This window comes from Gossypium hirsutum, chromosome A07 (assembly GCF_007990345.1).
Source record: "Gossypium hirsutum isolate 1008001.06 chromosome A07, Gossypium_hirsutum_v2.1, whole genome shotgun sequence".
NCBI lineage: Eukaryota > Viridiplantae > Streptophyta > Magnoliopsida > Malvales > Malvaceae > Gossypium > Gossypium hirsutum.
The window spans coordinates 3,485,218-3,613,586 of record NC_053430.1 but is presented as its reverse complement, the minus strand read 5'-3'; the positions used below and the strand labels follow the sequence as shown (position 1 = coordinate 3,613,586).

At 34.1% G+C, this 128,369-nt stretch overlaps 12 protein-coding genes across 18 annotated transcripts; 5 read left to right on the top strand and 7 right to left on the bottom strand.

The window, feature by feature from the left end:
- Positions 1 to 23,243: 23,243 nt before the first annotated feature.
- On the bottom strand, positions 23,244 to 24,355 carry LOC107953773 (ATP synthase subunit b', chloroplastic). The gene has a single exon (XM_016889177.2). The coding sequence runs from the start codon at positions 24,054 to 24,056 to the stop codon at positions 23,388 to 23,390; it is 669 nt and encodes a 222-aa protein (XP_016744666.2). The 5' UTR covers positions 24,057 to 24,355; the 3' UTR covers positions 23,244 to 23,387.
- Positions 23,244 to 26,658, bottom strand: LOC121231976 (uncharacterized). The gene is made up of 5 exons (XM_041117222.1): positions 25,625 to 26,658; positions 25,433 to 25,532; positions 25,069 to 25,168; positions 24,900 to 24,973; positions 23,244 to 24,807 (listed from the first exon to the last, which is right to left on the bottom strand). The coding sequence occupies exons 1-5, from the start codon at positions 25,809 to 25,811 to the stop codon at positions 24,633 to 24,635; spliced, it is 636 nt and encodes a 211-aa protein (XP_040973156.1). The 5' UTR covers positions 25,812 to 26,658; the 3' UTR covers positions 23,244 to 24,632.
- A 153-nt stretch (positions 26,659 to 26,811) lies between these two features.
- Positions 26,812 to 30,486, bottom strand: LOC121231975 (UDP-N-acetylglucosamine transporter UGNT1). Its single transcript, XM_041117221.1, has 10 exons — positions 30,110 to 30,486; positions 29,936 to 30,012; positions 29,683 to 29,844; positions 29,446 to 29,579; positions 28,692 to 28,822; positions 28,541 to 28,585; positions 28,336 to 28,433; positions 27,889 to 27,996; positions 27,417 to 27,473; positions 26,812 to 27,306 (listed from the first exon to the last, which is right to left on the bottom strand). The coding sequence occupies exons 1-10, from the start codon at positions 30,285 to 30,287 to the stop codon at positions 27,232 to 27,234; spliced, it is 1,065 nt and encodes a 354-aa protein (XP_040973155.1). The 5' UTR covers positions 30,288 to 30,486; the 3' UTR covers positions 26,812 to 27,231.
- Positions 30,487 to 40,177: 9,691 nt separating this feature from the next.
- Positions 40,178 to 44,563, top strand: LOC107953775 (probable LRR receptor-like serine/threonine-protein kinase At1g56130). The gene is made up of 19 exons (XM_016889179.2): positions 40,178 to 40,602; positions 40,750 to 40,906; positions 40,994 to 41,065; positions 41,155 to 41,226; positions 41,353 to 41,424; positions 41,540 to 41,611; positions 41,798 to 41,869; positions 41,978 to 42,049; positions 42,140 to 42,211; positions 42,322 to 42,393; positions 42,468 to 42,539; positions 42,636 to 42,707; positions 42,851 to 42,919; positions 43,017 to 43,079; positions 43,168 to 43,212; positions 43,313 to 43,377; positions 43,461 to 43,837; positions 43,933 to 44,128; positions 44,197 to 44,563. Exons 1-19 carry the CDS (start codon positions 40,521 to 40,523, stop codon positions 44,373 to 44,375), a joined length of 1,953 nt encoding a protein of 650 aa, XP_016744668.2. The 5' UTR covers positions 40,178 to 40,520; the 3' UTR covers positions 44,376 to 44,563.
- Positions 44,564 to 50,636: 6,073 nt separating this feature from the next.
- LOC107953777 (putative clathrin assembly protein At2g25430) lies at positions 50,637 to 53,418 on the top strand. 3 transcript variants are annotated; one of them, XM_041117220.1, is made up of 2 exons: positions 50,637 to 50,993; positions 51,216 to 53,418. In XM_041117220.1, the coding sequence occupies exon 2, from the start codon at positions 51,225 to 51,227 to the stop codon at positions 53,181 to 53,183; it is 1,959 nt and encodes a 652-aa protein (XP_040973154.1). In that variant the 5' UTR covers positions 50,637 to 50,993; positions 51,216 to 51,224; the 3' UTR covers positions 53,184 to 53,418. The 3 variants fall into 3 exon arrangements, with proteins under 3 accessions (XP_040973154.1, XP_040973153.1, XP_040973152.1); XM_041117219.1 differs by having other exon boundaries at positions 51,192 to 53,418; XM_041117218.1 differs by having other exon boundaries at positions 51,116 to 53,418.
- Positions 53,419 to 71,941: 18,523 nt separating this feature from the next.
- LOC107953779 (uncharacterized) lies at positions 71,942 to 74,034 on the top strand. Its single transcript, XM_016889186.2, has 4 exons — positions 71,942 to 72,388; positions 72,469 to 72,583; positions 72,735 to 72,849; positions 72,993 to 74,034. Exons 1-4 carry the CDS (start codon positions 72,288 to 72,290, stop codon positions 73,697 to 73,699), a joined length of 1,038 nt encoding a protein of 345 aa, XP_016744675.2. The 5' UTR covers positions 71,942 to 72,287; the 3' UTR covers positions 73,700 to 74,034.
- Positions 74,035 to 75,575: 1,541 nt separating this feature from the next.
- LOC121231974 (uncharacterized) lies at positions 75,576 to 78,150 on the bottom strand. The gene is made up of 4 exons (XM_041117217.1): positions 77,725 to 78,150; positions 77,494 to 77,649; positions 76,908 to 77,330; positions 75,576 to 76,593 (listed from the first exon to the last, which is right to left on the bottom strand). The coding sequence occupies exons 1-4, from the start codon at positions 78,049 to 78,051 to the stop codon at positions 75,769 to 75,771; spliced, it is 1,731 nt and encodes a 576-aa protein (XP_040973151.1). The 5' UTR covers positions 78,052 to 78,150; the 3' UTR covers positions 75,576 to 75,768.
- A 9,275-nt stretch (positions 78,151 to 87,425) lies between these two features.
- On the top strand, positions 87,426 to 91,842 carry LOC107920228 (protein WVD2-like 5). Of its 3 annotated transcripts, none has more exons than XM_041117216.1 (9): positions 87,426 to 87,686; positions 88,240 to 88,490; positions 88,581 to 88,829; positions 88,921 to 88,961; positions 89,152 to 89,220; positions 89,356 to 89,452; positions 89,545 to 89,616; positions 89,696 to 89,806; positions 90,986 to 91,842. In XM_041117216.1, the coding sequence occupies exons 2-9, from the start codon at positions 88,254 to 88,256 to the stop codon at positions 91,427 to 91,429; spliced, it is 1,320 nt and encodes a 439-aa protein (XP_040973150.1). In that variant the 5' UTR covers positions 87,426 to 87,686; positions 88,240 to 88,253; the 3' UTR covers positions 91,430 to 91,842. The 3 variants fall into 3 exon arrangements, with proteins under 3 accessions (XP_040973150.1, XP_040973149.1, XP_016705310.1); XM_041117215.1 differs by having other exon boundaries at positions 89,353 to 89,452; XM_016849821.2 differs by having other exon boundaries at positions 89,152 to 89,232.
- A 2,616-nt stretch (positions 91,843 to 94,458) lies between these two features.
- Positions 94,459 to 95,718, bottom strand: LOC107919659 (uncharacterized). 2 transcript variants are annotated; one of them, XM_016849072.2, is made up of 3 exons: positions 95,088 to 95,713; positions 94,798 to 94,970; positions 94,459 to 94,701 (listed from the first exon to the last, which is right to left on the bottom strand). In XM_016849072.2, the coding sequence occupies exons 1-3, from the start codon at positions 95,511 to 95,513 to the stop codon at positions 94,644 to 94,646; spliced, it is 657 nt and encodes a 218-aa protein (XP_016704561.1). In that variant the 5' UTR covers positions 95,514 to 95,713; the 3' UTR covers positions 94,459 to 94,643. The 2 variants fall into 2 exon arrangements, with proteins under 2 accessions (XP_016704561.1, XP_040973148.1); XM_041117214.1 differs by having other exon boundaries at positions 94,459 to 94,970; positions 95,088 to 95,718.
- Positions 95,719 to 97,275: 1,557 nt separating this feature from the next.
- LOC107918564 (EIN3-binding F-box protein 1) lies at positions 97,276 to 99,947 on the bottom strand. Of its 2 annotated transcripts, none has more exons than XM_016848149.2 (2): positions 99,738 to 99,947; positions 97,276 to 99,518 (listed from the first exon to the last, which is right to left on the bottom strand). In XM_016848149.2, exon 2 carries the CDS (start codon positions 99,476 to 99,478, stop codon positions 97,634 to 97,636), a length of 1,845 nt encoding a protein of 614 aa, XP_016703638.1. In that variant the 5' UTR covers positions 99,479 to 99,518; positions 99,738 to 99,947; the 3' UTR covers positions 97,276 to 97,633. The 2 variants fall into 2 exon arrangements, with proteins under 2 accessions (XP_016703638.1, XP_016703639.1); XM_016848150.2 differs by having other exon boundaries at positions 97,322 to 99,518; positions 99,741 to 99,937.
- A 1,570-nt stretch (positions 99,948 to 101,517) lies between these two features.
- Positions 101,518 to 105,415, bottom strand: LOC107918952 (phospholipase D alpha 1). Its single transcript, XM_041117213.1, has 4 exons — positions 105,273 to 105,415; positions 104,319 to 104,387; positions 102,360 to 104,220; positions 101,518 to 102,268 (listed from the first exon to the last, which is right to left on the bottom strand). The coding sequence occupies exons 1-4, from the start codon at positions 105,357 to 105,359 to the stop codon at positions 101,802 to 101,804; spliced, it is 2,484 nt and encodes an 827-aa protein (XP_040973147.1). The 5' UTR covers positions 105,360 to 105,415; the 3' UTR covers positions 101,518 to 101,801.
- Positions 105,416 to 112,921: 7,506 nt separating this feature from the next.
- On the top strand, positions 112,922 to 114,097 carry LOC107919005 (ethylene-responsive transcription factor SHINE 2). Its single transcript, XM_016848549.2, has 2 exons — positions 112,922 to 113,250; positions 113,328 to 114,097. Exons 1-2 carry the CDS (start codon positions 113,171 to 113,173, stop codon positions 113,818 to 113,820), a joined length of 573 nt encoding a protein of 190 aa, XP_016704038.1. The 5' UTR covers positions 112,922 to 113,170; the 3' UTR covers positions 113,821 to 114,097.
- The last annotated feature ends 14,272 nt before the right edge of the window (positions 114,098 to 128,369 follow it).

The window sequence follows — 128,369 nt, the reverse complement described above, 5'->3', positions numbered from 1 at the left end:
TAAACTTACTAGTTCTGAATCAAAAGGAAATTTGACCATGCAGTCTTTTATTTTTGGGTTTATGGTATGTGTATAAACACAGATTAAATGTGTCATAATTTTATTAATGAATATAATATGTTTATTACACTTGTGCCGTGAATTTTATTTCATTGTTTTGTGTTTTAAATATATTGTGGAAGTTTGGGACTATGGGCAAATTGGGAAGTCGATGTTATTTTAATCAAGTTGGTGGTCATGATAGAAAGTATAAGATATCCATAATAAGATTTATATAAATCTAGGCTTTGTTTTGTGTTACTTGTGTGGAGGTTGGTTCTGGAGTTGTTTTTCTATTCTTGGAACGAGGTATTTTCGAGTGGCTTTTGTGAAGCTTTGAAAATGAGGGTATAGGAAAGAAGTGAAACACTGATACAACAAATGAGTTTTGTTTAACAACTATGAGCGCTGATGTTGTGAAAGAGCCTTTGTGCAGGAAAAAGGAAGTTTTAGGGAATAGGGACGGTGTTGTGGTGGCTTTGGAAGACAGGACAGATTGTCTGTGGGAATGAGTAGCGTCGATTTAACGTGCTCCATTGATATCAGTGTGTAATTCTTCTCTAGTTTCTACCACTGTTAGTGATTAACAAACTCCTTTTATCCACTAAAAGATATGGAGTTTGAAAACAACTGCCAGCTTTTGGCATTTGGCTTGGGCATTATACGAGCATCCGAGCCAAACATAGCGACATTAGTTTTGTGTGGTTTAGTTGAGAACTGGGAACTAAATGTACTAGATGCTCAAACATGATCAAATGTTTTCAAATATATTCAAATAAAGTCGTCACTCAAGTCTATATAATACTTGTATTTAAAAGGGTGAAACAAAATGATACGAATGTTGATATGTTTAAAATAAAACACATGATTACATTAAAAAAAATGACGGCATTTGGGAGAAAAAAGGATTGAAAAGCAAAAAAGAAAATTCTCAAATGTCATCCATAAACTTGAGCAACTGGATTGACTTCTTTTTTCCTCAGTCAAAAGAAAAATTATTAAAACCCAAAACGATAGAACTAACCAAAGGTGAGAAAAAACACAGAAATAAGCACTATTAATCCACATCTTAATGACACAAATGAAACTAAAAGAACACCACAATACAATAGACACCAAATTACAAATAACCAAAAATCTCCAAAACACAGTAGCAAACATATATCACAAAAAGCACCCACAATTCTTTGTACAAAACATGAAGCTTCTATCGTCGCAAATCCACTTCAATTCTATAAACCTCTCCTTCTTAGTTTAATGTTTGTCAATTCACAAGAACATTTTCTTCCCTTCCAATTACATTGAGACTTCTTTTTCCCCGAGAGCTCATGTTTCTTCTTCATCCTTGATGACATCTCCTTCCAAAACGCAATGGTGACATCTCCTTCCAATTACATAAGCCCTTTGTATTTGCCTTGCCTTTCTGTTCAATTTTTCTCAATTTCCTAGTTCTCTTTCCTTTTTTTTTTCTAGCAAAATCTTTAAGTAATGTGGACCAATCTTCATGACTACTATAAAACCTTTTTCCTTTGATCTCACCAACCTCCCTAAACTTCCTTTTACCCAATGACTTTCCTGCGTATCACGGCTTCAGTTTGGCTAACCATATTATCAATTAGGGGTCCCATCTCAACCTGTAGCAATAACGTTTTTCGCTTTAGACTCCAAAACTGTATCCATTAAAAAACCTGAGCTATTTCCACCCTCAATACACTTCATCAGCTCTGAGCTATTTCGTACATGTAACGTCGTCCATATCATCAATCGCCATTATGTGGGTATTATCAAAACTCAGTTTCTTCAACATGATCCATAGGAGCCACCAAAATATCCTTTTCCATATCATTAGCTAAAATATGATAGCCTATACCACTACCCCTTACGTGATCATAATCACAGAGCAAGGATTGAGCAAACGTTGATCAAACTCCTCCTTCTCCACCCGAATTGAATAATCCTCCCTAGCGCATGAAACTAAAATAAACTTTTCTTCATATGTTTAGTTTCAGTAAACAAGAACCCTTTACTAAGGTTTGACAACCTCATTGTTGTATTATTATAAACTTGAATAAAAGATTCCCAAATACTTGCAATATTATGAAAAGTGTTCATATTCCAAAGCTTGAAGGGAAATATCATAGCAACAAATCTACACAAGTCTCGTAGCTGGATTGGAACCTCTTAACCAAACCTCTATATCGGATAACCATTCATTGAGCCAACCACAATATCATTCTAAAGGATGCCAATGTGTTAAGGCTTTCAAATTCGATTAAGAAGTAGCAACCATCCAACTTCATAACATTGACATAAACATAATCCAATTGAAAAAAGGTTCTCAATAGCCAATCACTACCATAAACACCTTCTTGCTTTCACTATAATACTCGAAAGCTTATTTAGCATTTCATTGTTGACAGTTGCATTATTGGATCTAAATGTTACCTTAGACTGGATTTTATGAAGGTATTGAACACTAAGAAGGAGTGATTGGTGTAAAAAAAAAATGAAAATGAAAGCTTAACAATGACGAATTTATAGTGATTTAATTCAATTACCTACTTTCATTATTTTCGCTTTCCTCAACTAAGGATTTCTCACCTCATTATCTTAAAATTGCACTTGAGGTGGATGCAACCTGTTTCATATACTTCACGTCTATCATTGCCTCTACTAAATTTAGTTTCGTCTCATTTAATTGATGAATACTATGACTTCTAGGACTATCAAACATAGCTTGAGAAACGGAAGCATGTGTACTGACACGCTTGGGAGGGATTTTCAACTTGTGCCTCCCTCGAATGTTTTTTTTATGCATTTGCAACTCTCCTACTTTAATCCCGTTGTTCTTAATTGATGACAATGGGGTTGGTTTGTATCGAACTATTAACTAGTTTTTATTAATGTATTGATATTCCCTTTTCAACTAAAAAAAAGTTGAGGGTTGTTGAAGATTTAATATTGTTTTCGAATAAGTTGTGTCGAAACCATTCTTTTGAAAACGGGGATCGACTTTGTTTGAAAGTGAAAATTAAAATGGGAGTCGCCACCAATCTTTTATCAGGTGTGATCGGATCACCTTTATTTTAATAAATCAATTTTAGTTTACTAAAACAGGGCCTTTGGTCTACGAAACTTGAGAGAATGAGTTCGGGAGTCGGTTACGTGCGAGGAAGGATTAGCACCCTCGACACGCCCCAAAAATTGGTACTGAATTGATTAGTTAGTGTATTAATGTCGAAAATTAAAAATCGGGAAGGGACTTGAAATACGATCTTTTCTATTAATACTGATTTTAAAATTCTTGAATTAGCTTAAATCGATTGGTTTAAAGATTTCCTTATCTCGAGATATCGGAGGATCACATCCCGTAAGTTAGGACACAATACCATGAATTCCCGAGCACAAGGTCGTCTTTTAATTTAAATTGGAAATCCGTACATTTCAAAACTCAAAAGGATATTTAGCTATTTAGAACCAACAAGAAAACCGAAACCCCGTAAGTTAGGGCACAATTCTTCGATGTTCCAAAATGCGAAACATTGCCTTATTTATTGAAATTAGTAAAAACATGAATAAAAATCTTTAAAGTAATGAACAACAGAATGATATAAAATAGGCGGGAGACAAAAATAAACGAGTTGGAAATACATTGAAACAAATAATAAATATGACAACAATATTAAAACAATAACAATGCATGCGATATATTAAACGTAATAATAGTATCCAATGTGAAATAAAAACAACGAATATATACATAATAAAGATATTAAAAGTATGTACGTAAAATATATATATATTTATAAATAGTAATAGTGTTAGAAATATACTATATATAGTGTTTGAAGTATATACATAAAATAGTGAAAATATAACTAGTAATGTTAAGATATATATGATATATACATATGTATAAAATAGATATAAAAAAAAAAATGTACATAATATAGTGTAAAAAAATACATACATAATATAATTAAAATATATACATAAGATAACATGTAGAAAAAAAAATATAAATAATATAGTATTAAAGATATGTACATAAAATAGTATAATATATATACGTAATATAGAATTTAGAATATACCTAATATATTAAAAGAATATATACATAATATAATATTAAGAAATATAATAATAACAAAAAAAAGAGAAGGAGAGAGTGGGTGATTTCCGGCCACAAGGCCGGCCACCGTCCGGTCACCGGACCGCTGCCGGCCACCGTCGGTGCCACTGTACATGGCAGCCAGACCTCAAAAAAAACTTTTTCGGTAAAAATAGGAAAGCTTCCTCCTTTTATTTTTATTTTCGTATAAAAGAAACAAAATAAAACTGAAAGGAAAACAATAACCAAACAAAGAACTTGAAACGAGAATAGACCAAGAAACCTCTTTTGCTTTGATATTTGATTAATCTCCAAAAAAAAACTAGCCACTCCAAAAACTAGCCTTTACAATAACTCTTCTCCTTGATTACTCTCAAAAAACCTCTCAAAAATCCTTTACAATAACTTTCTCCCCCCAAAACTTCTTCCTCTTCCTTTAAATACAAAATATGAGAAGGCTTATATAGCCATTTACAAAATATTTTTTATTATTTATGTCTTCATTTGTAGGTACAAGTGGTGGTGGAGCAAGTATGGCTAATGGAGTAGGTGGTGGAGCAAGTGGTGGTGGAGCAAGTGTGGCTAGTGGAGTTGGTGGTGGCAAAGGCTAAGATTTAGTTGAGAAAAGTTTAGGTTGTGGGCTAGGGTTTTTTTATTTTGATTTGGGCTTAGGGTTTGGGCCATTGGGGTTTTGATGTAAATTGAGCTTTGGGTAGTTAAGATTTTGGGTTTTGGGTTTAATTTTGGTGGGTTAGGTAAGGTTAAATTGGGTTTTGATGTAAATGGGTTAAAATTGGCCTACAACAGCTGCCCCTCTTTGCTTATTATCGTGGAACGGGAATAAAGCAAAGACACAAAAAAAGACCAATTTTGCCCGGTCTTACTAAGTATGGAATTCTTTGGTGCTCTTCTCATCCAGGTAGTCTCTTTCCAAACCACTGTATCTTGTTGTCTTGATCAAATCCACTGTATTTTCTGATATATGCCTTGTAGCTTCGATTTACTCCAAGGTGACTTCAAAAAGATAAGATCTACAGCTTCAATCTGCTCTTCCATCCTTTAGTTAGATAAAATTTGTGGTCTTCTCTTCTGCAACTTTTAGAAAGGTAAGATCTGATATCATCGATCAGCTCCACTGCAACTTCAATTAGGTTCACTGTAACTTCAGGGATATAAAATCTGTCTTCGATTAATTCCAGTCTTTATTCTTTACTCGGCATGTGATCCTGAGCTTAACTCATTTCTCGCAATATGAATTGACTCTTTAAAACTAGACATTAAAAACAGAAATTGAAAATAGCTCAGCACGTGAGCCAAGGCTCAACTCACTTCTCGCAATATGAGTTGATTTTTAAAACAAAATTTGTAAAATAGATTTTGAAAATACCTCGGTATGTGACCCGAGGCTCAACTCACCTCTCGTAATATGAGTTGATTTTTGCAAAGCATAAATTAAAAAAAATCAATTGAAAATACATCGGCATGTGACCTGAGGCTCAACTCACCTCTCGCAATATGAGTTGATTTTTTTGACAAACATAAATTGAAAAAAAAGAAATTGAAAATATCTCAGCGTGTCCTGAGGCTGAACTCACATCTCGGAATATGAGTTGATTTTTTAGAAAAACAAAATTTGAAAAACAAAATTTGAAAATACCTCAGCGTGTGAGTCAAGGCTCAACTCACCACTCGCAATATGAGCTGATTTTTTTGAAACACAAAAATTGAAGAACAGAAATGGAAAACACCTCAGCGTCTTGAGGTTCAACTCACCTCTCGCAATATGAGCTGATTTTTTTGAAAGATAGAAATTGAAAATACATCAACGTGTCTTGAGGCTCAACTCATCTCTCGCAATATGAGTTGATTTTTGACAAACAAAAATTGAAATTACCTCAGCGTCTTGAGGTTCAACTCACCTATCGCAATATGAGTTCATTTTTTTTGAAAAACAGAAATTGAAAATACCTCAACGTGTCTTGAGGTTCAACTCACCTCTCGCAATATGAGCTAATTTTTTTAAAGACAGAAATTGAAAATACCTCAACGTGTCTTGAGGCTCAACTCACCTCTCGCAATATGAGTTGATTTTTGACAAACAAAAATTGAAATTACCTCAGCGTGTCTTGAGGCTCAACTCACCTATCGCAATATGAGTTGATTTTTTTTGAAAAACAGAAATTGAAAATACCTTGAGGCTCAACTCACCTCTTGCAATTGAGTTGAGTTTTGACAAACAAAAATTGAAATTACCTCAGCGTGTCCTGAGGCTCAACTCATTTCTCGCAATATGAGTTGATTTTTTTAGAAACATAAATTAAAAAAACGAAAATTGAAAATACCTCAGCGTGTCCTGAGGCTCAACTCACCTCTCACAATATGAGTTGATTTGAAAAGCAGAATTTGTAAGGCAAAAATTGAAAAACAGAAATTGAAAATACCTCAGCGTGCCCTGAGGCTCAACTCACCTCTCGCAATATGAGTTGATTTTTGAAAAACAGAAATTAAAAGCAGAAATTGAAAAACAGAAATTAAAAGAAGAAATTGAAAAACAGAAATTAAAAATACCTCAGCGTGCCCCGAGGCTCAGCTCACCTCTCGCAATATGAGTTGATTTTTGAAAAGCATAAATTGAAAAAACAGAAATTGAAAATACCTCAGCGTGTGACCTGAGGCCCAACTCACCTCTCGCAATATGAGTTGATTTTTTTGAAAGATAGAAATAAAAACATCAAAATACCAAAAGATGTCATCTGGTGGAACTCAGGTGTCCTTTCCTTTGATTCAGTACAGCTATCATCGAAATCTCTTGTTCTGCTGAAATATATGTATATGTCATGCATGATGTTATCATGAAATGCACATGTTTACCTTAAATGCCTTTATGCCTGCATGATCATGCTATGTGCCTTGGGCTTGCTTGTCATATGTCCCTTTCTGTCATGATTTTTGATGATCTGCGTTCATTGCTTTGACTCTTGACTTTCTATTCAGGCCCTGTACCCATCCTCTAGCTTCACGACTAATCTGCGTTTCTCAGATATCGCTCTTTTGCCCCTGGTTGAACTTTGTCCTTGCTTTGAGGCTCTTGTACTTATCAAATTCTTATCCAGGTAATGCTTAGCACTTCTTTTGTTTAGAGTATGTCATTTCACTATTTATCATGTAAATGAACCACATAATGAGATGCATGAAAATGGTCAGGTAGGGACAAAAGGATACCTCACACTTATTCATTTCAAATGTAGCAAACAAAGAAAGTTAATCAATGATAGTAAAAAAAAAATGTTATAAAGAGAAAGGGGATCGCATTTCAACAAATACAAATGCTCTAGATATTCAACACATGAACTCTTCCACGTTCTTCAATCAAGAATCTTTTCGAGCATGGCTTTCTTGCGTAAGAGATTTCGAGTTTTCAAAAATGCTTCAAATACTGTAGTCTCTCTGTTTGACCCACCGTTCAAAACGCCTTGCTTTTTAAGCCAGTGCTTGCTTCATTAGAACGCCCTTTAGGGTTTTCATCCTAATCTTTTGTGTTAATCAAGATGCCCTTTTCGGGTTTTCACCTTGATCCCTCTCTCTTTTTCTTTTTTCTTTTCTCTTGTTTTTTAAGATGCCCTTTTTCGGGTTTTCATCTTGATTTTCCTTTTTTTAAGCATAATATTTCTTCATAGCATCTGAATTCACTGGATTCGGTAACTCCTTCCCATCCATCTCAGTGAGAATCAAAGCTCCGCCCGAGAATGCCTTCTTTACGACATATGGTCCTTCCCAATTTGGTGCCCATTTTCCTCGTAAGTCCTTCTGTATTGGAAGAATCTTTCTCAGCACGAGTTCTCCTTAGTGGAATTCTCTTGGCCGTATTTTCTTGTCATGGGTTGTGATCATTCTCTTCTGGTACATCTGTCCGTGACAAATTGCCTTTAAACGTTTTTCTTCGATGAGGTTGAACTGGTCATATCGAGCTCGAACCCATTCTGCCTCCTCTAGTTTCGAATCCATTAAGACTCGTAAAGAGGGAATCTCAACTTCGATAGGTAGCACAGTTTCTATTCCATAGACCAGAGAGAAAGGAGTTGCCTCCGTAGATGTCCGTACAGATGTGTGATATGCATACAAAGCAAATGGTAGCTTCTCGTGCCAATCTTTATATATCTCAGTCATTTTCCCAATAATCTTCTTAATATTCTTATTGACTGCTTCAACAGCTCCGTTCATTTTCGGACGATAGGGTGACGAGTTATGATGCTTTATTTGAAACTGCTCACACACTTCCTTCATCATTTTGTTGTTCAGATTCAAGGCGTTATCTGAAATGATTCTCTCAGGCAAACCATATCGACAAATGATTTCCTTTTTCAAAAATCTGCAAACTGCAGTCTTTGTCACATTGGCAAACGAAATAGCTTCTATCCATTTTGTGAAGTAATCAATAACCACAAAAATAAACCGATGTCCATTAGAAGCTTTTGGGGAAATTGGTCCTATAACATCCATGCCCCATATAGAAAAGGGTCACGGAGAAGTCATGACATGAAGGGGCGAAGGGGCTACATGAATCTTATCGCCATAAATTTGACATTTGTGGCATTTTCTTGCAAAACTAATGCAGTCCCTTTCCATCGTTAGCTAGTAGTAATCGAGTCTCATAATCTTCCTGGCCATAGTGAAACCATTGGCATGTGTCCCACAAATTCCCTCGTGGATATCTTCAAGTATTTTTCTGGCTTCAATAGCATCTACGCATCTCAAGAGCACTTGATCTTTTCCCCTTTTGTAAAGGATGTTCCCATCAAGAACAAATACTGCTGCCATTCTTCTGATTGTTCGTTTGTCATTCTCATTTGCTTGTTCGAGATACTTTTGGTTCTTGACATATTCTAAGATATCATGGAACCATGGCCGTCCATCTGGCTCTTTTTCAATGCTGAAACAATGTGCAGGGACTTCATATATGCTCATTTGAAGAGGCATTATTTCTGTTTCTCTGTTTGCTTTGAACATTGAAGCCAAAGTGGCCAGGGCATCAGCCAATTGGTTTTCTTCTAGTGGGAGGTAATTAAAATTTATTTCTTCGAATTCTTTAATTAGCTCTGCCACTAGATCACTGTATTTGACCAGTTTCAAATCTCTCACTTCCCAATCTCCACGGATTTGGTATATCACCAAGGCTGAGTCTCCGTATACCTCTAAAGTTTTGATGTTTCGTCCAATTGTTGCACGAAGTCCCATGATACAAGCCTCATATTCTGCTATGTTATTGGTACAGAAAAAGTTCAGCCTGGCAGTGAGTGGGTAATGGTTTCCTTCTGGTGATACTAAGACTACTCCAATCCCATGCCCCAATGTATTCGATGCACCATCAAAGTTCATCTTCCATGACTTTTCTTTTGATGACTCACATTCTTTTTCTGTAATGCACATCAAGTATTCATCTGGGAAATCAAATCTCAATGGCTCGTATTCCTCCGTTGTTCGAGTTGCTAAGAAGTCAGCTATTGCGCTCCCTTTTATCGACTTTTGGCTCACATAGACGATATCATATTCTGATAGTAAGATCTGCCATCGTGCCATTCTTCCTGAGAGTGCAGGTGATTCCATCATGTACTTTATTGAGTCTAACTTTGAAATTAGCCATGTCGTATGATACAACATATATTGCTTGAGTCTCCGAGCTACCCAAACTAGAGCGCAACAGTATTTTTCTATGGACGAATACTTTGCTTCATATTCAGTGAATTTTTTGATAAGGTAGTAGATCGCATTTTCTTTCTTTTCGGATTCGTCATGTTGCCCCAACACGCAACCCATTGAATTCTCGAACACAGTCAAATACAATATCAATGGTCTTCCCGGCATTGGTGGTACTAGCACTGGAGGACTAGACAAATACTGTTTTATCTTGTTAAAAGCCACTTGGCACTCCTCATTCCATTCTCCAAGATTATGTTTTCGAATGAGTCGAAAGATTGGGTCGCATTGGTTGGTAAGTTGAGCGATAAATCGGGCGATGTAGTTTAATCTCTCTAAAAATCCTCTGACTTCTTTTTGCGTGCGTGGAGGTGGTAACTCTTGAATGACTTTTATTTTATCTGGATCAACTTCAATGCCTCTCTCGCTGATAATGAAGCCAAGCAATTTTCCTGAGGTAGCCCCAAACGTACATTTGACCGGATTGAGCTTTAGTTGGAACTTTCTCAGTCTGTCGAACAACTTCTTCAGGTTCACTACATGCTCTTCTTCCCCTCGGGATTTAGCAATCATATCGTTGACATAGACCTCTATTTCTTTATACATCATGTCATGGAATAACGTTACCATAGCCTTCTAATATGTTGCCCCAGCATTCTTTAACCCAAATGGCATCACCTTGTAGCAGAATGTTCCCCACATTGTTACGAAGGTAGTTTTCTCCATATCCTCAGGGGCCATCTTAATCTGATTATACCCCGAGAATCCATCCATGAAAGAAAACAATGAATGTTTTGTTGTGTTATCCACCAACGTATCAATGTGTGGTAAGGGAAAATTATCTTTAGGACTTGCTCGATTCAGGTCACGATAATCCATGCATATTCATACTTTGCCGTCTTTCTTTGGTACCGGAACTATGTTGGCCACCCACTCTAGATATTTGGAGGTTTGTAGGAAGCCAGCATCAAATTGCTTCTTGACTTCCTCTTTTATTTTCAATAACATCTCAGGTCTCACCCGTCTTAGCTTTTGTTGAATGGGTTTGCATTCTGGCTTCAATGGGAGCTTATGGACCACTACATCTTCATCCAATCCTAGCATATCCTGATATGACCATGCGAATACATCTTTGTACTCACGGAGCAAAGCAATCAAATTATGCCTGGTGCCCCCTGAAATAGAGGTCCCAATCTTCACTTCTTGCTTCCTTTCTTCAGCTCCCAAGTTTATTACTTCAACAAATTCTTGATAAGGCAAAATCTGTTTATCCTCTTGTTCCACTATTCTTAGCAAGTCAGGAGACGAGACATAGTCTTCAGCATTTTCTTCGGCTTCGAATTCTCCTAAACAAACAGCCTTCTCAAAATCGATTTCAGGACTCGTAACGGGTTTGTTCATGCAATTGATATCTGAGCACCTGAAAGTTGAATGAAAAAAGAAACTATAGAGGGGCATCCAAGTATTGAAACCAACAAACTGAATGTTATGGTATGGCATGAGACAAATGTAAAGATAGGCTATGAAATGATTATGGAATTAGTGATAATGCGAAAAATCGTGACAAAATGCATCTTCATTAATATTCATTTAAATGATAAAGAGCGAATGCAAGCTCTTACAAAAGAATTTTATTATATCTAGGGACATAACAGAATGTTAACGTTTGAGCATTACTCTAAAGACTTATAAACTATAAGAAGATCCTCGGCAGTCCAATTGTTCAACATGAAACCCGGGAGACAAGAGCGTATCTTTGAGACGTCTTTACTCGCGTCAGCTCCTTTGTCAATGACATTTATACTGATATTCTGAAAACCCTCTTCGATCATTAACATTGTGCTTTGTGCACTATACTGCCCTGGGTGTATCATTCCTGCAGACGTAAATGTTCTTGACAAATAAGGGAATTCCATGGGCTCCCATTCTGGTTCTCGGCTTAATGTTCTCGCGATCCTTCTTTCCTGATTTTTCTTCCACTGCTTTCTTCTTTGACGCATGTCTGGCTGGAACCCTAAACCGTATCGAGCCTTATGGTGTACTGGCTTTAGAGCCCTAACTATTCCTTGCAGATATCTCCCTAAACCTCTTCTCACTCGAGCTCCCCTTTCTACAGTCAACTTGACACCCATTCTGGTGTTTCTCGACAGTTTTGGCACCGAAATTCTATTTCCCTCAGCGACAAAAGTGGCATTGACAAATTCAAGGGATCGGAAGGAACATTCCACTGCGTTTTTGCTTACTTCAAGATATGGCGCATCAGCAGAGATAGATGCGATAATGTCTTCTTCTCCCTCGACAGTGACCAAACAACCATCCATGATGAACTTTACTTTTTGATGGAGAGAGGATGGAACTGCTCCAGCAAAATGAATCCAGGGCCTTCCCAAAAGGCAGTTATACGAGGGTGTGATGTCCATGACTTAGAACTCGACATTGTAAATGTCAGGGCCCACTTCTAAAGGGATATCAATCTTTCCCATAACTTCACGCCTTGTCCCATCGAATGCCCTTACCGTGGAATGACAGAGCCTTAAATAGGACAGATCTATCGAAATTCTGGAAACGTGGCCAAAGGCATGACATTGAGTGCCGAGCCATTATCGATAAGCACATTCGGTATTATGTAGCCCTTGCAACGAGTCGTAACATGTAGTGCTTTCACGGAGCCTCTACCATTAGGTGGTATTTCGTCATCACTAAAAGAAATGAAATTATCCGCATTCAAGTTGTTCACCCATCTGTCCAGCTTCTCCACAGATATATTGTTTGCCACGTAAGCTTGATTCAACACCTTCAGCAAAGCGTTCCGGTGTGGCTCCGAATTTAGCAGCAGAGATAAAACTGAGATTCGTGCTGGTTGCTTATTCAATTGTTCCACCACATTGTATTCACTGTGTTTGATAAATTTCAAGAACTCCTGTGCTTCATCCTCATCTACAGGCTTTTTTGTTTCTTGCACGGGTGGAATTTCTTGCTCGACTTCGGCTTCAAGCATCACTGCTTTCCCTTTTTGCTTCCAGTCACTGTTCTTCTTCACTGGTTCAACCTCTTTCGAATAACATTTTCCACTTCGGGTAAAATGACCTACCTCTCCAACATCTCCATTATGGCTTTGAGCTTTTCATCTTCCGATGTGACGATATTGATGTCATATTTCCATGGTACGGCTTTGTCGTCATTGACGGGAAAGGAGACGGTACTTTGATTATCTTTTTTGTTTCACCGGCTCTTTCATCGCGTCGTAATAAATTACTAACGGTCGATCCGCGCTATAAGGGAGACCTGATGACTGGTTGTCAGAGGTGCATACTTCTCTTTCGTTGGTCTCTTCCCTCTTGTTAAGACCTTAATCTCCTTATTATCCATCCGGTCTTGAAGCAACCTTTTAAATTCCTCACACGACTGAATGTCGTATCCTACAATTTCATGGAAATTGCAAAAACTTTGACCTTCTTCTCCGAGAATTCTATCGGGGTGACAAAGCAATCCTTTCTTAACCAGTACCTCCCAGATTTTCTGCAGAGGCGTCCTTACTTCTGAAACACATCTTCTGACTTTCCATTCGTCCTCTTTCCCCACTGTGCTCACATTCCCTTCAGCATAGTTAGGGAACAGGTTCTCAGTTGCGTTACTGGCACTATCAAACCGTAGGATACTCGCGTCAATGAGTCATTGAACTCTCCTCTTAACGGCTAGGCAATTCTCTGTGGAATGCCCCTGGTTCCCCGCGTGGTATGCACAACTAGCGTTTGGATCATACCACTTTGGGTATGGAGGTTTAAGGGGTGCCATGTAATGGGGAGAAATCAGTTGTTTCTCCAAAATTTTTGGGTACAATTCCTCATACGACATAGGGATAGGAGTAAATTGCGATCTCTCGGGATTAGACCTTGTTGGTCTTGGTTCGTTTCTGGGCTGGCTTTGAGCTGGTACCATGTTTTGTGGGAATGTGGTGATGGGTCTTTGGTTGTTCGTGGCGTATACGGGGTAGGAAAGAGGTGGTGCTTGGTAGTAAGGGGTTTGAGGGGGATAATAGAAATTTAGAGGTGGATAGCTTCGAGGTCGGAGTTGGTTTGGATATGGATTAGGGGCATAACGGCTTTCCATTCCCACCATGTGGGCTTCTGGTTCTTTCTTCTTTATGGGCACTGTCCTTTTTGAACCTTCTGAACTTTCCATTCTGCCGCTCTTGACGGCATTCTCTATGAGCTCACCGGATATTACAATATCCGCAAAATCCTTCGTGGCACTTCCCACTAGTTTGTCATAAAATGGCGTTTTTAAGGTGTTGATAAAAAGGACGGTTATCTCCGTTTTCGTTAGTGGGGGTTCCACTTGGGTTGAGACGTCCCTCCATCTCTGCGCGTAATGTCTAAAAGTTTCTGACGGCTTTTTCTCCATCATTTATAAAGTCATCCGATCAGGCACCATATCTGATACATGATTGTATTGCTCACAGAATGCCGACGCCAAGTCTTTCCAAGATCTGATCCTTTCCTTACTGAGTTGGTTGTACCACCGAAGAGCCGATCCTACTAGACTGTCTTGAAAACAATGTACAAGTAGCTTATCTTCGTTCATGTAACCGGTCATTTTTCTACAAAACATGACAAGATGTGCTTTTGGACATCTTGTCCCATCGTACTTTTCAAAATCAGGCACCTTGAACTTCAGAGGCAGGATTAGGTCAGGTACCAAACTGAGTTCTTTAGCACCTAGTACCGAGAAGGCTTCAGTGCCTTCTATTGCTTTGAGTCTTTCTTCCAAACTCCTATACTTCTCTTGAGCCTCGTGATCATCTATTTTCAACTTGGCTATTTCGACTGGATCATCTAAATCTGGAACTACAGGATTGGCAGGGGTTGCTCCGGGATTTGACATAAATGTTCCTTGCCCTAGATGGGCAAATGGCATAGGTCGTTGTTCCAAGCCTGTGGATTCCCCTTGAGTATACCCCCTTTGTGCTACGTGGGCATGTGGTGGAGTGAATCCTGGGGAATAGAGTGGATCCTAGTCATGATTAATTCTTGATTGAGGTTACGTACTGTCGGGGTTCTGCATGGGTCATTTTTCTTTGACCAAAACTGATATCATCTCCATCATTCTAGCCATTTGATCCTTTTGTTCAAGTGATTCCTCTCGAGATCTTGCTATCAAATCCCTCGTTTCTTACTGTGACTTAGCCAGTTGTTCTTGTAATTCCTTCTGGACTCTTTCCATCCTTTCGATTCTTTCATTAAACTCAGCCTCCATTGCTCTAGCTTGTTGACGCGTTTTATACGAATGGTGTGGTTCCAGATTTGAAGTGTTGCAACTGCGAATTATATGATTCTAACCTTAGCGAATGATTATGGGATATGTATATACAATGAATGAATACAAAAAGAGGCGTTGATTCCAATTCAATTTCATTAGAAGAACTTCACTAGAAGAAAAAATTCTTTACATAGAATGGATGATTACATATACGACTTCGCCCTAATGCTCAAAGTTTTAACTTTCCTAAGAAGCCAAGCTAAGCTTCGGCCTCGGTCTGATTCCGACTCGTACTTTAAACTCAATATATCAGCCTGAACTGCTAAGGTTTACAAGTGATCAGCTATCTCCCGAACCTGAGCTATAGCTTCGCCCATGACATAGTCTCTATCTCTAATCTGGTTTTGAGAGTGATGAAGCTGTTCTCTGTAATGGTCGTTGTTCGTCTCAAGAAGTTCCACTCGAATTTTGCTATCTCGCAGTGCGGTCTCGAGTTCTTCTATTTTCCCTTTCAACTCTTCGATCCTGCTCAGACTAGCCTTTAACTTAATTATCGAATTATGGCTACGATGTTGCTGAAGTAATCTTTCCAATTTAGCCACCCGAGCTCGTAACTTCTCCTTTTCGTTTTGGGTTTCTAACAAACTCTTCTTCAGAGTGTCCTCTCGTACTCGAGCATCTTAAAATCTTTTCTCCCAATGGTCGGTTCTAGTCTTTTCCTCTTTAATCTCTTGACGCCATTGCTCCGACGTTTTACCTAATCCGGCAATTTTTATCGTTATACGAAGCTTATTGTAATCGGTTTTTAGACTATCTAAATCTTCCTCGGCCTTGTTCTTTCCTTTCCTTAACTTCTCGGCCTCTAGCTTGTGGATATCGACGTCTAACCCCAACTTCATTTTATCTTCTTCTAGTTGCTTTATCTTCTTCCCCAACTCCGAGTTTCTTTTCTCAAAATCTTGCTTAATGATCTCTAACTCGGATGGGATGACCCGTAAATGCTCCTCTATCGGTTGTATGTTCCCTTGATTCTGCCTAGGGATGTTGTCGTTGACTCTCCTACCCCACCACCATTTATACTTGGGGGTCGTCATCGGGCCTGTAGTGAATCCTTACATTGTTCGAGTTTGGTTCCATGCATCTGATATCTCGCGAACCCTCTTTTTATAATTGTTGTCTTTATAGGGGAACTCACATTGTACCAACCCTTGTGTCACCGGTATAAACTGCCTTGATCGATACTGCCTTAACATCATCAGTGGAGCGTATCCAATGGCTCCCCATATTCCAGCCAGAGGGACCCAGTCAAAATCACCGCACCTATATAAGATCTCGTCAGGAATCAACCACGGAGCCCTCCATTCAACGTCTTCGGCCCGTAAATTTTGGAGAATAGTTATCCTCCTCTCTTCGGAGATGTCGTCCCGCCTCGATGTGGCCACTAATTCTCTTAATGGGGAATAATCCTTAGAGAATACCCGATAGGAGACCTTCTCCACCTTCCAAAAATGACAGTGGAACCAAGCCAAAAGAAGCTGTGCGCAACCAATAAATCTTTCCTCGCCTGATCTCTAGCATGTATTCAAGGATCGGAAAGTTTCTGCTAGGATTGCCGGGACGGGTGTGGTACCTTTATCAAGTCGATCGAATAAATCTGAGATGGCTTCATCTATGTGTCCAAATGCTTTAGGAAAGACGATCAAACCGTAGAGACTTAAGGCAAAAACATCAACCCTTTTCTTCGAATCCGGGTGCGCAAGAATAAAATCCCTCAAATTCCTCCAAAGAATACATTTACTATCCCATTTTTGCTTGATGCGGGCAGCAACCCATTGCTCGCTCATCCCCGTGATATTCATTAATTTCTTCAAAAAGAGAGGGACATTAACAGGTCTTGAATAGGCCCTATCGGCCTGAATCTTCAGGCAATAACGCCATGTATTCCTCCACCGTAGGTATTAAATCAACTTCTTCGAAAGTGAAGCAACTGTAAGCGGGGTTCGAAAATTGCGCGAGGGCCCGGAACAAGTACTTGTCCACCTTTACATCGAGCAAATAGGGTAGGTCGCCGTAGTTACAGTAAAAGAGTTATTTGACTTCGCCATTCCAACTATTCCATATATCCCTTAACTCTTGCAGGTCGTTCTGAGTCACACTGATGCGAGTGAAATCCCACAACTCCGATTCACATCCCTCGGTCAAACTATCTCCTTTCTCCTATTACGTTCTCTTAGACCACACTCGGACGGCCGCATTATCCTCCATTCTATCAAGAAATCCTTTTTCCATGCTAAACTCTTCTAATTAGTAACCGAACTTAAATCAAGACCCTTTTATGATGAAATGTCATGCGAAAATGATCAAAATACAACAAGTTAGTATTATATACAAAGAATAGAATTCAAAGCAAATAGTGAGTAAATAAGCACCTAATCAGGTAACCACTAGGGTTTGGTGTGGTTCTACTTAGGGTAGGCTCCTAGGGCTCATTACATGTAGTTTGGTTCTAAAGTAAAGGTACCTGAACCAGAAGATTCCTCGATCCTCACCATTATAGGTTCATATAGACCGAGTTTGATTCAGGGGAATACATTTCCCTACGGCTATACGAAGGTGAAAACCTCACGAAGACGCAAGTACGGATGTATCCCGAAAGCGATCCACTATCCTATACGGAGGTGAAGACCTCACGAAGGAGTAGTTTTTCACTTCCACTTAAGAGGGTGAAATTGACCAATAATGCGATGCGATATGCAAAGATACCTTAAAGAATTAAACCACTTAAAGCAAGCATATTATGAAGAGAGTCGCGAAAATAACAGACAACATGCAATGCAGTAAATTTAAAATCGATTTTCGATTTTTGACAAAAGACAAAAAATAATCAATTTAAGTGTAATACCCTGAAAATTTTTACAATAAGATTAATATCCTTGATATAGTAAAATAAGGAAATAAAGTGACATAAAGGGGAAATTTTGAGTTATGTCAATATTAAAAAGTATATTCTGATATATTAATTCAAAAAAGGACTAAATTGTAAAAGTGAGAAAAGTTTTGTTGCACAAGAGTAAATACTCAAAATTTAAGGGGTTAAGTGTAAATATAAAAAATTTGAAGGACCAATAGTGTAAATATTTTAAGAGTGGAATGATCTAGAAACTAAGGAAAATGGATGAATTAGGACCAAATTGAATAGGTGAAGAACTATGAGGGATTAAATTGCAATTTTACCAAAATTACATGATGACTCAAGGATGGAATTTTAAAAGATAATAAAGGGCAAAATGGTCAATTGAAAGAGAGAGAAATCTAGAAAGTAATGATGATGTTGATGATATTTTATGATTATTTAATTAGATATATATTATTTTAATGAGATATTTTATTATTATTTTATTATTAATTATTTAGTATAAAAGGAAGGAAAGCTGAAGAATTTTCATCATCTTTCCATGCATGCAGCCAACGTTAGAAGAGAAGGAAATAATGTTTTTAAGATTAGTATCAATAGAACAAGGTAAGTATATCAAGATTTCAATATGTTTTTAAGTTTGTTATTATTGATAAAACATGGAAATAATGTTATAGTAGAGTTTTCTTACATAAGGTCTTATGTTCTAGATGTGTTAGTGAAGAGAAAATAAGAGAAAATGATGAGAAATGGTGTAGAAAAAGAAAATAAGGATGTTATAACATGGTAATTAATATCTTGTACTAAAACAGTTTTGGACAGCAGCAGTAGTCTAAGTTTGAAAAATCATCAAAAATTATAGAAATCTAATTATAGGATGAATAAAATATGAAATTAAAGATTATTAAGTCTAGTTTCTTATAGAAGAAATGATGTAAGCAATGGAATTGTAAATCATGAGATATGATGAATTTTGTGAGACAAGGTCAGAATGATTTCGGGTTTCCCTATTCTGAATTTGTAAAATCATAAAAAAATGGATAAAAATAATTAGGGGCTTAAATTTATATTTTTAGAATCCTGAATGAGTATGTTTTCAATATAAACAAACATGAACATCATTCGAATTCTGTACAAGGAGATAATTAATTTTTAGTGAAGAAGGGTCAGAACTGTCAGACAGCAGAACAGGGATAACTTTAAAGAATAAACTGTACTTATTGGCTAAACTAAAAATTATGAAAATTTTATGGTAAGAATATATATGAGTCTAGTTTCAAGTAAAATTAGTGTATCCTAATTTTGAGTTCTATAGCTCCAGATATAAATAATTTAGTGACTATGACACAGATGGACAACTTGAATATTCATAAAAGTAAATAATAAAAATTATGGATAATGTTACTTACAAGTGTGTTATCTACATTAAGGATGTGGAATGGAGAGGAGGAGGAGGAAAAATATGTATGCATATTCATCTAGCATGGCTAATTTGCATATTTTAGGCTCAGGGACTAAATTGAATAAAAGTAAAACTTTATGGGCAATTTTGTAAAAATGTCAAAAATGACCAAATTGCATGAAATGAATTATTTTATTATTTAAATTACAAAATTGAATGAAATTATTAATTTAGTTCAAGATTGGGGGAAAACATGTTTTAGGGATTAAATTGAAAAGTGTTGAAATTATGGAAAATTCTGATATTTTATAGAATTCATGGACTGTTATCAATATATATGAGAATAATAGCTGGAAATAAGGATTAAATTGCAAGAATTTTATTTTCCTGACCTTAAGGATGAAATCATCATTAATTAAAAGTTTAGGGGCAAAATGGTAATTTTACCTAGAGCATTAATTAAATGCATTAGAATATGAAATGAATGAAAATGATGATCAAATTTATTTATAAAGATCCGGACGACTCAAATATGAGACTTGATCGTGGAAAAGAAAAGATATCGGATTAATGAAATTATAAACACAAACAAGCAATGAGGTAAGTTTGTGTAACTTGAATTGTATTTTAAATACTTGAAATATGTGATTATGTGATGAAAATATGATTTGAATGTTCAATTCATGATATTTGATAAAATATTGATAATACTCGATATAAATTAAAAATAAATCTCGGTTGAATGAAAGGAAAATTCGATGGATCTCTGAAAAGGAATTGACGGTAAAAAGGATCTAGCCCGGACGGGAGATCCTATCCTGATATAGCCCTCCCGAAGAATACGTGTAAATGGATTTAGCCCGGACGGGTAATCCGAATTAGGGTCTGAATTTAGCCTGGACTGGTAATTCAGATCCAAGCTCATTAGAGTAATTGTCGTTGCAGGGGATTTAGCCTGGACTGGTAATCCCGACAATACTCTATGAGTTTATATTATAGGGGATTTAGCCTGAACTGGTAATCCCACTATAAGGATGAGGTTTGCGGGAGTGTGCTCTCTGATATGAAATGCGTAAGACCATGGTTGAAAGATACCATGGCAACCTGATATGAAATGTGTAAGACCATGGTTGAAAGATACCATGGCAGCCTGATATGAAACGTGTAAGACCATGGTTGAAAGATACCATGGCAACATGACGGGAAATAAATAAGACCATGGTTGAAAGATACCATGGCAACGTGACATGAAATGAATAAGACCATGGTTGAAAGATACCATGGCAACATGACAGAAAATGAGTAAGACCATAGTTGAAAGACACTATGACATCATGTCAAAGATAAATAAGACCGTGGATGGGAGACGCTATGACATTTGTTGAACAATTGATATTCAGGTAATATGTATCAGATGACGAATGGTTATATGAAATAATTATAAAGATAGATAAACGAAATAAGTATAAGTACATGGAATATAATTTATGTTAAGTTTGATATAAACTATTACCGGAATAAATATACATAAAATATATGGAAATGATAGAGCATGAAATATTGATATAATGAAATGAATGATATATGCTTATGAAGAAACGGTAAGTATTTAAATTTTTTTTAGTGATCTGTAAATGGTAGTAATGCTCTGAAACCCTGTTCTGGCAGCGGATACGGGTTAGGGGTGTTACATTAAGGCTCGACTCTCGAGGTCCCCAGTGGAGTCGCCAAGCTGTCGAAACCATTCTTTTGAAAACGGGGATCGACTTTGTTTGAAAGTGAAAATTAAAATGGGAGTCGCCACCAATCTTTTATCAGGTGTGATCGGATCACCTTTGTTTTAATAAATCAATTTTAGTTTACTAAAATAGGGCCTTTGGTCTACGAAACTTGAGAGAATGAGTTCGGGAGTCGGTTACGTGCAAGGAAGGATTAGCACCCTTGACACGCCCAAAAAATTGGTACCGAATTGATTAGTTAGTGTCTTAATGTCGAAAATTAAAAATCGGGAAGGGACTTGAAATGCGATCTTTTCTATTAATACTGATTTTAAAATTCTTGAATTAGCTTAAATCGATTGGTTTAAAGATTTCCTTATCTCGAGATATCGGAGTATCACATCCCGTAAGTTAGGACACAATACCATGAATTCCCGAGCACAAGGTCGTCTTTTAATTTAAATTGGAAATCCGTGCATTTCAAAACTCAAAAGGATATTTAGCTATTTAGAACCAACAAGAGAACCAAAACCCCGTAAGTTAGGGCACAATTCTTCGATGTTCCAAAATGCGAAACATTGCCTTATTTATTGAAATTAGTAAAAACATGAATAAAATCTTTAAAGTAATGAACAACAGAATGATATAAAATAGGCGGGAGACAAAAATAAACGAGTTGGAAATACATTGAAACAAATAATAAATATGACAACAATATTAAAACAATAACAATGCATGCGATATATTAAACGTAATAATAGTATCCAATGTGAAATAAAAACAACTAATATATACATAATAAAGATATTAAGAGTATGTACGTAAAATATATATATTTATAAATAGTTATAGTGTTAGAAATATACTATATATAGTGTTTGAAGTATATACATAAAATAGTAAAAATATAACTAGTAATGTTAAGATATATATAATATATACATATGTATAAAATAGATATAAAAAAGATTTTTAAAAGATTATCCATATAAGAGTTAAATCTTTCAAAATGTTCATATAAGAGCCTAATTTCTATAAAAATGTTTAAACAAGAATTTTACACACACTTCAATACAATTTGAGTTAAAATTAAATGAATTCTAACATATTTAAAATAAAATACATGACAATTGAATTGATATTACTTGAAAATAAAAGAAAATAATAACATAATTTGAGACATAATTTAATTGAGCACTTTCAAAAAAGATTTACTCTTATTTAAGCACTTTGAATGTTTGACATCCATTTGAGCACTTTAATAAAAGTTAAACCCTTATATGAGCATTTTAAAAAGTTTAATTGTAATGTAAACAACCCCTAACAAGTTAAGCACCAATTTGAACATTTAATCTACGAAATATAAGAACCTAACATTGAAGAAATAAATTTCTTTTTTTGTTTTTAGTATTACATAATTTCCGAGTTGGCTTTATTATATTTTTTAAAAATAATACGTCAGCATTAAAAAAATGCCATTTTAGTTTCACAAATGCAGCTCATGTATGAACTACAAAAGTCCAGAAAAATCCTTATTTTAACACATTTAATTTTTTTTTCCTTTATTTATTAATCATTACCCTTGTGCGGGTAATCTTTGGCTCAATTTGAGCATTTAACCAACCAAATTGTGCAAACTTTTGGCCAATCATTTTCATTCGAGGCAGCAAGAACAGTATCGGTTCTGAAACTGTTCTTTTCTCCCACAGATGCATTGGGTGATATTTGCTTTGTCATTGGTTAATGTTCAGTTTTCATCTATGAAAATCACCGGTAAGTCCAAGCGGCCATTCTAAGGAACCAATTTCTCTTGCTCGAATGTGGCTGATTGTAGTATTCAAAGCATCCTAAATCCTTTGGCTTCGTTGATGAATACTTAAACTAGTAACCACCCCCCCCCCGCCCCCCCCCCAAAAAAAAAAAAAAACCAAAATTGATTATCACTTGAAGAAAAACTAGTTCATAGATGAATTTAAATCAGAACATAAAGCAACCATACGAGCATAGCCCCATCTAAGTTTCTAAAGTTGCTAACTTTCAATCATCTTACGGAAGTTAGGAACTTGAATAACTAGTGCCTTTGGCAGATAAATTAAAATCCATAAATAAAAAATAGAAGGGTTCAGATTTCATTGGAGTACAGAAAGTTGTCCCTTGTTCTACAATTCAAATTCATATTAAATACATAGATCGTCTCAAAACTATATAAACATTATTGACTCAAAATTAAACCAAATATGAAGTGGGATTTTAGAGAGGAAGCACCTTCTTGACAATATCCTGACTGAGAGCAGCAATCTGGGAATCAAGTGACTTGATAGTCTCTTCTTTTTGATTCTCCAAATTAGCCAAAGCCTCCTGCAATTCAGCCTCAACTTTCTTCCTCCCTTCAGCCAGTTTCTCCTCAACTTCCAACTGAGTCTCCTTCTTCATCTTGTTCAAAGCGGCTGCAATCTCAGCCCTTGCAGCTCTCATAATTGCCGCTGCTTGTTCTTCAAGCTGCTTCACTTCCTCAGACGTGTCCTTCACACTGGCAAGTTTCTCCTTTATGGCAGCATCTCTCTCATCCATGAATTTCCCGAGTGGGGTAAAGTAGACCTTGTCAAGAGCAAACATGAGGAACAAGAACTGGACCATCATGATGGGGAGGGTTAAGTTGAAATCGAAAAGAGCGGCCTTTTCTATTTCTGCAGCAACAGAAGGTGGGGCAAAGGATAAAGTGGTGACTGTGAAGAGGGAGATAGATTTGAGAGTGGTGGACGAGAGTGAGGGGATTTGTTGGGTTTTCAAGAACTTTGGAGTGGGGAGTTTTGGGAGGGAAAGTTGTGGGATTTGTTTGAGTTTGGGTTTGGAAAAGAAGGATGATGAAGCAGCAATGGAGATTACAGGCTTTGAGGAAGCCATTATCATGCTGGCCATGGCTTCTGGTTTGAGGAAGTAAGGGAAATGACAGACTCTTTTGAGTTTTAGATGTCGATACGATGTGAGATTGTGTTGTGCAAATTGAAAGGAAAAAAGGTTTTTTTTTTCAATTTTTTTGTGGAGACGGTGAGCATGAAGTTTTGCAGAAGGTTATCTCATTCTTTGCCACACAAATTGATGAGGTTATGGTGGACTGAATGACTGAGTCAGGTGGTGTGGGGAAAGTGGGCTTTGGATCAGATAATGGGTCAAATGGTACTTTTTCATCGACCCAATAGAAAATTTGGGGTTCTTTGTTCCATCATAGTTGGTTGGGTACACCAAAGATTTAAAGGGCTCAAAAAAATTGGAAATTTAAATGAAAATCAAAGTTACAAATCCTACCCTAAATCAAAATACTAGATGTTGATGATGCTAACTAAATTTGTATTCAATTTTTCAGTAAGATGTGACAGCATGTTGAGAACTAAAAGAGCAGGAAAAGCCTATATAAATGTTAAATCTAATCGAGTTGAACCGAACCGAATTGAATATGCTATTACCCTAAAGCTATAATGATTTTCATTGAACTTTTCACAAGAAAGCACACATACTACGGCAACCTCGGTTTTTGAAAGTTCCTGCTCTTTTAAGGGATGGAAGCTTTGAACATGTGGACCGTAAGCGTTCACACCTGCCTTTTTGTATCTCACTATCCTTGTATCCTTCTTCGTTTTTAAGTTCACCTTCCACAGAGCTTGATAATGGCCTGCATATTTCGAATACGATGACAGGATTATAGCACTATGGATGATATCCTAATAAAAATAGCAATACTTTTACTGATGTAAAGAGCCATACGTGTATGAATGCTCTTGAGGAACAGTCTGTTTAACTTTTTGAACCTTTGTCGAGATATGCCTAGTGAAATGAAGCTGAAGAGGAAAAAACGAATAGAGATTAACACATTTAATTGTGGGACAAAAATATGATATCAATGTTGTAAGAGCAGAGGAAACATGGGACAAACCTGATCATCATCCTTGATGCCATACTTTTCGATAAGATCAGCGTCTGTGATCAACTTCACATCACCATAAGACAAGCAAAAGTGTCCCCAAACACGTCCCCTCCATGATGTATTATGCAGATTCATATGAATTCATATCACAAAAAAGCAATATAATGTCAATAACACAGATCAATTGGCCCATAGGTAGAGTAGCCAAACTTGAATATTAGACATCATGTGTGGGCAGGGTAACATGCAATAACAACAAAACGAATTGGCTATGATACTACGTTAAGAATCTGGCCTAGAACCAATTTGCATCCATGAGAGGCCAAACTTGAATAGGGAAGGGATTTTCAGACAATGAAATAAGTGAAGTTACCATGAAATCTTGTCAGGACCTTCGTCTGGCATATGACAAAAGACATTCTGGACCCCCAGCTTGAGATCTGCAACGGTAGCCGACTTTAAAACTTCAATAACTGCAAGAAAAACTGATGTTAATGGAACACAAAAACAAGTGAAATGTAATTATGGCATTTGGGATGGGAAAAGAAAGGAGAGAAAAAAGTACCAAAGGAAGAGCCATCCAATTTCCGAATGGAGAGATTGAGGGTCTCTTCAGGAAGCTTAGAATAAGAGAAAGTTTCGTGAGTTGAACCATCAGCGGCAACCGCAGGGGATGATGAGGTTGACTTCCCTGGAAGCCTCTCCAAAGAAGCTGTTGAGGTAGAAATTTCCTCCACTTCGAGTCCCGACATGCTGTCAATATGTCAAGAAGAAAACAGAAGAAACAAAAAACAAAAAACAAAGCAAAACAACTATAGGAAAAGATATATAAAAGGACCAGGAGAATATATCGGGTGGGGTCCCTGAACACACCAGATGTCAAAGGCTCAACCCATTTTAGGGAGAGAAACTTTGATTCTTTGGCGACATGGGACGACCTTTGTGTGTCGTTGGAGATTCAGAGAGAGGAGGAGGGAATGGGCGTTTCTCGTTACTTCCTATGTTTGCTATATTTGGAAGGCTTTTCAGGGGCCAAATGAAACTGAGAGGAGATTGACAGTTTGAGAATCTCAAGGGTCAGGTGGTCAGGTTCTCATTTATTAGACACGCCCCCTTTTTTTTTTTCCTTTTACAATATACATATATTTGGTATAAATGCTTCTTCAGTTCACCTGTTAGGCCATTTGCATTCCGAGAAAAACCAGAGAATTACTCAGAAAGAAAATGTGTTTGTCGATGTGACTCGCTCTGCCAAGAGCCCTACAAGTTCACAGGCTGAGGGTTACATTACACATGTCCGGTATTGTCTCCTTACATTGCCGAGAGCTTTGGCAAGTTAACGGAGTGTTTGATTAGGTGAAAACACAACAATTGAAGACTACCATGGCATAAAAGTCATGACTTTAAGGGAAGATGCCACCACTTGCCATAAGCCATGAGGTCAAATCCAACCGTGCGGAAACTCTTCAATTGGCACATGGTTCCACCTATTTTAGGCACTACCAGGCACCCCACTCTATGAACCCATCATGACTTTCTACAAAGTAGAAAAACAAAACCCTGACCAAAAACAATATCAAACTAGTTGAAGGTTCGTAACCCTCGAAAGAGTTCAATATGCAATCCAAAAAATAATATTTGAATATTCCAGTTATAAAACTACATATCCATCTTTAGTTGCAGCCTTTCAGGTGTAAATAGAATCGAAAAGCTTCTGGCATATAATCAGTTCAAATATAAAACAAAATGAAATAGGGGAACTTCAACATTTTCCTTTCCATTTGAAGAAAAAACATGGAAATCCCAACTACAAGAATTTGACAAAAAGAACAAGAAAGAAAGGAAGTAAGAAAAATGATCCCAAAAAGAGATATACAGTAGGAATAGTTGTAAACTATCCTAACTCTTCACTATTACAAAGTTTCACCAAATTTAGTACTCTTGTGACCCTGAGGGAGGGAAAAAGGGACGACAAAAAATGGTGAGATGATCAGACTGCAGAGTCATCAGCTACGTTGGCTCTAACCGCAAGGAATGTCAAAACTTTGGATAAATCTCCATTCTTTTTAGAAGGCTATCTTACTTCCAATAGCTCATAAGCACTTTGATCGAACAAAGGTAAAGCAGAAATCAGCAAACTACAACTAGACATTTTTGTTAGCCTGAAGTCAGTTATTTCCCCACAAGCTTGTAGTAGGCATACAAACCAGAACCAACAAACCCCAGCAATTGCCCGATAACATTCAGCTGTAACAAAAATAAAGAGAGTTCCTTTACAAAGTGCAACTTAAAAGGAGAGAGAAATTTACATTTATGCCAAATGTTAACTAGCAGTAACAATAAGGTAGTGCACTTACAATATCAAAGGGAAGCCCACCAAAAAGCATCCAGCCAAGTCCAATGGTAAAAAGATCCTACACCCACAAATTAATTAGCAAACCAGAGAACAAATTTGGAAATATGGGCCTTTTTTTTTTTCTAACAAAGGAAAATATGTACTTCTATGTGCTGCATGACAGTAAATGAGGCCAAGCAAGATATCTAGAAAGTTCATTTATACATGGAGATGAGAAGTGCATCATTATACCCTACTGGTCAAATCAAATGCGAAGTCAGACAGCTTAAAATTTTTAATAAATAATGCATTTAAAGGAGTTCAGTGCTTGGAACTTTTTGGGGGGCCAACATTTGGTGGAACTTCATTCTGAAGATTCCTCAATTAAACGCAATTAGCAACAGTGAGAATGAAATTGCAGATCATTATATAGGACTGCTAGATTGTAGGGAGGAGAATGCATGAATCATGATTGGAGACGAGTGTAAGCATACCTTCAGATTCCCACAAATGGTTTGTGTAACTGCCGAATTGAGAGTTGTGTTCAAGAATATAGTGTAATTCAAGAAGAAAGCTAGCATACACGAAAGAATCAATACAGCCTGTCCAGAAAGAAGGGGGAAAATGTATCACCATTGTAAGAACCATATTGAGTTATTTGAAGTGAAGCTAAAAGGCACTGCAACAAGAGGTAAACTGGACAGTGTTTCAAGTTTTCTGAACTTCAAGAGACTAATACAAGGCACAAACATATCAAATGTCAATAATCCTTCGAATGATTGAAAAGAGAATGGTTATAAAGTAAATAATTGTGGAATATGCATTAATATATGCAACTGCCGTTTATAAAAGAGTTCAATTACCAACAAAGAGGGAATCCCCAAACATAAAAACAAATATTCATATTGATACAGCAGCTTGCTTGAGAGCGCAAAACATACCAAAAAACCAGGTGAAAAGAGGTGAGGGAAATTCATTGTACTCTTCAAATCACCATGAAGAAATGTCCACACTAACAAAATCGGTCCACATATTATACCTATTATAAAAAAATCAGTTAATCATAAAATAGCTCTTAACTGAGACCAAAAGTTATGTGACCATGGAATAAAAGAATATGTAATTCAAGCTGGAGTTATAAGTTACCGTTACACCATATAAGCCCAAAGCTATTAAGCCCACTAGATTTCCCTGAAAAAGAGAAAAACAGGCAAGCACACAATAATTATGCCAAAACAGAGAAGGGGAAATGTAGTTAAAAGAATAAAAGATATAAAGAAAATGGAGAGAATGCTACCGATTCGGGCTATGGTTGCAAGATATATAGCTGTAGAGATGTTGGCCAAGAAAACAACAGCGTATCCATAAAAATCGAATGAAAAGTCACGAGCTCCCGCAACAAATGCACCAATAACAATCAATCCAACACTGATAAGATCTTTAAAATTTTTCAGTTAAAGGAAGAAATCAGAAACATGGCTATTCAAGCAAAAGGTCTTTCAAAATTTGCCATTAAAAAGTAAAAATTTCATGCACCTAAGGTTTTAAAAACCACTTAGTTGAACTCTCACAATAGAAAATTTGTATAACTAGAAGTTATGTCAAGTAATAGTAGAAGGAAGAATTCCCTATGACAGCCACGATCTTACAAATGGGAGCACATTTTACTAATATCTGCAATGACCATAGAAGAAATGGAACTGAAAAGCCAAAGATTGGGCTTGAGTCCAACTCCAATGGGAGCACATAAAAACTATGATAAGCCCTGTTATTGGTTAGCTTAAAATTTTGTATTAGCACTCTCATCAATGAAAAACAACCAAACAAAACTTATGTTTCAAAATCATATTCTAGCAGCAAAAACTTATGTTTCAAAATCATACTCTAGCAGCAACTCAGTCAAACACAATGTAAGATGCTCTAAATAAATTTCAGAACAACCTGAGCTACAGACATAACTAATCATCTACCCTAGATTTTCTTACTTTCAACAAGATAACATTTCCTAGAGAAGCAACAGGGTCAACTAAAGGGATCGAAGCAGCAGTTACCTCCCAACTATAGATGATGTATACTTCTGTCCTGCGAGGAGAAACTCCACAATCATCGTAAAAACAACAGTGGTTCGCCTAAGAGTAGTGTACATGGGAACATTTACTCCACGAATAGACTCAACAGTGACTAGCTTTCAAGGAGAAAGAGAAAGAACCATAATTTTTTTATCAGCCAAATATTTAAAAAGAAAAAAAAAGCAAACAATTATCCAACGGGTCGAAACATAATAATACCATGTAAAGCAAATAAGTTCCTGCAAGAGGAAGGGTATGAATCAAAGTCTTCAAGGGAACCAAACTCGTGTTGCTATCAGAAAGGGTTAAAGATTCATTGTTTGCGAAAGATATCATCTTCCACCGTCTCAGTGCATAGAGAAAGGTACACGAACTTATCATCTACCGAAGAAAGGATACAAGATAATTCCAAAACAACTATGCAAAAAACATATACGAAAAATATAATTGAAATGAATTTTTTTATTTTTACCTGAAAGAGTGTAATTACATTGGCACAGGGGAAACCATAAGAAGATAAAGCTGCTTTATTGAACAGGATCAAAAGCACTGCAACAAAAAAACAATTTAACCATTAAAAAAGCGATCAGAGAACTGAAAATTATAAAAAAAAAATGAAACAAAGAAGAGGGAAAAGGGAACAAACCAGCGCAAGACATGTAATAGATGGCAGCGTAGGCTCCTCTTTTGGTCATAGCGGATCCTTTGAAAATCCTCTCATCTCCTCTTTTGAGAAGCCTTTCTTTTTCTTCTTCTTTGTCTATCGGCGGATCCGAAACCGGAAGAATCGGGTTCTTGAAGGAATTCGTCGCCATCATCGACATTTCTTTGCTCCTTCGTTCTCGTTTTTTTTTTTTCCTTTTTTTTTTGGGAGTTTTGGAAGACGACGACTTCAAGCGATGGTAGTTAAGAGTGAGGAGAGCCAACCTTCGTAGCACGGCAACGACAAGTACGATGGCTGAGTCACTGAATCAGGAACTCGAACAGGGACCTAGTTACCAATTAGGCCCAATTCGTTTGAATATTCCACGTCTTTCCTCTGATCTTATCAACTTTTAGAAACAATTAATTGGGCCCAAATGCAAATCCGGGGCCTTTTTTAAGTGTAGTTTATGCGTAGAGTCTAGTTCAGTAAAAATAATGCGTTATTTTTAATCCTATTACAATATCACATCTCAATATAATAATTTTACTTTTATATCTAAAAATTAGATGTTTAATTTCTAAATTATCTCTTTAAAAATTTAGACAATAAATAAAATTTATTTATTCACTCAAATGTGTTCTAACAAAAACGTTTATCAATGAGTAAATAAGTACTCTCAATATATTAGAGACCAATTACAATCTAATCCCTTATTTTAAGTAGTTAAAATTGTATAAATACAATATAATAATAAAGACCAATGTAAAATTGAATTGTTGGAGATAAGTTTACAAAGTTTATTTCGATTCAACCTTTTTTATACAAGAGATTTTATTTGTAAGATTTGATCCAATCCTCAAGATGTGTTTTTCTAACTGGATTGATCTTTATTGATGGGTTTGAATAAATCCACGAAGTTAAGATTAATTATAATCCAAGTATTTTATTTCAAAAAACAAGAATAAAAATGTGCATAAGTTATAATTAATATTTTTGTTTTATATTTTATTTAATTTGTATAATTAGATGAAAACTGAATTTTTATATATATAATTAAATTAAATTTTATGTGAATAATTGTATTAAAATAAAATTATTATTATTTTATTTGTAGGTGCAAAAGCTAGACTATTACCCCAAAAATAAAACACATAATCGCAATTTAGAGGTTTGTAATTAATCACTTTGTAAACAAGTAAGCACTCCATATAGTGGTACTTGCAAAAACCGAACTCTTAACAGTCTATCATATGCCAGTTTCGACATCATATCTACGACTTCATTACACTCACGATAGCAATGTTTAACAGTCACCTCCCACGACTTGGTTAACCATTTTCGAATTTGCCTGAGCAAACCCATACTCTTTTTGCCCAGCATATTGGCCACCCATAGATTATCACTCTCTCAAATCAGCTGTCTAATATTCAACGCCCAGGATCTTTGTGTTGGGTATGGGTCCCACTATGTGGGAAACCCATATTTTCTGCCATAATGTTTTGTCTTTCTATTATTATTGAGTGTCAAATTCTCAATTTAAAAGAGAGAAAAACAGAGAGTGAGATTGAAGCTCGTTGGAGAAAAAGAGAGAATAAAAAAAATTAGTTTTTCAAGCTTAGTGCAGCAGTGATCAACTCCTCGATCGAAGATCCATCTGTGGTTCGATTGAGCTGATTTTTGGACAGCAGCTAGGTGATAAGGTGTTCTTGACTTTGTACGGTCGGATTTTTCATCCGAGACTTATAGCGTCAGAAATACCTATTTTTCAGCAGCTACGTTTTTGGTGATGTTCTCTCATTTTTCTCTCTTTTGCTAAAGATTACATATTGTTAGCCTTGTCGGAGTTGAATGCTTGTTGTAGGCTTGATATTGTGATCTTGTAGTCGAACATTTGATGATAGTAGAGCTCTTTATCGGACTCTAAAGTCCCGTGGTTTTTTACCCTTGATTTAGAGGGGTTTTCCACGTAAAAATACCGGTGTCTCTATTTATTTTTTTTGTGGTTGCATTAGTTGATTTGTGGTTGATTAAGGTTGCTAGAGAACATATCTTGTGCTATTGTGCTTGCCATAATTTTTGACAGGAGTTATAAGGAGAGAAAGAACACCGATTGTGCTTTCGCTTTGTTTCGGTTGTTCGGTTTCTTCCCAACAAACTGGTATCACAAGAAACCGAACAACCGAAACAAAGCGAAAGTACAACCGGTGTTCTTTCTCTCCTTATAACTCCTGTCAAAAATTATGGCAAGCACAATAGCACAAGATATGTTCTCTAGCAACCTTAATCAACCACAAATCAACTAATGCAACCACAACACTTTGGATACCTTCAAAAACACCCCACAATTCCGCTTCCATCGCCGAGCATATGCCAATACGTTTGAAGAACACCTCCAGCAGCCGCCATACTGTCCGATCGCCTCAAAGCCCGTCAACTGGAGGAGGGGACCCGCAGACCCACGTTGGAATTCTGCTGTTATTTCCAACAAACTGGTACCAGAGCTTGGTTATTGTGTCAGGTAATTATGGAAATTAATACGAGCAAGATGATTATGTTGAATGGCACAAATTATCAACTTTGGCGGAATAAAATGAAGGACTTGTTGTTTGTGAAGGCTTTGCATCTTCTGGTCTTTACTACTCAAAAACCTGATTCGAAAAGTGATGAAGAATGGGAATTTGAGCATCAACAAGTGTGTGGCTTTATTCGGCAATTTGTTGAAGAAAATGTTTACAACCACATTGATCAAGAGACACATGCTCAAACATTGTGGGAGAAGCTTGAAAGCTTGTATGCTTCGAGGTCGGGCAATAACAAGTTGTTTTTGCTGAAGAAAATGATGGCGTTGAAATATAAAGAAGGAATGTCTATAGTTAACCATGTTAGTGAATTTCAAAGTGTGATGAATCAGTTGCTTGGTATGGGTGTCAAATTTGATGACGAGATTTTAGGACTTTGGTTGCTTGCTACTCTACCAGACTCTTGGGAGACCTTTCGAGTCTTACTCATTAATTCTGCCCCACAAGGTATTATTACTTTGGATTTGGCTAAGAGTGGTGTGTTGAATGAAGAGGTTAGAAGAAGATCTCAGGGTTCTACATCACAGTCCGAGGTGTTGGTTATCGAGAACAGGGGGAGAAACAGAGACAAAGATGGAAAGGGTAGAGATAAAAGCCGAAGCAAGTCAAGATCGAGATACAAGAATCTTGAGTGTCATCATTGTGGTAAGAAAGGTCATATCAAGAAATATTGCTTCAAGTGGAAGAAAGAGAACAAAGGTGGTGGTGATAAACACGATCGGAATGACGATAAAAAATCCGAGCGTGTTGCTACTGTTACTCGTGAAGATCTGTTAGTTATTTGTGATGAGAATTTGGTCAACCTAGCATGCGACGAGACTAGTTGGGTGATTGATACTGGTGCATCACTTCATGTCACGTCGAGGAAAGAATTCTTCACATCTTATACTCCTGGTGATTTTGGGGTATTGAAGATGGGTAATGATGGTTTGGTTTCGGTTATTGGTATGGGAGATGTTTGCTTGGTAAGTAACAATGGAACAAAGTTAACTCTCAAGGATGTCAGACATGCACCGGATGTCCGTTTGAATTTGATTTCTGCAGGAAAGCTTGATGATGAGGGATTCTGTAACACCTTCAGTGAAGGGCAGTGGAAGCTGACTAAAGGCTCCTTGGTTGTGGCTCGAGGAAAGAAGAGCTCAAATTTGTACTTGATGCAAGCTTTGACTTCTCGAGAGACGGTGAATGTGACACTGAATGACAACTCAACTGAGTTGTGGCATAAACGACTCAGTCACATGAGTGAGAAGGGGCTTAGCTGTTTAGCGAAGAAGAATCAACTTTCGGGTTTAAAGAATGCTACACTGAAGAATTGTGCTCATTGTCTAGCAGGAAAGCAGAAAAGAGTTTCATTTAGAAGCCATCCTCCTCATAGGAAATCAGAGTTGCTAGAGTTGGTCCATTCAGATGTTTGTGGTCCGATAAAAGTAAGATCACATGGTGGTGCACTTTACTTTGTGACTTCCATTGATGATTGTTTAAGAAAGCTATGGGTTTACACTTTGAAGTCTAAAAATCAAGTCTTTGAGGTGTTTAAACAGTTTCAAGCATCAGTTGAAAGGGAAACTGGGAAGAAGTTGAAGTGCATTCGTACTGATAATGGTGGCGAATACACAGGGTCGTTTCATGAGTATTGTCTGCGACAGGGAATCAGACATCAGAGAACACCACCAAAGACTCCACAGTTAAATGGGTTAGCTGAAAGAATGAACCGAACATTGATTGAGAAAGTCAGATGTTTGTTGTCAGATGCAAAGTTACCAAGATCGTTTTGGGCTGAAGCTTTGAATACAGTGACACATGTGATAAATCTGTCTCCTAGTGTTCCTTTGAAAGGTGATGTGCCAGATAGAGTTTGGTTTGGTAAAGACGTGTCATATGATCACCTACGTGTGTTCGGTTGTAAAGCATTTGTTCATGTTCCAAAGGATGAAAGATCCAAGTTGGATGCCAAGGCTCGACAATGCATTTTTATTGGTTATGGTCTAGATGGTGAGTTTGGTTATAGACTCTATGATCCAGTTCAGAAGAAACTCGTGAGAAGCAGAGATGTTGTCTTCATTGAGGATCAGACCATTGATGACATTGATAAGACGGAGAAAGTGGATTCACAAGGTAGTGGTGACTTGATCGATGTGAATCCAGTTCCCCTAGACTCTTCACCAGATCCTATCCAGGATGATGTGCATGGTGATGTTAGTGGTGACCATCAGACTATAGGTGACTTTGATACTCCCATGGATGATGTTGTGAATGATCAACAACAAGCACCTATAGCTCCACCAGCAGTTCCACTTCGAAGGTCTTCCAGAGATCGACGATCTTCTGTCAGGTATTCTCCTGATGAATATGTTCTTTTGACTGACGGGGGAGAACCTGAATGTTATGAAGAGGCTATGGAGAGTGAATGCAAAGATCAGTGGGTTGAAGCGATGAAAGACGAACTTCAATCCTTGCATGAGAACCATACTTTTGAATTGGTGAAACTGCCTAAGGGCAAAAGAGCTTTGAATAATCGGTGGGTTTACAGGTTGAAGCAAGAAGAGAAGTCTTCATCTCCACGATACAAAGCTAGATTGGTCGTCAAGGGTTATACTCAGAAAAAGGGGGTTGATTTTGAAGAAATATTTTCTCCGGTTGTGAAGATGTCCTCTATCAGAACTATACTGAGTTTGGTAGCTTGTTATGACCTAGAGGTTGAACAAATGGATGTGAAAACTGCTTTTCTTCATGGTGACTTGGAAGAAGAGCTTTACATGGAGCAGCCAGAGGGTTTTGTTGCACAAGGGAAAGAGGACTATGTGTGCAGATTGAAGAAGAGCTTGTATGGTTTGAAGCAAGCTCCAAGGCAATGGTACAAGAAGTTTGAGTCTGTTATGGGGGAGCAAGGCTACAAGAAGACTACTTCTGATCATTGCGTGTTTGTTAAGAGATTCTCTGGTGATGATTTTATTATTCTTTTGCTCTATGTTGATGATATGCTTATTGTTGGTCAGAATGCTTCTAGAATTGAGAAGTTGAAACAAGAGTTGAGTAAATCCTTTGCAATGAAGGATTTGGGGCCAGCAAAGCAAATTCTTGGCATAAGACTGACACGTGATAGAAAGGCCAAGAAATTATGGTTATCACAAGAGAGGTACATTGAGAAAGTACTTCAAAGGTTTAGTATGGACAAAGCTAAAGCGGTGAATACTCCCTTTGCTATGCACTTTAGATTGAGTGTTAAGCATAGTCCTTCCACAGAAAAGGAGAAGGAAGAGATGCAGAAAATTCCTTACTCTTCAGCCGTGGGTAGTTTGATGTACGCAATGGTTTGCACGAGACCAGACTTGGCTTATGCCGTTGGTACAGTTAGTCGGTTTCTTTCTAATCCAGGCAGAGAGCATTGGAATGCAGTGAAGTGGATTATGAGATATCTTCGTGGCACTTCCAACATGAAACTTTGTTTCGGCAATGAGAAACCTGTTCTTGTTGGGTATACAGATTCAGACATGGCCGAAGACATTGACTCGAGGAGATTTACTTCAGGTTACTTAATCACTTATGCAGGGGGAGCTGTGGCATGGCAATCGAGACTGCAAAAGTGTGTTGCATTGTCCACCACCGAATCAGAGTTCATTGCAGCAACCGAAGCGTGTAAGGAGATGCTTTGGATGAAGAAGTTTGTGCATGAGCTTGGTTTTACTCAGGAGAAGTATGTCCTGTACTGTGATAGCCAGAGTGCTATTCATCTTGGTAAGAACTCAACTTTTCATACTAGATCTAAGCATATTGATGTGAGGTACCATTGGATACGAGATGTTCTTGAAGCTAAGCTGTTAGAGCTTGAGAAGATACACACTAATGATAATGGTGCTGATATGTTGACGAAGGCCTTACCAAGAGGAAAGTTTGAAGCATGTTGTTTGACCTCCGGCATGGAGGCATTCCCCACATAGTTGGAGGGGGACATTTGTTGGGTATGGGTCCCACTATGTGGGAAACCCATATTTTCTGCCATAATGTTTTGTCTTTCTATTATTATTGAGTGTCAAATTCTCAATTTAAAAGAGAGAAAAACAAAGAGTGAGATTGAAGCTCGTTGGAGAAAAAGAGAGAATAAAAAAAAATCAGTTTTTCAAGCTTGGTGCAGCAGTGATCAACTCCTCGATCGAAGGTCCATCCGTGGTTTGATTGAGCTGATTTTTGGACAGCAGCTAGGTGATAAGGTGTTCTTGACTTTGTACGGTCGGATTTTTCATCCGAGACTTGTAGCGTCGGAAATACCCATTTTTCAGCAGCTACGTTTTTGGTGATGTTCTCTCATTTTTCTCTCTTTTGCTAAAGATTACATATTGTTAGCCTTGTCGGAGTTGAATGCTTGTTGTAGGCTTGATATTGTGATCTTGTAGTCGAACATTTGATGATAGTAGAGCTCTTTATCGGACTCTAAAGTCCCGTGGTTTTTTACCCTTGATTTAGAGGGGTTTTCCACGTAAAAATACCGGTGTCTCTATTTATTTTTTTTGTGGTTGCATTAGTTGATTTGTGGTTGATTAAGGTTGCTAGAGAACATATCTTGTGCTATTGTGCTTGCCATAATTTTTGACAGGAGTTATAAGGAGAGAAAGAACACCGGTTGTGCTTTCGCTTTGTTTCGGTTGTTCGGTTTCTTCCCAACAAACTGGTATCACAAGAAACCGAACAACCGAAACAAAGCGAAAGCACAACCGGTGTTCTTTCTCTCCTTATAACTCCTGTAAAAAATTATGGCAAGCACAATAGCACAAGATATGTTCTCTAGCAACCTTAATCAACCACAAATCAACTAATGCAACCACAACACTTTGGATACCTTCAAAAACACCCCACAATTCCGCTTCCATCGCCGAGCATATGCCAATACGTTTGAAGAACACCTCCAGCAGCCGCCATACTGTCCGATCGCCTCAAAGCCCGTCAACTGGAGGAGGGGACCCGCAGACCCACGTTGGAATTCTGCTGTTATTTCCAACAGCAGACACGATTCTATTCATTGCTGGAATGAGATGAGAACATTGCTGGTGGCTCAAGTTCAATATCACTTCCTTATTCGTACGACCAGGATCGAAGATACGCCTACACCGGTCCTTCCAAAGTCCCCAACATATAAACCCGAATAATAGATCCCGATCCGAAATGGTCGAAAACCGCTGTGAGCTGTCAACAATACTCAAAATCCATTCGCTAATATCAGCTTGAACTATCGACCATCATAAGCCTAAAGCAATTTAACCAAAAGAAAATAAATTGAAGTCATTGTGGTAGAGTCCATATTAGCTTAATAATTGACACTAAATTTTTTTTCATTGCATAGCATATCGTTGATAATAAATATTCTTTTTTGAATACTAAACAATTAAAAAGTGTAATTTAGAATGAACGAAAATATAATAAAAATTCAATTTTGAAAGAAATTGTAAAAAATGAAAAAAATCCTAAAACTATTCTTGTTGTAATAAAATAAGCTTTCATCAAAATCGCAACTTAATTGAAAGCTTTGAATATTAATGGAACATAAAAGCATATGATGATGTTAGTGCCGGTTACAACTACTAGATGCAACGGTAATTGTAATTTAAGGAACGACTGAAAGACTATTATAACTTATTTTATTTGGTTGGCATGTTTTAATTAAAATTATTTAAATTTTTAATTGATGATTTATGAGAAATTTAGCATCCTATTAGTGAAGACTCATCATGCTAGAATCAAATCAAGTGCGATTTAAGTTCCTATAAATAAGAGTTTTAATTTTCCAAGTATTTTATGAGGAGAATATCTTTGCTGTTATATATATATTTTTTTGAAAGTATGTCATACTCATTATTAAAGACTTATTTGGAGGTTATTTTTGAGGAACTGGAGATTTACAATGAATTTATTTTAACATTAAGTCATGGTGTACTTATTTATAGGACAACTTGTCTAGGTTTTATGTACTTAGAAGAGAGCACTTATATTTGGCCATTACTGAATTGTTTTTAGTGTATATTTGTGTAAGTAAATTAGATAATTCATCGATTTACAACTAAGTTTTTAGGGAGAAAAATTTAATGGAAGAGTGATTTAGATTAAAGTATAGGAGTGAGATTATAATTTGGTGGGTGAGTTGAACTTAAATCACAGCTTGTACTTTTTGATTTTATAGTGGATTACTCTCTAGATAAAATCTTACAAATGTAAGAAGATTTCAAATTGTCCAAACAACTTTTGGTGTCCTATTTTTTTCTTTTATCTAGTAGTAACTTCGCTCAATTGTAACCGAACCAATATATGACAAGCAAAACCAATGAACTTTTAATTGGTATGAAAGCAAGCCATTTGACACACTAAGTGGAGATCCTGTCGTTGATTTGCATTTGAGATAGAAGGTTTATGGTTTCTTACCTTTTATGTTGGATGATACAAATTATATCTACTGAAAAGTTAGGACTAATGTTTTTAAAAATCTATGAATGAAAAAGCTTCACGCTTAAATCTAACTAACTAGGAACCTCCAAGATGTGTCTAGTGTAAGCAAACTCCAAACTTACTTAGATCCGTAAGGAAAAAAAATCGATGAATGCAAATTCCAAGGATTTTAATGCAATCTTCTATTGTATTGATTCTAAAAAATTCAGGTGAATCTCTAAATGCACTACTATGGAAGAAACTTAGACGATTCTTAAAATTACAAACAACCGATTGCACTAGCTTGAAGATTATTAGATAAGCTTGTATACAATGGATAAAACATTAAATTAAATTAATGTATACAATGGTCAAACATTAAGTCCTAGGATTTAAATTTTAATTTTGTACAATTTTTAATTTAATGTGATTAATGATAATTTTATTTTTCATTAATTTATCATTATCTTTAGACTTCTTGTTATAGTTATATTTGAATTTAAACACATTTCACCATTTTTTAAAATTTCACCTTATAATACCTAATTTCACCAATACAATCTTTTTTAACTTATCATTATCTTTAGACTCATCATTATGTTTGAATCCGAACACATATTTTATCGTTAATTTTATCGTTACAATAACTAATCCCGTCACTACCATTAGTTTTAAGATTATTTAGATGTCAAAAGAGCTTTAGTGCATATGATTTAAATATATTTTTAATAATTTATTTTAAACATGTATTTTAATTTAATATCTTGAATCGTCATTATAATATTGATCTCACTACTATATTTAAATCTAAACACATATTTTAAATTAAATTTTAGTCTCATTGATTGTTGCACTAATTAATCTCATTACCTCAATCTTATTCAACCGACCCAAAGTCTAAGTCGAAAGTAATAAAGAAAAGGTTAGTTATTATGTTAACGTCAAAGAACATAAAACAAGCGGTAAAATACAAGCATTAGCTTTTTTCCATGGAAACACATCTACAAGATTTTCCGATTGATTCTGTTCTGGTCTTCGTCTTCCTATAATACAGTAATACTTTTAAATCAAGGGAGTCAAAAAAAGCCTCCTGAATTCATGGCTCTGCCTAGTCTTCTTTGTCCTTGTCTTACACAACTTTATCAATCTTAGTTATCCATCTTTTTCTCCCTTTTTGCTGATTCTTTCACTTGTAAATATTGTATGGCCGGCCTTCCCCTTCTGTATTTATTTTTAAAACCTAACCGAAAACCAAGCTGATATGAGTTAAAAGTTAAATATCAGATTATAGAAAATCCGAGGCACACAAAGAAAAGAACCCAAAGCTAGGACGTGGGACAACCCCACTTTAAAATAGTGTGTGTGTGTATATATATATATATACACCTTAGTTCTTTCATGTTTTCTATAGCTATTATGATATGGGACTCCTTAGCTTTACTTTGCTGATCCTTGGTTTGTTTCAGCTTGTTTCTGCACAACAGAACACTGATCCAAATGAAGGTCTATAAGCAAAAACCTTTACTTTTTATAGATGTTATGATTATATTTCAACCGTTACTTGCCATTCTAACTTGCATGTCAGTGTTTGGAGTTTGCCAATGTTTATGGAAAAATCTGAATCTTCTTATATGCTTTTATCTTTGTCAGTGGCTGCCCTTAGAACGCTCATAAATTACTGGAACTTGGGAAGTAAGATAAATCTAACCATTGACCCTTGCAACCAAAATGCATCATGGACCTCTGAGGATTCAAATCCTCGTGTTGCTTGTGACTGCTCCAGCAATATTTGTCACATCACTCATTTGTCAGCACCACCATGGATAATTTTTTTATTCACCATTTCACTTCTGTTTTAGTTTTATTAACCTGAACTGGTTTTAAACATTTGCAGGAAGATTTATGCTTTGGATATCAAGGGTGAGATACCCAAAGAACTATTTGAGCTTAAGGAGCTGATGGACTTGTATAAGACTAAACAATTTTGAACTTTGGTCCCCTTTTTTTTAGCCTTTGTTTGAAATTCATTAACCTGATATCTTACCTTTGATACAGGAACCTCGGTCAGAATGTGTTAAACGGTTCCATTCCGGCTGAAATCGGACAACTATCGAAGATGCAATACCTGTAACTGTCATAACTTGCTAATTTGAAGTTTACTGATGAGCTCATGGATATAATGGACTAATGCATTTTTATGTGTAAAGGAACTTGATTTATCACTAACATCCTTTTGTTTGAACAATTCAACAGAAGCTTAGGCATAAACAATCTAACAGGTGCAGTGCCCCCAGAGCTTGGCAATTTAACCCAATTGAATTCTCTGTTAAGTTCATATCTATCTGCAATTTCTTGAATATTTTTCATATTTTTGGTTTGTTTTAAAATTAACCAATTTAACCAAGTTCATTGTTACTTTTTTTTTTTTTGTGTGTTACAGGAGTTTTAGCTCAAACAACTTCTTTGGACCATTACCCAAAGAGCTTGGAAATTTGACATCGTTGCAACAGCTGTAAGTAGCCTAAAATTTGATCTGTTTGACAATATCTCTTGAATGCTTGTGCATGTTACTCGGACTCGGGTCTGAGTCTCACTTGCACATAAGTGAAAACTGAATTAACCACTGATATAACAAATTAAAATCTACCCCCAGTTTTAAGAGCTATCATTAACTTATCATGTTTCTATTTGCTTTTAGGTACATTGATAGCAGTGGAGTGAGTGGAGCAATACCTGAAGAGTTTGCAAATTTGAAATCCCTTCAGATTCTGTACTTATCTATTGATTATTGGAAGCAGTCTTTAAAATATATCTTCCTCATAGTAGAAATACAAAAGGAACTTGTTGGAAAGCTTATGTTTTTATGTTGACATGTCAGCTGGGCTTCTGACAATCGTTTAACTGGGAAACTGCCTGAATATTTTGGTACCTTCACAGAATTCAGAGACATGTAAGAATATGGCTTTCATTTTAACTATATGATTCTATCTTCAGAAACCACAGTAGACAATAGGTTTTTTATAGTTTTTTTCATTGACAGGCGACTTCAAGGAGCATCTCTTGAAGGTCCGATCCCGAGCAGCTTTTCGGCTCTAACGAAATTGGAAGATCTGTAAGGCCTATTTGATTGCCTTTCTTGCAGTGATTTCCCCTTTCTTTTTTATAGAATTCATTTTAACTATATGATTCATTGTATGTTTGATTCATGTTTTTAATTTATAGGAGAATTGGTGATCTAAGAGGGGAAGCTTCATCTCTTGATTTTTTGGATAGCCAAACAAGTTTGTCCACACTGTAAGAGTCTTTCTGTTTTTTCAGCTGTTGTAATTGCTGTCATATATTAATGTCACTTGCAATGTTAAATGCAGATCTTTGAGAAATTGTCGACTGTCGGGACAAATTCCAGAACGTATTGGCAAATTCACCAACTTGAAATACATGTAAGCCTTATTTAGTTCAGCTATGCACTGAAAGAGATTTAATTGTTCAGTCATTACATGACATTCATATTTATCTGGACAAAATCATGATCTCAGGGACCTTAGTTTCAACAAGTTGACAGGCCAAATACCTACCTCTTTCCGGGGATTCTCTTCATTACAGTTCTTGTAAGTCATCTAAAAGCTTCATGTCCTTAAATTTGAATGATCTTATGCGTAGAAACATGAATATCTCGATCCTTAAGTGACTTGAGGGAATAATGAGCAATACAGGTGCAGCATCAATTCATCTGATTATACATATATTGCAGGTATCTTGGAAACAACAACTTGAGTGGGGAGTTAACTGAAGACATGATAACTCCAGAGCTCATTGCACTGTAAGTGTGGTTTCGAGTTATGTCAACGGTTTTCAAGTTGCTTCGCATGACCTTAAGCTTAATTCTCATGACACTGAGTGATTGTTTTTCATTGCAGGGATGTTTCATTCAATCCCCTTTCCGGAAATTTACCAACACAATTCGCTAAGACGAAATCAATGTAAGTTTCATCCTTCCATTTCAACCATATGGGATACCCCTAGTGCTAGCCAAATGCTCATTGATGTTCTCCTGTTGCTCATATTCAGCAATGTTGTTGGAACTTCTATCAATGCAAATGGATTACAGGATAAGTAAGCAAATAATTCCATTCAAATTTGGAGTTGCATTTAATGATTTCTTATGGTATTTTAACTAGCTTTGGCAAATTTATGTCAATGGTGATGAATACAGTAAGGTTTCTGGGATGTTGAACTGCATCCAAGGCAAAACCAAGTGCAAAAACAAGGGCTCATCCAGTGAGTTTAGCCTTCCATGTTCTCCTTTATGTTCTTTTATCATTCTTCAGCATTGATTAATGAGAATCAACCAATACGTGCAGCTTCATTTTCTATCAAGTGTGGAGGCACTGCTCAAAAGTCTGCATCTGGAATTGAGTTTGACGACGACTCTGAAGCACTCGGAGCTGCCGCATTGTATACAAGCACGGACGAACAATGGGCAGTAAGCAATGCTGGAAATTTCATTTCGAACCCAAAGGGGAATAGATATGTAGCAATGACAGATTCTCAGATAACAGAAACTTTAGAATCAGAGCTGTATAAGACCTCAAGGATCTCACCTAGTTCCTTGAGGTACTATGGCCTTGATCTAAAGAATGGAAAATACAGTGTTGAGCTTCATTTTGCAGAGATAGAAATGGAGGACTCTTCGTCCTGGAAAGGTCTTGGGAGACGCTTATTTGATGTTTACATTCAGGTATGTTGGCAAAAATAAAAATAAAAAAGGAAGAAAGTCTATCTTTAGCATTTTCAAGTTGCAGATTATTGATTACTTGATAAATTTGTTTTAAGGGTGAGAAAGTTCTTGAAGATTTCAATATCCAAAAAGAGGCTGGTGGATCCAAAAAAGCCTTGGTAAAAACATTTGAGGCAAATGTGACCAACACAATCATGGAAATTCACTTCTTCTGGGCAGGAAAAGGCACTTGCTGTATTCCATATCAAAGCACATATGGTCCCTTAGTATCAGCAATCCATGCATCTCAAGGTTAATTTTTTTTGTTTTCCCCTTCATAATCATTCAATTTTGCTGCATACTAATAAATATTTTTGCAGTATCTGAAGCTGCGGGTGCCTCTTCGAGCCGCAAGCATGTTGGACAAATAGCAGGAATAGTAATCGGAGCTGTCGCCAGCGTTGTTATACTGTCTTCCGTATTCTACTTATGGTGGAAGAAGGATCCACAGGGTCATATGAGAATTTTCACAGACTCACCAAGGAAACCATTAAAATAGTTCCATTGTATACATAAATGGACCATGTCCGTATACATATATGGACGGTTGAAAACTATAATGTAAATGCATTTTGCTTGATGTGGGTATCTCAAGGTGGGATCATATATTAAATTATGTAATCGCTATCTTTCGCTTGCTTAGCCCCACTATTGTGTAATTTTATGAATAAAAAGTTGGGGTTTCTAGTGGCTTTCGCATTAATACTGTTTTTCATTGTTTTTGTTTCTTTCTTGGTGTCCGGATATTGGTGAATAAAAGTAGGACCATCTTTGTTTTGTCCAATAATGGACCAGCCAAAAAGTCCCTTCTGATAAAAGTGCCTATAGGGTCCGGATATTTTTTAACAACTTTATTGAAGTAGGGTTCAAATTTTGGTTTACTGTAAAATAATAAACAATCGTGGTGTAACATAGTGATAGCCGAATCACCCTTTGCTTTGCTTTGTAGATTTTTCTTATAAAACACTCCCCAGGTATAGTGTGTATAGGTTGAAATCTATTTCGGACTTTTTTATTCAAATTTGATTTAAGTTGGGTTCATATCGACCCAAAATCATGTTCCCTGAGTTGCTTATTGGTTGTATAAGGGCTTGTATTACCAAGCCTAGATTCTTTATTGTTGTTAATGAGGTTTATTTCTGGAGCAAAAGGAGTGAGACATGGGACCCTTTGTCCCCCTATGAATATTCTATCAGGACTTCTCAACAAAGCTGGAGATTGGGGAAGTTTTCATTACCATCCTAATGTAAAAGAATTGGTCTCACTCATCTCTGATTCCTTGATGGTCTTTTTGGTCTTTGGGAAAAGCTCTTTGGAGGCAAATGAAGTTGTTAAGAATGCACTGGACTTCTTCTATAAGATGTCAAGACTTCAAATGAACTCTGAAAAATGTGAAATTCGAGGATTGGTCTAGAAGAACTTTCCTGTATTATAGATAGAACTGCCATGAAGATAAGAGTGTTGCTTGTGAGGTATCTTGGAGTTCCATTAGTTACTAGGTGCTCAAGGGAAGGTGAATGTGGTCCATTGGTTGAGAAAGTCACTCAGAGGATTCGAAGTTAGACTACTAAGTTTCTTTCATTTTCAGGTAGATTACAACTCAATTGGTCATCTTTAGTCTTCAAAACTTTTGGTGCATGGTTTTTATTTTATGAGCAAAAGCTCTTCAGAAAGTCACCGAAATCTACAATGTGTTTTTATGGAAAAGAGGTGAGGGACAAGCAAAGGAAGCTGCTAGAGTTAGTTGGAATTCCTAAAGTTGAAGGTGGATTAGGAGTAAAGGACATAAAGATTTGGAATAAAGTCTGTGCTTAAAAGCCTTAAAAAGATTTTATCAAGCAGGCAGGATCAATCTAGGTGGCTTGGTTGAATAATATGATTTAAAAGGTGGAGCGTGTTGCAGTTGCAAACTAAATCAATGGATGTGAAAGAATGTTGAAATTTAGGGAGTTGTTGCATATCGTGAACCACCATATGCGTGTTGAATTATTATGTAATAGTTATAGTATTTTTCATAGTGATAATTGTTTGTGTCCTTAGACTTGAGATCATTATTGTTCCAATACCGTGAGTTGTATGTTTTCACACAATCAAACATTTTCTGTAAATGATTGTACTATAAAGACTGATGTTGAGTATGTTGCAACCAGTGTAGTGACACATGTTCAAGATAGAATTTATCTCTCCTACATAATGAGAGCAATATCTTAGTCCCCTTAATTGAATATGACTAGAAATGCATGACTATACTCAAAAGAGTTAATATGAGATATCATGCACATTTGTTTATCTTAGTCTACTCAGGAATCAAGAAACAAGAGAATGGACTATACAAGTGCAGTTGTTATGTTAAACCGCGACTTCTTGCAACTTAGGTAGCAATGATGCATTATTAAATGTCACTCTTATTTGTAAAATTAGAATTGTTTTAGTGTTACCATTAACGTTGTAGAATCCTATAGGGTCACACCCTATAGTTGAAATGTTCTGAATCTAAAGAAAGTTGTGATTATATTTAACTATTACATAAGTTAAATTATTTATAAAAATTTTCTTATGATTAATTTAATTTGACAAAATTAAATATTAGACACAATATATGTACATAATGTACATGCATAAAGAATCAAGTTAAAATAATAATATATGAATTGTGTTTCATACTTGTTTACCAAAATATTAAATAATGCAACATGAAAGGAGAAGGTCAATTGAATTCTTGAGATACAAAAGGAATAGCGCTATAATTTTGGGGTTAGTATAGAATGCTCATCCTTACTTCCTATGATGGGAAAGGAAAATTATATGGAAATTCTCTTAGATGGTATCGGACATTTTTACTTAAATTAAATTCATAATTAAAAATAGATCGTGCAATATTATTGTTAATACTTCAATAGTAGTAAGGATTTTCTTGTTTCTTTCGTGTTTAATTATTTATCCTTTTAAAAAACACTCGCGAATTAATTATATTAGCACATAAATACTTTAATTTCGAAAATAAAAATTAAGTCATTATACGAGTGTAATATCACGGCGAATGAGCTTTTCATTGCGATATAGGAATTTCACCCTCCTCGATCGTCAAGTCATTTCACTTTAAAACTAGTGTTTTCCCTTTAAATTCCTTTTACTTTTTAAAGAGCATTAACAAGAAACTTCTGTCCTCCACTACCTATATTTTTTTTTCTAATTTTTTATTCTTTAATTTTATTGGATAACATGCTTCTTGTTTTCCTCTAAGCCCTCACACAAACAAGCATTTGCTGACAATTTGAATTTATCCTCATTTGAACAAAATCTAATAAATTCTTAGTATTTATGTATTTTTATTTATTTTATTCATTTTTAATTAAAAATAATGAAATTTCAAGTATATATTGAAGTTAATATATGTAGTTAAATAAAAAAAAGTTAAATTTAAAATATTTAATATGTATTTTTATAGAAAAATTATTTGATACATCATTACTAGAGTTCTTTATACTCCACAAGTAAGTTAAAGATTTGACAAGTGTATTATAAGATGTAGTTAAAAAAATAAAAAATGATTATATAAATAAATGTGACACTTATCATAACCTCAATTCATTTGTAGAGTCTAAAAAACTATAACGATGTATCAAATAATTACTCATTTTCATAAATAATTATTAAAAAGTAAATAAAAAGTAAAACGAGAAAACATGAATAAAATATAATTGTCGTTACTAATAATTTAAAAAAAATTATTTAATATATCATTTGGTATCCGAGTTTGATAGTTTTTCTAATGTGATACATGTGTTTTTTATTATTATCTAATTTGGTACTTGTATTTGACAAAAGATATATATTTTTGGACCTAAAGGTAATGATGTTAACTTTTTTAATGTTTAATTCGGGTTTGACAATTGATTTGAAGAAAGTTAATTGCTAATATTATAAGGTTTGATTTTTTTATGATTTTGTTAATAAAATAAATTTAGTGTTAATTATGAATTTATTTAATTTCGGTTTAGAGTAAATTTTTCATAAAATCTACTCTAAAACCAAGATTAAACACTAAAATGTTAATATTGTATAACTTTGTTAAATACAAATATCATATTGGACTAAAAAATAACACAAACACTACATTTTGAAAAAAAAATGTCAAACTTAAGTATCATATTTGAGTCAAACTCAGTATAAATCATACGTGGATTTTCATTCTTTATGTACTCTCATTTATGGACCACCATGTGTAAGTTCTCTATACATTTATTTTGGTTTAGGTTTAGATATATTCTATTTATTATTTCATTCTAATCGTGTTAATCTTAGCTATGGTTATCCGATGTATTTTTATAATTACAATTATGATTATACTTGTAATTTCCAAAAAAAAAAAGCTTATGTATAATAATTAAAAAATATATTATATTTTATGTATGATTATATTAGAATATAACGTAAGTTATAATTTAATTTAATAATAATTAAATTATTTTTATAACTAATTAAATTATTACTACTTTTAATTAACATTTATTAAATATAAAAATTAAAGATAATAAATAAATAAAATTATTTATTTAAAATTTATTTAATAAATAAATCTTAAAAGGTTCATATATTTTTCATCAAATCTCACAAGAATAAATGAATATTTTGAATTATAAAGGGGGAGAATTTTTAAAACCTCATTCAGGGTTTAAATACTTTTCTCCTTGAATATATTACAAAAAAAATGAAGAAATTTTTTTTTTGATATAATGCCTAAAACTACTTACAGTCTTTTTTTAATTCTTAAATAAAAGGATAATGCGTTTCAACGCAATCAAATTCTCATCTTCCTATACTGATAATAATGTTGATATCTATCAAACTAAGGCTTAATTAACAAGTAGCCATTACATTAAGAAACCATTTTGTTGAATTGTTTAGCCATTGTGTCTCATTAAAAAGTATTTTTTAATCTGAGCACTATGTAATGGGTAAGTTAAGTATCTACTTTCTTTATTACAAAGTTTTATTCTCATGTCTATTATATAAACCTTTTTTCTTTCTTCTTCTTCTTCTTTTGATTTTTGCATAACATTGCCATCGATTTCTCTAGAATTCCCAACTGATCAATGGTTGCTTTTGACACATCCTGAAAACCGCAAATATTGAAGCGGGATTGTGGGTGTTGAGACAGAGTTTAAAACTCTCCATTGATAAATACTTCTAAGCTTGAAAATTGAAGTTGATGCAATTGCCCATGTTAGTTTTATTTTTAATCTTTTAACAACTAATTCCTTTCTTGTTACCTTGGTTAATGATTGTAGGATGCTCTTAACTACTATCTCAACTATTAAAATTAAACATATTTTTTGTGAAGGTAATCAAAATTCTGATGGTTTGATAAATTTAAAGAGTAGATTCTATTCGAATGTTCCTTCAAACATATTTTGCTTAGATGTGTTATTTTATATTTGTAATGAATTCCAGAAATAATTATTATTGTTTATTAATACGTATGAATCTTCCCTACTTTATTTTATTACTTAAGAATTTGTAGTTAATCTAGTTCATATTTTTTACCAACAAAAAAAAAATTCTCTCTAATCCAATTATTTTCTTTTTAAATTTAACACTCGAACATGACTTTGAAAAAGAAAAAATTACATGACCCCAACCCAAATTGTCCATAATTTTTTTTTTACAAAATTTCATAAATTGTTATAAAAAAACTAATTAAAAGTATATAAAAGGAATAATTAAACTTAAAATATTGTAAAGTCTGAAAATATATAAAATTAAGACGGAACCTTAAAATTTTCATTAAATTACTGGCTCCATTCAATCTTTGAAATAAGAAAATTTTGATCCTCTATATTTGAAAGAGTTTAAATCCTAGTTTTGACCAAAAAAGGAAAAAAAGTTGATTAGTTCATTATTAGTGTTTGAATATTAGGTGTAAAATTTGGTTGACCCAAAATTTGGCTAACTCGGCAATTTTGGGATTTAGATTCAACGAAAGTCGGGCAGCTAAACTGTGGAATATAATATCACTCTCTTCATTAACTAAAAATAGCCTACGCTCAAACTTTTTTCATGCAAATCTCAATTTAATAATACAACAAAATATAAGTGGAAAAAAAGTTTTATAGTAAACAACTGGTTTTCAAAATAATAATAATAATTTATTTAAGCTGGGTATGGATTTATGTTTTTGGACACTTTCTTCTTCTTCTTTTTTAAAAATTTACTGTTTTTTGAAAAAAATATTTAAATACTGTTAGTCTTACTACACATGCTCTGCACGTGGATGGCATAAATTTTGTCTGCATATATTTATATTTTAGTTTATCAAAATTATTATAAGGGTGTTGTTAGAATATAAATTTAGTACACTCGAAAAGTTAATTTTTATTATTATTATTTTTGGATGTTAATATGTTAAATTTGTCATCTAATTATCGTTATAAAATATATGAGAAGGATATTTTCAATACCATGAGAGTATATATAATTAGATAAATCTTATCATTTATTGTGACTTTAATAAAGTAAAATAGTGGAGTTAACGAAATGTTTAATAACTAATAATTTTATGATTTCAATAAAAATTAAGTCATTTATTGAGTAAATAATTATCCTAAGAGGATAAGCTTATTGCTGGTGACAGATTTACTATTCAGACATCTTCATGACTTGCCACTATCCTAACACTAATGGGTATAAAAAAAAACTATATTAAAAATTTAATAAAGAAAGTATATAAATTTCATTTTGCAACTATGTCGGTGATTGCAAAAGTTAAATAATAGTCGCAAAGCAGCTAATTGAAACCCAATCTGTATCTCTCTTTTTTTACTCCAACACACATGACAGACATTACACTGTTTTTCATTTTTTCGGACAATAATCACACGCCCCTCCGACACCTCCGCTAAAAACAGCTACTTCTCACCAGATCTCTTACATCCAACGGCCTTGATATCTCCACGTCTCCGTACCCCAATCCATTATTTGAATCTAGCTCTTTATTTCTTCTCCACATCCTCCGTCCTTTCCTCCACTCTTTTTCTTACACGAAGAGAAAGAATCAACCGGCGCCGCTGCGATTGACCGCCTCTTTCGCCGCCGCCGTACGCCGTTAATCTTGAAGGTAAGCTAAAACAACAATTCTTCCTCTCTGTTCTTTTTTGAAAGCTTTGTCCTTGTTTATAGTTGGAGTCCATTAATGGTTCAATTGATCTTAATCAGAGTTAGTTAATTAAATTTTGTTAGATTTCTACTTTGGAGTTGGAACATTTAAATTTTAAAGTGAAATTACCGTTACATAATTTCCAAACAAAAACAAAAGGAGGAGATTTTGGTTTGAAATCAGACGGTCGAGATGCCGAGCACGATTCAAAAAGCGATCGGGGCCGTTAAGGACCAAACCAGCATAGGACTAGCGAAGGTGGCTAGCAACATGGCGCCGGACCTCGAGGTGGCGATTGTGAAAGCGACCAGCCACGACGACGACCCTGCCGACGAGAAGTACATACGGGAGATCCTGAATTTGACCTCGTACTCGCGCGGGTACGCTCACGCGTGCGTGTCTGCGGTGTCCAAACGGCTCGGGAAGACTCGTAACTGGATCGTGGCGCTCAAAGCACTGGTGCTTGTTCATAGGCTGTTGAATGAGGGAGATCCGGTGTTTCAAGAAGAGATCTTGTATGCTACGAGGAGAGGTACGAGGTTGCTGAATATGTCGGATTTTAGAGATGAGGCTCACTCAAGTTCATGGGATCACTCCGCCTTTATAAGAACCTATGCTATGTATTTGGATCAAAGACTTGAATTGATGCTTTTCGACAGGAAAAGCAGTGGAGGCAGTGGCGCTGGGGGAAGTAGTCATGGAAGTGCTGATGATAGATATGGTGGGCGAGATAATTTCCGATCACCACCACCGAGGCCATACGAATATGATTATGGGGATATCAGAGGTGATAATGGATATGGAAATTATGGGATGACAAGGAGAACGAGGTCTTATGGCGATATGAGTGAGGCAGTGGGGAGTGATGGGAGAGATGGAAGAGAGGAGAAGAAAGCAGTGACGCCATTGAGGGAAATGACACCAGAGAGGATTTTTGGGAAGATGGGTCACTTGCAGAGGTTGTTAGATCGGTTCTTGTCATGTCGGCCTACAGGATTGGCAAAGAATTGTAGGATGATCTTGATTGCTTTATATCCTGTTGTGAAAGAGAGTTTTCAATTATATGCAGATATTTGCGAGGTTTTGGCTGTGCTGCTTGATAAGTTTTTCGATATGGAGTACCCAGATTGTGTCAAGGCATTTGATGCATATGCAAGTGCAGCGAAGCAGATAGATGAGTTGATTGCATTTTATAATTGGTGTAAGGATACGGGTGTGGCTAGATCGTCGGAGTATCCCGAGGTGCAAAGGATCACTAGTAAGTTGTTGGAGACATTGGAGGAGTTTGTGAGGGATAGAGCTAAGAGGCCAAAGAGTCCAGAGAGGAAAGAGCTCCCTCCTCCACCTAAAGAGGAAGAGCCTGCACCAGATATGAATGAAATAAAGGCACTACCTGCTCCCGAAAATTATACTCCACCGCCACCACCAGAGCCTGAGCCTGTTAAACCCCCGGAGCCACAAGAGGATTTAGTGAATTTGAGGGATGATACTGTCTCAGCTGATGATCAGGGGAACAAATTGGCTTTGGCTTTATTTAATGGTCCTCCGGCTAATAATGGTAATGGATCATGGGAAGCTTTCCCATCAAATGGACCTGAAGTGACATCTGCTTGGCAAACCCCAGCTGCTGAGCCAGGGAAGGAAGACTGGGAGTTGGCTTTGGTTGAGACCGCTAGTAACTTGTCAAGGCAAAAGGCAGCTTTGGGGGGTGGTCTAGATCCATTGCTGTTGAATGGCATGTATGATCAAGGAATGGTAAGGCAGCATGTTAGCACTGCACAGTTAAGTGGCGGGAGTGCGAGTAGCGTGGCATTGCCAGGCCCAGGGAAGACCACAACACAAGTTTTAGCTCTTCCAGCACCAGATGGAACAGTTCAGAATGTCAATCAGGACCCGTTTGCCGCATCTTTGAGCGTTCCTCCTCCTTCCTATGTACAAATGGCTGACATGGAGAAGAAACAAACTCTGCTTGTCCAGGAGCAGCAGGTATGGCAGCAATATGCAAGGGATGGAATGCAAGGTCAAGCTAGTTTGGCCAAAATTAATAACCCTGGATACTATGGACCTGGACCTATGCCAGTGATGCCTTACGGAATGCCCCCAGTGAATGGGATGGGGCCACCAGCCGGGTATTATTATACTCCATATTGATTTTTCCACATATAAAATAGATAACTTTTCTTTGCTTACCTTCTGTATTATCTTTTTCTAGTTTTCTTTCCCTTTTTATCGTTTCCTTTGAGATGATATGATGTTCTGAAATATGTTCACGAAGGACTTGCTCATTCTGTGGATTTTTTTTTTTGTGCTGGGAGGTTCATGATCTGGTTGTGATGTCTCTTTGTGCTTTTGTAATATTAGAATTTTATTTACATTCTTATTTTCATTGTGTGACCCTCTCGTTAACATCCATTGAATTGGCTCTGCAGTGATTAAATCGTGATTGATTATCCAAAAAATTATACATTTATCATAATTTGTAGATTTTCTTGTCAACTTTTAACATCTCACACTGTTAGGTCTCCTATTAGTTTCAATTTAGTTGGTGAAGCGGTTCAAGGAGTTAGGTTTCGGTTTCTCGCAATGTTAATAGATGCACCTCCTTATGGCCCCTTTGTAATTATGTTGCTTAGAAAGAACTATGTTATGTTGCTTTGGGCCAATATTTAACCCTATCAACCAGAATGCCTGATTTGTTGATTTGAAATGCAATCACTTCTTGTATTTGTTGGCGCCGCATAGATTCTCGTACCCATACTTAAAAAGTGTTTATTGCTTTGATCTCTCATGGTTTTGTCCCATAAGAAGCATATTTTATGGGTCAAAACCGTGAGACTCTTGAGTCGAAGTTGACGAATGCTTTGCAGGTTGGGTGCGAATCTCTTCAACTGCTCAGCTTTGATGTTTCATATAAGCCATGCTGGTAGAAATGTTGATTGATGGATATAGTTCACCACCATATAGGTCCCTTCTAGTTCAATGTTTCTATTATCTAATTTAGATAAGACCTTTTTTTTTTTGGACATGTACATACTGATTAATTGAATGGAAATTCATATTGACATGAGATTTATACTTGTGGTAATAATCCGGTGGTAACTGACTGTAAAGCGGTGAAAGGCCTAGAGAATTGTCACTAAACTGCCATATATAGCAGATTCTACCTGGTTACTGAGATTTGCTGGCATAGGAGCTTGAGGATTTCTTGGAGCATTGGATGCCTATGCCTTCGGCCCCATTGACACAGAACATTCTTTTTAGTGTGTAAAAAACTTCCTGGTTCCTGGTTTAACACCGAGAAGAATCAGAACCCGAAACTGAAAGTGGTGGTCCATGTCGAGAATTAAACCTCCCAGGGCAAAGAATCATGATGTTAACAGCTTTGAAAAAGAAATCTGTTGTCTTCTTTTTTGGTGGTGGGTTCGGTTGAGAACAGCCGCCAAATGAACCAAGTCCATGGATTCTGTCCTAAATGGCTGAACCTACCCCTGGATCATGCCCCACTTTCTTTTTTCATTTCCTATTCTCGTCCACATGATCCAAAATAGAGCCATCCTGAAGACCTAATCCTTTTATTTTTTTTAATTAAGAAATGAACCAGCTTACCCAAAAAAAAGAAAATAACTTTTATAAGGTGGTGTTTCCTCATTTTGGTTGGCCATTATGTACGTTTCATGCACGAAATTTGAAGGCAAAGTTGGATAAAAAAGCAAATTAGAAGTCAATACGGATTGGTACCACTGGTGGAATAATTGGATCATCTATTAATTTACTAATATACCTGTCTTAATCCGGTATTGAAAGGCCCAGCTCAGCATCGGCTGTGCCTATATGTGGTGTGGGTCCTTTGGGGGTGGGGTGTTAAGGCGGTTGAGCTGTCCCACCACCTCTCATGATGTTGGGCTGGCTACCAATATTTTTTAATGAAAAGCTTTAATAAATTTTGAGGTTAGGTCGGATTTATGGTCAAAAGTAGTTATTCAAGCCATTCTACAACAGAGGCTAGTCTTTTTAGATCAGATGGACCATTCTATTCATGTGAAGAACTCCACTGCTCATCGGCCAATTACACAAGGGTGGTTAAGGTTTCTTCTTTGCCATTTTAAGGATTAAGATTCAAACCCTGGAATTTTCCTCTCTTTTTTTTTATTATTGTTATCAGCAAAGCATGCAAAATACGATTAAATTATCAAAGTATCACGATACAACAATTCCCCTGCGGCATCAGTTCGCAATATTGGGATTAAATTATCGAAGTATCCTGCTTCCCATTCTAGCGAGCACAACGATTACTCTCCCTAAACGTGTGCTGGATAAGATGGTGCTCAAACTGAGATAAAAGGTTCCTGCACTCAAAGATTAAATATTCTTAACAAAAACAATATCTGCAGTGGCGTCAAGCTCAACAATAATCTTGTTTATGTTAACTGATTTAGCTAAACAGAAGCCATCTAGCACCCACAACACTTGGAAAAGGAAGGGATTTAATAGGTGTTGAAGCTGCAAAGTAGTCAACAGCTTTAAACATAGCTTGGTTAATCAATCCTCAATAGGGCTCCTTTCCTGTGAATACTTTGTTGTTGCGTATCAACCAAATTTGCCATAATGTGAATGCAAATAAAACCGCCCAAGGTATTCTGTTAATCATTCCTCTTTCAATTATAATGGTACTAAAAAAAAAAAACCCTCCATTGTTCATCAGCCATTTTCAGACGGTCTTCTATCGAAATTTTAAGTGTCCCTTTTTTTTTTAATTTAAAACATTAGGTAAAAGCACGGTATGGGTCCTTGTGTTATTGCGTGGAGACCATTTTTATACCTATACTTTTAAAATGAGCACAATTTTTTTTTATATATATACTAAAAACAACAGCAATACGATTAATTTTTTTGGACAATCTTATTATAATTTTTATCATATTTACTCTTTTTGATATAATGTTTAGAACTATTCATAGCTTTTCTTCAATCCTTAAATAAGAGAATAATGCGTTTCAGCGTACTTAAATCCACATTCTTCTATACTGACAATAATTTTCATGTCAATCGGGCTAAGACTCAATCGATGCAACACGATCATTTTTATAACAGTTGAAAAAACAATTTTTTAATTTTATGCAGGGTAACCATGTTTTGTCTAAGTCAAACTTAGATTAAGTTCAAATTTATGGCAGTTAGTATATTATTGTGTCATAGTTCTATTATTGTATATATGTGTACAGTAAGAACGAGGGGAAGCAAGAGGGATACGGTAGGGACTGAACACAAAGACAATTTTAGAGTAGGTGAACACGAACGGAAAGCAAACATAAAACTAAGATTACGTGTAAAGCCTCAAAGTTTGAAAGCAATAGGGATATTAGTGTGGTTGTTTTCTTAATGAATTTATGTGTATGCATGTATGCATGCATGCATGTATGATTTCTGTGAATATGGGTTGATTATTGGAATTCTAACGTATTTAGTGTAGTGTTATCCTTTGTGTGTACTCGTGTTTGTTATACATGCATATTTTTTAACACCACATAAATAAATAATGTGAAATTTATTAAATTCCATTAATTAAAATTGTCAATTTTCAAGTTTGAAAAATCAATCGACTTGCGACTATTTTTTGGATGATATCCATGAATTTTTGAGTTGAGATATCTTCATATTGTTCGAATAGAAATCTTTTAGCTTTAAAACTCTCCTTGAATCACTCAATTTCAAATTACGAGTTTTGAATTTTTAATTCGAGTTTAAATTATATTGGACCCGTGTAATAGCCCTAATTTGACCCTAGTCGGAAAGTGGTTTCGGGACCACAAAACCAAGTCATAAAAAAATAATTAACTGTTATATTCTATGCTTATAGTATGTGTACATGCAAGTGTGAAAGTTTCATGCTTTAATTTTGTCATTTGTATGTGAAATTTATTAAATAGGACTTAGGTGAGACAATTGTGAAATATGTTAGGTTAATTTTAAAGTGGCCTATTAATGCATAAATACAAAAAGATGGACTTGCATGTCAAATATCTATTTTGTTGTGTAATGGCCGGCCATGATGTGGTTTTATTTAGAATATATGTATTGTTTATTAGTGAAGTGGCTTTATATTTTATAGTCTTAATGTATATAAAAAAAATAGTAGAAAAAGAGGTGATGAAAACAAAGCTTCATATTTTTTTGGTTCTTCTTGGCCGAATTGAAGAAAGAAAAAGGGACAAGATTTTCGGTCACTTTAAGCTTAGGGAAGGTTAGTAGATTATGTTAGTTTTTGAAATTTTAAGCTTGATTTTAGTTAATTAGATAGTTTCATACATAGCCCATGTCAAAATTTTAAAATTTGGTGATGATTTGAGCATTCGGTTTTGGTTATTAAAGGAGGAGATTGGATTATAGTCTTTATGTTTTATGAAGAATTGTTGAAGAGGAAGGTTGGAGTTAGTTAAGTTATAAATTTTTAATACTCATGAGTACTATAGCCGAACATAAATTTACTTAATGACTTGAACAAATACCATGTGGATGTTTGAAATGAATGAATTTGAGGTTTGTTCATATTAGGGATTCGGCTTTGTGCATAACTTTTAAGAGTTTGATTTTGAATAATTTGAGTATTGGAATGTAAGTAATGTTGTGCATAGGTTAAATTTTTGTATTCGGCTTTTGTAGTATATATGTATGATTAATCCATTTTTTTTCTTTTCTTTTGCAAATGATATATATAGGGGGATAAATATTAAAACTATTGTTGACTTGTGTTTAGTGATATTCGGCCAATGACTAAATGTGCTTGCTTATTCGGTTTAAGTAAAGTAAATGTGATTGGTGGATATGATTAGGTTGTGGTTTATTATAGACTTGTTTTGATTGTATAAATTAGCTTATAAATTGGTTTGGAAATAATAAATAATGAGCATGCTTTGTGGCCGTAAGGATTATATGATAGTGTGTCGTGATATTAACTTAGCTAGTCGAATGGATGAGGAATGAATTTGATATATATATAGGTAACATTGACGAGTTGTTTAGCATATGGGTTTTGTATATTGGTTCGGCAACTAAGCTAGAAAAATAATTTTCGGTAACATGGTATCTATGCACATATATATAAGGTATCTTAAGTATATTTGTCCATTTGATAAGGTTGATTAATAGTTCAAGTAAGGATTACTCCATTCGATATGTACATGAATTGAAGTAATAGGTTCGGTAATCAGCTTATGACATACGGGTAATATCATATGTCCGATTATAAGTTAAATACTCGATAGTTGTGGTTCATTGGATATAATGTTTGAAAATTGTTTTGAAAAAAATTGATATTTGTATTTAGTAAAGTTGAATAAGTCATTAAATAAATCTATTTGTTTTAATTAAGCTCAAGAGCAAAGAGGGTCTAAATCAGATAAGGGAAAGGAAAAAGCAGTCGAGTAGCCTATCCGCAACTGTTCAAAATATCCGAGGTAAGTTTTGAGTAGTTTCCTTTAATATATAATTGATGCTGGTTTATAAGAGTATAATAGGTGAATTGAAATTCAGTTAGCACTTGTACAAAGTTGTTTAATAAACAATGCGTGTATATGACTTTGAGGTCGATGGTAACTTTGAGTTTAAGCTTGAATGGCGAAATGATTGTGTGATATTAGGTATAATTTTTGAGTTGAAATGTTAATGATGATGTGCCTATGGAACTTATATCCGAATGTATTAAATGATTACTAAGTGATAGGTTGATTGAGATGTGTTAAATATATAACTAAGTATTCATGGTATTGGAAAAATATCCGGACTTGAAGTCCGTAGGCTTTATGCTGGAAATAAATCAGGACTTGAAGTTCGCAGGCTTTATGCTGGAAATATATCCGGACTTAAAGTCCGCAGGCTAAGTGCTGGTGCTATATCCGGGCTAAGTCCCGAAGGCATTCGTGCTGGCGTTATATCCGGGCTAAGTCCCGAAGGCATTCGTGCTGGTATTATATCCGGGCTTAAAGTCCCGCATGCTTTGTGGTGGTGATTTGATTTTGGTTTTAAATCTTGCAGACTTAATGCCAATGATTGGAGTAAGATTATGATTTCGAATGTTTGTAGTAAACTACCATTGAATATGTTCAATACATTAAGTCGGTCAGGTATGTATTATATACTTTTATATGTTAGATTGATCGGAATTGAATCATGAATGCGAAATGAGAAGTATATGTGACAATCTCATATGTGTATGTGTGTATTTGGTTATGGTGAAAGGTTATATGAGATTGATTTGGTGATATACATGTTAAATAATATGAATCCAAAGAATGGGTAATAAATCTGCTTGGGACAGCAGCAGTAACGTGATTTCGGAAAATCACCATAAATTGTGGAAGTTGAGTTAGAGGCTGAATAAATTATGTCATGAAATCTTAATGAGTCTAGTTTTTATAAAAGAAACCGTGTAAGCAAAAGAGTTGCCAATAATGAGATATTTGAAGTGGCGTGGAACAGAGTCAAAATGACTTTGAGGTCCCCTGTTCTGTTTTCAGAAAATCATTATAAATGGTACAAAAATGGTTATAAGATAAAATTTATATTCTTAGACTCCCTAATGAGTCTAGTTTCAAATAAAATAAACGATAACATATTTCGAATTCTTTATAATGAGAAATTTGATTCGTAGTGAAGAGTGGTCAGATTAGTCAAACAGTAAAACAGGGAAAACTTCAATAAAAACCTGGTATTGATTGGTCAAACCAAAAATTCTGAAAATTTGATGGATGGAAGATATATGAGTCTATTTTCAGGGAAAATTAACGGCACTTGATTTGGCATTTCTTAGCTCCAGTTATAAATAATTTAGTGACTGTTGCTCAGGAAGACAACTTGTAGTGAATTTGTGATTTTGTTGCAAACATGGTTAAAACTTGTTAATGAGATGCTTTTCGAGTTCTTATGATCTTATTTGAAATTTCAATATTTGGTTTTAATTGAGTTCAGATTCAAGTGAGGTGAATTTGCTAAATATGCATTATGTTCATGGATACTTGGCCAAAATGGCAATTATCTAGGAATGATTTCTTGAAAATTTGAATAATCGATCTATAAGTAAATTAATTGTTTGCATTGCTTAAAACTTACTAAGCATTGAAGCTTATTTCGTGTTCTCTTTTCCATTTCTTATAGGTATATACTTTAGCTCGAGTTGGAAGGGCCGGAGATATCATCACACTATCTAGTCATTATGTGAGTTGAGAAGATTGTATATCATCATGGTTTAAGGCATGTATAGGATAGACTATAGGTAGAATGATATTTCGACTTTGTATACATTATAGCCATGCGAAGATGGCTTGCTCATTTTGTTTAGAGAAGCCTTATAATTGAACTAATGTGGTGAAATGTTTTAGTTATAACTTGATAGTAGTTAATTTGTTATTAGATATTCGGTTATGTTTTGATAGTGAGTCATTTTAGAAATTTATAAGAGCTCTTATGGAAAATCAATGAGACATGTTTGCATTGTTGATAATTTATGTCTGGTAAGTATCTTTGACCTTATAGAAGTTTTGTTTAGTCAAGTAATACCTCATAACCTTATTCCGGCAACGGATATAGGTTAGGAGTGTTACAACCCGATTTTTAAGCTTAATTTTTATTATATATAAGTCAAATATTATATTTATGTCAACAAGAAATTTAGTTTAAAACTAATTCTTGGTTAGTTTAATTAGAGCTTCAGTATATTTAAAAGTTCTATTTGAATGTACTTATTTAACTTATATAATGGCTTCTTCATTATATACAATTCAAAATTCATTCAGCAACTTCATTTTCTAAGTTAAGACAATTCTTTTTGAAGAGTTTTTAATAGTCTTTTTTTAGATTGTGGAGATCATCTTTAAGCCTTTTTTTTAAGGAAAATTAGAGTTGTTTAAAGGGGAGTTGTGGATTCATCTAGTCCCCAAAACTCCTTATGACTTCTATACGTCACTTCCTATTTTTTTCATCTACGTTGTTATGTTTCTTTGTTATTATGTTTTGTTCTTATTTCATTGTTTCTAATATTTAATCTGGATTTTTTTTTCTATATTTTATTTTTGTTTTAATTGTTGCCCTTTTAAATTTTTAGATCTGACTTGAATTTGCTTATGTTCTAAATTGTGTTAAAATCTAAATTTCTTTTTAATCGTTTAGAACCCTAAATTAAATCCGTGATTTAAACAAACTTACAATCTTATTTCTCATGAATTTCATATCACTTAAGTATCTTCAATTTATTCAAAAGTAAGGCAACATTTAGCATGATGGTTGTCAAAATTACTGGATACGATTTTGTTTATTGTTCTTAACCTTAAAATGTTGTTTTCAATTCCAAGTGAATTTTAAAAATAAATAAAATAAATTTAGTACTTTTGAGTTCCTAAATATGATACATTTAATTAATAAAATGTATGTCTACTAAAATTTTTTATAGGATTATATTTAAATATTAGATTTTAACTTGTAATATTCAAAATCTAAAAGTAATACGTGTAAAGTGAGGTACCAATTTTTAGGAGTTATGAGAGTGTTAATACTTTCTTCGCATATAGTCAACTCTTGAACTCGAATTTTCTTTTATTTCCAATATTTAGACCAAATCTTTTTAAAAGAATTTGCAAATTTTTCTTTTAAAAAGATTATAGGTGTCCAGTCATACCTAGATAGAAAGATTAGTGGTGGCTCTAATTTTTTTAATAAAAGCAAGTGTTGAAAAATTAAAATTTATTTTTTCGTCAAGTTAATCCTAGGTTAAAAAATGGTTTTAGCAACTTCACAACTTGTAATGACCTAAATTTTACCGTTACTGAAAAAAGTGTATTTTTGGGTCTCCGTTTCTGAAAAATAGATTCGTAAATATTTATTAAAAATATTTACAAAGTTAATCGAGTGGTTAATTAGAGTTTAATTAAGTGAATTAGCTTAAATTAAGGATAATTGGATAAAAAGATTAAATTGAATGAAGTGTGAAAGTTTAATTATAGAATAAAGAAAATTGAAAGGGCTAAATAAACAAATAAGCCAAAAAGAGTGCCAAGTGTATGGCAAAAATAAATACAAGTGTAATAAATATAATACACACATTTGTAATACATGTATGTATTTACTTATTATTTAAGTAAATATTAATGTATTTATTATTGTTAAATTGATATTATATGATAAATAAATAAAAGACAAATGTGTGGTAATGATTGGGTACAAGTGTATTAATAAAAATACATACACTTGTAATGCTTGTATTTAAGTATTAATAGATATTTATTATTTATAAAAGGTATTTATTAATTAAATAATTATATTATAAGATTTTTATGTGAAAAATAAATAAAAAATTGACAAATGTATGGTGCATATGGTGACATGTGTAATACTAATATACATACAATTGTAAAATATATGTATATTTACTTATTATATAAGTATATTATTAAATTATATATTAGTATTAAGTAAAAGATATTTATATAATGAATAGATTAAAGAAAGATAAATGTAATAATATATGTGTATACAAATGTAAAATAGATATTAGATATTAAATAGATATTTTATTATAGCTATTATTAAGTTATTATAATATATATATAAAGTAAAAGGAATAAAAAAAAAAGAATAGAAAAAGAAAGAAAGGATGAAACGAAACCGACAGCAGGGGAAAGAAAGAAGGAAGGAAAAAGGGGAAAATTAGATTTCAAGGCTTGAAAGTTAAATAGGTAAGTCAATTTAGCCATTTTTACTTAATTTTGATGTTTTGGAAGCTTTGGGATAAGGTTTTGATGAAATTAAGTGAATATTTTGAAAGTTATTAGATTTCTAAATATTGTTCATGTTGAATAAAAAGATGAATTAGGGGTTAGATTGATAGGAATTCAAGTTAGAAATGAAATAAGGATTGAATTGTAAAGTAATTCATAAGTTTTATGTTGTAGGGACTAAATTGATAAAATTTCGAAATTAGGAAAACATGCTGGAAATTTAATAGTTAAGTATGAGTTTGGACAAAATTTGAATAGAAATGAAGTATGAATTGAGATAGAAAAAGCAAGTGAATTTAGTTAAGATAAAATTGAAATTAAAGTAGAAATTGAATAGAAATTATATTAATTAGATATAAATTAGTAGTGAATTAACGAATATGAATTGTTTTAATTCTCATAGCTAACGTTGTCTCGGGAAATCTTGGCTAAGCAAGGAAAATTGGCAAAGACAACGGGAGTTAGCTCGAGAAAATACGATTTGTATTTCTATAATGTGAACTTAATACTTAAATTTTTGGATTTATTATTTAATATATAGTAGGTGTTTTGAGATGATTATTTGAATTGGATTGAATATTGATTATATTGAATTAATTTATGAATATATGTGAATGTTTGAATTGAAATGAATATTGATGTGGAAATTGAATAATAAATATTTGTTATATTGGAAAATTTATGTAGTTGGAAGTGTGATGAAATTGATAGAAAATTGTGATTATTGTGAAATTGAATATTTATTAGTGAAAAGTGAATGAAATTATATTGAATTGAAGAAATATAGTTAATTAATTAAAATATGAATTAATTGAAAACTGGAAAGTGAATTAAATACTCTATTAACTAGTCGAGTTAGTCGGATATAGTTGGCATGCCATAGGATATGGAAGAGTACGAGTTTTGCCGACTTACTGATCAGCCACTTATGTGCCGACTTGTAACACCCCCTACCCGTATCCATTGTCGGAATAGGGTACGGGGCATTACCAGAGTTTACTGAACATTTTTAGATAATTTCTAAGTCATTTATTATTAATATTTTGAAAATAATCATAACGTCTCTCTACTGGGCCCTCGAAGCCCAAAACATACATTAGAAATCAATTGAAATAGAATCGGGATCATAAAAAAAAATTTCGCAAAATCTTAAATTATATTTTCATCTAAGTATTTACCATTTCAATGCTCCTTATAATTAAACATGTTACCATTCAGTCAATAGCTTGATACTTGTCTAAACGTCAAACAACAGCATTGTTAGTATTCTTGCACATATTTCATATAAATTCAACATTGATATACCTATTTTCTCAACATATCACACTTGAGTTTAATAATAGTCTCAATTTACATAATTTCCTTGTATTAACATATTAAAGATAATTATATATGTACATGTCACAAAATATATTATTCTCTTATTGTTTCTTCATAAGCATATATTATTCATTTCGTTATATCAATAGTTCATGCACCATCATTTCCTTATATTCTATGTATATTTATTTCGGTAATAGTTTGTATTAAACTCAACATAAATTAAATTCCATGTACCTATACTTATTTTATTTATCTATCTTCTTAATTATTTCATACAACTATTTTGTACATATATTTCCATATGACCAATTCCTGTAAACATTTCACACAACCATTTTGTATAACCAATTCATATAACCATGTGTCATTTGGTACATATTACGTGAATATTAGTTGATCAACAAATATCTTGGCGTCTCTCTTCCACAATCTTGTTTATCTTTGACATGATGCCATAGTATCTTTCAACTATGGTCTTACTCGTTTTCTGTCATGTTGCCATAGTATCTTTCAACCATGGTCTTATTCATTGCATGTCACGTTGCCATAGTATCTTTCAACCATGGTCTTACACATTTCATTTCAGAGAGCACACTCCCGCGAACCTTATCTTTACAGTGGGATTACCAGTCCAAGCTAAATCCCCTGTAATATAAACTCATAGAGTATTGTCGGGATTACCAGTCCAGGCTAAATCCCCTGCAACGACAATTACTCTAATGAGCTTGGATCTGAATTACCAGTCCAAGCTAAATTCAGACCCTAATTAGGATTACCCATCCGGGTTAAATCCATTTTACACATATTCTTCGGGAAGGCTATATCAGGATAGGATCACCCGTCCGGGTTAGATCCTTTTTACCGTCCCGAGCTATTTAACGGAGAGATCATAAAGAGCCATATCAGGAAGCTAATCCGGGCTATAACGGGAAACTCAATAGAGCCGAAATCAGGTAGTTCACAAAGAACCATATCGTGAAGCTCACAAAGAGCCTATCGGGAAGCTCCGGATAGCCATATATCGGGAAGTTCAAGCGAGCACTATCGGGAGGCTCACAAAGAGCCTATCGGGAAGCTCACGAAAAGTTGTATTTCGGGACGCTCTTAAGAGCTACGGTGTGTCCACAACACATGCGGATCACAACTTATCGGGACGCTCCGAAGAGCTATAACGGGAAGCTCGCAAGAACTATATAACGGGGAGCTCGAGAGGGCTAATATCGGGACGCTCTTTCGAGCTATGGTGTGTCTGCAACATATGCAGAACTACAACCAATTCGGGAAACTTACATCCATCGATTTTCCTTTGTTCAACGGGATGTATCATTTTATCAGGCATTATCAAATATATCCATATCAATTTCATATGCATGAAAAAAATACAATTCACAAGTATGATAATTAATTCAAGCTTATAATTATGCATAATTCCGTTACACGAACTTACCTGACTAAATTACAAAAATACCAAGATTTAGGGGCATTTTGATAATTTTTTTTATTTTCCTCGATTTTTCACCCTATCTTAAATTGAAAATTTCATTCAATTTATTAATTTAGATAATAAAACAATTCATTCTCTTCAATCTGGTCATTTTTGACATTTTTACAAAATTACCCCTTGAAGTTTTATTTTTATTCAATTTAGTCCTTAAGCCTATAACATACAAATTAGCCATGCTAGCTGAATATTCATAAATATTTTCCTCCTCCTCCTCTCTATTCCACATCCTTAAAGTATATAATACACTTGTAAGTAACATCATCTATAATTTTTATTATTTATTTTTATAAATATTCAAGCTGTCCATCTATGTCATAGTCACTAAATTATTTATATCTGAAGCTATAGAACTCCAAATTAAGATCCGCTAATTTTTCCTGAAACTAAACTTATATATATACTTACCATAAAATGTTCATAATTTTTGGTTTAGCCAATAAGTACAGTTTATTCTTTAAATTTACCCATGTTCTGCTGTCTGAAAATTCTGACCCTTCTTCACTAAAATTATTTATCTCATTGTACAGAATTCGAATGATATTTCCATTTATTTCTCTTGAAACTAGACTCATTCAGGATTCTAAACATATAAATTTAAGCCCCTAATTATTTTTATCCAATTTTTTATGATTTTCCAAAGTCAGAACAGGGGAACCCGAATTCATTCTGACCTTGTTTCACAAAATTCATTATATGTCATTATTCACAAATCCATTGTTTACACCATTTCTTTTATGAGAAACTAGATTCAATAAGCTTTAATTTCATTTTTTTTTCATCTTCTAATTCGATTTTTACAATTTATGGTGATTTTTCAAAGTTAGTCTACTGCTGCTATCCAATATCATTTTAGTGCAAGTTGTTTATTACCATTCTTCCCCCGAACTTTAATAAATAACAATTTCGTCCCTGCTCAATTAGCCTCTCAATTGAGCTGATTTTTCTCAATCAATACTTTATTCTATCACCTTAAACTACTTTACAACTTTTGGAAATCATAATTTAGGCACTAGACTTTAATTCCAAACATTTTCACAATTAGGTCCTAAAATCAATTTTCGCCAATTTTACTTAATAAAATTATCTTATATCAAAATTAAAGCTTCAATTCTATGTTTATTCATCATATGCTTCCAGCACTCATCCATAATAACTTTAAAAATTATCCTTTCAACATAAAACTTATGAATTACTTTACAATTCAATCCTTATTTCATTTCTAACTTGAATTTCTATCAATTAAACCGTTATTTCATCATTTTACTCAACATGAAAATTATCTAGAAATCTAATAACTTTCAAAATATCAACTTAATTTTATCAAAATCTTGTTCCAAAGCTTCTAAAACATCAAAATTAAGTAAAAATGGCTAAATTGACGTACGTATTAAACTTCCAAACTTCACACCTTTAATTTTCCCTTTTCTTCTTCCTTTTCTCTTTTTCTTTCTTTCCTTCCCCTGCTCTCTGTTTCGTTTGCTTTGTTTCTTCCTTTCTATTCTTTTTTTTTATATATATACACACATGTATTTATACTTAAATAGTAAGTATTATTTATTTATTCATGTGTATATTATTAGTACATTTGTATCCATTTATAACCATACATTTGTCATTATTTAATATATTTATCATATAAAATCTTATAATATAATTATTTAATTAACAAATATCTTTTATAAAATAATAAATATCTATTTAATATCTAATACATGTTTTACAAATGTATGTATTTTTATCCATACACTTATATATTTTATTTACTATACATTTGTCTTTGTACTAATTTATTTATCATATAAATATCTTATAATATAATTATATAAATTAATTTAATATCATTTATTAATAAATATATATATTTTATAATTTGAAATCTAAGTATATGCTGCCTCACTTATGTTAAATGGCTTAATTCCATTTTGGTCCTTTTTATTTTCTTTTAATCTATAATTAAACTTTCACACTTTATTCAATTTAATCTTTTCATCAATTATCCTTAATTAAGCTAAATTCACTTAATTAAACTCTAATTAATCACTCAATTAACTTTTTAAATATTTTTGATAATTATTTACGGATCCATTTTTCAGTAACGGAGACTCGAAAATACACTTTTTCCGATAACCGTAAAATTTGGGTTATTACACGACTACTGTCACTGTTACCGTTACTGTTACCGATTCGGCACTTTGTGTGTCGGATATTGTTACTATTACCGTTACTGTTACTGTTTCGGATTTGTTTCGATGAGGTACTCTGTGTACCGTACTGTTGCTGTTTCGGATTTGTTCCGATGAGGTACTCTGTGTACCATACTGTTACTGTTCTGGATTTGTTCTGATGAGGCACTCTGTGTACCGTACTGCTACTGTTACTGTTCCGGCTTCGGCCGATGAGGCACTATGTGCCGTACTGGTGCGTTGGTCGGATCCGTGTATCCGTTTAGTTCCGAGTCATGTTAATAGGGGTAAATAAAGGAATTGGAAAGATCGACTGTTACTGAATAATTTAATTGTTACTGTATATTTTATTTTTACTGAAAAATTGACTGTTACTGGATAATCGATTAATTGATTGATACTGAATAATTGACTATTACTAAATAAATAATTGTTCTGATTGACTGATCGTTAATGAATATTACTGATTGATTAATTGCTATTGAAAAATAATAAATGATTTTGAATTTAAAGTAGACCAAAACATTGGTTGGAAAGTGAATGTTTGAATACTCATTGAGTTTGAATAGTTCAATATATATAAATTAATATGTTTTATAATTGTTTAAGTGTTCAGATTATAGAAATACCACTGAGTGTATACTCAGCGTACTGTTTGTTTCCGTGCGCAGGTTAAGTTAAGGCTAGATCATTGAATCAGCATCTTAGGCCGATCTCGAATTTAATGAGTTAAAGCATGTTGAGTATTGGTAATGGCATGTACCTATGATGTCTTATGAGAGTCATTTAGGTTGTGAAAGTATTGATAAAATAAGTAAATTATGATCGGCAATGGTATATAGTATGAATTTGAAATTTGAAAGAAAAATTCGTAGTAATTCTCATTTAGTCCCGAATTGATTTTACTGTTCATATTGAACCGCGAGGGCCCATTAAAGGGACGTCATCTTAAAATTATGATGAGTCTGAACGTTTATATTTAATTAATGTCTATATTGTACCGTATTGATTGGTAATGTCTCATAACCCTATTCCAACAACGGTATGGGGTTAGGGGTCGTTACATAACTCTATTAAAAATAGTTTTGAGAGTTGAGCCTAAAGTTAAATACGTATTATTTATGATTCCAAATTACCGATTCAACTGATACTTAATTATAATCCTTTCATTTTTTTTATAAAAGAATATTTGCTTTTTCTTTTTCCTTTTTTTTCTCATTCATGCATCATTTACAACTTTTTTCATGTTTTAGAAAAGATAAAAAGGTTTTTTACTCGTGTTTTCCTAGTATTTTAGTAAACAATTTATGAGTTTTTATTCACTTATTGTACTTGCAAGTTACATAACATCAGCTCTATGCCCGAGCTTCATCCGTTTAAGTGGGACTATAAAACAAACGTCTTTTTTAGTAAATTTAACACTCCACATAAATATAAGAAAAATTTATCCCCTCAAATTATCTTTATTAGTTTAGTAGACGTTTGTAAGGATAACTTGAGGATCCTTCTAGATATAGTGAACGGTTTGAATCCACCTTATTAGAGTTATAACGAATTTCAGTGATCACCAAAATAAGTATGTATGATAAATTTTCCTCACATTTTATTATTTATTTTATGTCTAGTTTTCTATATTTATATTTTTAATTATGTATGGTTGGCTACTACCTTAGTTGATTTTTTTTTCCTTTCCTTCTTTTCTCCTTTTGTGCATGCATCATATACATGTTACATACAATGCGGGTGTTGAATTGTGACAGGTTGCCAATATAAAAGGCTTTCATTAATGTCTTAATTAATAAAAGTTGTTTTTAATGGGATTAGCTCTCACCCCTTTTTATGCATTCATGCATTTATTTGGTTATCCATACATCATCGTTTATGTTTCCATACTTCTAGTGTTCCATACAAAAACGTTTATTTGTGAACATGGCATGCATTTTTTTCATCATCACCTGGTTTTGATCTTTAGTTAATGGTCGTGATGAGATTCACCAACAATTATGATTTTAGAATTAAGTGGTAATCAACAGATTCATCGTCAGCACAACATACGACAGAGTAGAATTATAGAAAACGAACAAGCAACCCAAATAAAGAAGTTAGAAAGGGCACAAAAGAAATTGCAAGAACAATTAGCCCAATTTCAACAGGAAATGAGAGAGCAAAGAGAAGAGTCAAAGGATCAGATGATGAAGATGTTAAGGAGTTTGATCAAAGGCAAACAGATTGCTGGAAATTCTAACATAGGAGAATACCGGTTCCAATATATCCTCCAAGATTTTACCCCACCTTATTGGCTACAAGGGGTATACCAAGGCTCTCCTGCAATTGTTTTCTAATGTCAGTGTTTCAACTCATGTCAACCATCCAATACAAAAAATTGTAAAGTTATAATTTGATTAAGGTATATCGAGATAGTTATTAATTGGGATCGAATCATTATAAATTAAATTATTTAAATTATTTTTAATTTTTAAAATAGTTTATGATGATTTCTGTAAATTATATTAATGAATTTAATGGTTAAATCAATTAATTTATAATTTTTATTAACGAAAAGTAACTAACTAATTTTCTGAAGTAACTGAAAACTCAACTAAATGCGTTTTTTATCATAAAGACTCAATTAATTATTTTTTTAATTTTTTACTCAAACAACCATAGATTCGTTGATTTGTGTTTAATTTTTAAGGCTTATTCCCCTCGAAATTTAGTTACACAAATCCCGTAAGCAAAAATGAGTAAAGGTGTGAAGACAGAAAAGAAGGAAAAAGCATCAAAGTAGCAATAAAAGTAAGTCCAGTTCAGAAGTCATGACATTAGCAGATTTTGACAAGGAGACCTAAAGAAAAAAGAGGAAGCTACTTGTTGGGCTCAAACAAAGCCCCTACAACTATGTCTAATCTCCCATATACTCGACACGTAGCAAATATCTGACCAACTCGGACTCTGTAATAATTTCATCAAACGTCAATAACAGAAGATACTTGATTCATATCTGACAATCTCCATAAATAATCGGCACAGATTACGATTACATTATACACTGCATCAAATTTGGAATGCATCAGGCCTAGGCCTGGTGTGATGGTAGGGATAGAACGAAGATTGGAATACATCGGTGTTCATACTCGATTTGTTTACTATCGGATGCTTCTTTAATCGTTTGCAATGAGTAATGATATGAACATAGATAAATTTAAGAGTTTTTCAATTTTTTAGTATTTTGATTTTAGATGAAGTTTGAGTACGGTTGAAATTTATGTTTTTCTTTTGATATTTTTCTTTTTAAGTAGTAAGGTTTATATTTTATTTGATTTTTTATATTTTTTATTTCCATTTGTTAAACGTTGTTATATTATTTTAATAAAGATATCAAACTTTTGTTTTAAAAAGGTATCTATATAATAATTATAATTGGAATATTTTTTTTATATTTTATATAACATTTAATAATTATTAAATTTATTTATAACTTAATTATGATTTCAACAAAATTCTTGTTTATTTATTTATCTACAAGTCATTTATTATTTATTTAATAATAAGATAATATTATTATTTATAAATAATACATAAAATTATACTACACATCCTTTGATTTGAGATTAGAAAAAAAAGCTAAAACTTAATTCAGTAGTTTGAAACTACTACCAAGATTCGTTATATTACTATTTTCAATGAATATCTTAGCTCAGTGGTTTGAAAACCACTGAAGTTTTTTTAGGTAAAGTCTTAGGTTAGGTTATAGGGATCTTAGCATGAACATTTAATATAAATATTATTGTTAACTCGATATTAATTTAAAATTGATGAAATTTTATTTTGTTTAAATTTTAAATTTTAATATTAATATTATTTGTTGGTTGGACTTATTAAATAAATAATTATTAATTGGTGTCTATCAAATTTTAAATGAATTACTTGAAATTAATTAAATTTATCAAAATTGAATTTAAATTTTTTTGATTTTAATTGTTTTTAATGTTGATTTTATTAATCAAATTAAAAATTAATGATATATCTAAATTGATTTTAAAAACCTGCTTACAATAATCCATGCCGGACCGGAGTACAGATCTAACTTTTATTATTATTAATCTTTGTCACATAAAGCAAAAGGATGGGATTAGATGTAGTGAGCTATTTTGAGGGAGACTGAAGGGGGTAGGGGAAGCAGGCATGTGGATCAGTGGGGGAGACACCAAACTCATCAATTAACCCTCTTTGAAATTATTTGTAAAGCAAAATAAAAACCCTCTTTGAAATTATTTGTAAAGCAAAATAAAAAGGGAAGAACCAGTTACTCCCCCCAGTCTTTTTTCCTCACTCTTTTTTTTTTCACTTCTTACATTTTGCTTCGTACAGTAATGCATTTTGTTGTTTTTGGGCGACAGAAAGGAAAACCCCAAAAGCTTAAGCTTACCCTTAAGTTTCTACACAGCCTTGCCTTAGTTTCCCTTTGAAGAAACCAAAGATGCCCAGACCAGGTCCCAGGCCTTATGTCTTTGAGAAAAAATCTTGGCACAGTGATGGACACCAACCCATCAGAGGTTCTCTTGTTCAAGAAATTTTCAGGTTTTCTATTTCTACTCGGTTTATTTGTTTGTCAGTCCTTTTTTTCCCCTCTCTTTTTATGTGTTTGATTTTGTTTTTAGAGTTGTAAATGAGATTCATAGCTCAGCAACTAAGAAGAACAAGGAATGGCAAGAGAAGCTCCCTGTTGTTGTCTTGAAAGCTGAAGAAATTATGTATTCCAAAGCAAATTCTGAGGTAAAAAATAATGTTTCTCTACATTGGGTAATTGCTTATTAAGTGTGTAATGAAATACCCAAACCTTTGATCACAATATTTTCAAACTTTGTTTGTAATATAGATGCATTGGGCACTATTGATATATGAAGCTCATATTTTGTATTCACAGGCTGAGTACATGGACCTTAAAACTCTCAGGGATCGAACAAATGATGCCATTAACACAATCATTAGACGAAATGAGAGTACTGAAACTGGAAAGGTTCTTCAACCTTGTATTGAAGGTACCCTTTCACTTTTCTTTGAATTTGAACCCAATTATGCATATTTGCAATGGGATCTTTCTGGGAATTTTCTGTCTTGATTATGAAGAGCACTGGCTTTAAATGTACCTTGTGATTTATGTGTACATTTTTTTGGTGGTTAGCTGCTCTCAATTTGGGTTGCACAGCGAGGAGAACCTCGAGGAACCAACGAAATTGTAGCCCAAGGTGTTACCTTAACCCAAGTACTCAAGAAACAGAGAATACCACTCAAAGAAATCCCATGACCAACCCACATTGCTTGGCTAGCTATTCTGGCTTTGAATCTGAGAAACACACTGGCTGGAATGGCTATTTCACTGCTAACAAGTTTCATATTGCATCTGAGAATGATTCTCTTCCTATTAATAAAAAATGCTTACCCTTACAAAAGTATTCAGTTTATCCTCTTTACTATGGTAACGATCTTAAAACCGAAGAACTGGAGCATGGTTTTGGGATCATCCATAAGATGATTTCTGATACAGTAGAGCCTGCTAAGATGGTTGCCATTCATAAGCTCCTTTCTTTGGATGTGGAGTCTTCAAATGGGATGAACCAAATAGATGCTAGAAATACTTGTAATAACCCACACCACAAAAGTGCCTGTGATCTATCGTTGCGGTTGGGCCCTCTTTCAACACCTTGCCTGAGTGTTGGAAACGATCGGCCAGCAATTGATAAAAGTTTGCCTTCCTTTCATAGGAGGAACAGAAATGACCCCTTGAACTTATCTTCAAATTCGAACAACCAGAGCGTTGAAGGGGAACATATATATGTGGATGCATCAATGAGAAAGAGAAAGACAGTTAATGATCCTACAATGGATTGACAACTTTGTTTGTCCTCCGAAGCTTTTCCTTACAGCCATTCAACTGGAAGCCTGAAAAGTGCAGGATCCTAGACTCAGCCCCTTTAGACCATTGACATGAACTTGGTGAGTTTGTGCGGCTGTTTGTTTGTCTTTTGTAGTGTTTCCGTAGTAATTAAAATGTTGCAAGAATGAGAGTAAATAATTGAGTAGGTTCCAGTCTAAATGTGGCAATCAACAACGAACTAAGGGGACAGACCCTTGATCCGCAATGTATAAAGAATATTCTCCTTTACATGTTGCTGCTTGTGCAACTTATAACTTAGGGTTGAAAATGGATGGTAAATTTTGGACCCCTATATGCTGTAAATTCGTTGAAGATTTAGATATAATCTTTTAAATATTTATTTTATAAATACATATACAGGATCAATGAGCACAAATAGATTAAAAAAAAACATATATGAGATCAATCAATAAGCACAAATTGATTAAAAATCGGAATATTTCGAACTAAAATTGACCCACCTAACAAAAAAACTTATACTTCTAGATCTCAGCTTTTGTCAATAATAACAAAGTTTTGTTGGCATTCTTATTTTGATGTTGATATTATAGATGTTTGAATTTTTTTTAACATAATGATTTATTTGACCTTATAAATTTACGAATAAAGTTACTTTGACTTTTCATTTAGCTTTTTGCCTTTTTTAATATTTAAATTTGTGTTGTTTGTTAAATTATCTCAAAATAGATGGAAATGATGGTGTGTTAATTTTATTGATGGTGGGATGCCATGGCAAAAAATTCCTTGTGGTCCCTTAGCACCCTCATCAATTTTTCTTCCTCGACGAGGCTGAGTTTGTTTGAAACTATCACTAGAAGTGTCTCGTTATTTCCTAAAAACATATATTTTGTGTGAGAAGTTTTGCTGCCCGCGCAATAGAAGAAAGAAGTTTTGTGTGAGAAGTTGAATCAAGCGAACCCGTTTTTTACCTTAGTGGTCGGAGTACCTCTAGCTCGAACACTACTCATTGCAATTCTGGGTCTACCTCTAGCTCTTTCTGCAAACTTGAGAAGTCAGATTTTCACAAATGGCGGTTTTAAGGGCATCAATCTTAGAAAAACCAAAAAACTTATTTGAACTCAATCATCTATAACATCAATAGCATATACACATTATACATCATCAGGAAATTTCGTAGGATCGAAAATATTAATTTGTATTAATTTGTATTATTCATCAACTTGTACAAGAACATCTTTTAACAGATAAATCACGGATCTATCAACAAGTTGGATAATTACACCGGTTTCATGCAAAGGACTTACCTTCAAATATGAGTAAATAGATGATGACCTAACATTTATTGATACTCCTAAATCGCATTTAGCTTTCTCAATTTTGTCATTTGGTAAATTGGATGGGGAGTACTTACATTAGGTGAAAATATTCAAAACACATTTTACCAAAAAATATAGGCGACTCTATATGTGAGAAGAAACATGTTTCGACATACATTTGATTATATGCCTTTACTCTTCTTTTTTTTTCATTGAAGAAATTTTCATGCAAAATGGAAAATACAGGTTTTACACAACATGAATTTTTTATTTAATGCTTAAATTTGTAACTTTTATTCTTAGACACTATAAATAGAAATCCTTCGCAATTTTAAAAAGTATTGTTGACACTGAGACGTTCTAATTCTCGAAATTCTCTCTAGGCTTTCTCAACTTATTTCGTTGCTTAACCTTATTCTTAATCACACAAAGCCTTTCTTCACCTTACAAACCATCACTTGGTTGTTGTATTCAGTACTACAAGATCTACTTCATTCCTTAATGTTGGTACATTCTATTCATTTATTTGCAACACTTTCTTTCTCGGTCAAAATTAGGTTTAGAAAGGACATTTCACATATTATTACTTAAAGGCATACAAAAGGTGTAATACAATGATGTGACCAAGGAGTTTTCCCTTTCAAAAAAATGTATGAAGTTAATGTGTAAATATTAAAACCTAAACAAACTGTACAACATATGGAGGCCAAGTGAGGTAAAAATAAGTCTTTAACTCGTTCGTTGCCTTAAAAAACGAAGTGAGACGAAGAAGTTGCAGAAGAAAAAGAGCTATAATGAAAATCAATTTGCAATCTCTGGTGAAGAGTGAAAGTAGAGACTTTGCCCTTTTTCTCTTCTTCCTCGAGCTCCTCAACTGCTATGGCCGCTAGGAATATTTTTATATATTCCCTGCAACATTCTTTCCCGCTGCATATTACCATCTCATCATCCTTCTTCTTCTTCTTCCCGTACATCAAACTTGAATCATCGAACTTCAACATGTACGCCTGTTTGCACCCCTCGAATAGCCGCTCACCCAACGTATCGATGATGTAATATGCCTTCGATTCGACCTTCAACACGAAGAAATGATCGTTCCAGCTGATGATATACACCCTCGGCTGACAATTGTTTGTTTCGCAGCTTTTTATTTCGTTCCATATCTCATCGAAAGACATTGCTCCTTTCAAGAACTCGAATTCATCGGGACTGAAAAACCCTGTGAATGATTTTTCATGGGAGACGGTAACGGGCCTGACATCGGCTTTTAGGACGGTCTCGAGATCGAAATGTTTGTCGGGGAAGGCATTGGTGTAAGCTGTGTTGGAACAGAGCTTACGCCATTCAGAGGAACCCTGTGTTATGAGGTTATCGAATTCAGGTCTCGTTGGCATGGAGGCATGGTTTGAATGGAGCCGGTGAGCGATGACGGCGACCAGAGCGGTGCAGGCACTCTCCCCAGCGGCTCTTTCGCTTCGTTGGTCAAAGGAAGCAAAGAACACTTGAGCTTTCAGCCTTGCTCCTCCATTTCTGCTCACTAATTCTTTCACTTCCCACCAATATTCTCCCTTCTGCACAAGGTTGAAATGTTTGGCAGTGTGAATAATGAATACTAGACTCCTTAACACCTCAAATTAAAAAAATTCTATAATTTTAAAAAATTAATTAAAACATTTTAAATTTTAAACATCAATATAATAAACCTAAATAACAAAACTTCATGTATTCGTCTGCGGTCAGATCGGTTCTCTGTTTTTTTTTTTTATAATAATTTATTCGAATGAGACAAATCCACATTTTCGTTAATAAAAAATATTTTCCTTGTTTAACATTGTATTTTGCGGTAAAAATAAAATAAAATTTGACCAGACAAGACAAAACGAACCTCGGAGTCAACGACAGAACAGGTTTGAGGGTGCCCGTCAAAGTCAAAACCCAAGAGCTCTGTTTTCTTCGCTGACGATCTAAAACTTAATCGTCTTTTCTTCCACGACAACATCCTTACCATGTAGTTCTGGGCCGGTACCAACTGAGTTTCCAAATTTCGGGACGATTCCAACTCAGGTCCTAAACTCAGCTCGCCGCTGCTGCTTTCACTCGTGGTGGTAGAGTCATTCCCATTCATACCATCCGAGTCAAATACCAGGGACTCATCAAAGTCGAAGGAATTCAGTTGATAGTTATTCTTTTTCTCCTTCCGGCGGGTTAACCTCTTCACCATCTTGAAGAACCCATCTTCCTTGTTTGACTCGGTTGAGTTTTGGGCACCTCCTGTCGTGTCTCTCACCTCCGCAAAACTCACCAAAATCTTAACAAAGAACAGAAATGAAATCTAGATAAAGTCAAGCGGAACTCACAAGAAAATGGTACTAAAATATATATATTTGAAAAACAGAGAGAAGACATTGCAGAATTAATTTGGGTAATTCTAAGGTATCGAATTCGAATCTTGATAAACCGCTGGAACTTACGGAAAGAGTAGCTTCGATGACCACACCATTAACGTTCAACGTGATGGGAAGCTTTCTTTCAATCTCGGAACACTCCATTTCAGAAACCAGCTTTGCCAAATCCAAAGAAACTTTCCCCGCCACCGCCAGTTTACGTTTTTCTTCGCAATTCTTTCCCTATATTTATAAAAGAAATCAATACCAAAACGAAAGCCTTCCCCCCAAAAAAACTGGGTTTTAGTAATTACTTACAAGCAAGACATCGAACAAAACATCCCAGGAACCGAAACCAAGATCTTTGGAAACAACTGGGAAATCACACAAGTTGTCAAATTCATCATCGTCCCATTCAATTGATTCCTCATTTCCTAAAATTTTCTCACTGCTGCGATTCCATTTATGCCTTGAAGACGACGATACATGAAACGAAACCAAACTAGGCTTGGGTCCTCTCCACACCATTTCAATCAACACGATTTTCTTATCATCTTCTTCCTCATTTCTAGTTATCCCTTCAAGCTTCAATGGCTTCACTTTCACGTGCAATCTCTTCAATGGATACCTCAGCCGCCACTTCATCTTTTTGATAAAAAGGAAATGGAAATCGGTATTTTATGGAAATTTTTAAGACTCCTAATTTGGGTCTTCAATTTGTAGAAGACATCGAAGCAAAGGGCCGAGTTAAAGAGGGCGTGTTCTGGTTTTTATTGGTTACATGGCGAGTTCTGATTGGGCAGGATGAAAACACACTGTGGGAAACTGCCACGTCAAACGCGGACAGGAAATCCGACACGTGAGTTACGCGTAGGTTAAACTAAACGAAAACATATCCGAAAAACGTTTTTTATAATTTTATTATTTATTTTGTGTAGAGTAGACCAATTAAAAGACGTGTGGATTTGTTGGTAATCTTTCAAGTCAAGTAACTCAAAACCAGTTCAAGGATATATCCTAGCTTCACCTCTAAATATAAACAAGGAAAGAGTGCGATCCACGTGTGATGTGCCAAAAACATTTGCTGTTTTCAATATCTCTGCCCATCACGTGCTTTAATTTTGGTTATGGATTGGTGACCCGTTTTCCCGGTTCAACTTTTATGTTGGGGCTAAAACTTGCTATTCACATTTGGTGGCATTGACTGAAATTCCATTTGGTTTAATATAATTTTTTTCTATTTTTTTGTTATTTTTAAATTAATTTTCTCAAATTCAAATCGAATTAATTTTTATAATTAAATAAATGGAATAATAAATTGGTATAAGACTGTCAGAGTATCACTGCCCACTCACTATCCGATAATTATTATTTTCCGTTTAATTAAATATAAATATTAAATACCAATATTTAAACACTATATAATAAACATAAATAATTATTTAAACTTTAAACCCTAGATATTAATATTGCACAGATTAAATCCTAACCTTAATGCTAAATTTAAAAAATTATATAATGATTCATTTGTTTTTTAAATTTTATACAAAAAATTATTTTAACTCTCCATTTATTTTTTCGTCTTTTTAAACCTTTAAACTTACTTTTTTTTTTCAAATCACCTAAAAGTAAATGCAAAATTTAAAGTTTTTTAATTTTATTGAATTTGTATACACATGCATTGTCACAAGGGTGATTGGTTAGCTTTTAATTAATTTTTTTAAAATTAAAAAATTTAGAAAATTATTTTAAAAAATATAAAAATATTTTTTAATATTTTAAAAAAATAATTAAATCTGATATGTCATTTACATGGCAATCCACGTATATTAAATAGCGAGTTAAAATAATATTTTTTAATAAAATTGGAGGGTTAAAAAATTATTATACCTCTTAAAATGGACCATGTCGAAAAATGTTACAAAAAAATAAAAATAATATTCAAAACTTTAAAAAATCCAAAATTTTATGAAAATTATAAGAAATTATAAAAAATGGTTAATTATAAAAATTTTATTTATCAATGTGATAAATTTAAGGATTAAATAAATAAATTACTAAATTAAATTCATTGATGTCTTGTTTTTTTTTTCTTAATTTGCTTTGAATGAGTTTTTTAATATATATGGTCTCTAATTTATGTGGTTTTAGTTTGAAATTTAATCATCAATATGCTTAATTTTTTTTAGAGTAAATTACTTAGTTGGTCACCCAATTTTTAGGGCGCTTTTATTTTGGTCATTCAAAATTAAATTCTTGACCCAACTTTTAGGATGTTTTTATTTTTGTCACTCAAAATTAAATCCTTTTAATTTACTCACCCAAATTTTAGAGTGCTTTCATTTTAGTCACCCAAGCGTTAAATTTCTAACGGAAGTTAACTATATACGTCAAATCATGTTTATACTTTCATTTTAGTCACCCAATTTTTAGGTCACTTTTTATTTTGGTCACCCAAAAAATATTTTTTTAAGTATTGATTGGGGTAAAAAAAAATCAAGGAGTAAAGTGAAAAAGCGATAGAAACTAAAATAATACACAAAAATTGTCAAATTGTACTTGTTTATCCCATTGATGAAAATTTTAAATTTGGGTTTTGAAATATAAATTTTCAAATATTAATATTCAAAATTATACTAACAAATCGGGTGACATTACCAATGGGTAAAAAAAAAATTAACATTTTATTTTGATATTTTAAAATTATTTTCATCAATGGCATAAACAAGTACAATTTGATAATTTTTGTGTATTATTTTAGTTTCTACCTCTATTTCACTTTAATCCTTGATTTTTTTTACCCCAACCAATACTTAAAAAAGATATTTTTTTGGATGACACAAAATGAAAGTGACTTAAAAGTTGAACGACCAAAATGAAAGTGCAAAAATGACGTGGCATTTATCGTTAACCTCCATTGGAGATTTAACGCTTGGTTGACTAAAATAAAAGCGCCCCAAAAGTTGGGTGACCGACTAGGAATTTACCCTTTTTTAAAAAATTAAGACTTGAACAAATTTATTTATTTAAATAGACTCAAATTGAAAAAAAATAAATGAAATTAAGATGATAAATTGAATCACAAGTTCTGGCTTATTAACTTAGACAGTGCTCTCCTTATTTAATAATAGAGTTTGAATCACAATTGTACAAAAAATTTTGTTAACTCGACTAATTTAAACCTTTTTTTTTCATTCAAATCGATTGAATATTCACCTATATCTCTAACCGAACAATTGAGAAATTGTTATACTACCATATATAAATATTGAAACTTTTCATTATATTTTGTTGGGATTGATATTTGGACATGATAACTGGAGAAGAATTCTATACGCCATCTCTACGAATCTTAACATTAAGTATGACCCTAATTTTGTGTTGATTTTGATGGAGCAACAAACTCTAAATGCAGATAGTCTCATATAGTTATATTAAAAAGATTGTGTATCTATTATGGTATATTTGAAGGCTTAAACAAGAAATTATTGTTTTGTTAACAAAATAGTAATAATATTTTATAGTGGAAGCAGATGGAAAAGATACATCATACAGGAGGGCAGATCTCCACACACTACTGATGACAGATATTCGATGTACCCAACAATTTATGGATGCTTTCGGCTTACACCACTGTTTTCAATGAATGGGTTTCTTTGTGAGTTTTTGCTACCAAACATCCCTCAATGAATGGGTTTCATTGGATGTTTGCATGGTATAAGTGGAGAGGAGAGTTTATTCACCACCTTCCAAGATCCCTGCGCCTTTTCCACCAAGTACCAATAGTGTTGGAGATGTGTTTACTAATCTGGGAATCTGCACTACAAGAGATCGACGAACCTCCTTGACTTGCCCCAACTGCTTTCACTTTGTCTTTACTAATTTTATCTCGTTTTATACCCAATAATAACTCACCTTTCCTTGGACTCAAGAGCTTTTCTGCTCCAGAAAGTTGTCTCTTTCTCATATTATTATTCTTTTTAGTCCAAATCCAGTGTTGTCATCTCCCACAATTAATTCAATAAATGTATTCATTATTCTATCTGCTGTTGTGTAAATAAAACTCCAGTTTTAAAAGTCACGCCATCATTTATAGTTTGTTTTAATTCAAGTCTTTTAAAACGTTTAATATATTTTTGTTCATATTTGATTTCGAGACGTTTGGTATACGCATAATCTATTTATGTTTTGTTCAATTTATTCCATTGATTTTTTGATAAAAGCGGTATTTAGATTTTAAATTTTGATCTCAACAATATGATACAAAATAAATAAATTACTAGAAATTAATACACAAATATTATGTCCGTAAAATAATATCAAAAAACAAGAAAGATAAATTAACATTAATTATAATGTTGGAATGATCTAGAAACAAACTAAAGATGCGTCAACTTGACCAAAAAATTTGCATTATAGCCTCGCCATCATCAAATCAATATGACGATGAACACCGGTCAATCAAGAAAAATTGTAAAAAGCCTCAAGAGACCCACCACATTAGTAACGCATAAAAGGCCAAGTCTTAGATAGCTTATATCCTCTTCATCGTCTCAAATTTATCGTCATCACTATGATTTATCATGATAAAGCATTTCAAAATCGGTTCTTAATATGTTCGGTACCACTCTTATATTGACAAATCATCCATATATGTCAGAACATGACTTAAAAATTAAAAGTAAAAAAAAATCACATTTGCTTTTAGAGAAAACAAACTAAACAAAATAAAAACTATGAAAAATGTCAACAAAATAAAATCACAAGACTATAGATAAAACCACATTATACAGAAATTAAAAACAAAATAAAACTACGAAAAGAAAATGTTAAAGAAACCACGACAAAAAAAAGTAACTCAAAAATTTACACCATGATCGACGAAACAAAAAGTTCAATTTAAAAAAGTTGAACCACTAAAAGATTTTCTATGATTGAAAACTATTCATTCAAAGAAAATTTATTATTATTACACTTCAACTTGACTAGGCACTATGTCACATCTCTTCCGTGACCAAGGTATGCATGACAACCCAAGACACTCATAAGCAAATTAGGTTTACTAACTTATTAGCAATGATCCAAACATTCTGAAAAACAGATCTGCTTAAAGTTTGGTAACCTAATACTCACTCTATTAAGTTATAGTTAACATGTTAATTTGAATTGTAAGAGATAGATAATAGGGAGTTTAAATTTTCTTTGAACTTTATCTTGTAGGTAAGTTTGAATTTGAATTATTGATATAATTCAATTTGCATAGTAACGGGAATTTAACTATAAATAGAAACCTCTTCCAACCTCAATTTTATCATTTATCATTGAGTTATTGCAATAACTAATTTCTTTAGTGTTTTTAGTTTCTTGCTTGTTTTGCCTTAGTTGCTTTTTAGCCTTAGAATTATTTAAGATTCTCAACTTGAGTGCTCGGATCTTGATGAAAGCTAAAAGATTAGTGAAAGATGATAAGGAGTCTTAATGAAAAATATATTTTAGTTAACTTTGAAGTTCCTAAATAATAGTTCTAAATTTGGAATTAGATTCAAATAGGAGAGTTGTGAGATATGAAAATTTTAGATATTAGAGTTCTAAGGGACCTAAATGAAAAATATGCATTCATGTTTTGATTTCTTTTGGCTTTTATGCTTGAATTTTTTGAAAATGATTGGTATGGTGATATATTCATATGAAATTGTATTATAGAATATGACATCATGACGATAACTGCAATGATATGTGTTTTGATGATAATTAATAATGAAAAATGCTTTATTAAATGAGGTCGATTAGCATTGCGTGAAATAGAAAATAAGTAGGGGATATAAAGTTTGTTTACACAGTTCAGCTTCTTTGTGCCTGTGGAGCCTAAGTCAATGAGAAGTATCAATTATCTTTAAACTCTTACACAGTGATTCTAAATCTATCACATACTCATGACATTTTCCTCGCTTGTATTTTTAGAGACTAGAACCCTCGCTACTAAATTCACTCCTGTGAATTCAACAAGTAAAACCACAAAAAAAAAAAAAAGAAAAAAGAAAAGATTTTACTATCAATATGCACTCACAATATATAGTTCCTCACTTGAGCAAATTTAGTGCTCTCAATTTTAGGTGATTCGATCTGATCTAATCTTTCAAATATATTTCCCCATGTGATATGATCTTCATTGATGAGTTAGATATCATTCACATAATCAATACTTCCCATAAACATGATTTAATAAATTGTCAACAATACAAATATGGAAACTAAATTAAACAACTTCAGTGGTTAGGGAGTGGGCAGTCCCTGATAAGCTTAATTGCCTTTTCCATAGTTTTCAACAAAGTTCTTAATTATATTATTTAGACTTATATTTTATTTATTATGAATTTAGGGAAATAATTGGAGAAAAGGGAGATTAAAGTTTATTTTTGACAAGTTTTTACGGAGTGGGCTTTCAACTTACACTGCTTTAGTATTTTGGCCATAACTTGATCTACAGAACTCCATTTTAATTCCATAATATATCGTTTCAAAGGGAATTGTAATATATAACCGAAGTTATTTCATGATTGTGCCTAAAAAATGTCATGTAGGTATCTAAAAATGGCTCGGAAGTTTGAAGTGAAAACTTGCCAATAAATCTGGAAAAATTATGCTTTGTCTAATTAAGGCACTTTTGTATTTTCTCCATTGTGTGATTTCTCCCCGTAAATAGACATTATTAGGTTAATATCTAGAGATAACCAACTTAGTATTTTTTTAAAAAAATTGTGTTTTATTTTCTCCAAGAATTTCTAAACTCTATTCTAGTAATACTTGTGGCGAATAACATAATTGGATATAAGTTACTTATGCAATTTATGTTATTTGGATATGCAATCTAATCTAAATGAATCCCGCTGATTTGCGTTTGTTGGTTAGAATTGGGTCTTTTTAGTTCTTAATTCTATTGGTAAGCTAAATCCTAAACGCTAAGTTATAAGGTTGTTTATTAATAAAAGGAATAATCTTTACGAGTTTCCTCTTAGTTATCAACAAAGTAAAGAGAAATTGGTTATTATGCGCAACATTGGCAACTATAATTAATTTATTAAAGAAAACCGAAATTATTTTTACATCAATTATCAAACACATAAATCAAAATTGAGATTTTAACGTTGACTGGATTCTCCTTATACTAATTTTCTTATATTTTATTTTGTGATATTTTTTACATTGTTTTAATTTTAATTTTAATTTTTTAAAACCCCTTAATATTTGTTTTATTTTTTTTAGTAAATGAATAAAATTATCACTAGTCTTTGTGGATTCAACCCTAGTTACTGCTATCTACTAATATTTATATTTTTTAGTAGGATTTTATATTTGTAAGTCTCGACAAAATGTACAAAACACTTGACAATTGTATGATATTAACACAATCTATGTTTACCATAACTTGGCCCTACCTAAAATATAAACCTCAAATTTTGTCCAAGATTAATGACATTTTAGGTCCACCCGTATATTCTAAAAGAAATTAAAATTAAAAAAAGAAGCTAATTTATTCTATTTTTGATTTATTATTTAATAAAATAATACATTTTTTTCTTTTATTAAAAATATTAAATATAATTTTTTAATATTTACACTATAGTAATATATATTATATAAAATTAATTATTATGTGCTATAAATGACATTACATATAAAAATAATATATCAAAAAATTAAAAATAGGTAAGACCAAGCTGAATTCTGGCATTGAATGTTAGAGTCTAAGCTTATTCTATATTTTAAACAAACTTAATTGTTTTATCCAAGCACTTTTTTTTGTCCAAATCCTCTCATATCTCATGTATCAGAACGAGCTTCGAATTTAAACAATTAGCCCCACTCATGAAAAATTACCTGAAATCACTCTACCTTTACGCCGAGTCTATTGCTTCTAGAGTAAGCGATAGATTATCTTGAATTGTTGAGAAGAAGAATTCTGAAGACTGCTACTAATAATTGTTATATATTTCCTTAATTTCATACACAACTGTATGACAACCTGATTAGCCGGCAAAAGCTTTATTTCTTGATGATAAAGACAATGACTTTATGATATTAATTCTCCTATATTTTGAAGCTTTCATGCATTGCTAATAAAAGACACCCTTATCATTAAGAAAGGATGGCCCATAACACTTGCCCTTTCTTTATTTTTTTTCCATGTAAAACATTTTCTTTTTCACAATAGAGGTTATTTAAGGATTGAATTTGAAACACGTATCCATTCAATAAAGATGTAATGAAATGTTATTTTGCAAGCAGGTGAGAGCAGTGGTTACGTTAGGGTTGCAAGTGGATGACAGAAGCATGAAAAACACAATACGTGGTGCAGGCAGGCATCAATGCATGGCAGCAAGAACTGGGCCATCATCACTCGTGCAACTGCTAAGGAAATGTACCCAATAAGGAAGGGCAATCCAACATGCCCATTTATTACCTCTGTATCTTAACGTTCATTTAACTTTCTTCGTATATTTCTTCACAACCGATTAGTCTATTAAATTTTAGTTGAATTGATATTAGTATAGATTCTAGTTATTATATAAAAAAGAACAGATATAATCAAAATTTATAATAAAATTATTTTAAAAAATAATCTGTTTTATTATAAGAAGATATTAAGTTGTCTACATTCAAATTTCAAACTTCATGTTGAAGCAATGGAAATGATTTGGTTTATAAAAAAATACAAAATTTAAAGTGGGTTTGAAGGAATAATTTTAACATTTTAAAGTTTTTTAAAATGTTAATATTACAGAATTTATAATTTCAAAACACTAATAATTGTAATTGCTTGGTTGGGATGAATAATTATTTAAAAAAAAAACTTAGGTCATCGGAATTTTACATATTAAAAATATAGAAAATATTCAATATGTGAATATCATTAGATTTCTAAAAATTTCTAAAAATTTATAATAAAATAAAAATTTAAATATGTATATTAAAATTAAGTATTCAATATTACAAATTTTTATCATATTATTTTAGTGTTAATAATTGATGCATTAGTCCTGTTAGTATATCACATATCATTCAAAAAAAATAGTTAAATTTATTTTAAAGTTAAAAAAATTTACTGCATGGGTTGGAATATTTAATTAAAATTGCAATTTAGTTGGAGTTCGGATTTTAAAATTTTAAAAAATAGATTAAAAAAAAGTCCCGCCACATTCAAATTTATTAAGGGCATTTGTTATCGTCATTCGTCACGCTCCGGTCAAAACATGCAATTAACTTAGCTCACCATGACGCCAACCTCGCGCTTGCCCTTCCTTAGGGTGCAATGGTCAAAGGTCTAATTTTAGTTTTAATCCCTACAAACTTTGAAATTTAATTCACTTACTTTGTTAGCCTCATATCGGTAAATAACGTTAGTTATTACTGTTCAGAGATTATGTAATTTTTTAACCGTAACCATGAGATGTGATATAGTGATAGCTTATATTGTCTTTTAATTATATGGTTGAGGTTTGATTCTTGCTTACGAGAATGAAACATATTTTATAGTCAATCAATTAGTTTTTTAAAGAACTCTCATAATAAACGAATTAATTATTGCTGTCGATAGTGGATATCCTGATTTTGACAAAAGAAAAAGAATGTTTTTGTTGTTATCTGATCACATAATCGAAATTTCATAATAATTTTTTTATAAAAATTTTCATGTCAAAATGGTATTATCATTTTAACTATTATAAAAGCAGATAATTAAATTATATTGAATTAAAATATAAGGATTAAATTTTAAATTTGGCATAATAAAAGGATTAAAACTAGAATTAGACCATGGTAAACAACGCTTGAAATTTTTACCGAACTCCACTGACTAAATTTAAAATTTCAAAACTTTTTTTTTTTTGAAAACTGGAACATTCACTGCTGGTGAGAGGAGAGTTATATATTTTTGAATTTTAACTGTATTTAAAATATTATATAAATTGCATTTTATTTTAGATATTAAATAATCCGTCGTTTTCCTTTGAAAGAGAGTTTTGGATTTGAAAGCCCCTGGTATAAAAGACCTTTCATACCCCCCCAAAAAAAAAAGAGTTCAAATTCCAATTATTTTATTTATTTTTATTTAATTATCTTTGAAGATTCTTCCTGGTTTGGGCCCTAGACTCTCTAATCTTCGCTGTTTATCTTACTTTCTTCATCTTTTTCTCAGATCCTTTCTATTTTCTTCACTGATTTCTGTCATTAACCTTCGTCTTGGCTTTTATGGAGATTTGATTTAACTCACACTTTACGAGGTAAGAAAAGAAAGAAAAATAAGTAATAATTTTCTTTTAGTTTTCTGAAAATTTCTCGTTTCTTTGCTTCCTGAGAAAACCGATGGATTTCATGTTTGTTTTTTTTGGCTAAGAGTAGATCAATGTGAAGCGAAATGTGTTTGTTGTTTGGTGGCGTTAAAGATCTATGTACTTTCTGGAGCTTTGCTCTACTCAAAGCATTCATTTTTTACTCGGTTTTTCACTGATTTAATTGAGTTTTTTTTTTGTTGAAAATTTAAGCTACTGCCGAGCTTATGAAATCGACTTCTGTTTACTGTTTATCTGCAAATATAAGATCTAATTTAGCGTGTCTTTTGCTATTTTTCCCTCAAAGTTTATTGCTGCAAAAAAAATTATAGAGCCGATACATAATTTTTGGAAACCAAAATTTGAACGCGAATAGAAATGGACCTATGAAAGTTAGTAAGCATTATGTGAATTTATAATTGTTTTTGGGGTTTGAGAATTTCGAATTAGTGGAAAATGCTATATATGTTGTAGTTAGGCTTAAACTTTTGTTTGTTTTTATTAGTGTTGCAGTGTGTGATGGATTCGGATAATCTCTTGTCTGCGGGTGGGCTTGAGGTTGCCCATCAAAATGGTGTTTATCCGCAACTTCGGGTGTCTGGGGACGACAGTGGTATTTTGAATAATGTTAATGGAAATGCTGAGGAAACTGTCGGGACTTGTTCGCAGAATGGAATAGATGACAATGGAGCAACTATGGAAGCTAGAGAACCATCGAATGACTTAGTCGATAACAATGGATCAATTGGTTCTAAGGTAGTAGGTCTTCCATTTTATTTGAGTGCTTTAATGAATTGCCTTTTACCAAGTCTCATTTCATATTTGTGCGTGTGCTTGTCTTCATAGGAAGGGGAAGTAAATGATCATGTGAATGTGAAGCAATCCAAACCTCAGAAGGTTCAAAGCAAGACCAAGAATGAGAAGCCCTCTGGTACCAGAAATGCTTCTTCAGCTTTAATGAAGAAAAGTAAAGATGGAAAAACTGCAGAAGTGAGGTTGACAGCATCGAATGGCGGATCTGTGGCTACAAATTCACATCTGAAACAGCCTCTGAAAAATAGATCATGTAATGAAAGACAAGCCAATGCATCCAAGGTGAGAGTTTGTGGTATTACTGGTTTCCTTTTATTTGCATTTTCCATTGATCTTTTTACTCATTGATCCTGCCATTATGATTTTCTGACAGGGTTCTGAAAAACCGGATGCAGCCTTCTCTGAAGGCCCTACGTACGTACTACTTGTGCTCATGATTGAGTTTCTTTTCCTTCTCTTTTTTAGTGCACCCTTCTACCTTTGGTGTTCATTTTGTTATACTTGGTGTTCATCAATTTATTTATCCCTGAAATTAACTCTATGTGCTAGATGATGGTAGATGTTTTCACCTGCCATGTCTGAACTGTTTTGTTGTGTATTCCAGGGAGAAACCCAAGCTGAAGCCTCTTAAGAAGGGGCCTCTTAATAAAGCTGAAGGAGACACAGAGTCCTCGTATCCTTTTTGGTTTGAACTTTTTGTTATTTCTTTATGTCTGGAACTATGGGTTGAAACGGTTGCTATTTGAGCACTGTTGTATTTCTGTTTTTTAATGACCTATTTATGTTTATCCTTATTGCTTCATTGAAGCCCCATGGCAGCAGATGCCAAACCCTGTAAGGTTGCTAGTCTTCCAAATTATGGTTTCAGTTTCAAGTGTGATGAACGAGCCGAGAAAAGGAAAGAGGTGGGTGCTTTATATCATATTTACGAGATTTTATGTTATTGGCCATTGCTGCACTTTTATTTTACTAAAGCCTTCACCATTGTGTTGTACAGTTCTACACCAAACTTGAGGAAAAGATTCAGGCAATGGAAGTAGAAAAGAGCAACTTGCAAGCCAAGTCCAAGGTGTTATTTTATAACTTTGATGGCTTGTCATCCTCAAATGCTTCTTTCTTGTCATGATAATAATTCAATTTTCTGCCAGGAAACTCAAGAAGCAGAGATCAAAATGTTTAGGAAGAGCTTGAACTTTAAAGCAACTCCAATGCCAAGCTTCTATCAGGAGCCTCCACCCCCTAAAGTGGAATTAAAGAAGGTTAGTTTAATGTTCTAATCTATAAAAAGCGAGATGATCTGTTGAATATAAAACTTTAATAGGCGATATTTACTTCAGTTTGAACTACAATGGCATGCTTATTCAATTTCTTTCTTTCTTCTTTTGGTTCCCCTTTTTTCTCCTTTTCTTTTCTTTTCTTTTTTTTTGTGGGGGGGGGGGTTGGGAGGGGAGGAGGGGAGGACTGAAATTCTTAACATCTATGCCCCCAAGGTTTTCTTATCATTTGGTTTGCCAACTTTTTCTACTTGTATGCATTTGTATTCAGGCATTTACATGTTTCAATTTATCATTCTACAAGGGCCATTTTCTTTTCTGCATTATGCTTCAGATTGTTCAGTGGGAGGACTGAAATTGTTAACATCTATGCTACAAGTTTAATTTCCAAGGTTTTCTTATCATTTGGTTTGTCACCTTTTTCTACTTGTACGCATTTTTGTCTGGCATTTACTTCTACTCATACTAGAAGAGCCATTTTCTTTTAGCAAAATGCTTTAGATTGTTCAGTGGGAAGCCATACCTCTGCAACTTTCCTTTTTAGTTGTAGTAATACGATTAACATATAACAACTTGAACTGGTTAACAATTAAATCTATGTTCTGATTGTTATGAAAAACCATTCTGAATGAACCTGAGAACATAAAAAATTGATATTGCAAATGCAAGGTTGGCTTTGAAGGAAAATTTTTTCTAGTCTTTCAGACTCATATCATGTCATCCCATTATTTTCCATTGCATATTTGATACTGTGCTGAACTTGGTTGATCTCTGTTAGACTAGGTCATGAGAATTGCTTCTTACTTTCCTTGGAGCTACCTTGTACTAGTCACTGTACCTCTTAGTGCCAAGTAATATCAAAGCTACTTTAGGATAAACATTTTAATCCATCTTAACATGTCCTAGTTTTGGCATGATGAGCTAACAATTATATGCTTTGGTTCAACATCTTGAATTGATAACTTTGAATGGAACTATCAGAAACCATTTTATTTTTCCTTTCTTGAATGTGCTGACAGATGTAGCGTTCTATAGTTTTATTATATGTTTCTTGCATATGCAATTCTGTTTTTGAATATACATCTTTTTTTATGCATCACCAGATTTTATTGCTTTCTTTTTCCTCTGCTGCAACATTTATATTTTAAAATTCCATGGATGCAGATACCACCAACAAGAGCTAAATCTCCAAAGTTTGGTAGAAGAAAAAGCTCAACTCCTTCGGACTCTGATGGTAACAGCAGTAGCGATCACCAATCAGTCCAGCTAAGTCTGGATGAGAAAGCATTTCAGAGCACCTCTTCTAAAGTAATTTCTCCTGTCAATGCAAAGAAGCCACAGCGGAAATCACTTCCCAAACTGCCTTCTCAGAAGACTAGTCTGTCTGGTTCAACAAATGACGAAAAGACATCTAATACGTCCAGCCAGAAAAAGGTAAATGCACCTAAAGCATCTACCGAGGGAAAGATAGCCTTGCCTAAAGCAATAAATGAAGAATTATCTCCAACCCAACTGCAGCCAGCAGTTTCTGCTGCTGGTTCAGATGAAAGTCAGCGAGACATTGATCAAGTGGACTTGGTTCAAGAGCCGATTGCACTGGAGCATTAAGCATGGCAATGGTTTCAAGTGGATGTTCATATACAAAGTTCTTGACCTGAATTTGCCTAAATAAGGACGTCTAAGACTGAATTATTTGATGATCAAGGCATAAAAAAGATTATACATTACCGGTTATGATGTTGTCTTCTCCGATATCAGCAGCCTTGGTTATTTGGTGTGTTGCTTGCAAAGCTTGCTGGGTTTGTTGTTAGGATTCTGCATTCCTGTTTGCAGCACTGTATCTCAATTGTTTACTAAGTTGACCTAATTTATGTTGTTTAAGGATGACCTATTGAACATAATTTGGAAAATTTTGGTGTCATCTGTTGTTGCTGTTAGATAATCCATGATCGAATCGGGTTTGCCTGAACCTGCTGAACAACTTAATATTGTGAAATAAGTACACTTTCTGTTTCTGGGTCTGCCATATTGTATGAAATTAGCGCTTGCGTTATTTTGCGGAGATTAGATCTGCTAGTCACGTTCCAGTACCAGGAAGCTTTGAAATGATCCCTTTGTAGGGTATGTTTCTCAGAATGGGGTGGAATTGCTGATAAAATCTAGAAAGATTACAAGTAGATTTGTGAATTGGATCGGTTTAATTGGTTTTAGTGTGTGTATGTTTTGAGTTGGGATCATTCAGTTTTACAGTTTTAGTTTTTTGTGATTCCAATTTTTACATATTTGATCATGTTAGATTTAAGTTACTTCGGATTTGGATGTTTTGAGTTATGTCCTTTATAGGTTTGGATTTGTTTCTGGTTTAAGTGGGTCTAGGTGTTGTTGATTCTTTAGATGCGGTATGGGAATTTAATTGATTGAAGTGTGCTTTCGATATTAGGGAGAAAAATTATTTTATTTTTCTTGAAATATAATCTGGGAAAGTGATTTCTTTAATTGGTGAGATTTAATTCCGAAAGCAGAGAGAAAATATTCCAATGCAGCTTGTAGAATTAAGTGACTGTGTGTAAAATGAGCGTAATCACTAATGTCATCATCTGCTCTCAAATCAATTTTTAAATTAGTTCATTCTACAATTTTCTCATAAAAAAGAAATATGAAATGCTACTCTAACAAAAAAATCTTTTCATATTAAAAATAGAAAATCTAAGGGCTATTGAAAAAATTGGCATTCATATAAATTAAACTATTAATTTAAAAATTAGTTTTAAAATAAATTTAAGTTATATATATAATATATGAATATATTTGAATTTATATCTACAATATAATGAGAAAAAATTTACGAATTTTACATCTTCACAATCTTAAATTAATATGCATGTTTTTTCCTTAATGTATTCATATAATGGATTTGATCAAATTATTATAAAAATATTATTATTAATTTTTTACTCAAATACTTATTAATAATAAAAAATATTGGAAAATGTTAAAATACATTAATATTATTTTTGGCTAAACTACTTAGTTGGGTCACCCAACTTTTAGGGTGCCTTCAATTTGTTCACGTAAAATGAAGTCTTTGCAATTTCGTTACCCAACTTTTAGGGTACTTTCATTTTAGTCACTCAATCGTTATATCTCTGATAGCGGTTAATTGTACACGCCGTATCATGTTTACACTTTCATTTTGGTCACTTAACTTCTAGGCTGCTTTTATTTCGAATGCTTGAACAAAGACCTTTTATAGATTAAATTCAATGTTTCCCGTTATAAGACGCTTGTGTATTAGGAGTCTTGTCAGCAATGCTACATATTTTAGCGCTATTGTCGCTTTGCCATAAAAGAGATGAAACATATAGATATCTAGCCTCCATTGTTCAATCAAAGCAGATACAAAATGTTAGGACAAAAGTGATATTTCCAATTTAGTTCGCATGATAAAAATCAATATCCTTTAATTGGTGAGTAATTCTTCCATTAGATATATCTAAACTCATATTACCACGAAGAATACTGCAATGTCGTTACTTGCCAAGAAATATGTACTCCTTCATATCTGAACAGGTTGGCAGCCATTTAAGGTTCTTAGCTATTTAAGGTTAAAAAGGAAGAACATAACACACTAGCAATTTTGATTGTTCGGTGAAAAAAAATCATATATGATCACCTATTTTTAGGTTTCCATCTTAGGGTTTTAGCTGGGGTTTTCTTAGAAGTTAGGTGCCAAACTTCAATTCGCCATGTTGGTTTAAATTAATAAATTAGACTACGTTATCAATTTTTCACCATAAAAGTCGAGTTCAATGTTATGTATTACTCACAGTCGTTACAAATTTTTAGCCATTTAATTTTCAAATATTTCCTCTGATACTCTACATTTGTGAATGTCGAGATGTTGTAATCATTTTATAATAATTACTCTGATTCAAAAGGGCATAAAAAATTTTGTGCCTAAGACATGTCTATGAAACTCTAGAAAAAGACAACATATTTTAGGAATTAAGTTTCAACAAACTAACTTCTAATGTTACTTGTATTGCATGTAATTGTACGCATTTAATTGAATAACGTGATTTTATTTGAATTATTAAATATAATTAAAATATATTAATTTATCAATTTAAATATTACAATAGAAAATTTTTAAATAATAGTTAAAGTATTTTTAACATATTCAAGATGTAATATAGTTCTATTTTATATAATTAATACAAAATAACATTCTTCAAAACAGTAAGTAATTAAGATAATTAATTTTGATAGTAATTAAGTGATAATTAGTATGCTTATATATCCGTTCAAGTAATAACTCTATTTTAAAATTATCACAAACTTTTTTAACTAATAATTATTTTTAAATATGTAGTTATTATAACTACGATTAAATTCTAATTATTTTTAAATGTATATTTATCATAACCTCTATTTTACACCAAATTTTTTAAACAATAATTTTAAATTAAATATTTAAATATAAATTTAGTAATATGATGAAAAATAATTGATATTTAAAAAAAAACTTATATAAATTATTGATAAATATTAAAATCTATAATAAAAAATAAAAAATTGAAGACTTTACAGTAGAGGGTATAACATGTCTATAACATAAAATAATGTAATCCAAGAGCTAATATCAATCCAACTTCATTTCAATGAAAGTTGTTTGCCATTACATGACATTCTAATATACAAAAACAAACTCTTTTACGCAAGGTTAATCAATCAAGCAGTTGCCGAATAAAAGAAAATCGCTCTGTGTGTAAGCTTAAGAACCATTTGATATTCGATGTTCAGTCTTTTCTTTCCTTCATTCTTAATCATCGTCTTTCTCAGCAGCCCATAGATATCGAGCATATGATGCAAGGACATAGCTGCCATTCACAATCACAAGGATCCATTAAAAACCAAGAGATGATTCAAGGACCAAATCAAGAATTTTGTATTGAAGGGGCTTGAAATTATGATACCAATTATTTGGAGAAGCCTTAACAGCTCGATCAAAATAAGATTGAGCAAGAGCTTCATCGCCATGGTTAATCCATATTAAATCTCCATACAATGAAAGAATTTCCCCATCGTCTGGTTTCACAATAATTGCTTTCCCGCAATATTCTTCAGCTTTCAGAAAATCACCTTGTACCTAATCAAATCCAAAATAAGAGAAAGGAATTAAACAAGCAAATGAACAGAAAAAAGAAAAAAGAAAAAGGGTTTAGATTCTTTTTGTTGTTTCATTTTCTGGGTCTGATTTGATTACCTCTTTTAAGAATTTAGCGTAGTTTGTGAGAAGAAGAGTCTCTCCAGGGTAAGTTTTGATCATCGTCCGGTGATACTCATCCAATCTTTGTTTCCCTTGACCCCAATCTCCGAACCTATCTACTCCGCCGCCTCCATTGTCATCACCACCATCATCAACGTCACCAAGAAGGGAGAATGGTGGGAAAGTAAAAATTTCTTCTTTGACTGTATTGGGAGACCCCATTGAACTTGTAGGTAGCTTTTGCCTATTGGAAATAACAATCTGCCTCATGTTCCCATCCGACGATGCTCGTTGGATTTTGTTGATGGGGGAGGACGTCAGAGAAATGGGTATTGATGGGATCCGGTGACCGGAGTCAACCGCCGGCGAACTCTGAGGTATATACGTTTTGAGGATAGGTGTGGATGAGCTTCGTAGAAGCATTTCTTGGCTTGTTTTGAAGGTGTTTGTGTCTCTGGGAACCCTTTTCCAGGGAGTGTTTCAGAGAATGAAAGTACAGCAAAAAAGAAAGATGTGTGCTTTTCTGTTCAAGTTTGAGGAGAGGAGACAGACAGGGAAATGCATGAACTAAAGATTGTGTGAAGTCTGATATAGGCATATTCCATGGTAAGATTGGAAGGCAGGAAAAAAAAAGAGAAATGGAAAAACAGGCAAAACTGTAAAAACGGCGGAGAAGAGTCTAAACCATTGACTTTTGGCTCGTGTTTTTATGCCACTTGTCTTCCATGTAAACTACCACTACTTTTGTCGTATGGAGGACGGTCCGAATTTTTATATAGGTATAATTACTTATTTAGACCTTCAACTTAAAAAAAAACTATTTTAGCTATTTATTTAATTGTCTTTTTTAGCTATTTATTTATATAGACATACATGTGAATTGTTATGTAGATGACATGTCAGCATTTAATTAAAATTTTTAAAAATTTAAAAGATTTAAAAAAAATTTAAGAACTATTTTTAAAAATTAATTAAATGTTTACATGTCATCCAAAAAATGTTAAATTTTCCATCTATTTTAGAATAATTTGATAAAAAATACAAATTTAAAGATAAAAAAGATGAAAATTGAATTAAGTTGGAAGACCAAAAGATGCTATGTAAAGCATATGCTTTTTTTTTTAATTTTCATTTTGTCGTGACAAAGAAGAAAAAGCATAGGCAGATGTGATGATGTGAACATTCTAAAACTCAGGCAGAAGGCACCGGGTCTAATTGCAAAAGTTGAGGACATATGTGTAGATACTCATTAGCAGCAGGTTTTCAGAATGCTATTCGACAACAAACAAATTGGTTTTGGTTAATTGCAACATAGTTCCTTTGTAAAGGAGAAAAAGAATGCAGGGATTATCTATTTTTGACCTGTAGATGCTTTAATTAATTATGGCAGGATGTGCTTCTTGGATTTTGGAGGGAGGGGTTTGCATGGACACTTTCCTACGTGAAAGAAAAGGCTAATTTGATATATATGATTTTATATATTACTTGGTACACGTAAATATTAAGAGCTCAACAGATATAATATGAGTTTGGATGGATAGTACAATACGGTAAATTTAATTTACTTTTTGTTTTATGCTATAGTATTGCTTCAGTATTTAATCTTACCGTTACTGTTGTTTTTACGCGTACTGTATATAAACGCACCGCCTATTTAAACCCACCCTAAAATAAAAGATAAATTACACTCGTCACACTGCACTCCACCATTTATCAAAATCCACCCTTAAAAAATTGTTTATGAATTCCGTGCACAATAGACCTAACATTTTTTGTTCTCATGAACGTCACAAACAGCACAGATCCATCGGAAGGCAATCCATAAGGATATATAAAAAGAGTATACATTGGTTGACTACAGATGTATGGCCTTGGGCATTAGGGTGAGGAAAGAGAAAGAGAAACTATTTGTGTTAATTTTTATATATGTTCAGAATATTTAGTTATAAATATATTTATACATTAATAATTTATTTATTTTGGACATAATCAATTAATTCATATTGTGTTTGTTGTATTTTGTACGTTGTTTTGTAATTATTTATCTTATGTTGTGTTTAAATTATGTGTTAATTATTTAATTGTTGTGTTTAGTTTATTATCATAAAAATTTAAGGAAAAGTTATGTGTTATTGCACTTGATCTATAATGATTTGATTTTTAGTTAATTTAAAAAATTATTTTAGTAATTGAAACTTAAAAAATATATATTTTATTACTTAATTATTTTTAATTTTAATGTTAAAATTTTTATTTAAATAGTTGACGGCTGCTTTAAAATTTTCATTACATCGCTGACTGGTTAAAGACTACAGTTGAAGGCAAAATTCAACAAGCAAAACTTAGTCATGACCAACGCCTCTGAAAGCTCCTTGATGAACTGCCGAAAGCAAAGCAACCAAAACTACGATGACTCGAGACTTTCAATCCACCATAGAGGAAAACAAATTGCTGTTATGTACCTAACCACCGGACTTATAGCTGATGAACCCAAAAATCAAACAAGCTGCTGCTCAAAAGGAAGGGATCTATTATCCATTAATTCAGAAAAGGATATTACATCTCCATAACTGTTGCACAAGCAGGTCAATTGCACTGCGGCTGATTGCCTTGCATTGCTGTAGGTTTAAACCCAAGAGGGTCTTACCCAAATTTCTGAGTGACGGCAAGCTCTTGTCCGGGACCATAGAGCATCCAGACACAGAGAGGATCTGCACATTGATCAGATCAGAATGAGCCAGAGCTGCAATTCCAGAATCAGTGATAGCACACTTGGAGACATCAAGATCACCGAGTAACCGACAGTTCTCTGCAATTGCAAACAAACTAGCATCACTGATCTTACAACCGTCAAGATTCAGCGTTTCCAGAGTCCACCTGTGCAAATTTGTCAACCTACAAACAGCTTTGTCACTCAAATTTATACAATCTTTTAGGTTAACCTTAACAAGACCAGCATTACAACTCTCAAGCAATTGGAGAAACCCTGCATCTGTTATTCCATGAAGCCTTCTCAACTCCACATGCTGCAGTTGAGGGCACAACTTCCCCAACACAGCCAAGCTAGAATTACTAAAACCAGGGCAGTTACGGATGGAAAGTGATTGAAGGGATTCACAAGGGGACACAGGAGGCAATCCTGTGGTTAGGTCCACAACACCTAAGCAGTTCACAAGAGAAATAACTTTCAACTTTGCACTGCAGTTGAGAAGAGAACAAAAGAGCCCAATTTGGGTAATTCTGTGACAGTCCTCCAGCTGCAAGCTTTCTAGTGAACCAGCTACTTTGGCAAAAGATACCAACCCCTTATCCGACAACAAATCACATTTAAAGAGGTAGAACTGCTTCAAATTCACACAACCCTTTCCAACAGCTTCAAGTCCCCGATCTGTCAAACCAAGGCAGGATGCAATTGTGAAAGACTTCAATTTTTGTAGTCCTTTGCTATTACCCATTATCCAGAAGCCGTTGTCACTCACATTTGGGAGGCTAGTGAGAGAAAGGTCTGTCACTGACTTGCCATAGTGTCCAATAACAGAAAACATCTCATCAGTGATATTCAAGGCCTGTAGCTTTAATTTTGTGAGGGAATATGAGGCTGAAGACAACAAGCTTGCAACTCCTTGATCTCCAACAAGGGGGCAGTTTTTGATTGAAACAGATTTTAAATTGGGACAGCAGCTTGCTAAAGCTAGGAGACCTTCATTTCCAACGTTGGCACAACTCTCTATGGTCAGATCATTCAATTTAGGACAGCCCTTCGCAATGGCGAGCAAAGACTTGTCAGTAACTGCAGGACAGTGGCAAAGGTCAAGCGTTACTAGCCGGTGACACCCATTGGCAATCTCACACAGACCTTCATCTCCAATAGAAGACAAGTTCCACAAGGAAAGAACTCTTAAAGAAGGGCATCCACAGGAAATGGCCCTGAGGCCAACAGTAGTTACTCTATTCCAGGAATTGCTACCTCGAATAAAAAGCTTGCCTAATCCTCCACGACTAGCAGTTCCGATGGCAATAGCAGCAAGTCCACCGTCTGTTGCTTTCTTCCCTTCCAAACTCCTTGTGAAGTATCCGTCACTGTCAACATCATTATGTTCAACCTCAGAAACACTTCCACCCTTCTTATTAGTACTCTCATCCTTGGGATTCAAAGCTTGGGTGATGTTGTTGTCACGGATTTCATATTTGCAGATGTTGCTTACAAGTATAAGCCAACGCTTGGAAACACAAGCGCAGGAACTCCTCTCTCGGCCACCACGTAACCATCTGAAGATTTCAAATAAGCATTCATCAGGGAGAACCTCAATTGATGGTTTCTTCTGCTCAAACCTCTCTCCAGAGGCACTGTTGCGAGACCTCTTGCTAAGAGGAAAATAGACATCCATATGATGTTGAAGGAACAAAATGAGAAGCGCCTCCTACGTGCTATTTTGCAATATTAATAAAAAATCAGTAACACAAGTTGCTTCAAATATAATCTCAGAAATCTAAGATTTGTCTGTATAATAAAAACTGCATATAACTGAATTATCTCATCTATAAACCAAGTTCAACAAATCATAGATATCCAGATTGGAAAACAGCTGAAAAAACAATATATACTCATAAGGCAATGATGGAAACTTGCAAATATGAACAGCTTACCACCTCCAAAGAGAGAAAAAAGAAGAGAAACCCAACAAAGAAGAAGGTTTAAACGTCACCATATGTAGCTTGAAAACATGAAAGAGATTGAAGCTAGAAAACTGGGGGGAAGGATATGAAAGATGGATGGCAATGAACAAGGGTTAGCTTTATGAGGAGAGGAGAAGATGCAATGTACCTTAATCCTGTCCCACCATTTCAATTATGCTTACCGCCTTTTCTCGGGTTTATTACTATTATTATTAGCATTATCGATAATCTTATGATCGGTTGGTAAAATATTAAAATTAATTGTAATAATTTTATCAAAAAATCATTAATTATAATCATCATATATATTATACATAATATAGACATTACATATATATAATAAAAAAGAATTACATACTTTTATTTATTATCATAAAATATTAACTTAACTTTGTTTTGTTTAAATTTTATTAGACTTTAGTTATTAAATAAAATATGAGTTAAATATATGTAATTATTTTAATAAATAAAATTTTTATTTTTTAAAAAATTTAATAATTAATTTTTAATTAATGATAAGCTGATTAAAAATTAAAATTAATGTTTAAAGATTATATATTAAAATTATATCCAAACATGATATTATGTTTTCTTGAAGATTTTCCTTTGCTGAAACTTGTGAAAATAAATTTATATTTTCTAGAAAAGATTTATTAATAAATTGATTAAAATCTGAAACTTTAAGTGATTAAAGTGTTTTTACTATTTTCTCCCTTTGGTTCATCTATTTGAGAAAAGAGTAGAGTGCATGTGTAAATCGATTTCTTGCTATCTTTCTATCTATCTATTATTATTACGTAAGTTAAAACAATATTTGAAATTTGATATTTAGAGGAGTGATGAAACCACCAAATAAAAAATTTTACGATAAAATAACTCTAAACAATAGTAAAAAGTAGTAGAGTCGAATTCATAATGATTGATTATTGTTATCTAATTTCGTTTTTTTTTTTGTAAAACATGATTTCTGTCATGATAATGGTTGTGCCCACGACTCAAAACGAACTTGCTAAAAAATAAATAAATAAAAAAAATTAGGAGAGTTTAAAATATTTAGAAATTAAATAAGTGAGATAGCAAAAATAAACAATTATATTAATCGAAAATAAAATTAAATAAGAAAGTGAATTTGAATTTTGTAAATAGAAATATAAAGCCTTAGTTATAGTGATAAAAAACGTCCTAACAGCCAATTTTTCTTTTCGTAGCATTAAACTATTGAAAATGGATAATATCCATGTTTCATGCAATCTTTCTCTATATTAAGGTTATGGTCTCAAATTACACATTTATAACTTTTTCGACATCTCATCTGTTAGAATTAAGTGACCCGAATTCTTATTTAAATAAAATAATATAGAAAATAAAATAAAAGTAAAATCCATATAGAACTAGACTTTTTTATTTTATTTTAGAATAAGGTTTTTTAAATCTTATTAAACTCCATCTATTTTATATTGATTAGGATAAGTTGTTTCAATCCTACTAGAATACGGCTTTACAAGCCTATAAATAGACATAGTTTATTCCTCTTGTATTGATTCAATTTTTCGACATAGTGAATTTTTTTCTCCTCTGTCCGTGGTTTTTTCCTGAAAGGGTTTCCATGTAAAATTCTGTGTGTTATTTTACTTTATTTTTATTTTATTTTTCTCTCATCATAGTCTTGTCTTCTCTAAAATAATTGTGTATTAATCTGAAATATCAAAATCAAAAGATTTAAAAATTTTAGGATATAAATGGATTCAAATATGCTTCCGAATTTAAAATTTTTATTCTTGATGATCTAATATGACAAATTTTGGTTTATTAAGTTTTGCATAAGAGTTTTAATGTTACAGCATAGTTGTAGACACCAAATTATTAGAAATGCAACAACAGTTGAATTTTGGATTCAACAATAGGGTAATAACAGTTTTAAATTTTTATTTGGAAAGGTTTTGCAAGGGATGCATGGCCTTTCTCAGGAACAGTATGCATTACATTGTTGATTAACAATTATTTTCATTATTACAAGTTCATGTATGAAACCAGCTAGGTGGTTAAGAGAGTAAGAACGTAATCAGATTTGATGCCAGGGATAGATTTGGATTTGGTGCCTAGGATACGAGCTTTCGTGTCCGGGAAAAAATCCATGTTCGGCAACGTCGTAATGGCACCGGTGTCGCTGATTTCGATTGGATATCGAAGCAGGTGACCAGGCAGATCTTGAACCACTGCATCGCTTGAATACTCATTCCATAGCTCCTCCGCTAAGGAATTGACTGTCTGAACACATTGTAGACTCTCTGGATACTCGAAAATGGTGTTTGGTCTTGGAAGTCCAAGGTGCTCCAGCCACAATGCCATTCGGAAACCATAGATTTGACCCTTGGCTCGTTGGCGATCGGTTGCTATATGAAACGGTTGAAATGCTCCCATGGCAATCTCAGTGTCTCTCCCACCATCCATTGATCTCTGGTTGATGTTGGCTGATCCAATTATGATGTATTCATCATCCACTGCAACAACAAAAATTGAACACAACTACGAGTTTAATGGTAAGCTAAAGCTTTATTTTACATTAATGATTAGCATGATTCATGGCGTTACCAATCATCATCTTCGCGTGAACGTAGATCATGAAACGTCGCGACTGCTGAGCTCTAGCGTAATCTGAATTAGGATCCGGTTTCTCAGGAGGTACATATTCTCTAGATTTTGTGGTCTCCTTGTTTCCAAGGCAGAAAAATGTCAAATAGTCCCTGGGATTTGCATTCAGTCCCTTTTTTTTAAGAGCTTCAGTAATATCAGTGTACATCATTTCCATTGTTCTCCTTTGCCAATCTAAAATTGCTTGAACGGATTCACTCTCAGGTATACCTTCAGGCCACATTGGGATCACTATGTAGACAGTGAACCTTTCTCCAGCTTCAATTTTGCTCACAATTTTCAGTGAAAGCTCCTTTGGTATGAGATGCAAAGCACCAATGTCCTCCACCTTGATACCTTGTGATTTCCAGGCAAATGAGCTTCCCAAGAAATACTGATTCTCAATATAAATGAAATTCTTCGCCCTTCGGATAGCATTGATATAAGCATCTTGGATGCTTCGATCAATGGTTACGTTTTTTCCGCTTACGAGACCCATTTTGGCGGCTTCGTTCGGTTCTTGAGGGAATCCAGCAGCTGCCCCACCATCAATGGATCTGAATATCTGAACGTTCCATGTTTCAGGGTCGTTCCATGATGTCAATGGCGACGGTCGAATCACCATTTCATCGAGCTTGGTTCGCGGGATCAGGATATCGTGCCCACCTTGCTTTTGCCATCGCTGCTCGAAATTGTACAACACGTCCCAAGCAACTGGACCTTCTAGCTTGCAATGGATATCATGCCAAGGTTCCCTCGGACCACCCTTCTTGATCGAAGAACCAGCAAAATTCGGCTGATGGAAATCGTCATGATGGACCGTCCCTAGAGTACTAAACAGGGGATGCTCTTGTGTATCGTATCTTCCGTCGCAAAGATCAATGCCGCCGACAAAACTAACTACCGTCCGCTTTCCGGACCTTTCGCTTGGCAATTCGCCGTCGACGACCACCGTCTTCTGATGGTGAGTAAACATGGTATCTATATCACTTTCCTGAACAATACTTACATCAGCATCAGGTTTCCGAGGACATAAAACACAATGCACATTAGTACCCTTGAAGACATTAGCGGTTTCTTCATCATGAGTTGCCATTAAACCATCCTTCTTCAGCTCCTTAACCGAAGTTCTATCATTCCAAACAAGCATAAGAACCGTCACACCTTGATTAGCCTTTTCTTTGAGAAGCTCTCCGAGTGTTAGGTCGCCACCAGGCTTCGGCCGTCTCGGGTCCCGTATCAAGGTTATCTTGGTGTATACAGACCACCCGGTTATATATATAAAATGTTTGGCATTGTATATTGCATCAAAGATGTCTTCCCAGCATCTATGAACCTGATAGCGCTCACCTCCAGCCAAAAACACCGGTTGGAAATCATCTTCAGTATGGGCATCTTTGTAAAGTGTAACTTTGCAGCCTTGTCGTTGAGCAAAGAAAGTGTAGGGAACTCCACTAAAATCTCGGTTTTTGATCCCTCGAGACCAATGAGGATCCTGGGTGACATTGAAGAACTGGAGGTGAACATGGATCTTCGAATCTCCATGAATGGGAGCATGGTTTTGGTCCAAGATGTTAACCCACCGGTCCACTATGTTCCCATTAATGATATCTTGAACTGGAACGTAAGCTCTGCCAATGAGTGTTGCACCAATAGGGTTAACATATTTGACTGTGAAGATGATGTGTGAGATTAAGTGTCCACAATAGATGCGGAAACTCTCGTTCCATCGAGATGCTTGGCCTTCATTTTTTACCATTCTGGTCCTTGCCACCCTTGCCTTATCTAGATCAACTGTTGCATATATTTTTGAATCAGTGATCTGCAACACAATTCGGAGATATTAAGAGGGAAAAAGATCAACAAAGTTTCATAACTCAAAAAATATATATAAAGGTTGAGATTGTATAGGATAGGTACTGATTGGCATAGCACGAGTCTCTTAAGCTGGGCTAGTAATATTTTCCCTTTCTCCACTAGTCCAACATCCTTCAAAATCCAACAAATACAAAAACATCATTAACACAAATTATGTTCACAAATTATTTTTATATAGAAATTTTTATTTTTTTCAATTTTCACAAATTATTAACACAATTATTAATATAACATCATTTTATGTTTATTTATTGCATATACATATAATTGTATTTCTCCTATATAAAAATAACTTGATGTATTTATTTCTTGAAATGAGCATGGTTTAATCAAAATTAAAATTTCATATATACATTTGAACCACAACCAAAATTAAAGTTAATATATCAAAAAATGAGACAAAAATTAAGTATTAAAATGAAAAATTTCGATATAATTCAGAAGCCAAATTATAAATAAAATCTTAAATTTAAAATATAAGAATTATAAATTAATTTAGGTATAAAAATCAATAAAATCAGATGAATCGAACTAAATCAATGGGTGGACTTAACTTTGTTTACTCAAAAACATGAATAAAAAATGAGAAATACTCCAATGAATTTGGTTATGAGACTGAAAGAGCTAATGGCTTTGTTTCCCCATGTCTCTAGTTATACTAAATACGTAACAATCACAATAATATGGGAAAAAGGAGATAAAGCAAAGTTGGAGACATGACAATGGAAAAAAGAGGTGCTATAAGAGAATTCATATATGTATCTACGTAAGTATCTTTTATGCCTTGGTTTGTATAACAGATTCCAAATATATCAAAGATTAATGCTTATTGATTTGATTTTTGGTGGTAAGAGAATTGTTTTTAATTGCATAGCCTCATGGAATTCTCACCATTTAAATGCATGCAATGAAAAAGTTATGTTGTGAGCAAACGCAGAGATATCAATGTATATGTATGCAATAGTGACCATACTTAAAAAGGTCGTAATCATTTACCTTGCTGAGCAATCCTCCCCAGATCTTTAGTCTATCAATCTCATATATGGTCACATTAAGTGTGCCATGCAGCAAATGTTGCTCCATTCTTGACCTGCAAATATAACTCTTTATGATATTGCTTACGACTCTAACGAAAAGTTACTTGGAGACAATGTTGGGAGAAGAAAAAAGATGGTACCAAACATATTTATAGTTAACAAAAAAGTGGGTTTTCTCCATAAGAAATGTTTCTTGTTGAATGCATAGAGAAAGATTTACACGCAAGGGGAGTTTGGAAGTTAGAATAAGTTTAAAGTTCCTGCCTTCGTTCCATGCAACTTTGGCATGGAGGAAGTGGCCAGCTTAACTAGGTAAAACAGTAATAATAATTAATTATAGATTAGAATCAAATTTTGGGTAAGTCATCCTTTGCTTGATTGGAGAAAAGCTATGGTTCTCGCTTGGAATCTAAGGCAGTACACTTAATCGACATTGGACATGTATATTATTTATTTCATTAGCTTTTACAAATCCTAAAAATGTATGTTTCAAAGATTAATATAAATTACGTAGGACTGTATGACAGCTGTGTTAGAATTCGGATATTCGAATCAACAAAGGTTTTTATTTTTATTTTTACTTTTTTTTTTAATGTGAAAGATTATTAGGCTTGCATTGCACAAAAGAGAATGAAAAAGTGTCCTTTTAGAAAATAAAGAGATATAACTTTTGAACCGGTAACTTTAACGGATAGATATCAAATTAAGTAACGGTGAGTAAAAATCGATTCAAAATTAAAAAAAATTAATTGTTTTAGTTGGTTTTGTCGATTGGAGTATCGATTTAGATGATTTGATCAATTAATTTTTAATTTTTGACTTTCAAAATTAAACTGATCGAAAAATCATTTTATATTATTTTATTTTTTAATTATTTAAAATATATTTAATTTTATAATATATAATAAATATATACCCACTAAACTCATTAATCCAATAACCTCTAAATCCTTTAAATCTAATAAAATACATCCTAATTAAAAAATACGTTACACCCCTCGACATCTTCTCCCAATTTCTCCAAAAACAATTGCAGGCCGCAGCATGGTGCTAGAAAATAATAACAATGAAACCCCATTCCTTGAAGAAATAACAAACAAAACCCCCATTGCTTTTTCCATTTTGCTTGAAGAAAGAAGGGTATACTATCTAGGTGATTACTCAATATTTAGGGTGCTTAATTTCATTTAGTCCATTTAATTAACTTGCTATTATGAAACTATGATGACTTCATTAATTTAATTTTTACTTCGAATTTCAATTATTTAATTAAAATTTAATTAAATAATAATTTGAAGAAGTTAATTTAATTACTAAGTCATCTATATTCATAGCAAGAAAATACATTTACAGCATATAGTGATACGTACATGCAATTTATTTCTCTAGTTCGTCATTTTACATTTTCATATCATCGATTAATGCAAACTTTCAAGGTAGTACAGATCTAGCGGAGGATCAATTGGACATATATAATTAGGGCTTAAATAATTTTTAATTAAGTTCCAACTCTTCGTCTATTAATTACAATATTATTTAGTCATGGAGTCATTCCACTAAAGTATTATGATTGAGCTTTCTGCATTTTATACCATTACGAAAGCTACTACACCAAGTGCTCGTCCAATGATCTTGTCATATGCGTGTTACCCTTATAAGATATCATTAATCTATTTGGAATAAAATATGTTCTCCCCATATGATCCTAATTTATCTCATGGTAATCATTATATTTTCTTTCATGAAAAGTCAATTACTAACAAATAGTACTTAAATTATTCATCTTAGAGAAATGACTTGTGACCTCATTACTTTTCATCTATTATGTAATACCAATGAGAGGATATCATTTGCCCTTTATTAGGCTATAAATTTCACTATTGTAAGTGAAGTTATGCCATGCAGTAGTTGTATACCCAATGTACTATAGCTTTCGACTATTACCAATTGAACTTAGGCTATCAATACATCAAAGTATACAAGTCATGCACATATAGTTTGCCACTTACTTAAGATTGAGGCAAGTCACACTATAAACATCTGAAATGAATAAATCCACAAATGGATCTAGGGTTTATCCTACTTGGGTCCTATTCGATGTATTGTTAGTCTAGTTAATCATAATTATGTCTATATCTTTTAAGAGTTATATGTTCCAATACCCAAGACAAGTTATCTCCCCAACTGGACTTCATATGTAATATAATAGTCTTCCAATCAACTTACTCAATTTTGATTAGACTAGGGAATTTTTTAGATTATATTTTGATACAAATTGTCTTCTTACATTGTGATTCAACCACATAAAACAGCTTAATATTAGTTAAACATTAGATAATCAATAAGCTAATATTTACTTTCATTTTGTTTTGTGTACAAAAACCATTTGAGGACATTTATGCAAAAGATACTAATAGTAATGATAAAATTTATTAAATTAATTTATTTGAAAAATTATAAGTACATAAAGTATATAAACGATATCACTACATGTAGAAGCCCAAATTGCCCGGGCCAGTTTTAAACCCATACATAAAACCCAAATCTACCCAAAACTCATTACAAAACCCAAATATTTGACCCAACAATAACCCAAACCCCAAACCCAATTCCTAACGGCCCAAACACTAAAATCCAACACCTAACCCTAGCCCAAACAACACAAAAGAAAAAGAAAAAGGAAAAATAAGAATTTTCAAACCCTAAGTGCACCGCACCTAGGGCCTTCTGCCCCCAACCACCCTCTGCCACCACCACTGTGGCCACCATCCCTTTGCACTTGCAAAAAATAAAGATAGAAGTGACAATAATAATAAAATTTCTTGTAAAATGGCTATATAAAAGCCCAGAAATCAGTTTGTAAAGGGAGAGAGATTTTTTTGTGGCAAGAATACAAACATTCTATTTCAAAAGTAAAAACGAAAAATAGCAACTTTAGCAATATTATAGCACGAGAACAGCACCAAGTCAAGCAACCAAAATACCGATATCATAATCAAAGGCCTAAGGTGATTTTAGTTTTTAGTTTTGTTTTATTTTCGAATCCATTAACTTGCATAAACTTATATATATTATAAATACAAAAAAAAATTATATATTAAAAATACAAAAAAAAATTATACCTTTTTGAAAATTTCGGCCATCGTGCGCTGTGGCCGGCGAAGGGCGACGGCGGCGGACGGAGACGGAGTTTGGCCGGAGAGAGAGGGCCTTGAGAGAGAATAGAGAGTCTTTGGAATTTTTTTTTGAAAAACAAATGAAGAATGAGTTTTTTTAAAGAAATTTTGACTTATATAGGCCCCGAAAGCGACGTCATTTTGGGACTGGCCTTAAATGCCCAAAACGACGTCGTTTTGACCCTTAACCCATGGCAGACCCGCGACCCGACCCGCTCCAACTTCAGGGTCCGTGTGTTTTCATTGGAGGGGCTATTTGCGCATTTAGCCCATCCGCTTTTTTATTACTTTGCAATTAAGTCATTTTTTATTTTTAATTTGGCCCCGAAATTTGTCACGATTTTTAATTTAATCCTAGCTGATGTTGTGCGTTTTAGAAAGGGGGGTTATTGCACTTTAGGCCCTCCCTTGTTTCATGCGCGTTTAAATAAGCTCTTTTCTTCTTTTTTTATTTCAAATTGGCCCCAAAACTTCATTTTTATTTCGAATTTAGTCATTTTCAGATTTAATTTAGTTTTTTATATTACTTTTACCATTTTTTATTATTTTTAATATTATTTATTATTATATTTACCATTATCGTTATTATTATTAGTAGTATATTTTTACTATTATTAGAATTATTTTTTTTAGTTTCAATTAATACTTATATATTTATATATTTTATGTATATATTTATAGTTGTTTTTCAATATTATTATTATTCCTAAGAAATATATGTATACATATTTAAATACTATATTATACACATATTTTAATACCCCGTTGTATACATATTATTATTATATCTATTTTTACCCTTATTATATTTTTTATTAATATTAGTATATGTTTTGTTACATATGTATATATCTTTAATATATATATTTATATATATTTATGTAATATTATTAATAATTGTTTTTTAACATTATTATCATTTCTAATATATATGTGTATCGTATCATGTATATATCGTTAGTATTATTAGTTATATGTTTTTTATCCAATTTCATGTACATATTTTTATATTATCCTTATTATCATCATTAATATTAGCATGTGTTTTATTATATGTATATATCTTTAATGAGTATATGTATATATTTATGTAATATTATTAATAGTTGTTTTTTAACATTATTATTATCTCTAATATGTATATACTATGTAAATATTTTTAATATTATATTATGTATACATTTTTTTATATATTACATATATATATCATTTAATATTGTATTTTTATATGTTATGTATACATCTTTAATACTATATTATTTATATATATTTTTATTTTTCATATTATCTTACATATATATTTTTAATAACTATATTATGTATATACTATTACTATATATCTATTTATGTAGCATTATTAATGGTTGTTTTTACTATTATTATTATTCCTAGTATATATACTATGTATACATTTTTTTAAATACTATATTATATATATATTTTTTAAACACCGTATTATATACATGTTATTATTATATCTATTTTTTTACCCCTATTATATTTATTATTAATATTAGTATATATTTTATTATACGTGTATATATATACTTTTTATATATAGTATTATTTTTATATATCATTATGTTTATTATTATACTTATTATTTTCACTATTGTTGCTTATTATTTTATTTTAATATTATTATGTACTATTTGGTATACGTATATCTTTTTGTACATACTTATACTTACTTCATTACTCCTTGATCATTACCATTACCACTATTATTAGTATAATTATTATTCTTTTCATCATTATTAACATGTATATACAAATATATATGTATATATAATTTTTATGTATATATTGTTATTTTCTATTATTGTTATAAATACATTATTTTTCTTATTATATTAATTGTACATTATTTTTATTTTCATGCAAATATTGTTATTGTTGTTTTAATATTCTTAGTTTTTAATATTTTTATTATTAATTGCATCATTGTTTACATTATTTACGAATTCTTATTATAATAATGTTTTACTCATACTTTTTAATTAATTTCAACAAATAAGGCAATGTACCGATTTAACATTAAGTCGTCGATTTCATCGTTATGTTGGGTGAATATTGATAGGCTCGTGTTAAAAAAACGGAACATCCTTCTCAAAAGAAACCGAAAAACTTGAAATTTCTCGTGTTTTAGTAGGATCACGATTAAATGTTATATTGAACTCGCATTTTCAAAAATTAAGACAACACATGGTTCACGAGATACCAATTTTGAGCGCTGCGAGGGTGCTTATACCTTCCTCGTGCGTAACCGACTCCCGAACCCTATTTTTCTCTGGCTTTTGACGTAGACCTAAACTCAGCCTTCTTTTTATTTAAAAAAATAATTTTTCTTTTAAAAAAAAAGAGAGGATTTATTAGGTGTCCGATCACACTTAGGGAAAAAGATCGGTGACGACTCCTTTTTTTAATAAAGTCGAAAGTCAATTTTCAAATTTCCAATAAATCGCCTCAATTAGCGACCAAAGCAAAAAAAAAATTTTACGTCACTACACTACACTAAGGGCACTAGAATCCAACATTCGAGTCCACCTAGAGCGAAAAGAAAGAATCCCAAGAAGCCTAAAAACTTGTCAAAATCTAAATGTTTCCTCTATAGTAAGAAAGAGCATGTCAATGCTAATTGTAAAGAATGGAAGGAGTACCTAGCCTTTAAGGGTAAAGGTACGAAAATTTTGGCTATTGAAACTTATTTAGTGGAAGATTCAATAGACCATTGGCCATTGATTATGGATCCATTAATCAAATTTGTGGTTTTTTTTTGTTACAGGAGTTCAAAAAAACAAAAGATCTTCAGGATAAGAATCTCTTGTAAACTGAAGATGGGAGCAATGTAGTGGTAGAAGCAGTGGAAGATGCATATATTTATTTGATAGTTTTAGGAATATTATTTTAAATGATATTTTCTATGCATTGAATTTTAGAAGAAATGTAATTTATATTGCATGTTTATTTAGAGATGGTTATACCGTGACTTTTAATAAAGTTATTGCAATTCATATTTGCAATGGATGGATGCAAAATAATCTCTATTTTATCAAATAAAAAATGTACTCAATGTTAGAAATTGAATTAGTGAATAAGAAATACTTAAAATTTCTTACTCTAATGATGCGTACTTTTATCATTTAAGACTTAGTCATATTGATCAAGATAGAATCACTAGACTTATAAAAGATAAGATTTTAAGTTCCCTTAAAGAGGTACATCTTATACAATGTGAATCTTACTTGAAAAATAAAATGACTAAAAGATCTTTTAATGCAAAAGATACACAGATCGTTCGTCTCCTAGAACTGATACACACTAACATATGCAAAATGTACAAAGCCTTCTTTCCTTTATTATTTATTATATTGTTACATTAACGATAGAAAAATATTTTATTTTTATTTTTGAAATTTAAATATTATAAAAAAATATTTATGAGAACCAATTTCCATTATTTACTTAATCATTTTAAAATCTTACCACTTCAATAAATATTTTATATAAAAGAATTAAAGAAATTTTATCGAAAATCGAATTAAGCTGAATTAAATATGAACCAATTTATGGATCCATCTATCCAAATTACTTTCATCCGTGCCTGGTTGTAAAAGGCAGCGAAGAAATGAGTTTTTGCCATAAAAAATCACAAAGTCGGCTCAGTAATCAACCATCCAATTTTGCATTTCCTATTAACATGCCAACCCAAAAGTTGAATACCCCCTCCCACTCCCAATCATAATTAATTCTCTCACCCTCCCCTCACTCAAAAATCAACTAAACCTTTCGTATGTTAGAATTGTATGACCCGAATCCCGTTTATTCCAATTTAAAATGTAAATCACTTGTTAAAAGAATAAAATAGAGGGATAAATTGAGAATCTTGCCGCAGAATCTATATAGAACTATGCTTATTCTATTGGACGTTGATTATAAAAAGATTGTTTAACCCTTAAAACATGTATAGTCGAAAACCTCTTTTATTGTTTTTTTTTTCAACATTAATGAATTTCTCCTCTACTCGTGATTTTTTTTCCGATAAAAGTTTTTCACATAAAATCTGCTTATTTTTATTTTTATTACTGTACGATCAATCATACTACCATTATTGACGTATAATATAATAATATATAAATTAAAAATTAATAGATAAACTTTTTTTTTGGATAGCAAATTTTAATTTATATCTCATAAAAAGTATCATCTCTTTTGTTACAAACTCACTTCAACTTTTCATCCATCTTTCAATAGAAAAGACTTAATGATTTTGTTTGATTTGGATGTTAATTATTATTGCTTACTTTTGCTAGTTCCTTTTTTGTTTATTGAGACGAGTGGTGAGGATTGTTTTTATTTTTGGTGGTTTGGATTAAATTCAAAGTTTGAGTGAGATGAAACCTATTTCAAAGGGAAGAAATTGTCAAACAGTGTTATTCATTTATTCTTGGAGTTGTATGATGGATGTGTAGGTGAAAATCTTTATTGCAACAAGGCACTAATTACTTGGATGACTTTCAAGACTTCCCAATCAATCCAATCCACCGACAACCTCATATAATTTCATTCTCATATAGAGAGAGACCTCTCCATTATTATTTTTATTTCATCCCCTCTTAAAAGCTACACACCTGATCTCTGAACTTCTCTTAAGTGTTTGTTTCTCAAGAAAATTAAAAACATGGTACAAACAAAGAAATTCAGAGGTGTCCGCCAGCGTCAGTGGGGCTCTTGGGTTTCTGAAATTCGCCATCCTTTACTGTAAGCTCATCCACTCACCATTATCACCAATATTAATTACAACGCACACATATAAATTCTGGGTTTTAATTGTGTAGGAAAAGAAGGGTATGGTTGGGCACATTTGAGACGGCTGAGGCGGCGGCAAGGGCATATGACCAGGCTGCCATTTTGATGAACGGGCAAAATGCGAAGACCAATTTCCCAGTACCCAACAGTGGTAGTGATGATAATGGGTCTTCTCCGTTGCCTGCCGAGACTTTGTCTGAGTTTTTGGGTGCTAAGCTAAGGAAGTGCTGCAAAGACCAATCTCCATCACTAACTTGTCTAAGGCTGGACACCGACAATGCTCATATTGGGGTGTGGCAAAAACGAGCGGGGAGTCGTTCAAGCTCCAACTGGGTGATGAGAGTTGAGCTGGGGAATAAGAAGACAACAATGGAAGATGGAGCAGCTTCGTCTTCGTCAGAGTTATCGCATATGGTTGAGGAGACTGAAGCAGTGGAAGAAGAAGATAGGGTTGCAATGCAGATGATTGAAGAATTGCTCAATTGGAATTGTCCTATGAACTCAACTTCAGCTGGAGTTTAGAAATATATATATATAGATGATGTACATCCTCTGCAAAATTTATCTGCCATACATACATGCATGTAAAACTAGGGCAACATATGAAGTATCTTACTTTCGTAATAGTGAAAATTACCATATGAAAATATATTATATATGAGAACAACCTAATCAAAGCTTATAGGCCTAGAGAAATGTTCAGTCATTGGAATCTTCATATCCCAAGTTTGACTCCAGCGTTGCATAAATCATGCTTGTTTTTTCAAAAATAAAATTTAAGTGGAGATATATTTTCGATTATTTGTTATACTTTGTAATGATTATAGTTAATTTAGATATATATTACACGTAATGAGGACAGTCCACTTATCAGTGTCGGAATCAAAGAGTGACTGGTAAGTTTCGGCTCCTTCATTTAGGTCTTTATAAAATTTTAAATTAATAATAATAAAATTACACTTTAACCCTCTCAAGAATAATAAAAATTTGATTTAATACTTTAAAAATTATAAAGATATAGATTATGAAAATTGTAAAATTATATTTTTACTATCGTAAAAATATACAATTTAATTTCTCCCCACCCCCTAAAAAGTTTCTGACTCTGCTACCACCACTTATATTATTAATATTTAAAAATTTAATTGTTATATTTTATATTTCATTCATATAGATTATGCATGTTAATTTGACATAAATTAATTTTTTTAACTATTTTCTTTATGTAATAAAAATTTCAACTGTTCAATAATTACTAATATATATAATGTTTTAGATTCATATGATAGAGATATCGGATGATCGCTAAAATATTAATCATACAAAACTATAACTAGAACTACCCATAGTCTCTTTCCCCAACCTATAAATAAGAGGAAAATACACTTCAACACACTTAAACCTAAATCCTCATACATTAACAACAATAACCATACCAATTAAGCTAAAACTCAATCCACTAAACTTTATAATTTCAATACATAATTATTGTAAGCATTGGTTTTGGAAAACACCCAAAAATCAAATCAAAATTTTGGTGGTTCAACTTGACGTGGATGAACGCTTATAGCACAAAATAAATGCAAATTTTGTTGAAAGGTAAGTACATGGAATAAAAACTTAATTAAAGCATGAATGGATGTAGCGACCTAAAAATTTGGCGATGGGCGCTCGTTGAAGTAATTATTGAAAATTTGTAAATAAAGTTTCGATTTTATTTGAAAAGGAGTCGCCACCGATCTTTTTTCTAGGTGTGATCGGACACCTAATAAATTCTCTTTTTAGAAGAAAAATTTATTTTTAAATTTTCCTAAAAAAGAGGTAATTTTAGGTCTGCGTGAAAATCCAAAGAAAATTAGGGTTCGGGAGTCGGTTACGCGCGAGGAAGGTATTAGCACCCTCGCGACGCCCAAAAACTGGTATCTTGTTTAACGCGCGTTGTCTTAATTTTCAAAAATACAAATTCAATTTAATATTTAATTGTGATCCGATTAAAGCACGGAAATTTTAAAGCACAACAACTTTTCCTCTTTTTTTTTGAAAACACAAAATTTTTTTAAAATACAAGCATTTTAGAAACACGAAACTCTTTTTTTTAAAAAACGAAAATTTTGAAACACGAGATTTTTTAGGAAACACGAATTTTCTTTTTGAAACACGAAAATTTTTAAAACACAAAATTTTTTTGAAAACATAAAATTTTTGATAAAATACGAAACACGAGGATTTTTTGAAACACGAAAATTTATGAAACACGGTCAATTTTTTTTGAAAACACGAAAATTTTTGAAAGACGAGATTTTTTGAAAACATGGAAATTTATGAAACACAGAATTTTTTTGAAAACAAGAAAATTTTCGGAATACGGGACTTTTGAAAACAAGGAAATTTTTTTGAAAACACGACAATTTTTGAAACACTAGAATTTTGAAAACACGAAGATTTTTGAAACACGAATTTTTTTTAAATACCGTATTTAACACGAATCGATGATATTCATCCCGACATGGCGATGAAATCGTCGAATTAGTGTCAAACCGATTCAATTTAATATTTAATCGGGATTCTAATAAAACACGAGAATTTTATTAAAATACGAGGAATTTCGAATATTTTTGATTGTTAAAAGGGCGTCCCGTATTTAACACGAGCTATCGATATCCACCCAACATAGCGATGAATTCGATGACTCGATGCTAAATCGGTTCGTTGCCTTATGCATTAAAATATTATTATTATTTTAAAATATGGAATTAAAATATCATAATAATATTTATAAAAACTATTTTTAAACATACTAATTTAAATTAAATAAAACACCATTTAAATACATTAAATAAAACAAAATAGATTAAAAAAATTACCAAAGCCCAAAGTTATGGGCTTGAAAGACAAGCCCTTTCCTTTTTTGCTGCGAATTGGGCCTTAGTGGGCTGCCAGAGATTGGGTCGAATCTGCTGGCCCGCTGGTACCGGTCTGTTGGGCGCTGGACTTGACTGGGACTTGGGCTCGGATTGGGCCTACTGCTTTGGCCTGCTACAGATTTCTTCTCTTCTCTATCTCTTTTTTTTTATAGGCTTATTGGGTTTGGGCTGTTAAAGCTATTGGGCTGCTATATTTTTCATTACTTTTTTATTTTCTTTTTCTTTCTTTTTCTCTGTTTTCCTTTCTCCCTTCTTCTTCTTCCCTTTTCTTTTTTTCTTTCAAACCCAAGCCACCACCGTTGGTGACTCTTTGCTCCGTCGTCCACTGCCGCCGTCGACTCCTCCGTTCGGTGGCGCTAGTCTCGGCGTTCTCTTCTCTTCTTTTCTCTTCCCTTTTTCTCTTCCTTCTCTTCTCTTCTCTCTTTGACTTTCTCTCTTTTCTTCTCTTCTCCCCTCTCTTTTCCTTTCTCTTTCACAAGCCCGGAAATTAGAGGCGACGCCGCCCCTCCAATCCGCCGTTCGTCACTCGATCCTCCTCCGCCTTAAGTGGCCGTGGTAAGGGGTCGAGATCCCTTGCTATATTTTTTTTGCCTTTTTTACTTTTTTCTTTGCTTTTGGTTGCTTGTGACTTTTCAGGTGGTGGGGGCAAGGGGACGACAACGATGGCGGTGGTTGAACGACGGTGGTGAGGGCTTTCGCTTGTTGCTGCTTGACTTTTTTCTCTCCTCTTTTTTTTTTGGTTGCCAAAAATGAGAACCCCCTCCCTTCTCCTACATTCGGATCTGGCCTTTATAGCCATTTCTATACAACATTTTTTAAGTTTCTGGCCATTGCTCCTTGCCGTCTGTTCTGTCTTGGTGTTTGTTTCATTTTGCAGGGTATGGAGGACCAGACGCGTGCGTGGAGAGTGGTGGTGGTAGTGCGCAAGGTGGCCAATGGTTGGCCATTGGTGAGAAGCGGCGGCTGACAAGATGGGAGCTAGGGTTTGCTGCTGAAATCTTCTAAGCAAATGGGCTATTAGGGTTTTAAAATTTGGGCTCAGGTAGTTTTAGGATTGGGATTATTATGTAAATGAACATTGGACCCTTTTTATTTGGGGTTTTATTATTTCATGGACCTAGGCTGAAATTGGCTATTACAGCTGCTCCTCTTTGCTCATTGTCGTGTAACGAGAATGGGGCAAAGACTTTAAAAGAGCCAATTTTGCCTAGTCAGGCAGAATCTCGACTTCTTTGGTGTTTCTTTTCTTCGATTAACCTCATTCCATCCTACTGCATCCTGTTGCTTTGGTTCAACCCACTGCATCTTCTGATATATGCCTTGTGGCTTCAATCTATTCCAATGCAACTTCAATGATGTGAACATTTTTTGTTTCGGTCTACCTCACTGTAACTTCAGAAATATAAGATCTACAGCTTCAATCTGCTATTCTATCACTTCAGTCAGATAAGGTTTGTGGTCTTCTCTTCTGCAACTTTAGAAAGACAATATCTGATATCCTCGACCAGCCCCACTGCAACTTCAGGGAGACAAAATCTGGTGCCTTCAATCGGCTCCAATCTTTATTCTTTACTCGGTGTGTGGTCTTGAGCCCAACTCATTTCTCGCAATATGAATTGACTCTTTAAAAACAGACATTAAAAACAAAAACTAAAGATATCTCAACATGTGAACTGAGGCTCAACTCACTTTTCGCAATATGAGTTGATTTTTTTGACAACAGAAATTGAAATTACCTCAGCGTGTCCTGAGGCTCAACTCATTTCTCGCAATATGAGTTAAATTTTGAAAAGCAGAAATTGAAAATACCTCAACGTGTCTTGAGGCTCGACTCATTTCTCGCAATATGAGTTGAATTTTGAAAATAGAATATGAGTTGATTCTTTCAAAAACATAATAATGAAAACAGAAATGGAAAATACCTCGGTGTGACCTGGGGCTCAACTCACCTCTCGCAATATGAGTTGATTTTTTGAAAAACAGAAATCAAAAGGCTTAATTGAAAATACCTCGGCGTGTGTCCTGAGGCTCAACTCACCTCTCGCAATATGAGTTGAAATTAAAACACAAAAATTGAAAATACCTCAGCGTGCCCCGATGCTCAACTCACCTCTTGCAATATGAGCCGATTTTGAAAAAGTAGAAATTAAAAGGTTCAACCCACCTCTCGCAATATGAGTTGATTCTTGACAAACAGAAATTGAAATTACCTCATCGTGTCCTGAGGCTCAACTCACCTCTCGCAATATGAATTGAAAAAAATACCACAGTGTGTAATCTGACGCTCAACTCACCTCTCGCAATATGAGTTGATTTTTTTTAAAACAGAAATTGAAAATACCTCAGCATGTGAACCGAGGCTCAACTCACCTCTCGCAATATAAGTTGATTTTTTTGAAAACAGAAATTGAAAATACCTCAACGTGTCTTGAGGCTCAACTCATTTCTCGCAATATAAGTTGAATTTTGAAAACAAAAATTGAAATTACCTCAGCGTATCCTGAGGCTCAACTCATTTCTCGCAATATGAGTTGATTTTTTTTTTAACAACAGAAATTAAAATTACCTCAGCGTGTCCTGAGGCTCAACCACCTCTAGCAATATGAGTTGATTTTGAAAAACAAAAATTAAAAGGCTTAACTCACCTCTCGCAATATGAGTCAATTTAAAACATAAACTAAAAATACCTCGGCGTGCCCCGAGGCTCAACTCACTTCTCGCAATATGAGTTGATTTTTAAAAAAAAATTAAAAATACCTCAACGTGTCTTGAGGCTCAACTCATCTCTCGCAATATGAGTTGATTTTCCTTGGAAAGCATGAATATTAAACATCAAAATACCAAAACCAGTCCTTTGGTAGAACTCGGGTATCTTTTCCTTTGATTCAGTGCGACTCTCATTCAAGATTTCTTGCTTTACTGGATTACCTGTATATGCCATGCATGATGTCATCATGATATGCACATGTTTGTCTTAAATGCCTTTATGCCTACATGATTATGCAGTGCTCCTTAAGCATATTGTTCGTATTTCATTTTCGCCATGATTGTTGAGGATCTGCGTTCATCACTTTGATTCTCGACCTTCTCTTCAGGCCTCATACCTGTCTTCGAGCTTTATGAGTAATCGACGTTTCTCAGATATCACCCTTTTGCCCTTGGTTAAACTTTGTTCTTGCTTTGAAGATCTTGCACTTATCAAATTCTTATCCGGGTAATGCTTGACATTTCTTTTGTTTAGAGATGTCATTTCACTATTTATCATTAAATAAACACATAATGAGATGCATGAACAATGGTTATGTAGGGACAAAACTGGATATCTCATATTCCTTTATTTCAAATGTGGCAAACAAAGAAAGTTAACCAATGAGAGTAAAAATGTCAAAAAGAAAGAAAATGTCGTATTCAACGGATACAAATGCTCTAGATATTCAACACATGAACTCTTCCACGTTCCTCAATCAATAATCTTTTCGAGCATGGCTTCTTGCGTAGAAAATTTCGAGCTTTCAGAAGTGCTTCAAATATTGTAGTCTCACTACTTGACCTATCGTTCGACCGCCAGGTTTGTTTCATTAGGACGCCCTCTCGGCTTTTCATCCTAATCTTTTTGTACTAATCAAGACGCCATTTTTGGGTTTTCGCCCTGATCCCTTTTTTTTCTTTTTTTTCTTCTTTTTTTTATTTTTTTAAGATGCCCTTTTCGGGTTTTCATCTTAAGCATAATATTTCTTCACTGCATCTGAATTCACCGGATTCGGTAACTCCTTCCCATCCATCTCGGTAAGGATTAAAGCTCCTCCTGAGAATGCCCTTGTTACAACGTATGGTCCTTCCCAATTTGGTGCCCATTTTCCTCGCAGGTCTTTTTGTATTGGGAGAATCTTTCTCAGAACGAGTTCTCCTTCATGGAACTCTCTTGGTCGTACCTTCTTGTCATGGGCTGCGATCATTCTCTTTTGGTACATTTGCCCATGACAAATTGCCCTTAGACGTTTTTCTTCAATGAGGTTCAACTGATCATATCGAGCTCGAACCCATTCTGCTTCTTCTAACTTTGATTCCATCAATACTCGCAGAGAGGGGATCTCAACCTCGATAGGTAGCACAGCTTCCATTCCATAGACTAGAGAGAAAGGAGTTGCTCCCGTAGATGTTCGCACAGATGTGCGATATGCAAACAAAGCAAATGGAAGTTTCTCGTGCCAATCTTTATATGTCTCAGTCATTTTCCCAATGATCCTCTTAATGTTCTTGTTAGCTGCTTCAACAGCCTCGTTCATCTTTGGGCGATAGGGCGAGGAATTATGATGCTTTATTTGGAACTGCTCGCACATTTCTTTCATCATCTTATTGTTCAGATTCGTGGCATTATCTGAGATGATTCTTTCAAGCAAACCATATCGGCAAATGATTTCCTTTTTCAAAAACTTACACACTGCAGTCTTCGTCACGTTGGCAAACGAAGCGGCTTCAATCCATTTTGTGAAGTAATCGATAACCACAAAAATGAATCGATGTCTATTTGAAGCTTTTGGAGAAATTGGCCCTATGACATCCATGCCCCACATAGAAAAAGGCCACGGAGAAGTCATGACATGAAGGGGTGAAGGGGCTACATGAATTTTATCGCCGTAGATTTGACATTTGTGGCATTTTCTAGCAAAATTGATGCAGTCACTTTCCATTGTCAGCCAATAATAACCGAGTCTCATGATCTTTCTGGCCATATTGAAACCATTGGCATGCGTTCCGCAAATTCCCTCATGGACCTCTTCAAGTATTTTTCTGGCTTCAACATCATCCACACATCTCAAAAGCATCTGATCCTTTCCTCTTTTATACAGGATATCCCCATCAAGAACAAATCCCGCTGCCATTCTTCTAATTGTTCTTTTATCGTTCTCATTCGCTTGTTCGGGATACCTTTGATTCTTGGTATATTCTAAGATATCATGGAACCAAGGCTGTCCGTCTACTTCTTTCTCAATGCTACAACAGTGTGCAGGGACCTCGTATATGCTCATTTTGAGGGGCATTATTTCTGCTTCTCTACTTGCTTTGAACATTGAAGCCAAAGTGGCTAGGGCATCAGCCAGTTGGTTCTCTTCTCGTGGGAAGTAATGAAAAGTTATTTCTTTGAATTCCTTGATCAATCCAGCCACTAAATCGCTGTACTTAATCAATTTTGAGTCCCTCACTTCCCATTCTCCACGAATTTGGTAAATCACTAGGGCTGAGTCCCCGTACACCTCCAAGATCTCGATGTTTCGTTCGATAGCTGCACGAAGCCCCATGATACAGGCCTCATATTCTGCGATATTATTGGTACAGAAGAAGTTCAGTCTTGCAGTGAACGAATAATGATTCCCGTCTGGTGATACCAGGATTGCTCCAATTCCATGCCCTAAAGCATTTGACGCACCATCAAAGCACATCTTCCATGACTTCTCTTTTGATGACTCGGATTCTATTTTTGTGATGCACATTAAGTCCTCGTCTGGGAAATCGAATCTTAAAGGCTCATATTCCTCTGTCATTCGAGTTGCTAAGAAGTCAGCTATTGCGCTCCCTTTTATCGACTTCTGACTTACATAGGCAATGTCATATTCCGAAAGGAGGATTTGCCATCGTGTCATTCTTCCTGATAGTGCCGGCGATTCCATTATGCATTTTATTAGGTCCAGCTTTGAAATTAGCCATGTCGTGTGATACAACATATATTGTCTGAGTCTCCGAGCTACCCAAACCAGAGCGCAACAATATTTCTCAATGGACGAATATTTTGCCTCATATTCAGTGAACTTTTTGCTGAGGTAGTAGATCGCCTTTTCTTTCTTTCCTGACTCGTTATGTTGTCCCAGTACGCAACCCATTGAACTTTCGAACACTGTCAGATACAAAATTAATGGTCTTCCCGGAGTTGGCGGTACTAGCACTGGAGGACTGGACAAATATTGTTTTATCTTATCAAAGGTCACTTGGCATTCCTCGTTCTATTCTCCCGGGTTATGTTTTCGAAGAAGCCGAAAGATTAGGTCGCATTGGTTGGTAAGTTGAGCGATAAATCGGGCGATGTAATTTAATCTCCCTAAAAATCCTCTAACTTCCTTTTGCGTGCGCGGGGGAGGTAATTCTTGGATGGCTTTTATTTTGTCTAGATCAACTTCGATACCTCTTTCACTGACAATGAAGCCTAGCAATTTTCCCGAGGTAGCCCCGAATGTACATTTGGCTGGATTAAGCTTTAGCTGAAACTTTCTCAGCCTTTCGAACAACTTCTTGAGGTTCATTACATGTTCTTCTTCTCATCGAGATTTAGCAATCATATCATTGATGTAGACCTCTATTTCTTTATGCATCATGTCATGGAATAACGTCACCATAGCCCTCTGATATGTTGCCCCAGAATTCTTTAACCCGAATGGCATCACCTTGTAGCAGAACGTTCCCCACATTGTTATGAAGGTAGTTTTCTCCATATCCTCAGGGCCATCTTGATCTGATTATACCCGAGAATCCATCCATGAAAGAAAACAATGAATGTTTTGTTGTGTTATCCACTAACGTGTCAATATGTGGCAAGAGAAAATTATCTTTTGGGCTTGCTCGATTCAGGTCACGGTAATCCACGCACATTCGTACTTTTCCATCTTTCTTTGGTACCGGGACTATGTTAGCCACCCATTCTGGATATTTGGAGGCTTGTAGGAAGCCAACGTCAAATTGCTTCTTGACTTCCTCTTTTATTTTCAACAGCATTTCGGGCCTCATCCGTCTTAATTTTTGCTGGATGGGCTTGCATTCTGGCTTTAATGGGAGCTTATGGACCACTAAATCTTCATCTAGCCCTGGCATGTCCTGGTATGACCACGCGAAAACATCTTTGTATTCGCGGAGTAAAGTGATCAAACTATGCCTGGTACTTTCTGAAATAGAAGTCCCAATCTTCACTTCTTGTTTCCTCTCTTCAGTGCCCAAATTTATTGTTTCCACAGATTCTTCATGAGGCAGAACCTGTTTATCCTCTTGTTCCACCATTCTTAACAATTCAGGAGACGAGACATAATCTTCAACATTTTCTTCGGCTTCAAATTCTCCTAAGCAAACAGCCTTCTCAAAATCAATTTCAAGATTCATAACGGGCTTATTCATGTCGTCAATATCTGAGCACCTGAAAGTTGAATGGAAAAGGAAGCTATCGGGGGACATCCAAGTATTGGAAACAACAAACAAAATGTTATGTCATGGCAATGAGGCAAATGTAAGGATAGGCTATGAAATGAGAAAATGATTATGAAATTAGTGATAATGCGAAAAATTGTGACAAAATGCATCTTCATTGATATTCACTTAAATGATAAAGAGCGAATGCAAGCTCCTACAAAAGAATTCCATTATATCTAAGGACACAATAGAAGGTTGATGTTTAGCATTACTCTGAAGGCTTATAAACTACAAGAAGCTCCTCAGCAATCCAATTGTTCAATATGAAACCAGGAGGGCAAGGGCGTATCCTCGAGACATCTTTACTTGCACCAGCTTCTTTGTCAATGACATTTATACTGACATTCTGAAAATCCCTTTCAATTAATCCCAGCATGTTTCGTGGATCATCTTGTCCAGGGTACATCATTCCCGCAGATGTAAATGTTTTTGACAAAGGAGGGTACTCTATTGGTTCCCATTCTGGTTCTCGGCCCAAAGTTCTTGCAATTCTTCTCTCTTGATCCTTCTTCCACTGTCTTCTTCTTTGGCGCATGTCAGGCTGGAACCCCAAACCGTATCGGGCCTTGTGGTGCACTGGCTTTACAGCCCTCACTATTCCTTGCAGATGTCTCCCTAAACCTCTTCTCGCACGAGCTCCCCTTCCTACGGTCAACTTGACACCCATTCTGGTATTTCTCGACAGTTTTGGCATCGGAATTCTATTTCCCTCAGCGACGAAAGTGGCATTGATGAATTCAAGGGATCGAAAGGAACATTCCACTGCGTCCTTGCTTACTTCCAGGTATGGCGCATCAGCAGAGATAAATGCGACGATGTCTTCTTCGCCCTCGACTGTGACCAAACAGCCATCCATGATGAATTTCACCTTTTGATGGAGGGATGATGGGACTGCTCCAGCAGAATGAATCCAAGGTCTTCCCAAAAGGCAGTTATAAGAGGGTGTAATGTCCATGACTTGGAATTCGACCTCATAGATGTAGGGGCCCACTTCCAAAGGGATTTCGATCTTTCCCATGACTTCGCGCCTCGTCCTGTCGAATGCCCTTACCGTTGAATGACAGGGCTTTAAGTAGGACAAATCCATCGGTATTCTGGAAAGTGTAGCCAATGGCATAACATTTAACGCTGACCCATTATCAATGAGTACGTTCAGTATTATGTAGCCCTTGCAGCGGGTCGTGATATGCAGCGCTTTCACCGAGCCTCTACCATTTGGCGGTATCTCATCATCACTAAAAGAGATGAAGTTGTCCGTATTCAGATTGTTTACCCACCTATCAAGCTTTTCGACAGATATGTTGTTGGCCACGTAAGCTTGATTTAACACCTTCAATAAAGTGTTCCGGTGTGGCTCTGAATTTAACAGTAGAGATAGAACTGAGATTCGTGCTGGCTGCTTGCTCAATTGTTCCACCACACTATATTCGCTGTGCTTAATAAATTTCAAGAATTCTTGAGCTTCTTCCTCATTCACAGGCTTTTTAGTTTCTTGCACGGGTGGAATTTCTTGCTCGACTTCGACCTCGTACATCACTGCTTTCCCTTTTTGCTTCGAGTCGCTACTTTCTTTACCGGTTCAACTTCTTTAGAATAGCATCGTCCACTTCGAGTAAAATGACCTACCTCCCCAACATCTTCAATTATGGCTTTAGACTTTTCAACTTCCGATGTAACGATATTAACATCATATTTCCACGGTACTGTTTTGTTTTCCTTATACGGGAAAGGAGATGGTATTCAATTACCATCTGTGGTTTCATGGTCTCTCATCGCGTCGTAATAAATTACCAACGTCGATCAGCACTATAAGGGGGCCTGATGATTGGCTATCAGAGACGCATACTTCTCTTTCGTTGGCATCTTCCCTCTTGTTAAGGACTTAATCTTCTTATTATTATCCAGTCTTGAGTAACCTTTTAAAGTCTCGCACGACTGAATGTCGTGCCAACAATCCATGAAAATTGCAAAAACTTTGACCTTCTTCTCCAAAACTCTATCAGAGTGACAGAGCAATCTTTTCTTAACCAATACCTCCAGATTTTCTGCAGAGGCGTCTTATTTCTGCAACACATCTTCTGACCTTCCATTCATCCTCTTTCCCCACTGTGCTCACATCCTTCGGTATGGTTAGGGAACGGGTTCCCCGTGCGTTACTAGCACTATCGAATCGTAGGATACCCGCGTCAATGAGTCCTTGAACTCTCCTTTTGAAAGCGAGACAGCTTTCAGTAGAGTGCCCTTGGTTCCTGCGTGGTATGCACAACTAGCGTTTGGATCGTACCACTTTGGGTATGGAGGTTTAAGGGGTGCCATGTAATGGGGAGAAATTAGCTGTTTTTCTAAAAGTTTTGGGTACAATTCCCATACGACACAGGGATGGGGGTAAATTGCGGTCTCTCGGATTATGCCTTGATGGTCTTGGTTTGTTTCTGGGTTGGCTTTGGCGGGTACCGTGTTTTGTGGGAAAATGGTGACGGGTCTTTGGTTGTTCGTGGCGTATACGGGGCAGGACGAATGTGGTGCTTGGTAGTAAGGGGTTTGAGGGGGATAATAGAAATTCGAGGGTGGATAATTTCGAGGTCGGGGTTGGTTAGGATACGAATTGGGAATGTAACGACTCCCAGTTCCCACCATGTGGGCTTCTGGCTCTTTCTTCCTTAATGGGTGCTGCTTTTCTTGAGCCTTCTGATCCTTCCATTCTACCGCTCTTGACGGCATTCTCTATGAGTTCACCAGATATTACAATATCCGCAAACCTTTCTTGGCACTTCCCACTATTTGTCATAAACTGCGCCTTTAAGTATTGATAAAGAGAACGGTTATCTCGTTTTTGTTAATGGGGTTCCACTTGAGCTGAGACGTCTCTCCATCTCTGCGCATTACTGTCTAAAGTCTCTGATGGCTTTTTCTCCATCATTTGCAAGGTCATACGGTCTGGCACATATCCGATACATGCTTTATGCTCGCAAAATGCTGACGCCAAGTCCTTCCAGGATCGAATTTTTCTCTACTAAGTTGATTGTACCACCGAAGAGCTGACCCTGTTAGACTATCTTGAAGCAATGTATGAGTAGTTTATCCTCGTTCACATAACCGGTCATTTTTCGACAGAACATAATGAGATGTGCTTTTGGGACCTTGTCCCATCATATTTCTCAAATCAGGCACTTTGAACTTCGGAGACAAAATTAGATCAGGTACTATGCGGAGAAGACTTCAGTGCCTTCTATTGCTTTGAGTCTTTCCTCTAGACTCCTATATTTTGCGTCATGGTTATCCAATTTCAACTTGGCTACCTCTGCTGGTCATCCAGTTGGAACTAGTGGATTTAGCAGGACTAGCCCCTGGGTTCGACGCTAACATTCCTTGCCCCAAATTAGTGGGTGGAGCAGGTGGCATAGGTCGATGTTCCAAGCCAGTGGTTCCTCTTGAGTTACCCTCTTTGTATTGTATATGCGGGCGGTGGAGTGAATCCCGGGGGATAGAGTGGATCCTGATCATGGTGAATTCTGACGAGGTTCCATAACATCGGGGTTCTGTTTATTTTCCTTTGACAAAGTTTCCATCATCTCCATCATTTTAGCCATCTGATCTCTTTGCTCGAGAGATTCCTCTCGAGATCTCACCATTAGGTCTCTCGTCTCTTGTTGCGATTTGGCCAGTTGCTCTTGTTAATTCCTTTTGAGCCCTTTCCATCTTTCATTCTCTCATGAATTCATTCTCCATTACTCTAGCTTGTCGGCGCGTTTTATACGGATGACGTGGTTCCAGTCTTGAAGTCTTGCAACTGTGAATTGTACGTTTTAACCTCAGCGAACGAGTATGGGATATGCAATGAATGAATTGATGCATGAATGAATGCATGAATGTCAATGAATGTCGTTTGATAATGCAGAATTGGTGTTGATTTCAAGATAGCCCATATTTAGGCATTTCTTAGAAACCCGTTTTTGGCAATCTCTAATCAACACTTTCCTAACAAGATGCCTTATGCATGATGAAAAATAAGAAACAGACAAAATTGGTTAGCGCAAACATGACAGAGAAAAACTGTGGAAAATCTAACAAATTAAGCTACTTGGTCCAGTGGACTCGATTCCTTGCTTAACAGCAAAAATGTAAAAGAAACAAATAGAGTTTTTTTCCCGTGTACTTATTTCGGTGACTACTAAACGACGGAGGTTCGGCATGGCTCTAGTTGGGTGGCTCGTATAGTTCACTATATGCGGTTTTGGTTCTAGACAGGTACTCGAATTGCTCGTACTATCATCTGCTAAGATTAGCACGAAGCCTCGGTCATAACCATCACAGGCTCACGAGTTCAATTCGAGGGATTACATTTACTTATGCCTATGCGGAGGGACAAGTTAACTCACGAAAGCATAAGTCATATGTAACCCGAAAGTATTCACTAGCCTGTGCGGAGGGACGAGTTAACTCACGAAGGCGTAGCGTTTACTTTCACTTAAACGGACGGAGCCCGGGTAGAGAGCTCATGTTATGCAAAATGCAAGTGCACGGTGTGTGGGGAAACTCATAACCTTTACGTTTTACTTAAAAAAACTAAACCAAAACTAAAATCACAAAAATTTAAAGTTACGGATAAAACAAGTTAGAATATATACAACACGATGCAAATGCATGATTTTTTTGAAAAAAAAAATTTGAGGATCACGACTAAATGTTAATTTGAACAAGGAACTTTGAAAATTTTGACAACGCAAGTTTAATTCGACTCGACTCTCAAAAGTGGTCCCAGTAGTCGCCAGCTGTAGCGACGTAAAAATTTTAGCTTAGCTTGGTCGCTAATTGTGGCGATTTATTGAAAAAGTTTGAAATTTGACGTTTGATTTTTGAAATAAAGGGAGTCGCCACCGATCCTTTTTCCTAGGTGTGATCGGACACCTATTAGAT

Bases quoted from the DNA above. Each gene is read 5' to 3' on its own strand.
- LOC107919005 (XM_016848549.2), top strand. From the start codon at position 113,171: ATGGTACAAACAAAGAAATTCAGAGGTGTCCGCCAGCGTCAGTGGGGC. The intron at 113,251-113,327 runs GTAAGCTCATCC...TTAATTGTGTAG, and splicing joins GAAATTCGCCATCCTTTACT to GAAAAGAAGGGTATGGTTGG.
- LOC121231976 (XM_041117222.1), bottom strand. From the start codon at position 25,811: ATGTCGGGACTCGAAGTGGAGGAAATTTCTACCTCAACAGCTTCTTTG. The intron at 25,533-25,624 runs GTACTTTTTTCT...TTTTTCTTGCAG, and splicing joins ATTGGATGGCTCTTCCTTTG to TTATTGAAGTTTTAAAGTCG. The intron at 25,169-25,432 runs GTAACTTCACTT...TACATCATGGAG, and splicing joins GGTCCTGACAAGATTTCATG to GGGACGTGTTTGGGGACACT.
- LOC121231975 (XM_041117221.1), bottom strand. From the start codon at position 30,287: ATGTCGATGATGGCGACGAATTCCTTCAAGAACCCGATTCTTCCGGTT. The intron at 28,586-28,691 runs GTAGCATTCTCT...TCTCTTTTTCAG, and splicing joins TGCAACCATAGCCCGAATCG to GGAAATCTAGTGGGCTTAAT. The intron at 27,307-27,416 runs GTAAGTGCACTA...TTTTTGTTACAG, and splicing joins GTGGGCTTCCCTTTGATATT to CTGAATGTTATCGGGCAATT.
- LOC107953779 (XM_016889186.2), top strand. From the start codon at position 72,288: ATGCCCAGACCAGGTCCCAGGCCTTATGTCTTTGAGAAAAAATCTTGG. The intron at 72,584-72,734 runs GTAAAAAATAAT...TTGTATTCACAG, and splicing joins ATTCCAAAGCAAATTCTGAG to GCTGAGTACATGGACCTTAA. The intron at 72,850-72,992 runs GTACCCTTTCAC...TTTGGTGGTTAG, and splicing joins TCTTCAACCTTGTATTGAAG to CTGCTCTCAATTTGGGTTGC.
- LOC107918564 (XM_016848149.2), bottom strand. From the start codon at position 99,478: ATGGATGTCTATTTTCCTCTTAGCAAGAGGTCTCGCAACAGTGCCTCT.
- LOC121231974 (XM_041117217.1), bottom strand. From the start codon at position 78,051: ATGAAGTGGCGGCTGAGGTATCCATTGAAGAGATTGCACGTGAAAGTG. The intron at 77,650-77,724 runs GTAAGTAATTAC...TTATAAATATAG, and splicing joins TTTTGTTCGATGTCTTGCTT to GGAAAGAATTGCGAAGAAAA. The intron at 76,594-76,907 runs GTTCGTTTTGTC...AACCTTGTGCAG, and splicing joins GTTCTGTCGTTGACTCCGAG to AAGGGAGAATATTGGTGGGA.
- LOC107953777 (XM_041117220.1), top strand. From the start codon at position 51,225: ATGCCGAGCACGATTCAAAAAGCGATCGGGGCCGTTAAGGACCAAACC.
- LOC107918952 (XM_041117213.1), bottom strand. From the start codon at position 105,359: ATGGAGCAACATTTGCTGCATGGCACACTTAATGTGACCATATATGAG. The intron at 104,221-104,318 runs GTACCTATCCTA...ATTGTGTTGCAG, and splicing joins GACTCGTGCTATGCCAATCA to ATCACTGATTCAAAAATATA. The intron at 102,269-102,359 runs GTAACGCCATGA...TTGTTGTTGCAG, and splicing joins TCACGCGAAGATGATGATTG to TGGATGATGAATACATCATA.
- LOC107953775 (XM_016889179.2), top strand. From the start codon at position 40,521: ATGGGACTCCTTAGCTTTACTTTGCTGATCCTTGGTTTGTTTCAGCTT. The intron at 41,066-41,154 runs GTATAAGACTAA...CCTTTGATACAG, and splicing joins CTTAAGGAGCTGATGGACTT to GAACCTCGGTCAGAATGTGT. The intron at 43,378-43,460 runs GTGAGTTTAGCC...CAATACGTGCAG, and splicing joins CAAAAACAAGGGCTCATCCA to CTTCATTTTCTATCAAGTGT.
- LOC107919659 (XM_041117214.1), bottom strand. From the start codon at position 95,513: ATGCTTCTACGAAGCTCATCCACACCTATCCTCAAAACGTATATACCT. The intron at 94,971-95,087 runs GTAATCAAATCA...GGATTTGATTAG, and splicing joins ACGCTAAATTCTTAAAAGAG to GTACAAGGTGATTTTCTGAA.
- LOC107920228 (XM_016849821.2), top strand. From the start codon at position 88,254: ATGGATTCGGATAATCTCTTGTCTGCGGGTGGGCTTGAGGTTGCCCAT. The intron at 89,617-89,695 runs GTGTTATTTTAT...ATTTTCTGCCAG, and splicing joins ACTTGCAAGCCAAGTCCAAG to GAAACTCAAGAAGCAGAGAT. The intron at 89,807-90,985 runs GTTAGTTTAATG...CCATGGATGCAG, and splicing joins CTAAAGTGGAATTAAAGAAG to ATACCACCAACAAGAGCTAA.
- LOC107953773 (XM_016889177.2), bottom strand. From the start codon at position 24,056: ATGGCCAGCATGATAATGGCTTCCTCAAAGCCTGTAATCTCCATTGCT.